Raw genomic sequence first — 129,765 nt, forward strand, 5'->3', positions numbered from 1 at the left:
AGAACAAGAAAAACTTTCAGAAAGTTAAAAAGTAAGGAACACATTATGGCTCTATATTGTGCATGTGTAAACAAGTACTTTGTATATACATACATATTATATGCTATACAAAGACCAGGCTCTGTATTACACTTTGTAATCATGCATGTGAATTACAGGGCAGATCTCTTCTTAGAGGCTGGCACTGGTAACTGCCTTGTCAGAAGTAACACAAGGTCTGCTAGGCTTGGCACATACCATCACATGAGCAATGCTATCTTTAGCAAAAGACATGTTATCTCCTTCACAGCACAGATCAAATACAGAGACCCATCAGGAGGTGGAAGACGCAATGGCCTAGCAATACAGTCTCTTTTTTATCGTTTTCAATAATGGAGAAGCTTTGTGTTACTGTAGAAGGGACGGTTTTTACCACGGACAAGGAATTGCTGGTGAAGCACAGTGAATATTTCCGTGCTCTTTTCCAGTCTGGAATGCGCGAGAGCTCCAAGGATGAAATCCAGTTACACAACTTAGGTGCAATGGGCTTCTTGATAACATTAAGGGTATTGGATGGCGAGCGGCCTCTCCTGAGCTGCGAGGAGATCTGGGAAGTTGTGGAGTGTGCAGCTTTCTTACAAGTCGAAGTCCTGGCGAAACATTTAATCAATTTGATCGACTCTGACAATTGTCTGGTAATGTATGAAGCTGCTGCCACCTATGGACTGCTCAACCTGTTTCATGAAGCAGCTTTGTATATCCGAGATATCTACGAGTTTTTGGAAAAAGAAATACAGTCCTTACCCAAAGACCTCATTCAATATATTGACTCTCTTGTCCCCAGCACTTTTGTTGCAGTGGGTGCTCACACCCCTACCATAGAATTCCTTGAGGATCCATCAAGGACAATGTGCTTCTTAAATGAGAAAGAAAACCAGTGGGTGAGTCTTGGATGCATCCCAGAGAGTGCCAGCACATTTCTAGCTGGTGTCGCCACTCTAAACAATAAAGTCTTCATTGTAGGTGGCGCTCGAGGAGCAAACAAACAAGTGGTGGAGAGAAGCTTCTGTTATGATGCAGATAACCACACTTGGAGTGAGTTTGACAGTCCACATCAGCTCCGCTATGAAGTGACGCTAGTAGGACATGAAGGATATTTATATGCCTTTGGTGGAGAGTTTGAGAGGGTTCCTGTGGCTTATGTGGAGAAATATTCTTTATCTTCTCAGGGATGGACCTTCGGGAAGGAGTTACCGCAACCTATGGCAGGTCCCCCTGCTACAAAAGCCATGGGAAGGATTTTCATCTCTCTCTGGAAGCCACAAGATACAACCATGATTTACGAATATAATACTGACAAAGATGATCTAATTCCGATCTCGTCTATAAAGCGACCACAGAGCTATGGTCATTGCATGGTGGGACACAGAGACAATCTGTACATCATGAGAAACGGCCCATCGGATGACTTTTTGCGGTGCACAATTGAGAACTTTAACCTGACGACGCAGCAGTGGACAACCCTCTCTGGACAGTACGTCAACAGCAAAGGAGCCCTGTTCACCGCTGTTATCCGAGGGGACACGGTCTTTACTCTTAACAGGATGATGACCTTACTCTACAATATAGACACGTGCACCTGGAAGCCTATAAAAGAGAAGTGCGGATTCAATAAAGGAGGGACCATGCACACATTCTTCCTGAGACTTCCTATGAAGACAAAGCTCATGGCCAGCAAATTATACAAGAATCCTCACCAGAGCTTTTTATAATTATTTATAGGCTTCTTGTTTTATACCTCATCGTATTCTTCAAACGCCGTGTTTTATAATTGGTCAGCATTAAAATGAAGGGTAAAATGCATAAAAATAAACTCCCTATGAGACATTGTTATAATTGAGTTAGTGTGTATAGCTTACAATATAAAGAATTAATTTAATTTTTAATCATCAATTCCACATTCTGATGGACTAAAGATTTGTCTTAGTGGTGTAAATTCACTTTAATTCATGTAATGGCACATTTAACCATTTTACTATAGAAATGATGGGTGGGTGGCTGTATAAGTGAACATTTCTGTAGCACTAGAGAGCATATTGTTTACTTGCTTAAAAGGATTTTTTATGGGATCTTACATTGATTAACTGTTGATCATGTTGATGGGCCATGTTCAGACAGCGTATAACACCGGCCGCCACAGAACGGCCGGTGTTACTAAAGTTAATCCCAGCCAGTACTGCAGTACCAGCTGGATGATCTTTATTTCCGGTGAATTTGGATGCATCACAATTCACTGCTGCACACAATAGAGCGTGCGGCCGGAGCCGCATGCTTCATTGTGTGAACTGACATGTCTGTGCGGCCACTATTCAATGAATAGCGGCTGCACAAAACTGACATGTCAGTTATTCATGCGGCCGGATGGAATCCCGGCCGGAGCGTATACTATGTACCGGGGTTCCATTCATTCCAATACGGCGTATGTTTAGCATAAATCACGGCCGTTATTGCAAATTGCAACAATGGCCGTGATTTATGCTAAACATACGTTGTATGAACATGGCCTTATAGTGCGTTTACACAGAGAGATTTATCTGACAGATTTTTAAAGCCAAAGCCAGAAATTAATTTGAAAAGAGGAGAGATCTCAGTTTTTCCTGTTTTTCCTGTTTCCTGTTTATAGTATGTTTCTGGCTTTGGCTTCAAAGATCTGTTTATGATAATTGAAGGAATTAGAGATAATTTCTCCAATCAGCAGAATAAAATGGTAGCAGCATTTACTCATGTGTGATACATCCATCAACAGACATGGCTATATCTACTGCTGCAGCACTGCCTAGTTCTGTTCATTCACTTGAAAGTGCTACCATAGGTGTTAAACTTGAACACCTCCAGCTCTCGCAAAACTACAGTTCCCATCATGCCTCCATAGCCAACGTAGCTTTGCATGAGCTGGAGCGTAGCAAGGTTGATACCAGTGGACTTAACTGTAGTACTGCATCCTAAGGATGTGTTCGCACATTCATGTTTTTAGTGCAGTTTTTGAAGTCAAAGCTAAGAACTGATCATTAGATGATATATAAAGTAAAGACTGAATCTGACTACAAAAACGATATCCCAGAACCCAACCTGACTGGTTCATGAATGCGCCCTCCTACAGGAAGCAGCATAAATTAGAGGGCATTTTATTTAACCAGCCCAATTACCCAGAGACAGTGATGTATTGGGGCATTAAGTAGATATATCTATATCGCCTCTAGCTGCATCTTATAGCCAGTTGTTTCCTGTGACTCATGATGGATGCCACGGAGCACAGACCTTTATTGAGCTGTTAAACTGTCGAGGATAATGCACACAGCCATCATAAAGACCTGTGTTGTATTGACCCATCATACTGCACGTATAGACTGCCACGGGGAGACATACAGATTTGTTTTCTGGCATACTTGTATGGAAAAAAAAGAATTGTGTCCTCTTTATATTATGCTATATTGTGGCAGTGTATTCTAAGGGAGAAAAATAGAGGCTCACAAAGGCAACATCCCAATGTTCTGTATGACAGGACTGGAAATGAATGTAGTTGTTGCTTTATTCTGAAAGCTTTGTTGTTTCCTGGGAAATATTTCAAAATAAAAAAAAAAACTTTGGACATATCACAAAGAAACATAAAAAGTTTTGATTGGTCAAGGTGCCTAGACCCCCACTCTATATAACTGGGAGAGGCGTGCGGCTGTGCACTTTACTACCCAGGTCACTGCTTAATCCAGCTTGTAGTAGAAGACTTACTATGAAGGCCTTTTCCTGCAATGGGAATAATCCAGTGACTAGCTTTTGGGTGAGAGTCACAGCCATGCACTTCCCCCGACTATATCTAGTGATCAGTGAGGGTCTGAGCACTAGAGCCCCTATTACAGGGGCCAATATTAAAGGAGCAAGCAAGTGCCGACCTCTTAGGCCAGCGCTCTCTTGCTCTTTGGGGGGTTTGTCCTTTAGATCAGTGATTTTCAACCTTTTTTGAGCCGCGGCACACTTTTTATACTTAAAAAATCCCGGGGCACACCACCAACCAAAATGGCACAAAATGACACTAAAACAGTACATATTATACATATAGTTCACGGAGTTCACTCTTGGGGGTTTTAAATCATCTTCTTATCACCACAAGAGCTGCTTTTTAAGCCCTCAAGAGTGACATATGCCGGGCAGAGATCCTTTCAATAAATTATTCATTTTAAAAAAGTGAAATAAAAAAGGATAACCCCCTCATATATACAATCCCATGTAACCTCATACATACAGTCCCATGTATTCCCATATATATATATATATATAGATATATATATATATATATATATATAAACAGTCCCATGAAAACTCATACATACAGTCCCACGTATATGAGCACATAATTATCAGCACCATATACTGTGGTGATGTGCACTGTATAGCCACAGTATATGGTGCTGATAATTATGTGGCTCATATAACTGCAGTATAAAGGGGTACAATGAGACGTACTATGGCCATGAGGCCAGAGTACAAGTGCCCCCTGCTTTGCCCTCATACAGTAATAATGCCCCCTGCAGTATGCCCCATATAATAATAATGCCCCCTGCAGTATGCCCCCATATAATAATAATAATGCCCCCTGCAGTATGCCCCCATATATTAATAATGCCCTCTGCAGTATGCCCCCATATATTAATAATGCCCTCTGCAGTATGCCCCCATATATTAATAATGCCCTCTGCAGTATGCCCCCATATATTAATGCCCCCTGCAGTATGCCCCATATAATGCCCCCTGCAGTATGCCCCCATATATTAATGCCCCCTGCAGTATGCCCCATATAATGCCCCCTGCAGTATGCCCCAATATAATGCCCCCTGCAGTATGCCAATATGCACCAATAGTTTTAAAAAAAACAAAACAACAAACCATCATACTCACCTAATCGGCGCTGTGTGTTCTCCCTCCTCTTCAGGCTCCGTCCTGTGAGCCGCGGCGACTGAACCTCCGGCAGGCGTGATGACGTCACATCATCACGCCTGCCGGAGAGGTCACGTCCCGGCCTCCCATAGGCTGCTGGCATGAAGTGCCGCGGCCTATGGGAGTCAATGTCAGAGCAGGACGCTGACAGGTCCTGCTCTGACATTGTGCGCGATTGAATGTTTCGCCCGCTCACTGTGTGAGCGGGCGGAACATCAATCCATCGGCATATCCCTAGAAGCTGCGCGGCCGCAGCTTCTAGGGATATTAAAGGGACAGTTTCTAATTTCCGACCGGGATCCCGCGGCACAGCTGGCGGGTTCTCACGGCACACCAGTGTGCCGCGGCACCCCGGTTGGGAAACGCTGCTTTAGATCATGGGTGGGGAACCTTTTCCCTGTCGAGGGCCAGTCGGGCATTAATAAAATCATTTGACGGCCACATACCGTGCGCGGCAGATAGCAGCGTGGGTTGGCAGCACCCGGAGCAAGGCGAAGTATTGTTCCCCTAATGCCCCTGCTATTGTTGTTAACCCTCTGTGATGACTCTAGTACCTGATGTGAATCCTTAGTGATGCCGGTAGCCATAGTTAACCCCCAGTGATGCCCCTGGTAGCTGTAGTTAACCCCCAGTGATGCCCCTGGTAGCTGTAGTTAACCCCCAGTGATGTCCCTGGTAGCTGATGTTAACCCCCAGTGATGCCCCTGGTAGCTGATGTTAACCCTTATTGATGCCCTTGCAGTAGTGGATTATAACAGGGGCGTTTCGGGCGGCAGCCCGGGGCCCTGAGCACCTGGAGGGCCCATGACCCCCAAAAAGACTTATACTTTCAGTGGTGTACTGTCTCCTGGCTACACTTCGGCCATGATTTGCAAAAATCACGTTTTTTTTATGGCAATTTTGCACAAATCAAATCAGGACATCATGGACATCATGACATTATCTGTCCTGTACTATGAACGCCAGGCTAGTGCTGCCATAGTTACAGTGGGGTGGGGGGGCCCAGGCCTGGTGAACAGCCCGGGGCCTATGGTAAAGTTAATCCGCCCCTGTGCCCTTGGTATCTGTAGTTAACCCTTATTGATGCCCCTGGTAGCTGATGTTAACCCCCAGTGATGCCCCTGGTAGCTGAGGTTAACCCCCAGTGACTGTACCAAGTAAAAAAACCCAAAAACATTCCACTCAACTTTCCTCCGCTCCCACGTGCTGCCCAGGTCCTCTTCTCTCTCTTCTCTAGTCTGTGCCGATGTAATGACATCATCGCGCGTGGCCCGCAGGAGAAAGAAGACGTGCGCTTCTCTGGTTGGGAAGTAGTCGGCACGCACAGCATCCTCTTGTGTCTGAAAGCAGTCGCATTCACAGACACAGGAGGATGCTCTGTTTGCCGGCTCCTGCCTCACCAGAGCGGTGCACATCACAGGAGAGCCGCATCGGGATGTCTCAGGGGCCGGATGCGGCCCACAGGCCAGAGGTTCCCCACCCCTGCTTTAGATCATCCGAGGAGCCCATAGGAAGTAGTGGCGGTCTGCTGCCGCCGCTCCTATTGCGCAAGGGCGACAGCCAGCAGACTGTCGCTATCAGCATCGTTTTCTTTCAGCATCTTGAAAGACAATGATCAGCCAACATCGTGCATCTTAGCTGATCATTGCCTTTTAGCACTACCTATTACACCAAGCCGTTATGGCTGATAATCGCTTGACAAAATGTTTGACACAATAATACCAGTATATAAGAAATATTATCACCATTCATATTACTACCATACTTTTACTAACCAAATTCTGTATCCTGAGACCAATATTGCCAATAATACCAGTACACAAGGGGGAAATATTACCTCCACACCACAACCACTACCATCACCACCATATTGTTACTGACGAAATCCAGTATACTAAGACCAATAAAACACAATACCAGATTACAAGCAACAAATATTACCACCACATACTGACTAACACCGCCACATACTGACCAACACCACCACATCCAGTCACTGCCCCAACATTACCTCATCCAGTCTGAGCTGTGGACAGGTACACAGGTTCTATACTCCATATACATTACAGTGCAGTTACATCAGGTGACTCACAGGGGATGTCTTCTCTGATCAGAGTGCTTCCCTTTTCATCTTCTTTTCCATCTGCCCTGGGCTGTTATGAGAACTTCTCCGAGCCACGAATCCACAGAATCTGCCAGACAGACATATTAGGCTCCTCACTCCATTAGGCACCATCCTCATCTCTCTACACAATGCACATCTGTATTGGCCCCTTTGTGTCCTCATTTAGTGGGTAGGCTGGCTCTATGTGACCCCCTTATAGTACATACCCCCCTCTGTGTAGACCACTATAGTACATGCATCCCTCTGTGCATGCCCTATTGTATACGTCCCTCCCCCCGGTGTATTCTCCCTTATAGATGGTCCCTCAATGTTATTCCACTTACAGATGGCCCCCTAGTATTTTCCCCCTTATAGATGGCCCCCTTGTGTTACCCCCCTTATAGATGGCCCCCAATGTTTCCCCCTTATAGATTGCCCCTCTGTGTTGTCCCCCTTATAGATGGCCCCCTATGTTATCCCCCTTATAGATGCCCCTGTTGTTCCCCTTATAGATAGCCCCCATGTTATCCCCCTTATAGATGCCCCCTATGTATCCCCCTTATAGATGCTCCTCCTGTTATTCCCCTTATAGATGGCCCCCATGTATCCCCTTATAGACGGCCTCCATGTTATCCCCCTTATAGATGGTCGCCCCATGTTATCCCCCTTATAGATGCCCCCATGTATCCCCCTTATAGATGGCCCCCATGTATCCCCCTTTTAGATGGCCTCCATGTATCCCCCTTATAGATGACTCCTCTGTGTATTCCCCCTTATAGATGGCCCCATGTATCCCCGTAATAGATGCCCCTCCTGTTATCCCCCTTATAGATGGCCCCTATGTATCCCCCTTATAGATGCCCCCCATGTATCCCCCTAATAGATGCCCCCCATGTATCCCCCTTATAGATGGCCCCCCATGTATCCCCCTTATAGATGCCCCCCATGTATCCCCCTTATAGATGGCCCCCCATGTATCCCCCTTATAGATGCCCCCCATGTATCCCCCTTATAGATGGCCCCCCATGTATTCCCCCTTATAGATGCCCCCCATGTATCTCCCTTATAGATGGCCCCCCCATGTATCCCCCTTATAGATGCCCCCCATGTATCCCCCTTATAGATGGCGCCCCCCTGTGCAAAGCAGATAAGATTAAAAAAAAACACTCACCTGCAACTCACTCCCCACTCAGTCCCCTCCCCGGCTGATGCACGGCTCCCTGGCTCGGTCCCTTCCCCAGCAACACACTACAGTGAGCTCGGTGTGCGCTAGGGATGTTACTTCCGGCTCAGGGGCGCTTGTTATATCCTCTTCTACAGTGTATTTCTGGTCAATAAATTTAGTGCTTGCAACATAGAAGCCCACACCGTTAGAGCCCTACTACACGGCCCTTATATTAAGGATAAGCGAGCGCTGATCTGCTAGATCGACGGTTGCATACAGAGCCTATTACATGGCTCAACATTTGTGCACCAAGGGCTATATATATATATATATATATATTTATATATATATATATATATATATACTGTATATATATATATATATATATATATATATATTGTTAACAATGTCCATGCAGCCCTTGCTGTATACAGAAAATAAAAAAAATTATTTTACTTACCTTTGCATGCTTCCTGGTGTCTTTCTGGCTTCCCCCCCCCCTGTCAGGAGCCACTGCAGAAGCTTCTAAACCCGTCTCTGAACTGACAGGTCAGTCAGCCAATCACTGAACGAGATGTTACAGCGCCAAGCAGGGCCGGATTAAAGGGAGGGAATAAGGGGCACGTGCCCAGGGGCCTCCACCACTAGGGGGCCTCCACCAGCCCAAACCCGGAAGTGGTGTCTGGGAGCCAGTCCAACGCGCAAAAAGCATGTGGAAACCCTACCTGGACACAGCACTGGCCACACTGCATGCTGTCCAGGGAGGGAGGGAGGGAGGTGTAGGGTTAATCCTGTGTAAGCATCTCCCTCCTGGCAGGCTCAGACTCCCCCCTGGTGGGTCTTTGAATGGATTCTTCCTGTCAAACTTCAGGGTGCCTGTCTCCTGCAGAGGTCCTAACTCCCCCTTGCCCCTCCCCCTCACCGAGGAGAGGACTGCGCGGGACCTTAGCAAGGAAACCTGATCTCTCCAGCAGGGATGTGACCTGCTGGAGCATCTGTCACAGTGGCTGACAGGCTGAAGGAACAGAAAAGAGCCAGAAGAGAGAAGACCTGTCATCTGCCCAGATCAGGTGAGCATGAGGTTTTGTTTTGTATTGGCACATCAGAGCAGGGGTATATACTATAGAGGCATATATCAGAGCAGGGATATATACTATAGGGGCATATATCAGAGCAGGGGTATATACTATAGGGGCATATATCAGAGCAGAGGTATATATATATATATATATATATATATAGCCTGTGTGCAGCATATGACATGTAGCCTGTGTGCAGTCTATGATATATAGCCTGCGTGAAGTGTATGGTATATAGTCTGTGTGCAGTGTATGATACATAGCCTGTGTGCAGTGTATGGTATATAGCCTGTGTGCAGCCTATGATATATTGCCTGTGTGCAGTGTATGGTATATAGCCTGTGTGCAGCCTATGATATATTGCTTGTGTGCAGTGTATGGTATATAGCCTGAGTGCAGCCTATAATATATAGCCTGTGTGCAGTGTATGGTATATCCTGTGTGCAGTCTATGATATATAGGCTGTGTGCAGTGTATGGTATATAGCCTGTGTGCAGTGTATGGTATATAGTCTGTGTGCAGCATATGGTATATAGCCTGTGTGCAGTGTATGGTATATAGCCTGTGTGCAGTGTATGGTATATATAGCCTGTGTGCAGCCTATGATATATAGCCTGTGTGCAGTGTATGGTATATAGCCTGTGTGCAGTGTATGGTATATAGCCTGTGTTCAGCATATGACATGTAACCTGTGTGCAGTGTATGATATATAGCCTGTGTGCAGTGTATGACATATAGCCTGTGTGCAGTGTATGATATATAGCCCGTGTGCAGCATATGGTGTATATAGCCTGTGTGCAGCATATGACATGTAGCCTGTGTGCAGCTATATATGCCATGATCCTTAGGGTATATTCATATGTAGCATATCCGCTATAGATTATACAAAGCCTTTAAGTACGTTCTGCTCTTTACTGCTTCAGGTAGTGTACATGGTTGGGAACTGAAATGGGACCTAAACTTGCAAGTCCAGGTTCTACCTGAGATTCACAACTGTATATGCTAGCTGTGGTGGCTAACACAGTGGGCAAGAGAGCACAGAAAGTGCTAAAGTGCTGTGTTCTCGCATTGAATTAAGTGGGAACAAACCGCGATGCTCACCCCTCCCCCATCCTGTCTCTAGGGCCTGGCATCCTTCTCTGGACTGCAGCCTCTAGGGACCATCATATGCAGAACAGAGGAGGATGCTGAGCCATACAGCCAGGAGTGAGGATGGGTAGGTGCTAAGTCCCCTACAGTAAGAAGCCACCTGTATAGAATGCTGTATGGTTTATTTGTGGGGGAAGAAAATGGGGGGCCCCCAACAAAATTGTTGCCCAGGGCCTCCACCAACCTTAATCCGGCCCTGGCGCCAAGCCAGTGATTGGCTTAGCGGCCTGTCACTTCAGAGCCAGCTCTGAGGTTCCAGTGGCAGCTGCGCTGAGCGGCCAGTAACTAGGAGAACACCGGGGAGCGTGGACATTGTAATTTTTATACACAGTCATCATCCGCACATTGATATTCCACATAGCCATGGTCGGTGGCCACTGATTTTTCAACATGGTGATAGACAACGATCAACTGATGATCATTTCTTTGGCTGATCATTGTCTTTATTCTACCAACTGATAATCTGCCATATCGGCCTGTTTGGGCAATAGGGCTTTTAGACTGACTAGAAATCAATTTCATTTATCTGAATAGGGTTATTTTGGCGGCAAGCCCATGGATTTCTTCAGGCCCAAATCAGATGATTGTGAGAGTCGGCTATTTATGAATGAGCCCTTAGTGTCATGTCTGAAATAAATTGAAGTAAAATGTTGGGTTTGTTGATTCTACATGCCAGGTATAGTAACTCAATGGCTATTGAGTCTGCTCAATGCACCTCAATGTATCCAAAGAAAGATACGCCCTGCGCATCACGGCTTGGATATTTTAAGAGCTGCTTATGAGAAACACTTAAGTGGTATAAACATTTACATACTTTCTCTTCTCTCCAGGCCGCCCTGCTCTTTTCCTTCCAGTCCAAAATTCATTAAAAGTCCAGGTCCCTGCTGAGCGGCCCACATCTGCAGCTACTTGTTCTAGTGATTGATGACAAATATGGAAGTTGCTAAATTTATTCGCTGCTAATAATTACTTTGCATTCTATCACATATACAGATGACATGCTCAAATACACAGACACACAGACACAGATACAGAACTACCAACGTGCTCTCAGATACATATGCAGTCGCTAAAACACGCATACAGATGCATGTAAACCTACCCACGCAATGTTCCTGCTTTTGGATGTTCTAGGTGGTGCGTAGATTTACAGGATACTTCAAAAATACAAAGAACATGATGAACTCCGTGCGCCCCTCAGCTCGTGCTGCGCGGCTGAGATGGCGCTGATATTCAGTGTTTTGTATGTCTTGTGCATTAACCTGAACCCTGTCTGAACACTGGCCTATTTCTATCATGATGTTCAGCCCCACCCGTCTGCTGTGTGCTCTGGCTATTTAGGAGTTAACTGCTGCCAGTTCTGATCCGCAAGTGATTCTGTTTGGAACCAGGGGCCTTGTCCAATAGGGAGTTTCTCCTTATTCCCTATAAGTGTTTGGCTGAGGCTCATTCTGGTGCCGGTTATTGAGCTTGTCTCAGCCTGCTTCTGCCTCTGTTTAGTTCTCTGTTTATTCTGACTATTTTGCCTTGTATTCTGACTATCCCTGCTTGCTGCCTGCCTCTGACCATATTGCCTGTTTATTGACCTTGCTTTTTGGATTGTGTTTTTGTACTTTTCTGCCCGATTGTTGTGACCCGCACTGTCAACAATTCTTTATTGTGTTTTGTCTGTCTGTCTTGTCTTTTTGTCCCACCAAGCCAGTACAGGGACAGCCGCCCAGTTGCTGCCCTAGGGTTTAGCCTAGGGGGGCAAGTAGGTAGAGTCAGTGGGCGGGGCTGAGCTTAGGGCTCACTGTCTCTGTGTGTCTGGTGTCACCGGTTCCTGACACATGGGAGGTACTGGGTACTAGACACATAGACATAAATGGGGGAAAAGGGCTCTACTGCAACACCACCAGGCATATGAGAGTCCCTTGTATGGGAGAAAAAACGTTTAGACTTCCGGGTTGTATTCTTCATAGAGCATACACACAAGTGGAGCCCTGTGGAGGATTACATGACCAGGCAAAGGGCCAACCTGAGCCCACGCCATATCTTCTCTCCTATGGTGTCATAAAACAAATCTGTTCTTTATGAAAAATTTGTTCTTTCATACACCCTCAGGTTATGTTCACACGTCTTTTTTGGATGATTGGTGGGCTTTTTTTTTTTTTTTTTTGGACGGCCGTCATTTTGGCGCCAAAACGAAATGACTGATGCATAAAATGGACACTTTCTGGTGCCAAAAAGACGGCTGGCCAAAAAAAGACATTGTTTGAACATAGCCTTAGGCTGGGATCACTTGTAATATTTTGATCAGTATTTGGTCAGTGTTTTAGCCAAAACCTGGATCCACAACACAGAGAAGGTGCAAATACTTCCATTATTGTTATTCACTGCAGCGTTTCTACTCCTGGTTTTGGCTTAACCTGTTAGTGGCCTCTCTGCCTGTCAATCATACAGCAGATACTTTCTCTGGAGTAATAACGGGATATGGAGATCTTTAGGAACGCCTTTTGTACATTCTAGAATGTAAACGAATGGATAGAATGAATGATCTGTGAATCCCACTCATATCTATGGGTTTGGAATGCAAGCTATAATCTGTGTATGTTACTTGTGTCAGTTGTCCAAGGATTATTATTAGATGAGTGCAACTGGAGCATGCTCAAGCCCTATCGTTCAATATTTGGAGACAGGTGGCTGAAGAAGTTAGATGAAGCCATGGTGCTACTACATGCAGACAGCGAGTGGGTAAGAGCAGGATGGGCTGCGGGGGATGACCAGGCGATCTTTATATCGTCCGGGTAGTCCATAGAGGACAGCGGCAGTCTGCTGCTGCCACTCCTATTGGCATTGTTTGCTTTCAACGTGTTAAAAGACAACGGTCAGCTAACATTGTTCATGTCAGCTGATCCCTGCCTTTTAACACTAGCTATTAGTCCAATCAATTATCAGCTGTAACGGCCAATAATTGCTTGGTGTAATAGGGTCGTTTCAGGCAGGACCTAAAGATACAATCAGCTGTTGATTGTTGCCATCAGCTGGTCGTTTTTTTTACTGCATAGATAATCTGCTGAATTGACCTGTAATAGGGCCCTTAAACACATGTTTTAGAGGCAATTTTTCATTTACATGTTTTTTTTTAGAATCCAGCCCAGTACAATATGCCTAAAATATAGATACAGTGGTACCTTGGATTATGAGCATAATTCGTTCCGGAAATGTGTTTGTAATCCAAATCCACTCTTAAACCAAAGCAAATTTTCCCATAAGAAATCACTAATATGCAGACAGTAAGGCAGATGTGGGCACATACACGCAGCACTCTCTGTCCAGGGAGAGAGGGGTTACAGCTTTGGAGAGATTACCTCCACAGTCCTGTCCCCTGATGTAAGCCCCAGCCTGAAGTGGATCTGCTATGATTTGGAAGGTGAGGGAGACTTCCTGGTCAGAGTACAGGGCTGTAGACCCCACTATGCAGACCATGCCCCTCCTCCACTACCCCCTTAAACCAAGTTTAAACTGTGAGCTCTTCTTGCAAAATGCTTTTAAACCATGTTACTCTTAAACCAAGGTACTACTGTAAAAGGAATAATGTTTCACTTTCATTTTACACCTGTATAATATGCACATGTACAATAAAACAATATGGGAACTCTTTTTAACATGTCCCCAATGGATTCAATGGTAAAGGTAGTACAGACGTAAACAGGTATATTTTAAACCATGACACAAGTGTTTTATGCTTAAAAATATGTCTAAAAATAAACTTTGTGAATAGAAATAAGCAGATTTACTGTAAAGGGGGGGGGGGCACGATTCAAATGCATTTGAGTTTATACAAACGCCAAATAGTGAACACATCTCAATAGGGGGGAAGCTGTAAATCAGCGGAAGGAGAGCAGAGGAATGGCTGCCACTACTTCATGCTGCCCTTAGAGCTGGCTGACAGGTTCCCTTTAATGGTCATAGCAAACTAAAAAAATAAATTAAAAAAACCCTTCTTTTTTGGGACAATTGAAAAAAAAAAAAAAAAAAAAAAAAGGTGTGACCCTTGTCTCGGATGCAGGACACAGCTGGTAAGATGAACCCGTGTAACCTAGACGGCCTCGGGAACAATCAGAGCATTGCAGTATTAGGTTTAGGGACAATTCTCTGGGACTGGGGATGATCTGCGACACACAGAAGATGATTCTCATTCTTCTCCTCTGGGGCATTGAAAAAAATACTTCCCATACAAGGAGTTTGGCACAGGCCCAGCCTGTCCAGAACAGTAGAACAGCACTGCCCCATTTACAGAATGATGGAACAGGAGACTGGCTAGAGACAGTGAGAAGGAAACTGGGCACCAAGACATCTGACAAGAGAAGGCAGGACAATGGGGCATCTCATCTACAGACAGGAGTCGTAGCACCTTGAGGGGAGGAGAAGAAACTCTAACGTCTTCTTCATATGATTCACTATACTGAAGAGTGGACATTGAGTGTCTGGGAAACAGTGGAAGCTGGGAAGTAACACTTCACAAGATCAGCTGAGAGGGGGATCCAGGGAGGGGAGTGCTGCGGAGCTTCCAGCTGTTGGGAAGAGGCAGCTGGAGCAGTGGTAGCAGAAATCAACAGGAACTTAGCAGATAGCCCAGAATTACACAGGATTAAGGAGCGACTCTGTCTGGCTGCACCTTTCATCTCCACTATAGGGATAAGGCTGGTGTCTGAAGCCACTGACACACAATGTGCTTTTTTAGCATTTATCCCAATGGATTTGTAAAGCTCTCATTGTGGCTTGGAAAATCCCAGGGTCTTTAACTACTCAGACCCCCCCAAATCCTTCCCGCTCACTAATGCCAGGTGAGAAAACATTGCCTTCTATTTATTATACTAATCTATTACAGCGTCATTTAGTACAGGGCTCAGTGATATAATGTTGTCTGCATAATGTTAACAGGTTATCACTTCTACATGTACTATATCTGCATCATACATCATGTCTGGTAAGGGGATCTATAATATACGGAATAGTAATGTGGGGGGGGGGGGGGTGTAATGCGATGCATAATTTACAAGTCGTACCTCCAGCTATATAGTATCAGTTGCCCTATGCCTATTTGCCATTTAACTTTTTGGGTCTTGCACTTGTATGAGTATTGTGTGAGCAAAATGTCCCAATGTGCTTGATAAAACTGTGAAATGTAACCAATGTTAAGTAACCGTAACAATTTATGATGGTAGGCGAGATTGCATAGGATGTGTTAATGTAGCTGGAGACAAGGATTACGCAGAATGTACAGGCTAGACAGACAGTGTTTAGGTAGATATAGAATAAATTTCATTTTGTTTGGTCTGTAATATGCTATCATAAATCCAAAGGGAAACACATAGAGAGCTAAAAGCTGGTGCACAGTCAATAGCCTCGCACACAGAAACACTATGTTGGTTGTAAAATAATAGGTGATGTCCGTTACTTGGCCTCTCCATTAAGTTTTGGATGACAGTACCAAGGTAAACAAGGTAAAGCTACGTTTACATCACTTCAGAGGTTTCATTTGGCGCCTTAGTCGTAGATTCCGTCAAAATTACAGGAAAATGTAGTGCAGCCTTGTTACTGGACACCATGCCAGGAAACCTGACAGACCCCATTAAAGTTAATGGGGTCTGTTATGTAAACGGTTTGTCACTGCTGTTAATTATGTTCAGCACTTACAGCGGAGAAACAGAATGAAAATGCTAAAGCATTCATTATATATTTTATTCATATAGAATGGACTTTACCTTATGCTGGTCAAAAACATTAGATTATTGTTGGCCAAACCGACCAGTTTTGACTGGCTGGCCATCGAATTTGTATGGTGGCCTCCAAGCTTTCCCCAGATAGATGATGTCTGGAGAAAGAAAAATAAAGTAGTTGGATTTCAATATGCACAGTCATTTTCTTCAGGGAGATAAATCGCCACGAGATATGGTTATTTTTTTTAATCTACTGTCAGTAGAAAACAAAAGGAGAACAAACCATGCTGCTATTATGTGTAGTGAGCTATAGATTGGTCTCCAAGAGCGGATCTCATAGAGCACAGCGATAGGGATGTGCATACATCACATTCTCATATCTAATAATGTACATATATCTATATATATATACTATACACTGATCCGCTATATAATTAACAGTGAACAGCATTATCTAGTGACAAACCTGTTAAGGTGCGGGATATATAAAGTAGCACTTAAACAATCAATTCTTGATGTTGTTGGATAAACTAAAAATGGGCAAGGGCCAAGGGTCTGAGCGGCTCTAACCCCATCATCCCTGCAGCAGCAAATAATTTTTTTGTCTTCCTCGACTTCTAAGAATCTTAATAGTTTTTCCATCAACAAAGCCGTACAAGGGCTCATTTTTTGTGGGACGTGTTGTACTTTTAATGGCATCCTTCTTTTTACCACATATTGTACTGTGAAATGACGATTTGGAAAGAAACATAATCGAGCAATGTTCTTGTTTATTTTTTACTGTGTAGTAAAAACTACATGTAAACTTTATTCTTTAGGTCAGTACAATTACAATGATTCCAAGTTTATACAGTTTTGTTATATTTTATCACATATTCTAAACCCTAGAACTTTGTAATGCAGTGTACTGTTATTTTTTGTGATCTGCTGTTACCCATTATAATTGGCCCTGGCAGCCAAGACAACCAAGCCTGGAAGGGACCAGGATGCTGGATTAAACTTCCTAGATGCCATGTGTGCTATTGACTACAGCATCTAGGGGCTAAAATTGCCAGGATCAGAGCTATCTGTAACCTCAATGGGTTTCTATTTCTGTTGGCAGTCACCATGTAGGAAGAGCGCTCAGCCCAAGTGTCTGCGTCATACTTGACATGAAATATAACTTACATTTATGTCAAAGGGCCAAATTGTAATGACTACACGGCTGTGTCAGAGAATTTCCCAAATGGCAGGTCTTGGAAGGTTTTAGTACATACCAAGTCCAGTCCAAAGAAAGACAGCTGGTGAACCAGTAACAGGGTCATGGGTCCCTAAGCCTACATTGGGGATGGAGGAGAGCCCATCTGATTCAATTCCAAAGAACAACTGTAGTGCAAATGGGGTATTCCCTTTTTAGCTTTTTATCTCCTATCCATAGGATGTGGATATCAAGCTGATTGCTGGGGGTTTGACTACCAGGACCCTCATCGACATGGTGTGGACAGTTGTGTGTGGCTTCATCGCTTACTTTAGAAAAACATGGTTCTGAAATGTCAGCTGGAAGACATGTAGATGTTACTTATTTATCACCTCAATGAACTTTGTTGCAAATCAAGTACACCTCTCCATGGCATTCCTTGCAGAAGGATAACGTTCTCGGTCACACTGTAAAAATTGTTCCAAAATGGTCTGAGGAACATGACAAAGAGCACAAGGTGTTGACTTGGTCTCCAAATTCCTCAGATCTCAATTTAACCAATGATCTGTTGGATGTGATGTAGTCAGATCCATGGCGGTCTAACCTCACAATTTACAGATCCTAAAAGACTATTAAGTTCTGACCTGACATGGGTTTTAGCACCAGCAAAGCCCATTAGATCCATAAGCTTTAGCTGAAAATGTCAGTGAAGCAGGGAAGATCCTGTGTTCAGCTATAAATTATCATGTTATCATTAGAATTAATTCCCTTTTCTCTTTTTATAACAACAGATAATGTCTATGATGTTTGGTAAACCTAGAGCCCTCAGTGCCTCCCATTTCACTGCTTCCAATGACCACAGCCTGCACTCAGAATGCAACCTTGTGCTGCTAGGGTGCCGAGGAGCCGGCAAGTCAGGTAAGACAAGTATAATTCCACATATAACAACTTGATTGTAGACACAAAGACAGCCAACTCATTTGGATAATATAATTCTGCATATGGACCTACTATGCTGATTCAGTCCAGTTCCACACAACAATGGGTTTTACAGAATTATAAAAACATGGCAGCTTTCTATCAAAGGCGCTGAGTTGCCACACGCAATTAATAGACAGGAAGGGTGCGGTTTTAAAATAAAGCTATGCAGCCATGTTTTCTAATCTTGTAGAGTCCTTTAAGGACCACCTGCTAAGTGACTTTTTTCACCTGGGAAAGGAGTTATCCAGCGCTGCAAAAACATGGCCACTTTCCCCCTACTGTTGTCTCCAGTTTGGGTGGGGTTTTGAAACTCAGTTCCATTGAAGTAAATGGAGCTAAATTGCAAACCACACCTGAACTGGTGACAACATTAGGGGGAAAAGTGGCCATGTTTTTGTAGCGCTGGATAACCCCTTTAAGAACCACACACCGTCCACTAATTTGAAAGGGATCCTTGTGAGGACTCTGCATTTTCGTCATGTGTTTTCGTCCTCTTGAAAATAAAAGTGATGCCACTTCTTTGGCAAGGCCTGTATGCAGCATGGTTTTCTTACACTGAAATCAATGGAAAACCTAAGAAACCATTTGCTGCACAGTCAGCATGGGTTTATTTTTGCATTCTAAGACCATTTAGGCATGAAACAGTGCTGAAAACTGTGGCAAAAAGTGCCAAAGTAGAAGCATGGCATGCCAAAATGGAAGTTGTTTTTGAAACTGTTTTTCGAAGTGGTTTGATACTCATAATTTTTGTCTATGTGAACATTTCCATAATTTTTGCTGCTGTTTTTAGAGTACTGATCCTTTTTTTTCTTTCAAAACCAACAATTTCCATTTTTTATGTCTTTTATGTCTCTCATTGTTGCCCAGTTAGGCCCATGTGGTATGGATACCTGACTAATACCGATATTATTAAAGAATCTGCTGGGTGCATGACAGGGTGACTGCAGAACTGAAAGCTTTCTGTTCCATAGTTGCTTTCATAAGGCTGAATCCACATGTGGTAGAAATTTTCCACGGCTTGATTATATTTGATTGTGGAAAATCCACAGCATGTGGATAAGATTTATTAAATGTCATCCACTTGTCCAATACTGTCTGCAGACGATTTTGCTTGTGTACATCCACACATCCACTAGTGAAATATGCAGTATTTCCATTACAAGTGAATTTTAAAGGAGAAGTCCCATTAAAGTCCAAAAACTGCAGGCAGGCCCAGGTCCCTCTTACATCAGTCTGTGACTGCCAGCTCAGCTAGCTGCAACGTCACGCCCCTGGCTAAGTGATTGCCTGCCCAGCCAACCAGTGACTGGGGCAGGACACACCACTCCACGGACCATGACGTTTCAGCTGGAGAAGCCGGGTACATGACGAATCCGGTTTCCAGCTGAAGAAGACAGCCAGCTGATGTGAACAGGACCCAGGAGCTATGCATCGGAGGCATGAGGACGGGTGAGTTCAGTTGTTTATTTTCCTGCCCCCACCTCTATGCTGTGTTCAGCAGGAAGGGCCGACATGGCCCTCTCTGCTGCCACCAATGTTTGTGTTGGGAACTGCAGGGCTATCTAAGCAGGGAGCAGTCATTACTATCACCACTCGTCTGTTTGTGCTTCTAGCACAGTGAGCAGTAATAGCAGTCATTGCTCGGTGTGCAGAGGATGTCGCACCCAGTAATATACAGTACATTGAGAGAATGGGATAGGAAACTGAAGAGCATAAATAGGCCTGCAGTTCCTGACACAAACATTGGTGGCAGCAGAGGGGCACGGGTCGCCCCTCACTGCTGCCAGTCAATGGGAGTGAATATTTATAAATAAAACACTATCGGGAAGATTTATCAAACTGGTGTAAAGTAGAATTGTCTTAGTTGCCCCTAGCAACCAATCAGATTCCAACTTTCATTTTTAAAAGAATCTGTAAGGGAATGAAAGGTGGAATCTGATTGGTTGCTAGGGGCAACTGAGCCAGTTCTACTTAACACCAGTTTGATAAATTTCCCCCTTTATATTTATTTAAATCAAGTTATATTTATAAAGTAATATAACTTTATTAAAGCAATGTTTTAGCAAAAATCTCCCAAAAAAGTACCCCTTAAAAATGATGGTTTCAGCCCTGTTAGTAATGTACAGAGCAGCAAAGAGACTCACAGTTAAGATAAAACACCACAAGCAAAATTGAGTGCCAAATGTAATGTACAAAATATGTCTGATACCAAGAATGGTGCCAAAAATAATATACTGATCTATAAGTCATGCCAACAAAAAAGAGCTGATCTGCATGTCAAAAAAAAGTTGGCTATCTCCAGTTCCAACAATAATAGGTTTTACTTTGATGTGCTGACAGCAAATACAATGCTCATTGATTTGTGATGACAATTATAGAAGAGCGTGTGGTGCTGCATATAAAATGATTATTTTTACTGGTGTTAAACATAACACATAGAGTTCTTGGCCATTAACAGCATTATATTGGCATTAAGAATATACCAACCCATGTGATGTCAACAACCCATTTAATACATTGCTTTAACTTACTTTGCAATAAAATTTTATTTTAAAAAAAAGAGTACAGCGGTGCCTTGGATTACGAGCACAATTTGTTCTGGGACCGTGCTTGTAATCCAAATCCACTCTTAAACCAAAGCAAATTTTCCCATAAGAAATGCAGACAATTGGTCCCACACCCCAAAATAATGATTTTTTTTTTTTTTTAAATTCTGAATAACATGTTAAACAGATGAAACTAATAGCTGAATGTGTCATATTATACGTTACTGTACAGTATAGCAATCAGCATATGGAGTATAATGTATAGTAAGTGCATAAATCTGAAAAAAAACAGCAGCAGTTTGTAGATACAGGAGTGAACTGCAGATCCCCATAATGCAGTAGGGTAGTACATCAGAGGTCTGTGTGGTCATATGACAGCAAAGTGGAAGGCGGGGTGTTTTGCATGGACCAATCAGAAAGTGAGAATCTCAGAGCTGTGCAGGAGGACAGTAACAGAAACCGCTCTATACAGCAGTGTGAATGGCTGAATGTAAGTGCAGGCAGGTTATAGCAGGAATGGAGAGGAAGGGAAACACAAGGGCTGACAGAGAAGTATGAACGAATGATGAGCAGGGCAGATGTGGGCACATACATGTAGCACTCTCTGTCTGGGGAAAGAAGGGTTACAGCTATGAAGAGATTATCTCCGCAGTCCTGTCCCCTGATGAAAGCCCCAGCCTGAAGTGGATCTGCTATGATTTGGAAGGTGAGGGAGACTTCCATGGTCAGAGTACAGTGCTGTAGACCACTCTGTGCAGACCATACCGCTCCCCTACTCCGCCTCCCACCCAGCACAGGGAGCTCTTAAACCAAAGCAATGCTCTTAAACCAAGTCAATCCAAGTTACTCTCAAACCAAGGTACCACTGTATTATTTTCTATCTACAAACATACTTCCCATGCCTGGCAGCAGTGAGGGGGACACAGCCCCTCTGCTGACACCGCAGTTCCTTTTGGGAACTGCAGAGCTATAATCCTTGCAGTTCCCAATCACCTGCTCTGAGCAGCACTATACAGAGCAGGGCTCCCCCCCATGTACTGTAGTACAATACTATGTGTTCTTCCATACAGCATCTGCAGTGGGATGGGTGGTTGTATCACCACTCGCTCTGCTTGTAACACATTGAGCGGTGATAGCAGCTACCGCTTCTTTTGTAGGGGCTGCTGGACACTGTGATCATGTCGGACACCGTGATCATAAGAATATACAGTACATGGGGGACGGCATCCTGCTCTGTATAGCGTTGCGTAGCTGTGCTAGAGCAGAGCAGTGGAACGTCAGAAACTATAGCCCTGCAATTCCTGACACAAACAGTGGTGGCAGCAGAGGGGCTGCATCGCTCCTTACTTACATAATTGTTTTTTATTACAAAATAATATATTTTTATACTACAAAGTAATATACCTTTATAAAAACAATGTATTAGCAAAAAAAAAAAAATGTTTTCCAGAGTCTCCAGAGTACCCCTTTAACAGCGAAATGTTGTTTAAAGTGCTAATTGATGTAAAATAAAAATGTCAAAAGTTATTGATGGTGGCGAGAGTCACTGCTGAGATCTGCTGCGAACCTGAGATACAGACAGGGGAGGTGTACAGTAGTGCGCTCCACTCCCTGGCAGGTCAAAGATCCAACTCTTTCACTTCATAGACTATTATAAATTGAAAAAGTTGGATTTGATTGACAACCAGGGAAAGAAACACATGCTGCTGCACACTCCACCTACTTGTATCTCAGGGTCACAGCAGGTCTCAGCAGTGAGACGCGCTGCGGTCAATAGCGTTTTATATGTCAAAATTTTTCAATGGTTGGGGTCTGTCTGTTCATACCCTCATTAATTGCTAAAATGAGCATGGAAAAGCGTACAGGAGACTGATTGTATAGTATGTCTATAGAGCCTATCTCTTGCAGCAAAACAGGGAGGGCATCGCTTTTCTCACCTCATTATAACAATCTATCAGACTGAACACCCAGATCCCGACCAATCAAAACTTTTGACATTTCTCTGCCAAAACAGGCAACGACAAGGACATATAAAGTGTACATGTAATGCTGAGCTTTCAGGCTATGTTCACACACAGAGGGGTAGATTTCTAGAGGGGTAGATATCCCTGCAGAGCTGATGCTTACTGGCTTCATGTAGAGGCACCATGTTTCTACATATTTCCTGTGTGCACCAAAGCTTCTCCACTTGTGCACGCATTGAAATCTATGCCAGCTCAGAGGAGTAGGTTTCTTTACTATTTTTCCATCGGAAAAATATTAAGTGTGACCCATGCAGTGTCCGCGCCCCTCTTTGTGCGGCCAACCACTCCCCCCTCCTATTCTGCCCCTGCCCCTCTGGTGCAAGCGATGCAGAGGAGCCCAATGCTAAAAATGTATTGGCACAACAAGCATGTGAAAACAAATTTATTCACATCTGGCCCCTCTGCATCAGAATACTCAATTTACATCATTGCATAAATGCCCCCTTATGTGTGAACATGGCCTAATGCTTTCGGGCTCTGTTCACTTCTACATTGGAGGCTACATCACAGTTTCCTTGACACTTGACAGAAAAAAATCGTGCAGCACCAAGTATTATTTTCAATAAAACAACAGACATTGTGGTGGGAACCCATGAACCCTATTATAAGCCAATGATGTTCATGAGCCATGGGTATTCATCATGTAATGGATCCGTCATTCTGTAATTTTTGGTTTTCTCTTCCTATAATGAAACAGAAAACTGGAAATAAGAACAGATAAGAACCAAGCCTTGTATTGCTGTATACCATAATGTAATTCAATGATCACTAACAAGTACAATATGTGAAGGAAAATGTCGCCCCCCAATGGTTTTACAATGTATTCAAAGCTGTTTAGAATATTAGTGGATAACATAGTCTGCCGAATGGATACTTCTTCTATGGCTGAGAAACTGTCAGGCCTGTTAAGTTGGTGATTTAAGATCCATTTTCTGAACAATTGGTTGTTTAAGGTTTGGTCTATGAAGTAAAAAGTTAAAACAGCAAATCACCATAGTATCTCTCTGTAGTGAGCTGTGGCCTGGTGTATGTTTCTATGGTGTGGGCTTCCACCTATGCAGATCCATGGTTCAGAATGATTGATTATTCAGCTATAGCACAGAGAAAACCCAACATGACAGATCAACTTGTTGTACAGATACCTGCATGTCACAAAAAGTGCAGACACATCCGGAAGGACCACAATAAGTATTGGCAGCTTTAGTGCCCATGAGATGTTATGGTCAGTGTTACTAGTCAGCAGAGCAGGACTGGAACAAAAAAAATCAGACCTGGCACACTAACTACTCCACCAGCCTACATAACAACAGTAGAATGTTGAGATAGAATGTATAGAATGTAGGCTTGGAATGTTGGATTAGAATAGTGGCATAGAATGTAGGCTTAGAATGTCTAGATTGGTGGCTTAGAATGTTGACATAGATTGTAGGTTTAGAATGTTGCCATAGAATGTTAACTTGGAATGATCACATAGGATGTAGCTTTAGAACGTTATGTCAACATTCCATGTCAACATTTTAATCCAACATTCTATGTGACGATAATGTCATCATTCTAAACATACATTCTGTGTCAAAATTCTGTTATAGCATGTTGACATAGAATGTAGGTTTTGAATGTTATGTCAACCTTCTATGACAACATACTATGCCAACATTGTAAGCCTACATTCTATGACAACATTCTAAACCTACATTCTATGTCAACATTGTAATTCTACATTCTATGACAACATTGTAAGCATGTATTGTACATGTATGTCAATATTCTAAGCCTACAACCTATGTCAGCATTCTGACATAGAATGTTGTCATAGAATGTTAAGTTAGAACAAAGACTTAGAATATTGACATAGAATGTAGGGTTACAATGTTGACATAGAATGGTGATATAGAATGTAGGTTTAAGATATTGACATAGAATGTCAAAAACAGTACTTGATTCATTGGTTGGGTGAAGAAGAGCAGCCCACAAAGGACACAGACCCATCTGGCATTTGCAGAACTACCAGATGGCCAGTCCGGCCCTGCGTGTCAGAGATCCTCATGATGGGGTGATTGAATACCATTTAGGATGTATTGTACAGTACATGGCAGACCCTACAGCTCTATACTATAAGTGCCGCCTTATGATGCTTCAATACAGCAACTTATTGCAGAATTATTCTCCCCAGAAGCTATAATAGATATAAAAGCTTTAACAATGATGTTTTCTTTCCAGCGCTGACAGTGAAGTTCCTCACCAGGAGGTTTATAAGTGAATATGATCCCTTCCTTGGTGAGTATACATTATCATGAATGCAATGCCGTTATAGTCTTTCCTAAATGTCAGGTCTGAATAGAATGTTTGCAGAATGTATAGTCACATACACTGTACTGTTCCTGAGTCTGCACAGAAGTTGTGCTGGGACTAGTAGCTGTTTTCTGCTTCTTGCAGCTTTGCACTCATGTAATCATGTGACTCTTGGGACTGAAAGAGGCAGCAGCATTATATTATTTAGTTAAATTACACATTTACCTGCATTGGTCACGTCAGCAACTAATGTGCCAAGATGTGTTATATGGGTATTCCCATATCTGCACCTACAGGATAGGAAATAACAAGCAGATCAGTTGGGATGCGACTGCTGGAGCCCTCAACGATACCAAAAACATGGACAATTCATCGTTCAGAAAGGTTTGCCAGCCCCAATGTCAATGAATGCAGTTGTGGCCGCGCACGTGCAGTCCACAATATACATTACAGAAGATGGTGTTAGCAGTGGTCCCAGTGGCTTGACCCTCACCAATCTGCTTGTTACCCCTTATCCTATGGATAGGACATAACTTACTGACATGGAAATAACCCTGAGGGTGCGTTCACACCTAAAGGATCCGCAGCAGATCTGCAGCAGATCCGCAGCAGATTTGATGGTGCAGATTTGATGCTGTATTCAGTTATTTAAATGAAATCCGCTGCGGATTCACAGCGGATCCGCAGCAGAAAATACGCTGCGGATCCGTTAAGTGTGAACGTACCCTTAAAGGGTTATCCAGCACTACAAAAATGTGGCCACTTTCTTCCAGAGACAGCAGCACTCATGTCTCCAGTTCAGGTGTGGTTTGCTATAAGCTCCATTCACTTCAATGGAACTGAGTTACAAAACCTGCACCCAAACTTGAGACAAGAGTGGGGTTGTCTCTGGAAGAAAGCGTCCATGTTTTTGTAGAGCTGGATTACCCCTTTAAATTACGCCCATACGTGATGTGCAATGGCCCCAAAGTGTCACCGATCAAAGTGTGACCAGCGCTTTACTAAACCTATGCTAGTATACAGAGGAGTTTATCTACCATAGGCTGCTGTCCATACTCTCACCATGTGCCCTGCGGAGTGTTGTACCTCTCTCATGTTGCACAACCACCCCATATGAGAGTTGTTTATTATTGTGTTACACCACTTGGTCCTACACCATGGAGCACTGTCTCTCATTTGTCTACTAGACCCCATTATAGTCAGTGGCGGGCACTGTGGGTTTTCACCACTTAACAGATCTGACAACATCATCAGTTTCATATTTCTGCTCCTATAATAAAGCAAAGGACCCAGATTTCTGTAATTCCGTGTCTGATGGAATATGGCCAGTTTTTTCGGCTGAATACCATATAATAAATGGAGACATATGGAGGAACACTTTAACTCGTCACCCATGTTCTTTTCCAGATAATTTCTATTACATTTATAGGATGTTCTCGCTAAACTGTACCTTGTGCTGGATGGCTGACCTTACATTTACAGCCTGTAAACATCTTAAGACGGTTGCCGCAACATTCGAGTTGTAGCTGGATTATGAGTTATATTTGGAAGGGAAGCCATGCCAGAGCATTTTAGACAAGAGGAAAGTTCTCTGGACTATGTCTTGTGGGAATAATTGTCTTCATTAATGTGACAAGATGCAGAAATTGGTCAGGAATCAGGCTGATTAATGGCAGAGATTAAAGCGATAGGAATCTTTCCTCTGATGCTTAGAAAAGCCTCAAGTGCCCAGACAGGCTGTGAAGTCAATGTTTTCTCTCAGAGTTTGCTGAGAAGTCTCCTCCAAGGAAATGTAATTTGTTTTCTGTCAGGACTGCTGAAGCCAGTCCAAGACGGACATATGCAGTATAATGAAGTGGACTAACTGTTTCTTCCATATGTTAGTGCCGTCTATACATCCATCACCGGGCCCCACCCTGGGATCTAGAATATAAGCACATTGATATAGTGCAATAATTCTCACTCTGGTGCAACAATGTAACCAATCTTATGGAGAAACCACCATATTACATTTTTATCCAAGTATATACTGTAAGTATGTAATATAAGTTTTCTGGATGGTTGTACCAGTTTCCATTGAGTGAATGTCAGGTGTCACAAAGATATGTTTTCCGCATGATGCTACTCATCGGGACCATATGTTGGATCATCTGTCTCTTTTTTAGTAATGTAGGTAAATATTGCGTTATTAAGAACAGCGTAACAGCTCTGCTACATTTAGCTGCAGCCTAGGGTTCATCATGCCAGAAGAAATTATTTCACGACCCCACCCCACCATCAATTTATACTGAACAAGCTTACATCCACTTTCAAATTAGTCATAGTCTATATTGTTATCATTGTAAACACAGGACATATGAATAAGATCTAATAGATTCTTTATGATTCTTTCTATTATAAGAAATAGAGAACATGATTGGCTTCCAGGTCAGATGGGGCTGTCTTCTGCTGGACATTTGGAGTCCATAACTGTGTGAGAGCCTGGTCCACCAGAGGACTCTCTGGTACTCTATGGTACCCTAGACTATTGCGAACCCACAAAGTTCAAATATTAAAAATATATGAAGTTATCTTAAAATGACCAAGACGTAAACTAAACTAGACTAATCCATGTAATGTCTACGTAAGGTCATCTATTAGTTCTTACCATTGTTAAAGTGAAAGTGGTTGGAAGCTACCATAGACTTTATATTAGAACCTAACAATGCCCTAATTGGATGACAGAACAAGTCAAATGTCAGATCTGATTTCCTAACCAAGCGTTGATATAATGTGCTTGTGGTCTATGAGTACATTAGATAAGTAGAGCAAATGGACAGCTGTAGCTACTGCTGTGAGTCTTGGCTTCCATATACAGATGAGTAGAATTAGTCCCTGTGCTATATTCCTGGCCATCTACCTAGATTATTATTAGATGGCAGGACCCTACCAGTTATTATACTTAAGTTTAGGGATCAAGAATGAGGGAAGGGCTTTCTAAAACATCTTCCCTGGGCAACAATAGAACTTGTTCCACTTCTGTTCTCTTTAAGGAAATGCAAGGGAAAACGTTAAAATCGTAGATCTCTACATATTTGTTAGGTATTCTAAATCTTTTTTTTTACTTTGCAGAAGACACATATACCAAAGAAGAAATTGTAGACCAGGAGCCAGTTCTTGTAAGAGTAATGGACACAGCTGATCCCGTAAGTACAGAATGTGGAAAAATATAGAGTATAGTGTTATGCAGTCCTGGGCTCTTTTATCATAGTCAATACAGAGACAGATTAATGGAAAGTCTTTAGTAAGTAATACATTTAGTACTAGGTGAGGAACATTGTCTAATGTTTCTGCGGACATTTTCCAAACTCATCTGTAAGTCAGTGATCCTACAATGTCAGCTTTGAATGCCATCCAAGTTGGACTGAAGTAACTTGGGCCTGCCAGAAAAAGAAGAACTCAAAGGGTCCTTCTTCAACTGTAGTGTACCTTACCTATAAATTTCATGTCCAGATAATAAACCATAGCTTGGACCCATAGTCTTGGTCCACTAGAGGGTTCTCTATTCAACCCAACATGAACCATGACAGAGCTCAATGGACCTCTTGGAAAGCCATTGGGGTTAATTGGGGATCCATGGTGTGATGCATCCAGCAATTAATTGTAGTATCCACTCTATATGCAAGCGGCAACACAGTGTGAACAGAGGTCAGGAATATGATATTTATACTGTTGTTACCACTTGATTTAGCCACACATGCAGAAGTGCCAGTAGTTGCATGTTTTTTATTCATAATAACCTAAACCTGTACTCTTACAATTGTAACAAGATTCTTGAATACGTTAATTTTGCATTGCAGTCATCAAGTATACGGTAAGTGCTATTTTAAAAGAGCAACAAAGGGTTAATCCTCAAGCATATTTCGTACTGTGCCCATAGGATAGTGAGCTTCTTTGTTGGACACAAATAGCCGGACTCTGGCGGGCTCTGCTCAGGTTGTAAGACAGACAGAGTGCTCCTGTATTGGACAATGAATCTTTTGATCTGAGCCTTTTGGATACATTCAAAGGAGCCTTTGAAGTGAGTTAGAAATGATCAGGATCTCTTGGTATTAGCTGAAAATGCACAAGCCATGAACTGTACTATCTCTATTCAATCCTGCTGCCCTTGGCTGAGGACTCAGTGACCAGAGTACAATCCCAGGGAACAGAACCCCGCCATTAGGTCAACGGATTGGAGTTCACTGACATTCTGCTTCACTGTGACTTAAAATAGTTATTGAAAACGTGAGGGTAAAATAATCTAGCTGTATATAAGACAATGAGCACCTTTATAAGGCATAATCTCATAAAATCCAATTTACTACAGTGTAATATCTACCACAAAAATTAAAGGAATACATCAAGTAAATCTGATGCTCTGAGAGGCCGGTGTATGCCACTGGTATACAAATATCCTCAATAACTATCCCTGTGTAACGCACCATCTCCATAGGGCCTTTACTAGGCATAATGTACAAGAACTAGTGCTCACTCTTGGTAGTTCACTTGGTCTATGGTCTTGTAATGAGAAAGATCTTATTTAACAGATTTATATCAATACCCAAGCCACTCAGGGCTAGTAGTATGTTAGATTGTGCCATTTGCAGTGCCATTGCTTGATGCCCCACACCCATATAATTAGAGATGAGTGAACCGGGTTCGGGTTCGAGTCGATCCGAACCCGATCATTCGGCATTTGATTAGCGGTGGCTGCTGAAGTTGGATAAAGCTCTAAGGTTGTCTGGAAAACATGCATACAGCCAATGACTATATCCCTGTTTTCCACATAGCCTTAGGACTTTATCTAACTTCAGCAGCCACCGCTAATCAAATGACGAAAGTTGGGGATCGGATCGACTCGAGCATGCTCGAGGTTCGCTCATCTCTACATACAATGTTCCACCATGCGGTATACAATAACCATATTAAACAGTGCCTAACAATAGGTTTTACACAGTCCGGCAACTGTAACAGTGACATCCATTGACTTTTATACAATTTTGTAAATAACAGCACTATACATTGTGACTAGAGATGAGCGAGCCGAGGTTCCGTTTGTACAAACCCAAATCATCGGCATTTGAATCCCGCTGTCTGCCTGCTCCATGGGAAAGGTGGAGACAGACCAAGTTCCGCCTGGAAAACATGGATACAGCCTAGGTCATAGGCTGTATCTCCGTTTTTCAGGTGGGACTCAGGCTGTTTCAACCTTCCCCATGGACCAGGAAGACAGCGGGTTTCAAATGCAGATAGTTCAGGTTCGTACAAACCCGAACCTCAGCCCGACTCGCTCATCTCTAAGTGTGGCCACAACCATTCAAACATACAAACTCTTTGCAGATGTTGCCCTTGGTGGGATTTAACTCAGGCCCCCAGTGCTTACCACTGAGCCACCGTACTGAAAGTGTCTAAGTAACAGTGCCACACAATGTCAGTGTCATAGGAAGCTTCCTGGCATTATAGTGCCATTTGACTCTATAGAAAAAGGAGTGCCAAATGCCAAAGAAGCATTACCAAGCTCCTGAAGTGCTGAGATCTGGAACACTTCCTCACTCCCCCTTCCCTCCTGATCCCTGCTTAATTATTAGTCAGTTGGAAGCCGAGTCCTGTGTCCATATCTCACACCTGTTCACAAATTGTATGCAGAACAGAAACGAGATTTGGAAACAGGGCACATCTCTGGAAGAGAAAGGGATGGGAGGGGAAGCAAGGCGACAGATATATAAAAGGTACCATGTGTCTCCTTATCCTAAGAGCATCTAACAGTGTCAGCAGTTTGGAACCTGAATTGGAGCTGACAGAATCCCTTTAAGGCTGTCCCTATATACAGTATCTCATGTGTATGTCTAGCTATAGAGAGACATGGTATATATCCTATTAGTTTTTGTGGCAATTGATGTTACTTGATTTTTTTCCTTTAACTTCCATAAAATGCTTAATTTTTATTCTTTTCTTTTCAATGTAGGATGGGCCAGTGAATCCTGAGCGGTATTTACACTGGGCTAATGCCTTTCTGGTGATATACAGCATCGATAACAGGAAGAGTTTTGAAGCTTGCTGCCAATATTTGGAGATCATCTCTCAGTATAACAAGGGAGCAGTACATGAGAGTCCAGTTTTGTTAATAGGAAATAAGTTGGATATGGAACGATATAGGTATAACCCCCTGTTCCTCATAGTACTACTATTGTTGTAAATGAGGATTAATGAGTGGACATGTAGTATACCTGCAGTGCAGACTGTACGGCAGACATGTTTTTTAATCAACAATCTTATTAAACTCATAACAGATTGTTAAACACATGACCCTAAATGTAAAGTAATGTCCTTTAGGCTGGGTTCACACTACATTTTTGCTATCCGTTTATGCAACTGTGTGCATCCGTTTTTCCATTGACTTCTATTATTAAAAAACAAAACAGACCAAAACGGATCCGTTCTTCTTGACGGACACAAAAACGTGGTCGACCATGTTTTTTGACCGTCAAAAAAAGCGGATCCGTTTTGATCCATTTTTTTTTATAATTGAAGTCAATGGAAAAACGGATACACACAGTTGCATCCGTTTTTCATCCGTTTTTTCAAAAAACGTATTGCAAAAATGGATTGCAAAAATGTAGTGTGAACCCAGCCTCGACAAAAATGATCATTCGGGAATATACATTTTTTTTAAATGTCCCACCCCAGAGACCCAATATTTAGCTATGGTCTTTCTGGCTTGATACTGAACTTTAGCTATAGCCCACTATTCCCATTCAGTCCTAGGGAAGCCCTCTGTGTAGCCCAACAACCAACAAAGTGCACAATCAATTATTCATGTACCAATGAAATCACATCAATTATCCATATACCAATGATATCAGCCCCTTAGTGGTCGATGTCACCACAGAACCAAGTTATTTTAATACATCGGTCTCATTAAAAAAAAAACCTCTAGGACAAGGAAAAGGTAAGCAGCATGATTTCAAATAGCGATAACCTAGACAGAAGGTTTGAATGACAGCTCAATAAACTAAACTAGTAATCACTGCAACTACTACTACTATTACTATTATTACTACTACTTCTACCTCCATTACTACTAGTGATCAGGCTATACCTGTGCTACTGCTGTGGTAGTGCTATGCTTTACCTCATATAATAGTACTATGCATAACATTGTATATGTCAATGGCTACCCTCTTCTATATTTCCATTATCATTTCTGTAAGTTGCATGTGGTGCTATTTATTAAAGAGGTTATCCAGTTAGGGAAAACTATATTTACATAGTTGCAGGTTTATAGAAAACAATAAAGAAGCGATGCTTACCTCTCCATGCTCTGTGGGTGTCCTCCTGCGGGTTATCAAGTCCACTGCTAAATGATCCCATCTCCATTTCCAAGATGGACTTGTCTGACTGAAACAGGACAGCGCAGCCAGTGATTGGCTGAGCAGGCTGTCACCGCCTAGACAAGTCCATCTCAGAAGTGAAAGTGGGAGCATTCAGCGGGGCCTGGAGATGCCGTAGGAGGACATCAGTGGAGCGCAGAGAGGTAAGCATTGCATCTTTATTGTTTTTCATATACTGTACCTGCAATAATGTAAACAAATGTATAGTTTTCCCTAAGTGGATAACCCCTTTAAGTTCTTTTTTATTACATAACTGTATGATACTTTCTCTTTTTCCTCTGCCTCCTCCTGTCCAGCTAGGTCATCTCCTCTTCTTCTGCTCTTTCCTTTGAGAAGGCTTTGTCTATACTTAAGGAGTGCAGGTATAAACATATTTTACATCTACTTTCAGCACTGTTTTAGAAAGACCAAATTTTACTGAGGATGATCACATACACTTACTCTAGTAGCTTTACAATCACATACACAGCAATTTTTGTCTGATAATGTGAAAGAGCACATATGGCCCCACTATATAGTGGCTTTTCCATCACTGTTTGCCAGTTGTTCATCAATTAGGTTCTGTAATGCATTAATGGAGCTGTTCAGCACTAGATAAATAATTAAAAGGATGCATCTTCATAATTAAGAAATGCTGACTCGGGGACCAGGAAGTTCTGATCAGTGCAGGCTGAGCACAGTTGGAGATAGGGTATGTGAGTAAACCATTTTTTGCCAAGCTACTTCAGACCTTTAAACAATGTCTCTGGCATTAGGCAACCTATTTAAAGGGAATCTGTCACTAGAGTTTTTCTGACTAGAGGGCAGCATAAACTAGTGAAAAAAATGCTGAACAGAACAGTGTATTACTTGCATCATTTTGTTCATCCGTTCTCCTAATAAGCAGGAGAATAGGATTCTTACCACACCACTTACTGCCCCCCCCCTCCAGCTGCTGATTGACAGTTGACTGCCTGAATAAGTGGAGTTTTTTGCTTCTTATGAATAATGAGGACTACTGGGCTCACACACACAATGGAAAGGACTACTTATTTCCATGCTATATATATTTATTTATTTTCAACTAAATTCCATGTAATATCACTTTTTTAAAAGTAAAATAATATATACATATTTGAGTCTCCGCGCAGTCCCCCTCTAATGTATTTGGATTATGTGCATTTATATTTGCCATATGTGGAACATTTCTTTATCAAACAGAAAAGAATTTTCATGATGGGAGGATGGGATTAGATTGCCGTGTATTTATAATGATATATAGCATTCACAATCTGTCAAGTAACTGGATTTCAGACAGGAATGACATTAGAATTTTCCTAGAATGAAGAACTTCAGAGAACCTGTGGATTATACATGTTGGCAGATAGGGAAAGGTGGATTTACTAGTCGCATTCCTTATTTAATGCACTTTGTGATATCACAGTAGAGTACTAAGCAGTATTTCTGTGTTCCCTGTCAGGCAGGTCAGTATCGCAGATGGCTCAGCTCTGGCTTCCCGTCATGGCTGCCTGTTTCGTGAAGTCTCTGCTTGTCTGGATTTCCGGTTGGTGCAGCAAGTGTTTTATGATGCCATACAGGAGGTGAGAAGAGAAGCAGATCGATGTGCATCTTTAAGACCACCACTCTACATCACTGAGGAGAGGGCACTGCTTGGGTTGCCTCCGATATCCTCTTCCCCCTCCGGCCGCCATGGAATGCCAACACTCAGCACTTTGTCCCCTCTGGGCTACAAGGAGATCCCCTCTGTGGCTCAAGCTAAACTTGTCACCGTAAAGTCATCTAGAGCAATGAGCAAACGCAAGGCACCCACCCTTACCCTCCTGAAGGGTTTCAAGATTTTCTAATGCTAAGAAGCTGAAATATAACATAAAAGGTCATCACACATACATGTTCTCTATTTATAATATGGATTTTAGACTACTATAGATGATGACGGCTTTGACTTCCTTCTTCAATTGTTATGACGACGCAGTAAAGACCAAAAGCATGACATGAAACCTTGTAAAAAGAAGTTTTTAGCCTATATTTTTTTACAAAGATCTGAGTAGTAACACAGATGGAGAGGGCAAATGGCTTTACTCCTGTCAAGGTTCTGCACTTCTTTTCTTGTCATCAAAGCACCAGTCTAGCCTTAAAGAGAACCAATCACGGAAGAAATTTAAAAATTTTTTATTTTCTAATTCAATGTAATTATTTATTTAATTAACATTTGTAAATACTTTTATTTATTTTTTCGGCCGCGTTTTTGTTTTATTCACTTTTCAATTCACTGTCTCGCGCCGGCTCTTTTCAAAAGACAGGAAGCTCCCGTCATCCACAGCGGCAGCAAGGCCGGCCGCCGCCATCTTGATTACGTAATTTGCGTTCCAGTGGTGGAACGCAAGTAACGTAATCAAGATGGCGGCGGCCGGGCCGAACAAGAGGAACAGGTATAGTATAAGATACAGACTGCAAAAGCAGTCTGTATCTTCATTTTGTCTATTTATGAAGATACAGACTGCCTTTGCAGTCTGTATCTTATACTTTACCTGATCCTCTTGTCCGTTGCAGTCTGATGCCGGGCGCCGCCATCTTGAATACGTCACTTGCGTTCCAGCGGTGGAACGCAAGCGACGTAATCAAGATGGCGGCGCCGGCCTTGCTGCAGCAAACAAGAGGAACAGGTAAAGTATAAGATACAGACTGCAAAGGCAATCTGTATCTTCATAAATAGACTGCCTTCACAGTCTGTAGCTTATACTTTACCTGATGCTCTTGTTCGGTGCTGGAAGGCCGGGCGACGCCATCTTGAATACATCACTTGCGTTCCAGCGGTGAAACGCAAAGTGACGTCATCAAGATGGCGGCGCCCGGCCTTCGTTCAGCTATCAAGAGAATTGGGTAAAGGGATAAGATACAGACTGCACAGGCAGTCTGTATCTTCATAGATAGACTTAGGGAGAGATTTCCTTTGATAATAGGGACAGTGATTTTTAGGTGATTGGTCCTCTTTAAGTTCAGCAATTGTCATTTAGGACAGACTGGTTGCTAGGGATACATCATCATAAAGCAATCCTTAGCAACCACTATGTCCCAATTCTTTAGCTATAGGCCAAATTGACCATTAGATGAGTGCAAAGAAGAGGTAATAAAACTTGGGGTACTAAAACTCAATGGGCCTCATTTACTAACAACGCGTCAATTTTAAGTTGTTATTCTGTTGCTTGTGTCTGGGTTTTTTTGTGTCAAATTGATTAATGTGGCGCATGCCCATAGTACATCTGGAAGTTTTTTCCCAGGATAAAACTAAAACCAGACCATCCCGCCACAATAGAAGTGGCCTGTTTCGGTTGTGGCTGGTTTGAAGGACACACCCATGACATGCCCACTTGGCAGGTTTTTTGACAAAAATGGCAGGTTTGTCAAGCTTTTGGAAAATTTTTTGTAAATATGTTAAAACACTAAACTGACAGGGAAAATGGACAAAACCCTACCTGATACACCTTAGTAAATCAGACCCAATGTCTCTGTTCAAGTCTACATTATTCAGTTTTCAATCAGGGGTTCAAGTATATTTGATGGGAGGAATAGCAAAGTCTGGAGTCAGATTTTAAAAGAACAGTATTGGGTTGGAGAATTTCTTTACACTCCAATGACAAATACTTTTATATACAACAGCTGAAACATTTACTTGAAATACCAAAGGTTGGAGAGGAAGGTCGGCATTTTCCTGAAGCATGAATTCTGCATGCTGATATTTGTTATATAGTCCCATATCTGGGAAGAACAGAGTGTAAAGCAAATTGAATTATACGTCAAAGCTTTTGTACGTCTACACTGAATTCTCAAGTCTTGATGATGATGTGTTACCCAGATGTTCAGACTACTCTTGTTGCCAACCATTCATTCCGCACTATGTTATCAGAGAGTTATGTTTGGTTCAGAACTGTGATGAGCAGATGGAATGTACTCGCTGCCTCCTGCTGACAACTGACACTTGCTCGGTTGCCAGCTTCTGTTATACACAGCACCTTTCCAGAATCCATCAAGAAAAGTCGTCTGATCTGGTGTATCCTCCAAATGTAAATACTGTTTTTTGGTTTTTTTTTTTATCAAAGTCCAGGCAAAGTTCAGTTCCATGGACTGTATTTTAGTCATTCTGGTCCCTTGGACCTGCAGCATTCAAACATTGCTAATATAGAAGATCTAGGGCACAAGTCTAAGCTGTGCAATTTTTACAAATGCCATTGGTGTCAGTAATACTGCCATACAGTGCTTATACAGTGTACAAATAATAGCACCATACAAGGTTCTAATAACAACAGTGGGTGACTCCAGATACAGCTTTGCAGTTGTTGTTCAAGCTCAATATTCTCTTCTTATGGGGGAGGGGAGGTATACAGGAAACTCCACTGATATTTCCTGCTGGTTTATGATGATGTCCTGCTCCTTTTTCAACAGCGGGAGAGTCAAGGTTCCCTACCCCTGGGTTAGACAAACCTAACCTGCTGATAGTTCCCTATTGGTCTTTTACCTTCATCCTCTGTGCGGTTCCAATGCAATTAGTCATTTACTCTTCGGTCCAGTAAGACCGCTAGGAGCACTGCCCCGCCCTTTCTCACTACTGTATATAATCTGTACCCAAAAGAATAAAACGTATTGTTACAAAACCCAATTTTAGTTTTATCAAGAAAAATGATAGGTACGTATAATAGATGTACAAAATCTGCTGGTTAAGAACTAGAGAATTCTATGAGGGTAATTTATTATTGCTTCTGTGCATTTTATTAGCTCATAGTCTCTGTTTGCACTTATTTTCCTGTTACACAGTGTTTATGAAGTGAAATTTGCGTGCAACTTTTTTAAAATGATGTGCCTAATAGATTTTGAAGCTGTTTTTTTTTTTTAATAATAGATACTTTTTATGTAAAATATGAGTGATACATTCCTCCCAATGAGCGCACAATTTTCCTTGTGTTATTGTCAACGACTGTTTAAAAAATAATGAATAAAAGGCTAAAAAAGGAGAGGTGGGGCACCTGCCATTTTTTATGTTTCAAGTAATTTTGATACATAGTGCAGCGCAGAGTGGCAAAATTGTGCAATAATTTTTTATAAGTCCCGTTTGTGTGGAAAAAATACTTTTCCGCAAAAAACGAGCAGTTGTTTTTTTTTGACGGTTATCAAAGGTATATAAGCATCTATTTTGTTCTTTTTGTTTGTATAAAACCCATTTAATTTTTTTGTCAATGTTTTTATAACAGGTTTTTTAAATTTTATAACCAGTAGAAAAACATGAAGGGAGAACGGAACAGGAAGAAAGTAGGAAACATGAAACCTGGGGAGAGCCAGCAAACAGAGTCCAAAGAAATAAGCAATAAGTATAAAGTAAGTAGGTTTCCCTCTAAGTAGTCTCCTAGAGCACTCCGAACAGGAGCCATTTTTAATATATGCCTGGGGATAGGTCATTTGAAAATAATAAAGTGCACTCCCTGGCTAGCTTGGCACCGCCGGTATCTTATTGATCCGCCCTGCTGTTCGACCACTTCTGGGTCCTGGTGCTGTGAAGTTGAAAGCCCACCCAGCCAATCAGCGACTAGGCGAGACATTGGCTGAGCGGGTCTGAAAAGTCACAACACCAAGTCCCGGAAACGGCTGCACAGCTGGAAGGATCAGTAAGATTCTGGTAGTGCCACAGGAGTCATGGAGGTAAGTGCACTTTATTATGTTTCTGGATTGTACTCTGAGCCGGTGGGCGGGCCTTTATATCAGTTATTTTGCTCAGCTCCAGCAGTGCACAGTTGCTGGCCAATCAGCATTCATCTTCAATGGGCCAACCAACATCACTTCCTGTATTTGGTCTCTTTTTTTGTTATTACTAAAGACCAAATGGCCTTAGTGATGGAACCTCAACTGCAGTTTTCCAGTAAGTGAGACACCTAGTGAGCAATTGAATAGCATTGTATAGAAAATGGGAAAAAATAAATGATGTAAGATGTAGTACAGGGAAGTCAAACTCAGGCCCTCCAGCTGTTGCAAAACTACAAGTCCCATCATGTCTAGACAGATGAAGCTTTAGCTTTGGCCATCCAGGTATGATGGGAATTATAGTTTTAAAACAGCTGGAGGGCCTGAGTTTGACACGTCTGATGTAGTATATTACCTCCCCTGCTCATTTAACACTATTTATTGGTAATGACAGTGCCCCTTTGAAGTTAGCTTCACACAGGTTTCTCTGATGGAACATCGGTGCCCATTACTCTGTCAAAACCTGGGCTCACTGAGGGATTCTCTAGTTAGAGAAATCGAACCATGCAGTCATGTTACCAAAGTTACTACTTTTTCAAAACGTCGAGAACATATACAAATCAGATTTAATACAGACAGCATGGGACGATGTATGTTTATTCTTCATAACAAAGTTGATCATATGAATAGTTACACTCTAAACTGTATTTCTAAACAGACTGTAGAAGCCAATAAACAAAAAAGCAGCAACATGATAAAATTATCACAGGGCCTCTAGTTCCATGTGGGGCTAATCAGATTCAATCGGCACCAATTATGGAAGAGATTGGTCTAGAAAGAAAGGATAAGGTGCCTGAATCTGTAGGGTAGTGGCTCCACATGCATAATGACGGTAGTTTTTTTTTTTTGATAAGGCCACAGGTCCACTTAGATGCATTGTTGAATTTAACGAGAAGGCTGCATCGACATGTATGTTAGGCTGGATTCACATTTATGCCTGTCAGTAGTATATATTTTTGCAACAAAAGACATGAGCTCCTGGGGGGCCCATGGCCACCCAAACAGACTTATACTTTCAGTGGTATACTGTCTCCTGGCTACAATTTTGCCATGATTTGCAAACAATCGCTGCTTTTTTACTTCAATTTTGCACAAATCAGGGCATCATGACATTATCTATCCTGTACTATGAAGACCACACTAGTGCTGCCATAGTTAGAGTGGGTTTGGGGGGGGGGGGCAGGCCTGGTGAACAGCCCAGGGCCCATGGTGAAGTTAATCCGCCCCTGAAGCAGGCTGATACGTCTTATGAAGCTAACTGTACCACATTTGTCTACTTGCTTACAATTTTGCTGTGTTACATTTCTCTACCATTTTTGGGCTCCTGAAAAGCGAAGAAAACCATGCCTTTTGATCAGTGGTTCCTAAGTTCCATTGCTTTCAATGGTCGACGAATAAGTACTTGAATAAGCCTACATGTGAATAAATTTTTCAACCACCTTTTTTTTTTTTTTTTTTTTTTTTTTGCAACAACTGTATGGCAAAAGGGTGATGTGAACCCAGCCTTATATGTAGAGATGAGTGCAAAACGAGCATGCTTAAGTTCGATCGTTCGGCATTAAAATACCGGTGGCTGAAGAAGTGGGATGCAGCCCTTGGGAATCCCGGAAAACATGGATACAGCCATAGGCCGCATCAAATGCTGATCAATAAGACTTGATGTTCTCATCTCTAAACATACCCTTTTTACATGTGACCTTTATACAATTGTATAAAAAAGAAGTCCAGAAGAGCAGCATTCAGAAGAACAGCAGGTGTACGGTGCCAGCGGTCAGGGTCTGCATCAGGGTTCCAGGCAACACAAGAAAAAGAAGGAAACCTTAGCAGCCATATCAGATTCAAGATGTGAAAAGGTGCTTCATTCAGCCATGTTCAGAATAGGTGAATAAAGCACCTTTTCACATTTGGACCCTTACTGGAGTACTAAGTTTTCCTTTTTTTTTACTATGTATATATAGGGAGAATTCCTCCTACCAATTGCTGTAACCCAATAGAGGAAGTAACATTGAGCAGTTTGTAGCCTAATACAAGCCCACACTGAAATAAATATAAGAAAATCAGATCTATGGTACCTTCAATCTAATAACAAGAAGTGACCCATACTGAAAACATTGTGTATCCGGTAGCACAGCGTGACATTGAGTCACTCCTATGATATGCAAGTCCCAACTTGAACAATACTATAATAGGAATATTTTTTATCCCACAGAGCACAATATCATCACCACTTTTCGGAGGTATTGGATAGGATTATTATGGTGCTCTTTAATGGGAATAAAAGAAGTATGTCTCATAGTTTATACATCCGCCTCTGGTACATCTGGGTAGAGAGACGTGACTTGCCCATCCTTCCATTGCACTGTAATGTCACCCGGCTGTGGCTCCTTCTTGAGTGTGACACCTTCTTGTAGGTTCTCTTTTTCCAGCACCAACACAGCATGTTTGACGTCAGACTCCTCTTCTTTGTTACCAGCCATCTGGTACATTGCAATCATTTTCCTTTTCCTGTAAAAGAGTGAAATAAAAATGAGTGAGCAATCTGAGCAGAGCAATAGAGTAGATTATGGGTTGGAAGCATAAATACCAGGATGACTAATATGTAATAAACGTATGGCATGAAGTCCAATATACTTAAAGGGGTATTCCCCCCAAGAGCTAAAAAATGAAATGCTCCCAAACCTAGCTGGCCTTACTCACCAAGTCCCCCTGAGTATTTTGAGACGTCTCCCATCTTTCCAGCCACTGCCGTTCCTGAGTTACAACTTTTTCTAAAACATGGTCTATATCCAAGATAGGAAACTACATTTCCCATCATGCAATGCTTCTGCCTGATGATGGTGAAGCAGCAGAGCTGAGACAATGAAGGAGATGATGACAGTGTAGCAGAGCTGAGATGGCTGTGTCGGTGTAGCAAAGCTGAGTTGGAAGTGACTGTGTAGCAGAGCTGCATTGGCGGTGACGTCGTAGCAGAGCTGCGTTGGCGGTGACGGTGTAGCAGAGCTGAGTTGGCGGTGTCGGTGTAGCAGAGCTGAGTTGGCGGTGTCAGTGTAGCAAAGCTGAGTTGGAAGTGACGGTGTAGCAGAGCTGCGTTGGCAGTGACGTCGTAGCAGAGCTGCGTTGGCGGTGACGGTGTAGCAGAGCTGAGTTGGCGGGGATGCCGGTGTAGCAGAGCTGAGTTGGGGACGCCGGTGTAGCAGAGCTGAGTTGGCGGGGACGCCGGTGTAGCAGAGCTGAGTTGGGGATGCCGGTGTAGCAGAGCTGAGTTGGGGACGCCGGTGTAGCAGAGCTGAGTTGGGGATGCCGGTGTAGCAGAGCTGAGTTGGCGGGGACGCCGGTGTAGCAGAGCTGAGTTGGCGGGGACGCCGGTGTAGCAGAGCTGAGTTGGCGGGGACGCCGGTGTAGCAGAGCTGAGTTGGCGGGGACGCCGGTGTAGCAGAGCTGAGTTGGCGGGGACGCCGGTGTAGCAGAGCTGAGTTGGCGGGGACGCCGGTGTAGCAGAGCTGAGTTGGCGGGGACGCCGGTGTAGCAGAGCTGAGTTGGCGGGGACGCCGGTGTAGCAGAGCTGAGTTGGTGGGGACCCCGGTGCAGATGAACAAGGCATTCCTTATGGGGCAGATGCCAATTGCCCCATACCAGGGGAAGAATTTCTTTCTGATTCCAAATATGGCAATGAGAATTAATCCTGGGATCTATGCCCCACCGCCAGAAATCTACCTGGAAATTTTAATATTAATATTTTTAAAAGAAGCCCTTCTTAGACTTGTTCATCGAGTCAAACATCTCAACATTGTACCAGTACCATTGTAATGCACCATTGATGGAATAAATTGAATCACCTTTCAACTACAAATGATTGTCAGGGTTTTCTTTCAATACTTACAGGACCTTCCCCCTCCATACATACCACTGCCAGCGGAAATGCTGACCATAATGCTGTTACTATAAAGAATCCCCGCTTGTGGTGATGGTGAAACCTTCTTTCCTCTAGACATAGAGGATGGGCCCTAGTCATTGTTACAGGTCTGGGCCTTGGCAGATGCTGCCTGGCACCGATCACTACAGTTTCAGTGCCAGCTTTACCCATGCTCTGCCTAAAAGACCTAGTTCACACTTCGCATCAAACTGCGTATCACACAGTACTTTTTGCTAGTGACAAGGTTTAGGGAATACAGTATTCAGTTTAGGAGGACTACCCAAGAAATGGCTCATTTATTTTCCTAAGTTAGATGAGTCTAAAATTAAAAAAGGGATACTCACCCGCCCAATCCCCCACTGCTCCAGTTCAAACTTGACTCGGTTCCCTGCTGCTTGCGGATTCATCCACCCCCTCCCTAGGCTGGAGTACCCCTTTAAGGATATTAAGGAAGAAGGTTGAAGCTTACCTGTTGTTTAAGATATTCTTACTGAGAAGGAATAATCCTAAAAACAATCCAAGAAAGGACAGGGCCAAGATAGTATAGTTCCAGACTGTTACTGTGAAATGAAATAAGACACATTACAGACTCTGCAAAGAAACTCCGCTATTAACTCTTCATCTCCCATATGTATGTTAAGTAAAATTTACTTGAAGTCACCAGTAGCGGTCAAGATGGCAACACAGTTACGTATCCTATGACTAAACCTAAGCCTCATGTCAGTTTTTGTGTTTCTCCAATATTATTTCGAGGTTGTATAGTGCCCTCTGTCTTTTGATGGCCCATTCCTTATGATTTACTATGCAGTGCCTAAATAATACAGTGCCTAAATACAATTGCTGTAAGGCACTTAAATGGGTCTGCCAACCAGTTACAACAACCACGCAAAGAGATATGCAGTTGTCATAGCATAGCTTTAAGTATAAAGTGGTATATAAGGATGAAAGCTCTGGGTGCCCAGGTTATGAGGCCCTCGGGTGCCCCCTTCAGAAATGACAAAGGAAACACACTATGTACCTGCATTGTTCACACACCTTTAAGGCTAGTACTTAATTATTGCATTCCGCTTAAAGAGATATTTCCATTTGAGTTTGGCAATGTTCACAAGCCCAACAGAGAATGTAATTAGTGCATGGGCCATGGACACATGGTGCAATCTGTTTATTCTAGGAGAATTCTGTTCCTGTTCTCGAGATTGGTGGGGATGGCAGCGGTCAGACCCCTGCTATCTCCTATCCTGTGGATAGGGGATATGGTCTTGAGATGGGAATACCCCTTTAATGTTTGCTGGGTCATTTGGTTCCCACTTATACTTACAGTCTCCAGTACGATAGAAATAAAGAGCTCGCTCCAGTTTCTTCTGCATTTCAGTATCTATAGCCGTCACTGGATTTTGCCCACTGCTTGCATCCGCCATGCTTACAGTTACTCCTGCTTATTCTGCAAAACAATATATAAACAACACTTTAAAAACAACAGGTCTATGAATTGTCTCCTATCAAAGGTATTTAACAGAAAGGGGAAGAACTGTGATACCAAATACAACCCCCATTACAGCTCACTTGGAACCCTTCTCTACTATCCAGGATGATCTTAAAGGGGTTGGCCTACTAACATTTATCAGTCCCCGTGACCTGTGTGAATAGAGCAGTAGTGCACCTCTATTCACTGGGTATGAGACTGACAGATATAGCTGAGCCCATCAGTCTTATTGCAGGTGGTATACAGGAATAATGATACAAAGAGAATGTATTATTCCCTACCCTACAGCTATAGGCACACATATTCTTTAAGTATCTACAATAAGTGAACCTGGGTTAGGACTGTAGTTAAGTCGGAACCAGCTAAGTACTATATATCATACTGGTATTCATTATTGCTGTACTCACAAGTGCTTTATATCGTAACCGCTAGCTGCTTGCATCATATGGGTGATTGCCCTGCAGGGTACAATACATTTTCTGCTTCCTCGTGTTTACTAGTATAGTGTGTCACAGCATAGCTAAAGGTTATATTTGCCACTGATAGACTGACAGTGTTATATGACCAGGGAGAGACACGTGTGCACTTCAGAACACCCATACTTAGCACAAATTCATACTGTATATTATCACACAATTGTCTGGAAGATAGATACAAGTGTGTTGGAGGCAGTCAGTTCATCCCAGCTCAAAAAAAGTTTCTCTTTGTACAACATTGAAAAACATTCAAATGATATCTATCTATCTATGTATCTAACTGTAGAGTCCAACAGCATCCACGGGTATAATTCCAAAACTTTATTGGTGTCCAAGTCACATAGATACAACGTTTCGACCTCCACTGAGGTCTTTGTCAAGTGTACAGAACCCCGGTGACATCCAGATATAAATACATAAGGTTTTTGACCCTCCACCAATGAAACACAGACAAACTATCTATCTATCTATCTATCTATCTATCTATCTATCTATCTATCTATCTATCTATCTATTCCTTTATCTAAGGTCAGATCCAGTTTCTGCACCCTTATCTCTCTCACCGTCCTTGCCTACTGGTTCTCCGCAGGGTATTTGTCCCCCAGGTTAGATGCTGTGACACTGTTCAGCTTCTCTCTTTCCACTTCTGTCGTCTTATCCGAGTAAACAGACCCGAGGTGAATGGACAGCGTGACTTTCACCCAGGAAACTCCCACGTCTACTATCAATGTGAGGAGTATCAAGCAGTCCAATCTAATAGGTTACAGGGGATCTGGGGTGACTCTGAATAGATCACACTTTCTAGGGAAGATTTAGTAAGCAAAATGAACGTCTGCCCATTTAATAAAGCCCTAAGATAATGAGAAGTGGACATAAGGAAAACAAAAGTGTCTGACATGTCTACCCAGATGCACCGCATATATCATACGGCGCCTACCACTGTGACAACTGGTGCAGTTTCTTTCTCTCTGGAATAGTTACAGTATATCCCATCTAACTTTATGGCTATATGAATAAACCGGCCCAGTAGTGGATTATAATAGGGGCGTTTCAGGCGGCAGCCCGGGGCCCTGAGCTCCTGGGGGGCCCATGACCACCCAAAAAGACTTATACTTTCAGTGGTGTACTGTCTCCTGGCTACAGTTCTGCCATGATTTGCAAAAAATCAGTTTTTTATGGCAATTTTGCACAAATCGGGACATCATAACATTATCTATCCTGTACTATGAACGCCAGGCTAGTGCTGCCATAGTTACAGTGGGGTGGGGGGGCCCAGGCTTGGTGAACAGCCCGGGGCCTATGGTAAAGTTAATCTGCCCCTGAACCGGCCCTATGTATTTTTATTAGTAACTTTTTTCTTTATGATGAAAAAAGTTTTTATTGTGGCTCAGCTATATATATGTATGTGTATGTGATACAAATATTTTTTCAAGTAAATTTATTGCAGTGACAATAATTTATTCCAAGTGTAATTGGCTTCATCTGTGCAATTCTATCTAATACAAAAGGCCTATATGATAGGAGTTAGGATGCAGGAGTTTTCAGCGTATTCTTGGCATACATGCGTGTACAATTTTAAGAGACAGTTAGTAAATTAATGAAATAAAACTTTGGGGAGCTACACCTCCAACTATAAGAAGCAATGTGGAGACAGCACATCCAAGAAAACTTCACTTTTATTCACACCAGTGCAACGTTTCGGCTCTTATTGTAGCCTTTCTCAGCAGTGATACAACACACTTCCAAGTCTAAGTATATAAACTCCAACTATAGTACAGTATAGTATATACTATGCCCAGAACTTGTGTTGGAGTGTAGAAGAGTGGCCCCACTTAAAGGGGTTATTCAGCGCTACAAAAACATGGCCACTTTCTTCCAGAGACAGCACCACTTTTATCTCCAGTTCAGGTGTGGTTTGCAATGAAGCTCCATTAACTTCAATGGGACTGAGTTACAAAACCTGCACACAAGCTGGAGACAAGAGTGGTGCTGTCTCTGGAAGAAAGCGGACATGTTTTTGTAGCACTGGGTAACCCCTTTAATGAAATAAAATTTCCCATTGTAATAATTAGTTAGGGGACACCTTGTGAATATATGCAAGCACTGGGCTAGCCAAGTAGAAGACCACACTGGATCTATGGTCATAGGGAAGCACTGGTAAAAAATATTATTAATGTGCCAGGACCACGTTTGCTTACTGCACTTTTAAGGTAAAAATGGCTGCTGATTACTAATGCTAAAAAAAATATATGGGGGTTCTCCTGGACTTTTTGTAGTAAACAATCCTACTTGCTAAAGATGAGCAAATCTTGAGCATGCTAGGGTTAGTCCAAACTCGAACGCTCTGCATTTTATTACCAGTAGCTGAAGAAGTTGGATGCAACCCTAGGCCTGGAAAACATGTATACTGCCTATGGCCTATGGCTGTATCCATGTTCTCCAGGCAGCCATAGGGCTGCATCCAACTTCTTCAGCGTCCGGTATGGCAGCCTCAGATGCAACAGATTTACACAGGGGTACGCACCTCTCAGTAATCTGGAGTAGGACACAGGGGCAGGGACTGATGTACAGATACGCTGGTCTAGGTCAAACCCTCTAATCGTTATCCTAACAGAGAAACTGCCCGCCCTTGCTGTCAGACAACCTGCAAATACTCGTTTACGGTTTGTATCCAGATTGGTACTGCACAGAAGTCTTACAAACGTTCTTATGTGTTTCATACATATATGTGTTCTTGTGTAATAATAAACAAAATAGCTGGCACTTTTATATGGAAATGAAGTCAGTAAGAAGGTCTGTTGATTGTTTTTCCATACTAGACATTACATGAGTCACATGGATAATATACGTGAATAGCAAATGGAATCGACCCCTTGTGACCGATCCTGTTTGATAAGAGCTACGGAATCCATATGGTAATACATGATGTATGCCGTAGAAACAGATAAAAAGCAAAGTCGGTGCTTTCTTTTCCAAGTGCAGTTTAGAGAATAAACTCTGATGTTTTTGCTATGAATACAACCTCTGCACCCCTATAGCTATACCCCTGCTATCATCAGATTATATTTGGTTACCATTCTCAGAAACAAAAATGTACTGTATATACAGGACATTAGCTAAGCATGAAGAAGTATAAGAATTACATGTACCTTCACAGTGTGATGAGTCCTTGTAGGTTAAGAGTCATTGGCAGATGGCAGACTGGCAAGCTGTCTTCAGTGTTTTATATTTCAAGGCAGGAATATCCAGTGCCCTTGGCATACAACCCGCCTTATCTGCGATTGCAATATCTTTTTGATTCCTCTTGTGTTTTTGACCCTAGGTTTCTGGTTATTGTATAACCAGCCCATCCTCACCGCAGAAGTAGAAAAGCCCTGATAGGGAATGATCTTTTAACTCTGTCATTGACCTGTGAAGCACTCGATTTCAGTCAGTTCATAGTCCTATAATGCTCAGTAAATTACTGCTGGAGAAGATTACTATTTTTTATGAATCTACTATAAGGAGCTTTTTAGTCTGATATGATGTATTCTGTTTATTACTAGCAAAGAAAAGCAGTGTTTGTAAGCCTGCCTGACAATTACGGTGCAATATATCTTTTTTTATGGAAACAACAGTATAAGGCTATGCGCACTTAAAGGGGTGCGCCAGCAAAAATGGTTTTCTTTCAAATCAACTGGTGTAGAGATGAGCGAACCGGGTTCGGTTTTGAGTCGATCTGAACCCGAACATTTGGTATTTGATTAGCTGTGGCTGCTGAACTTGGATAAAGCTCTAAGGTTGCCTGGAAAACATGGATACAGCCAATGACTATATCCATGTTTTCCACATAGCATTAGGGCTTTATCCAAGTTCAGCAGCCACCGCTAATCAAATGCCGAAAGTTCGGGTTTGGATCGACTCAAGCATGCTCGAAGTTCGCTCATCTCTAAACTGGTGTCAAAAAGTTATATAGATTTATAGTTTACTTCTATTAAAAAATATCAAGCATTCCAGTACTTATCAGCTGCTGTATGTCCTGCATAAAGTGGTGTATTCTTTCCAGTCTGACAGTGTTCTCTGCTGCCACCTCTGTCCATAGCAGCAGGAAATCCCTATAGAAAACCTTTCGTTGCTTTGGACAATTCCTGTCATGGACAGAGGTAGCAGCAGAGAGAAGTGGGTCAGACTACACCACTTTCTGCGGCACATACAGCAGCTGATATATACAGAAAGACTTGAGATTTTTAAATATAGTAAATTAACTATACTTTACTTGAGTAAATTAGAAATCAATATACCTTTTCTGACATCAATTCATTAAAAAGGAAAACCGGAATACCTGATGAAGTGGACAGCTTCAATTACACTGTCTGAGCTGCAGATGGTTTAATCTAGGCTAGAGAAGTGATGGACAATTGCCCTCTCCATATATCTCCCTTCCCTGCCAGTCTGTGTTCTGTGTGGTCTGGATGTCAGGGGGCCGGTCCAATCATGCCCTGGATTAGCATTTCATATTGGATTGGATTGCTTGGAACGCCTCTCTTTCTGACCTCCGTTTTGCCTGCTGTTCTTCTGCCGTTCTGCTGTCTCCGGGTTGACTTGTATCTGCCTGACAATTCTTTATGTTTGTCTGTCTTGTCTCGTTCTATTTCACTTACCTAGTGAAGGGAACATCACCCAGTTGTCACCCAGGGTAGGCCTAGCAAGTATGCAGGGACAGTCTTGGTGGGCCTAGTGCTAGGGCTCACACTGTATATCCCTTTCCTCCATCCAGGTCCTAGGTTCCCTTACATAATCTTAAAAAAATAAGATGTATAAGAGTCTAAACTCTGTGCGGCAGCTTAGAATGATGTTACAGATATGGCTCCCACAAATATTCTATTACTTATAAATCTGCCCCAGGTATATCAGGACTGTGCAGCATTACATGTCCGCAGTTCAATTGGCTAAGATTGTAAAAAACCTTTAAGGTTATTCCATTTTAGTATGGGTGAAGTATGGTAAAATAGTTATTCCTCCAGTAATATCCGCTCACCACGAGTTTGAAATATGAACGTTAGTATTTTAACAGATCGGAGATAGAAAAGTTGGAAAACTGTTTTAGGAAAGTTGGAGCACATGGAAGTCCAAGTAAATCTGTTTGAGAAGTTTCCAAACCAAATGGGATTACAGCATATAGTAAGTGCTACTGATATTAACATCTTTGCTGCCAGTAAACACTCAAAAACAAAAATACCTCATAAATATCATACTGTAGCTCATATCACTCCCCTAAAGGACCAGGTTATAGTGGATGCAGAAGTATTGGACATCTGCCACATAATGTACCAGACAATGTAATGGAGACTATGGCTTTGCATCTCAGCCCCCCTGGGCAAGACAGGCCTATAGGGCCAGATGGGCTACCACCCTGCAGAGTTCCCCCCACTGCAAATTAAAGAGGTACTTTGACAAATGTTTTTTAATTTCACATCAACTGGTGTCAGAAAATTATATGGATTTCTAAATTACTTCAAAAAGTATGTCCTGCAGGAAGTGGTGTATTCTTTCCAGCCTGACACAGTGCTCTCTGCTGCCACCTCTGTCTGTGACAGGAACTGTCCAGAGAAGAAGAGGTTTCTATGGGGATTTGCTCCTACTCTGGACAGTTCCTGTCATGGACAGAGATGACAGCCGAGAGTACTGCACGAATCAGGTGTAATTCCTATGGAGTGTCCAGCAGGGGGCGCAGTATATATGTAGAAGTCTATGGCACTGTATTGAAGTATATGGAAGAGTATGTAATGTAAAAACTACCCTTGATTGATGGACTATGTTTATCTATGGACTATGTTTATGGAATAATTTGGGGAGCAAGGACACTTGCTCCCCAAATGGAGGGCACCGAGCAGGGAGGGAGAGAGATGCCGGTGCATCTAACTACCTTATCCCTTTCCTGCTTGGTGCAGTGGGACAAATAGACACTACTACTCCTCCCATCATCTGCTCATAGTATGAGTAGAGGATGGAGGAGTAGTACCAGGGAGATTTCCCATCACCAAGCCCCCCCTCAGCCAACCTAAAACCCTACCCACCAAATCCCCGCAGCAGCCGCTGCTGGTAAACTCCCCCATAGTAACAGATCTGGTCCCCATCACCAACCCTCCAGCCTCCCCCACTGCTGCACGTCTGTTTACTTCCCTGCTGTCCCGGACTGCCAGCTCACTGCCGCCTTCGCATCCTGCCGACTTGGTCCCGGATGATGAGAGCTGCTTGGGGTGACATCAGGGACCGAGTTGGCAGGACGCGGGTGCGGCAGTGGGCTGGCAGTCCTGGACGGCAGGGAAGTGAACAGAAGTGCGGCGGTGGGGGTTTGGTGATGGGGACTAGATCTGTTACTATGGGGAGGTAACCGGTGGGGGCGGCGGCTGCTGCTGGGGTGGATGTTGTCTGGGGGGGGGGGGCTTGGTGATGGGGGATCTCCCTGGTACTGCTCCCCCATCATCTGCTCATACTATGAGCATACTATTTGGATCTAGAAACCAAGTAGGACCTCCTAGCCAAGATGGCCCAAAAACCAGAGTCACATTAGCAATTATATTCCATTCAATCCTTCCTCATTTGAAACTAGGCTGCTGGTCACTATCCCAAACATAGAAAATTGTCGGCAAGAAAAAGACCACTGGGTCCATCTAGTCTGCCACTTTTAGTATTTCCCTTATTATTATCTTAGGATAGATATATGTTTACCCCAGGCAGGTTTAACATATTCAGGAACTCCCAATATTACATAGTATCTATGGGGATTCCTTAGTGAATTACAGTATATGGGAATTAGCCTTTAAACCCCCTCTTTTGATATTATCTCTGGTGGAAATCAGAGGCAATAAAGTGGTCTGATTTATCCGGTAAGGAATGCTTCTAATGTATCTGTGTACTAAATATAGACATGATTTATTTTACCGTTTCTACCTTGACTCACTTAAAATAAATTTTGGTGACATGACACGGTCTGCAGCCAAACAGTTATGTCTTCTGGAACATTCCTAACAGGGAAAACAACTAAATTATCTTAATGGCTAAATCAGGCATTGTTTTCTGCATTTATGGATTTGTTATAAGTATAAGCTACTGCATTCAGATCAGCTTGTTGTTATATCGTCGTCCAACTATGCACAGGGAAGGGAAGGCTTCCATAGTAAAAATAAATTATAAAAAAGAGATTGGGCTGCTTTATTAGTTGTGTTATTTACTACCAGAGCTCAGAGGTAAGAGATATACTCAGAACGACAAACTCAGAGAGGTTACTAAAGATCAAAAGTCTTCCATAAAAACTTGGTATAAACACTGGGTGATATCTACTAATCCCCGACATTGCTGGCTCCCTGGTGGTTGTCACCAGGCTTCTCACACATCAAAGATGCAATGTAAATGTGCAGTTTTTTGAGTTACATCATTCCCTTTACCCTCTTGGTAAATGTTCTGGCCCTGTAGTCATCAAAGGGCAGCCCAGGATTTTCCATTGCTGGCCCTTTAAATGACGGGAGTATTCAGCTAAAGCAATAAATGACGTGGCCAGGGTTGTGAGGGATCTTTATCAGGTCAAGAACTGAAGATATTGGCAGGAGAAAGAAAATAGATGTCAAATGTTCACTGTAACCTGGAGATTGCTCTGATCCATTTTATAACCATGTCATAATCATTAAAGGGGTACTCCACTGGGGGGGCACTTTTTTGCTGGGACCGGGGAGGAGGTGGCCGAGGGAAATGACGTCCACTCACCTCCCCGGTTCCAGCGGCGGGTCCCGCATCACTGCGCTCCGGTCCCTGGCCGCTTCCTGGTGTCTGACGCGGGCCCGAGACGTGACGTCTTAGGTCCACTCAGCCACTCAGTGAAGCCGACAGGGCTCTTACCCGTCATCTAACTCCCTAGGTGCAGTGGTCACTATTGACCACAACATCTAGGGGATTAAATGACTGATATCCAATGTCAGCCACAAGTCACAGTTGTCAAATGACAAATGACAGCTATTGTTTTAAAATAACAGCAATTATTTGCCATCCACTAAATTTCAACAGTGTGTGAACAGAGCCTTTCTGTGTTTTCAATCCACTCCTACTTTTGGTGGAAAAATACTGACCAAAATACTACCATATGTGTGAACATACTTAGTGACTGGCTTAGTGTGCATTTGAAGACGAGAATTTAATTGTGGGGAAAAAAAAACAATTACACTATTCCACTGAAACAAAATAGTTCATAAAATGTGTAGTTTTAACACGATGAATAAAAAAAGTGTATTTTTATTTAATAATTATTATATACTATCTTTATGGATCACTCATCATTACCCGTGTAGCTGAGAGTTTTTTTTTCTCCCTACAATTTTATGATACAATCTAATGGAATTTGGTGTCATGCTCTGGAAGCCTCAGTATAACTATAAATTACTCAGTTCCTTACTCATTACTATATGTAATATCTCAACAGGTACTGCATGAGAAATGTGCAGCTGCCACTAGGGGGAGCTTAGGAATATACTGCATACAGGTATACTATCCAGTCTGATGTATGAACAGTGTACAGTAAGCTTCAGAGCTCCCTCTAGTGGCCGCTGCAGAGACCTAGCTTGTTTAAATTTATAAACGAAAAAATAAATAAAATAGTATTTATAAATAAACTAACATAGATTTTTGAACCAATTTGGATCAAAAATAGAAATGAGCGAATCTGCAGTAGGAACAAAGCAAATTGATTCATTCCCATCTGCATTCTGATCATCAGGCTGTGGGGCTTTGAAGTCTGATCCGCTCTGGGTACAGCTTCTCCCCAGGTGCTGGAAAAAGATGGATCCAGTCCTAGGAAACTTCTTCCATTTTCCCAGGACTGGATACAGCTTTTCCAGGCACCCATAGCAGAGCGAGCTAACAAAGTGCTTCACACTGCAGCACGGTCCAGTCTGTATAAGAAAAAAAGAGTCGGATTCCATAGATATACATTAGGAGCCCGACTTATCGCGCGAGACAGAGCCAGGAGAGGACCGTGCTTAGTGCAATCTTCTCCCGGCTCATTCACATGATTGGTACAGGTCTGAACACTCAGACTTATACCAATCAAAACTTTTGACAAGCCAGAAGTTTTTTGTTTTTTTTATGATGACAGCTACACCTTCATCTGCCAGCAGTCGGCAATTTTAATTTATTATTTTACAACAAGCTCCACAGAAGAGATGTGAACTAGGTTCATTCAGTAAGTGTTCCTTTGATATGTAGTGTTTATGGACAGCTGTTTTGTGCTGGCACAAGAAGTGATTTGACCGCTCAGTCTCTACTCACACCGGAGACTGGTTGTAAGTTATTCTTTCCTTTTTCTGTCATTTTTACATTAAAACAATTATCCTCATAATATGTGTGCCCTCATTTATTCTATTACAGCCGCAGATCCATCTCTGGGGCAAAATGACAAAAGAATTTGGACTTCAAAATTGGGGTTGAAAAAAAAAAGTATACACTTCATTTATGGACACCTATGCTTCCATCCTCTTGACTCTTTCCTCATTATCCTACTAAAGCTTCTTTATAGTTTCATTGTCTAATTTGTTAGTCATGTCCAGTTTAGAATACAAGAGGCCGTTATTGCATGACAGTGTGTATACAAGAGAGACAGAAATGTTCTGATATTTTGGTAAGACTTTTGATTCAGGGTAAATTTCCACATAATGCACTGTGGATATCACGCTTAGGATTTGGTGCCATGTAGCTGCCGAGCCAATGATGGTGCTGCTGGGGTCTAGGGCTCCTTTGGGTGTTTGTTTTGAAACTCAGTTCGATTGAAGTAAATGGAGCTTAAAGGAAAAGTCAGGTGAAATTTTTTACTTAAGTATTGTATTGCCCCCCAAAAAGTTATACAAATCCACAATATACACTTATTACGAGAAATGTACGTAAAGTGCTTTTTCCCAGCACTTACTACTGCATCAAGGCTTCACTTCCTGGATAAGATGGTGATGTCACGACCCGACTCCCAGAGCTGTGCGGGCTGTGGCTGCTGGAGAGGATGATGGCAGAGGGATGCTCACTGTCCCTCCAGTGCTCTGTGTCCTCCTGCCATCATCCTCTCCAGCAGCCACAGCCCGCACAGCTCTGGGAGATGGTTCGTGACATCACCATCTTATCCAGGAAGTGAAGCCTTGATGCAGTAGTAGGTGCAGGGAAAAAAACTTTATAAGCATTTCCTGTAATAAGTGTATATAGGTGATTTGTATAAATTTTGGGGGGCAATACCTTAATAAAAATTTTCACCGGACTTCTCCTTTAACTAGAAACCACAGCTGAACTGGAGACAAGAGTCGTGTTTTCTCTGGAAGAAAGTGACCATGTTTTTCTAACGCTGGCTAACCCCTTTAGGCTATGTTCACACTGCGTATATGTCCGGCCGAGAAAATATAGGCGGTAAACTCCGGCCGGAGATTTACGATACTTGCGGCCGGCTACGTACGGACCGCAAACTTACGCCCGTAGTCGACTTACGCTTCCCGAGCGCCCTACGTAGCGATCTGACAACGGTCTTTTACTTGGAAATCTTCGGCTAGCCCCGGATACCCCACAGAACCTTTTGGATCGGCACAAAAAGCTGCAAAAATAAACAAATCACCACTACGTACGGGACCGCATGTAACGCTACGGGCGTAAGTTACGGCATTTTCGTCCTCAAACAATGGTCTGGTTCATTTTTTACGGCGCAGCGTATGATCCGGGCGTAAGTTCGTACGTAGTGTGAACTGTGCCGCCGTACATTGTATACTTTCCATTGTACGCAAACTACGCAAGTCTCCAGCCCCTTATTCACGGAACGCACTACGGCCAGAAACTTACTTAGTGTGAACATAGCCTTAAAGGACAAGTGCCATGAAAAACTTTTTCCCAGTAATTGAAGCACATTACAAAGTTATATAACTGTGTAATATGCTTCAATCACCTATCTGCCTCCCTTCCCTGTCTTTTCCCCCCTCCACCCCCCACCAGGAAGTGTCCTGACTCACACAGACCTGATTACTGTCGTCACTGTCACCAAGCTCTTCTCTAAGCTCCTTCTCCTGTTACACTAGCCTCCCCCCTCCCCTGCCTTGTCAGGTGACAGGCTTGCATGGCTCCGATTGGCTGAACAACTGCAAGCCATCACTTGTCACATCTCACTTGCTTATCTTCCCTCAGACTGACTGGGCACATTTGTAATGTGCTTCAATTACTGGGAAAAAGTTTTTCATGGCACTTGTCCTTTAAAGTGAATGTACCATGAGGCCTGGGCTGAAGCACTGGAGGCGGGCTGACCCACCCCCAGTGGGAGAAAACCCCTGCCCTGTTATGATACGGCTCCATTGATTCTAATGAAGCCTTGTCATAGAGCGGCGGGCGTTTCCTCCTATTGGGGGTGGGTTGGCCTGCCTCCAGTGCTTCAGCCCGGGCCTGATGGTACATTCCCTTTAAAGGGACAGTGTCACATTTTTGGAAATTTTTTAATGAAAAGTAATAAGATCAAATAAGTGCGTTGGATTTTTTTTTTTTTTTTTAACTTAGTGTTTGATTATTTTTAATAAAATTTACTCCTGCACAGGGGGCTGCCATGTTTATAGTGTCTGTGTGTGACGTCATTTCACGGCACACACACAGACGCTATACGGCACCTCCAGATCATTAGAGTGAACCGACGGAGTCCGTCTGGTTCACTTACATTGAGGTTCCGTCGCTGTGTACTGCGCATGCGCATAGACATGCGCAGTACACAGCTGAAGTACATGGGGTGGGTGGCGGCACCATTTTCTTGAAGTCCCGGCACGGGCGGCACGGGAACCAGGGAGGAGAGAGAGACAGGAGATCTGTGTGTGCAGCGCTCTCTCTCCACCCACCCCCCACCCCCCGCCGGAGTGGGAGAAAGTAAATAAACTTGTGCTTTGGGTGTATCGGGACACTGCTATCACCCAGCAATGTCCCGGCACCAGTCACCGCAGCTCTCTCCTTTCCCCCAGCAGCATGCTGCGGGGGGATGGAGAGAGTCAGGCTGATCGCTGGAGGAGCAGGGCACAGTAGCGTCCCCCCTGCTGCATGCTGTCCCCCCTGCGGCTGCCGGACCCGGGTGCGGCAGCATCGTGATGGGGGTGACAGAGGAGGTGAGGAGATGAGGGGGTGGATTTAACATCGGGGATCTAATCGGCGCAGAATAATCCTATTCAGACCTGAGAGGGATCCGGGCAGCTGTCAGAGAACCAGGCCGGCGAGGAGTCGGGGTGCGCGCTCCGGGCTGTAACAGAATGCAGACTGGGAGATGGGGCAGCCCCGGCGTCCAGGGCCACCAGGTGGAAACAGCGGCGGCGGCCGATGGATGCCGGGGCTGCCCCATCTTCCGGTTTGCATTCCACTCCTGTCACAGCCCGGAGCGCGCACCCCGACTCCTCGCCGGCCTGGTTCTCTGACAGCTGCCCCGATCCCTCTCAGGTCTGAATAGGATTATTCTGCGCCGATTAGATCCCCGATGTTAAATCCACCCCCTCATCTCCTCACCTCCAATGTCACCCCCATCATCCCCTCCTCTGTCACCCCCATCATCCCCTCCTGTCACACATATCATCCCCTCACCTCCTCTGTCACTCCCAGCATCCCCTCCTCTGTCACCCCCAGCATCCCCTCCTCTGTCACCCCCATCATCCCCTCCTGTCACACATGTCATCCCCTCACCTCCTCTGTCACCCCCATCATCCCCTCCTCTGTCACCCCCATCATCCCCTCCTCTGTCACCCCCATCATCCCCTCCTGTCACACATATCATCCCCTCACCTCCTCTGTCACCCCCATCATCCCCTCCTCTGTCACCCCCATCATCCCCTCCTCTGTCACCCCCATCATCCCCTCACCTCCTCTGTCACCCCCATCATCCCCTCCTCTGTCACCCCCATCATCCCCTCACCTCCTCTGTCACTCCCAGCATCCCCTCCTCTGTCACCCCCATCATCCCCTCCTGTCACACATGTCATCCCCTCACCTCCTCTGTCACCCCCATCATCCCCTCCTCTGTCACCCCCATCATCCCCTCCTGTCACACATATCATCCCCTCACCTCCTCTGTCACCCCCATCATCCCCTCCTCTGTCACCCCCATCAACCCCTCCTCTGTCACCCCCATCATCTTCTCCTCTCACCCCCATCATCTTCTCCTCTCTCCCCTTCACCTACTCTCACCCCCACCACCTCCTGTAACTGTTATAATAATAATAATAATAATGCTTTTATTTGTATAGCGCACACAGATTCCGCAGCACTTTACATCGTTTTTTTTTTTTTTTTTTTTTGCCAATTATTGCTCCCTGTCCCCTTTAGGGCTCACAATTCACCTATCTGTATGTTTTGGGTGTGGGAGGAAACCCACGCAAACACGGAGAGACACGGAGAGTGCTAACCACTTGAGCCACCGTGCTGCCCTGTTCTGGGGGAAACCAGCCTGCCTCTACCGTGCCTTCTCCCTGTGCCCCCCACTTTTCCCCGCCCCCTGTCACCCCAGCCTCTCTGCCCCCTGTCACCCCAGCCTCTCTGCCCTCTGTCACCCCAGCCTCTCCCTCCCATCACCCCAGCCTCTCCCTCCCATCACCCCAGCCTCTACCCCCTGTCTCTATATCCCGCCTACCTGTGAAATGTGTGACACAGCGGACACCAGCGAACACTAGCCTGTAAATAAATAAATAAATATATATATATATATATATATATATATATATATATATATATATATATATACACATATACAGGCTAGTGTTCGCTGGTGTCTGCAGTGTCACACATTGCACAGGTAGGCTAGATAGATAGATAGATAGATAGATATGTAGACAGACACACAGGAGAGTACAGGCTATTGTTCTCTGGTGTCCTCAGTGTCACATGCTTCTTCTAGCTGTACTGCTGTGCAGACAACAACAAAATGGCGATGCCCAACAGTACACATAATATCACCTTTCCCCTCTTTGTTCTTTTGTGAAAAGAGGGGGGAGGTGATGATGTCACAGCAGCTGAGCAGGGACTGCCTCTTTTTTTTCAGCATCCCTTTTTCAGGCTGCTTTTACCAGCAGTTTCCTGCTGGAGCTCCCCCTGGTGGCCATCACTGGGAAAAATGAAAAATTCGATTGTTAATTTTTCATATTTACTGACATGTTAAAAAAATTAAAAACACATATAAATTAATAAAAAAAATAACAAATTCAGTTTTAACACTTTCAAAAATTTTTTTTACTTGGCGACACATTCCCTTTAAGGCTAGGACTACACAACGTCATGGGTCATGTGACAGCAAGTCACATCTAAGTTGTGCAACCAAAAAAATACTTTTTTTGCAATCTGTCATCTCCCTAGCTTGCACTGGCTGATAACAGTGAACAAAAGATTAGTGTAGAAGACAATTTTATGTTAATATGAAAGAAAATTAAGGAAACAAAAAGGTATATAACAACAGGAAGCTCTTTCAGTACATACATATTATCGAGCTCCTTTACTATCACTCCCTAGGAACCTTACTGCCGTTCTAGTTCCTGGAGGACATTTTTTACGAGCGCACCTCTCAACAAAGATGGCTGCGCCCAGTGGACACTATGGTACGGAAGGTTGAAGTCACTTCGGATGTGAATCCATGATCACTATCCGGGAATAATGGGCTCGTTTAGCCCGCCCTGGAGATCGCTGTCCCGGCTGGAACATGTCTGTCCTTCCAGGATCCGCACACGGGCAGCCCATAAGGTGAACGGAGGTCTGAGAAGTCGAGGGGACACGAAGGAAAGGACTGCACCACCTGTCAGAGAGGGGGGCAGTACACAGTTTCTTAGGGAAAGTTATATACCAGTACAGACAACATCTTGGAGAACGACGACAGGCGTGTGGAGATTGTCAACATTCACCGAGTACCAGACCCGAGCATTATGCTCCGGCACACAGAGACTTCTCCACCCCCCAGGTAGAGACTATGGACGCGTCCAGAAGTGCACAGGCTGCGCTCAGGTGCGGCTGTATAGCGGCGGCCGCGGGCTGTCAATCAACGCTCGGACACGCCCCCCGTGGAACGTCATGTTCTTTGGAACAGATGAGTTTGCGCTGGAATGTCTGAAGAGCCTGAACCAGTGCAGGTAAAGATGGCGGCCACCCTGTGCTCAGTGCCAGGGGCATATGGCACATTGTGGTGTTTTTTTTCAAGTGCAATTAAAGCCTCCAGTCACATTATGCTGCGCTTTATTTAGCATGTATTTAAGGAAAGCTCCAGACATACACTTTAAATGTGTCTCTAGGGGTCCATCCTTCCACAGAGGCCAGTGGCCTGGATCAGGCTGGTATACTACAGATAGGTCCGCTGTTTTAACTCCGTAATCTGTGGTTTCCGCAAAAATGTTGAACTGCTAAAAAAACCCCATTTTGACTAGATTAGATTTGAGCCGTGTTTTTGATGTCCGTAAAAAACTCAGATCCTATTGACTGCTATTGGCTAATCATGATCCGCACTAGGACCTATTTTTTCACTGAATAGATTGCAGATCTGTGAAAAAGCACAATAGAAATCAATATTCCAGGGAGTAAGTATAACTGTGCTAAGTCTAGTGGGTAAAAAACCTTGGCTTACTTGGCTTTCTCGATCCCTGACGTTCACACAGAGCCATTCCCAGTGCAGCGATTCCGGTGTTTAATACCAGTATATGGTATTCCCTGCTTAGCCAGTCAGTGGCTGAGGTTCAGATTGGCTGAGCAGGCAATACCATGTACCGACTACTAAACATAGGAAGTATTAAATTTGAAAAAATACCCGTTTTAATGTTTGATCTAGATTGAGAAACTGCAGTTTTCTTCTGAAAAATAAACAAAAAAAAACAGCCAAAAAACAATGTGTGATCATAGTCTTACACAGCCCTCCCTGAAATCTTGGTTGTTCTCCCCAGTAAGGGTATGTGCACACTATGGAATCCCAACGGAAAACCCGTTGCAGATTCTGCAGCTCTCACTGCTCGTGGCTGCGCTTACTTCCACCCGTGCCATAGACTCCATTCTATGCACAGGTGGATTCTGCTGTCCGTCAAAAGATTGAACTCATTCTTTGGACGGACGGCGGAATCTGCCCGTGCATATAATGGACTCTTTGGTACGGGCGGAAATGGGTGCGACCGCCAGAGTCCACGAATGGGTGCGAGCTGCGGAATCCGCTACAGGTTTTCTGTCGGGAGTCCGTATTGTGCACTTACCCTAAGAGCCTCATAGGACATATGGAAAGGAATTGTTCTTGGTCTAACATAGAGGATTTTCAGGGGGTCATTTAGGATTAGCAAAAAACCCCCCAAAAACACAGCTACTTTCTTGCAAAAACGGCACCACTGCTGTCCTCTGGTTGTGTGTGGTATTAAAACTAATCTCCACTTCAGTGGAAGAGAGGTGCAAAACCAATAGCCGAACTGAGGACAAGAATTGTGCTGTCTCTGGAAGAAAGAAGACATGTTTTTCTAAGCCTGGACAACCCCTGTAACCCAGGCTAAGGCTGGATATATATATATATATTTAATATATAGCACCCACTAATTTTGGCAGGGTAGGCCTATAGGCTGATACATATGGAATCCTCCTGGCGGTCTCCAGATGGGAAAGGAGAATAAAGCATATCTTTAAGAGGGGTCTGGCAGACCTTTGTCGTCTTCTCGCCAATGAAGACACATTTGGCCATTCCTAGCATGTATGATTATAGGAGAGATGGATGAAATATCTTTTGGATGACTGACCCATCCACAGTCAGAAGTATCATGTGTATGTCCAGGGTTATACACCCTTGTACATTTGTAATAGGAAATTCTTCTGTTAGTGTTGTCACTTCTCTATGACTGTATATGCCCGTGTCTTGTATTGGCAAAGCAGAAAGGCCCGAAAGGAAGTGGTTGGAAGACTAGAGGTGGTTTCACTGCCCTCCCTACTGCCAAAAGGCCTTCCAGTTGCAAATTATGCTACAGACAAGGGGCTTCCATTCCATGAATGGCCTGACATTGGCCCCTGTGAGCAGTTTGACGTTGGTGTGGTGGCATCGTTTGGGCGACTCCTAAGTGAAGACCTCATTTTAAAGTTTCCATAGTAAGTATAATACAAAGATGGGTGAAGTGGCTGAATGTGTCCGGATGTGCGTTCACTCTTCTTATTTACTTCAGTGGGATCCTGAATGTACACCCCAGCCTACTTCCCAGATGGCGAGGCCCAGCTCCCCTAATCCATACCGTGCTCAATGGAGATAAGAAGACGGGGGTCACCATCATGCAGATTAGACCAAAGCGGTATAAAACAGCAACACTGTACAATATATTACTATACATTTACTATGCATAAACAGGGTCTCCGTCTGAAAACACAGTTTTGGTTTTCCCTTTGTCATGTCGTAATACTCGCAACTGAGTTAGACTTTGATACTAAAGAGGCCACCCTGATATTTCCTATTTGTGTCTGAATACTCACAACTGAGTGGGACTTTGGTAATCTCCCCACTGGGAGGCACCCCTTAGCAATGGGGTTCCTTCCCACGAGGGATATCTGGCTATTCCCATGTTTTGAGACTCTTGATTGGGTACTCCATTGGATTTTTTTTGCTGATCTCCTTGAGCTAAATGACTGTTGTGTTATACATTTACTATGAATGTATAACTGTATATATATGATGCCATTAGTGTAAAAGTCTGCTTAAAAATGCTATCTATATGCCTAGATTTCATTGTTTTACCCAAGGCGAGGGGAAGTTATTTGAGAGGTGGATATCACATGAATAATGAGCGAACCTGGAGCATGCTTGAGTCCATCTGAACCCGAACTTTCGGCATTTGATTAGCGGTGGCTGCTGAAGTTGGATAAAGCCCTAAGGCTATGTGGAAAACATGGATATAGTCATTGGCTGTATCCATGTTTTCCAGACAACCTTAGAGCTTTATCCAACTTCAGCAGCCACCGCTAATCAAATGCCGAACGTTCGGGTTCGGATGTACTCGAGCATGCTCCAGGTTCGCTCATCTCTAGACATGAACTAAAACAGAACCAAGAAAATAAAAGCTGAATTCATCAGTGATTCCATGGTCATGGCTTGCCTAGGGCTGCAGCTCAGTTATTTCAGTGGGAAGATGATCATAAGCTACATGGGAACTAAATGATCACTGTTTTCCCCTGACATCAATTTAGCACTTTATGGCCGGTTTGCTAATTGATTCCTTTCCCTTTAGGTTTGATGTGGGCCCTATAGTGATGCAGGAACCCTTTTCTGTGCCGCCCAGATGCACCTCTAAGGAGCTGGAAGCCGTTCTGTCCAAGCAGGGGGCTGAAATGGTAATGGGTAAATGGCATCTTGTCAGGCAGCTTTCTGGTATCCTACCCCGACACTGGTGTAATTTCTGTTGTTTTCTTCTCTCCCAGCTTATATCCGTTTTGAAAGACTTACCTGAATATCTAAGAAATGCTACAGAACAGCCAAAAGAAGGAGCAACGTTTGGTGAGTGATGCCGTAAGTCTCAGATTAGCAGTGGAAAGTTATAGAAGTCGTGTCTGTGCTATTAAAACTCTCTAAGTGATTTGAAACCAATGTCTGTATCCTTCAGACACTGCCACCAGCCTGCTGTTTTAGGATTATATGTCAGAGAATATTTATATCTCAACATAAGGCATCATGCAGATGTGTCCAAGATTTGCATCAAAAGTGCCAGTCACCTTGATGGAAACTCAGTTGAACCCTTTAAGGTCAACTGGGGTTCCACCAGTGTCCAGCATGCAACAGATCCAGTACCATTATTTTTCATTGTTCGTGACAGAGCAGAAGGTGTGTCGGCAGAGATGGTATAAGGCTCTGACAATGTTAGAAGATTTGACTGCTCTCACTTCTTGTTTAGCACCCAAGATATCAGCTGCTATGAGCTGCATCAAGTGGGCAGAACAAGCGCCGGAACAGATCGTTTGTCTAGAACGTGCCATTGGATTTGCGGTAAACAGTTTACAGTAATTTTCTCTTGTGACCATAAACCCCTTTATCACCACACAAATTAGAGGCCAATGAATTGGTGCCTGTGCCTGTACTCCTGGCTGGGAGTGATAGCACGGCACAGACGTGAGACATCCTATTCAATCAATGGGACAGGTAGAACTTCAAGCGGGGTCCGCGGCGCAGACTCCACTTGAAATTCCACGCAAATTTCGTAGTGTGAACGGGCTCTAACAGCCTGATCATTCTTCATTGAAAGAAAAATAATTAGTTTGCTGTCACTTAAGATCCTAAACATACTGTTGACTGGCTGTGCTCCCACATGCAGAAGTGCTGCTTCTTCGTTCAGAGGCAGTTCCCAGAGAATGACTGAAATTACAATACAGGAATTCCATTCTGGAAGGGGACTACTCTGATTTTCTATCAATACAGGTCACGGGTAACAGTGATCTAATGTAGTGGCTCTTAAACTTGTGGTACACATTGTAAGCTTACGGGCTACAAGCTGTGTTTTATAAAAAAAAACTGTACTTTTGGGATTGGAAATTTGTTGAATGCTAGTCGGCATTCAGAAACGTCCTGGGGCTTCAATTGCTGCTCCTGAGGCAGCCGCCCTCCCGCACCTCCTCACACACACATGGTCAGTTGCTCTGTGCACAGACGGCTAATAACTAGCATTATTACTAGCTACAGGGGACATGCATCTGGCTGCAAGGGCCATTAGTACTGGGACCTACAGGTCAGTCATTTTGTTACAGGGGGATCGGATCTAGAAATTAATTGCCAACAGAGATTTAAAACAGATAGTGGGAGATTTATCAAACATGGTGTAAAGTGAAACTTGCTCAGTTGCCCCTAGCAACCAATCACTTTACACCATGTTTGATAAATCTCACCCTAAATAGAGTCTATGACGGCATTGTGAGCTCGACATTTATAACCAATCACATCCTTGGGGGTACTCTGCTAAAACATCTCATCACATAAGGGTACATGGCTTGAAAAGGTTGAGAACCACTGATGTAATGAGCTGTACGTTTTTTTTGTCTTGCTAAGGTAATTAACTGCATTTAGTATTGTAAAAACTATTCCCCATAAAACAATATATTATTGTCTGTCTTTTTTTTAAGAAACATTATGTTCAAGCTATCCAAAACCCTAAAACCCTCTTGCTGCCTTTGTACTGCATTCTTGTTTTCTTTTTCCTGAATATGAAGTGAAGCAACTAACTAAATTGTTTTTATTTAAAAAAAAAAAGTAAAATAGTAAAATAAATGCTATTTACTTATTTCTAAAACGAATCTTATCTTCATCTCTTATTATTTACAAATGGATCCTGTGATCTTACAGATTCCGCTACAGACCTTATGGATGGGTGCACCTATCAAACTCCTTGACTTTGTAGAAGTTCCAGGTTCCATAATCACTTCAGGTTTGTGTCCATACCATGTGAAAATGAACACGCATTAGGATCCATGTACACAGAAAGATTATCTGACAGATTATCTGCCAAAGATTTGAAGCCAAAAGGCCCTATTTCACGGAATGATTGTCGTCCGTATTCGGCAGAAATCAGCCATTACGGCTGATAATCGTCCCGTGGAATAGAAGGCAGTGATCAGCCGACATCGTTCATGTCGGCTGATCGTTGTAGTGGTTTGTTTTTCAAACATGTTGTAAAACAAGCGACTGTGATAGCAGCCATCTGCTGCCTTCGCTCCGTGAAATAGGAGCCACGGCAGGAGCCCACTGCTATCCTCTAAGGGCTTCCCGGATGATCCCCCCTCGCCCGCAGCTCCTTCTGTACTCACTCGCTAACGAGTGCTAACAACGCTCGTTTGCTCCTCACAGTGGGCCCGTATAATAGGGGCTAAAGCCAGGAATGGATTTGAAAACAAGAGAAATCTCAGGCTTTTCTTTATGTCCTGATCTCTGTTTATAGTCTGTTTCTGGCTTTGGCTTCAAATCTTTGGCAGATAATCTGTGTAAATGGACCCTTAAAGACTTTTGCAGTTTGGGTGAACCCTTTACTGATGACCTATCCATATGAAGGCTAGTCAATAGGGCATGACAGTCAGCGATTCACTGCAGGCGATGTTACCAGGCAGCATCACAGACTGCTTTCTTGACTGCAGTGCTGTCTGTGGCTCTGATTGGTTAGAGTTAGGGTCCATTTACACAAAGATTATCTGCCAAAGATTTGAAGCCAAAGCCAGGAACATACTATAAACAGAGATCAGGTCATAAAGGAAAGAATGAGATATTTCCTCTTTTCAACTCTTGGCAGATCTGTCAGATAATCTTTGTGTAAATGGACCCTGACAGACTGCATGTAAAAAGGGTACTCCTGCAAAAATCTTTTTCTTTCAAATCAGCTGGTGTGAGATAGTTAATAGATTTGTAATTTACTTGTATTTGTAATATTTAAAAATCTCCAGTCCAATCTTCCAGTACTTATCAGCTGCTGTATGTCCTGCAGGAAGTGGTGTATTGTTCCCAGTCGGAGACAATGCTCTCTGCTGCCACCTCTGTCCATATCAGGAACTGTCCAGAGCAGTAGCAAATCCCCATAGAAAACCTCTCCTGCTCAGGACAGTTCCTGACAGGAAGCAGTGGCAGCACCTTTAGTTTATGTAAGCAGTAGACTTAGGTTCTGCTCCATCTACTCCTTTCCACGTTACACTGTTAATGTACAGCAGGTGGCACCAAGTGGGTGAAGGAGCTTTATTTTTTGCTTTTGTTATTTTCTTACTTTGTTGTTTCTGCAGATTTTCCAAGTGTCCCAGGTTCAATTCAGTATCTTTCTGCACCACAGATTATTGTGGTACGCTGTAAGGTAGGTATTTTACTACATACACTAATGTGGATAAAAGTATTGGGACACTTACACAAGCTTGTAGGACACCCCATTCTAAATCCATATACATTAATATGGAGTTATCTAGAATTAGAAAAATACAGCCACTTTGTTGCAGAAACAGCACCACTTGTCTCTAGGTGGGTGTGGCTTTGCAACTCAAAAAAACATGGCAACTTTCTTTCAAAGCCTGGACAACCCATTTAATATGGCTCTAGACCTTCCCCTCCTTTGCAGCTATAACAGCTGCCACTGTTGGGAAAACTTCCTACAAGTTCTTGGAGTGTCTGTAGAAGAGCATTTGTTATGTTCATTCCAAAGGTGTTTGATGGTGTTGAGGTCTGTGCTGGCCAGTCAAGCTCTTCTTCACCCCCCCCCCCCCCCCCCCCCCCCCCAAACTGTGCCTTTATGATCCTTGCTTTGTGCACTGGAGTACAGTCATGCTGTAATAGGAAAGGGCTGAACCAGAACTGTTCCCACAGAGCTGGAAGCAACTACTATCCAAGATGTCTTTATTAAAAGCATTACTATTTTCATTAATTACAACTAAAGGGCCAAGGCTAACACCTGAAAAATAACCCCACAGTAATACATCATCCATCAAACTCTACATTTGTTCCAGTAGAGTCACTCCACAGAACACGTGTCCAGTGGCGGCATGCTTTAAACCATTCCATACAGCTCTTGGCATTGTCCTTGATGACATTTATCTAACATATAAAGCTAACTGTATTTTCTTGTGGGTTATTAGGTTTAGTAACATGCAAAGGAAAAGGAACTTCTTGTACATATTTCTATTGATGTATATGACTGTTGCATCTTTGTGTTGTCAGGATGGCTGGGTGGGTGTCAGGACTGTAAAGCTCAGGAAGAAGCTGTCTGCTAAGGACTTTTATAATGGTTACCTCCACCCATGGTTTGTGAAGAAATCCGATATGTCACTGGAGGAGTGCCGCTTCTACACGCTTCACCTTCCACCGAAATCTAAGACTCCAAAGCAGAGACCTGTATCTGTAGGGAATATGGGATGCTAGCACGGCAACAGATGTTACAGTGCATCAAAGATATCCCAATCATCATAACCATGTATAATAAAGACTGAAAATATGGACAGCAATTATTAATTCTTCTAGGCTAAAAAAAATAAATAAATCCTTATTCCACCCCTTGCTGGGCTTTGCTTACATTGAATGAAGCAATTGATGACCACGGCAATGATGTCTGGAGTACAGCATGTAACCACCAGTTACTGGCAGTCACATCCTAGTAAAGCACCTTAAGGGTACATAAGCATAGACTGGGGGCTGACCACTGACCGATGGTGGGGTTTAAGAAGAGTAAGGGTGTTAATGTAAAAACATCACATAACATCACATATACAGCTAAAAGGATTTCACAGCCCTCACTACCTGCATTTTGACCATGTATTTATATGCTGCATACAATGACACTATGTACAGGAAAGAAACTTCAATTAGTGTTTGCAACGTATGCAAATTAATTCATCCAGTCATGCTTGCTGTGCCCTTACTCGAAGGCTTGAATGACACCCTGAATGCAAAGTTAGATAAATCTAATTTGCATATGGCAAATTTTGTAAATGTACCTAATCACAAAATTTTTTAAAAGTCAGAACGGTAAAAAGAAGCAGCTTTATTTTGTTTGTATTTAAATAAAATGTTTCTTTTAAAAGAAGGCAACAGCCCTCATCACAGGTAATAATTTAGTGTGTGAATCATGGTGCTCCGATTTCATTTAAAGGGGTATTCCAGTGTTTTATAGAAATAAAAAAAGCATACTGACTTAGCCCTGCAGCTCACATTAGTCTCCTCCTAGCTCCCCATCTTTTCTCTCCTTTCTGCTTCTGAGGCAAACCCACTGCCTTGGCAAATCACTGGCTGCAGCAGTGTTCCAGTGTTCTCTGCCTCCATTCATCTCAGAAAGAAAGAGAAGATGTAGACACCTGGAGAGAAAAGAAAGAGCTGTGGGAAACTGGGGCTATGTTGTATATTTTGTTTTCCCCCATGCGAGAAGCATCTCCCCCCCCCCTAAAACAATGGGAAACCCCTTTAGGAACAGTTTAATTGTATGTTTAACATAACCCTATATAAAACATCATTTGGCATAAAATTTCAATGTAGAGAACAAGGTTGGAAGCCATTCTTTGTTCTCCACTAACCATTGCCCAGCAATGAGTCCTGGTAACTTGTGTACAGAAATAGCCATCATGAAGAAGCAGCAGGAGGCGACTGTCCTTCAAAATAAGCACAAGATCCATATTCATGTAAGGCAGCTCTAAGGATTCTTTCAGGATGGTTTTACCAATGGCAGATACCACTGCAAGAGATGAAATAATAGGTAAGTATACGCAGATGACCTAACCATATATCTACATGTCCAGAATAATCCTTATCATGCCCATTGACCATATATTATACACCAAGAACTAGGAATGTCTTTCAAACACCATCACTTATTAAATACAGTGGTGCCTCGGATTACGAGCATAATTCATTCCGGGACCGTGTTTGGAATCCAAACCACTCTTAAACCAAAGCAAATTTTCCCATGAGAAATCATAGAAATGCAGACAATTGGTTCAACACCCCAAAAATAATAATATTTTTATTTTGAGCAACATGTAAAACTAATGAAACAAACATTTATAAACAACTGAATGTGTCATATTATAAATTACTGTACAGTATAGCAATAAGCATGTGGTGTATAATGTATAGTAAGTGCATAACCCTGAAAAATAGCGGGAGATACAGGATGGAACTGCAGATCCCTATAATGGAGATAATGGGAAACACAAGGGCAGACAGAGACTCCAGCGAGCATGAAGGAATGAGCAGGGCAGATGTGGGCACATACATGCAGCACTCTCTGTCCGGGGAGAGAGGGGTTACAGCTATGAAGAGATTATCCCCACAGTCCTGTCCCCTGATGCAAGCCTCAGCCTGAAGGGGACATTTGCATTTATAGTAGTGTTGCCCTGATGCAGTCATGTTGGTAATCCCCTTATACATTTTTTTTATCTTGTTACATTTCTGAGTATTTAATAGAAGTGATGGTGTTTGCCTAATTTTTCTTGGTGTAAAATAGTTTAGGATCATGTCTGGTTTTACCTGCAGCCTGAGAATAAAGACTGTTGTATGTCTCTGGACAATTGCAACACCTATGCATGTATATATATTTAACATGGCTACAACACCCAGATCTTCCATGGCTTCACAGAGCTGAAGACTAGGGTCCTATGGTGCCTTCTGCCACTTTAAAAGATATTTGACACATTGAGATATGTCAAAAGTTTTATCAGTCAAGGTAGTTTTTTTTAGAGCCAGAGATGCTTAGCTAAGCGCTTCCCTCCCCGGCTCGCTGCAGGTTCCATAGATGTAGAACAGAGCCTGTTTCCTGCGGTGAGACAAAAAAGGCAGCAATCTAGGGAGTGAAGCGCTTAGCTGAACACTGGATCCCTAGACTACGACTGATCAATACTTTTTTCAAAAGTTTTTTCTAAAGTTGACAGTTCAGTAGAAATCCAGCAGTATCATATGTAACAGTGGATATCAGGACCGCTAAGTACCCTGGGAGTGTTCCAATCTTACAGGGACTTCTATCTGCATATCTGTGTGGAGTTAAAATATTCTCTGTGCAAAAGAACAGACCTATTTATCACCGCTTGGAAACTACTTAACATTCCATTTATTATATGGAGATATATTTGAGCTCATAAAATAGTTAGGACACTGTATTATATAGTCAGGTTCTGCGTATCATTTATTTTCCAAGCACATACAGTACTACATAGCTTCTCTAATAAACCTGAGCAAAGAATGATACTTAAAGAGAACCAGTCAGCACAACATGGTTCCCAGCAGCACACTAAAGATCTACTGTGTAGCTCCCCGAGGTTACCAGCCACGTCTGGCAGCTTCACATGGGGGGAAAAAGGTGTTTTAATCCGGCACACAAAGCCAGGAACGGGGCAGCAACTAGTCATCTGGGCGGGGAGCCTGTCAGAGCGCTCTGCAAAGATGATTGACAGACAGAGACCAGTTAGTGGCCACTCTGCTTGTCAATCATCCCTGCAGAGCACACTGACAGGAAACGATCCGTGACTAGTCACGGACGGCTCCCCGCCCAGGTGGCTAGTTGCCGCCCCTCCAGGTCCACGGCTTTCTCCTGTTTTTAAAGCTATTCCGGGCTTTGGCTTCAAAAAATGTCAGATCTGTGTATGTAAAAGGACTTTTAGTTTTATGCTGTCTGAACCATGAACTATTACTCTCAATCCACCAGTGGCTTTTCCCCCTGTAGCTAGGTTTTTAGTTAATTTGGAATGCCCCTTTAAATTGGTTATCAAGGGAGCAGAAAAGGTCCTACCTTTTCCACTCTCTGGCACTCTACTTCCTCTCACTGGCTGTCTCAGCAGGAATCCTCCCAAGACAGGGTCACATGCACATTGCAAACATGGTTTTTCCCACACACGATGTTCCATATCTTTCCAACTTTACGGCGACAACAAAGGTCTAGTTAGGACTAAATTGTTGTATTACTACCAGTCATGAACTGGAATATAAAACTACTTCTGATACTTACTTTGAAGGGATAGAATATTTTTTACTTTGTAAATTGAATGTTCATAATTAGCATGAAAACTCAAGAGTGAGCCATAAATGCTGTGTATATTGTGATCCTCCGTCTGAGCAACCAAAAAAAGACAGGGGTTCAGTATGAACTAAACACCAGCAGATATACCTGCTTTACATTCACGCCTACTAGTTTGTACCAAACTATTTAAGTTCAGTGCAAAATTCACTGTCGATTCTTCTAAATTGTTGCAGAAATTTTCTGTAGTAAGTCTGCTACATGTGGACACCCCTTTACAGTAAGACAGCTGTAAAACAGCAATTGCGGTCAGCTCACCACGTAAGCAGTGTGCACTAGGTCCTATGCTGGTGCACAGAGGACAAACAAGTGGGTCGACTCCCAGTAATACATGGTAATCCAACAAATGAATGATATCCTTCAGCTCCAAGAAACGGTAAAAAATCCAAAGTCTTTATTAGGACATGTTATATACTCAGTTAGCCTCTAAAAGGTATCGCCTGATTTCTTCTCTATTCCTAAACATCAATGTTTACAAGAAAAATAACCATTATTTTTGTTGTAAACATCGATGTTTTTTTTAGAATTTTTTAACATGTCCTAATAAAGACTTTGGATTTTTTACCATTTCTTGGAGCTGGAGGATATCATTCATTTGTTGGATTACCATCCCTTTACAGCACTAGAGTGGATGCTGCTTTGACACACTAAGGTTCCTTTTACATGGGCCGAATATTGTATTTAGGGCCAGTGATCAGCCAAGGAACAAGCAAACCAGGCAGTTGCTTAAAATAATATTTTGTGTGGCAATATAAACTATACGCCACCCATTTCCCTGTTTACAGAGAGGTTGTGTGGCCAATAACAATACATTTTAATGGCCGCACAAACAACCCAGCAATTGTTCATGCAGCCCAGATGCACAACTGATCAGGCCTAGCAGGAGAGTGCTGATCTCACTGATAGCCACCAGTCTGCTGCCTCCCATCAGGCCGTATAAAAGACTACATTACCTCTTCAGACATCCCTGCCGATTTCCTGCCCTCTGTATTGAATGGAGGTTTTAAGTATCCTCTGAAATACAGTGGCACCAGCTCATGGAAGGTAGATAAGCAGTCCTAATGAAAGGAAAAAAATTAAAACAGTCACATACCCAATCCAGTGTCATTAAGAGAAACACAGTTTACATGTTACTATTACGAAAGCTCCTCCAACAGATTTTAGTTTACCAATGCATTATCCTATCCATAGGCACAGGCCTTCTATACTTGCCCACATTGGGTAAACCCCTTTAAAGCTCAAGAATTGACAGTATAGAAATACACTGACATCCTAAAGACAACAAAAGTACCAGGGATCCCATGTCCAGATCAGCTGAACAGCTTGCATAGAAGAGTAGCCAGTCATATAGAGTGAAATAAGGGGTTCTTACCCGCTGCTCCATGTTACATATGTAAGTGAACCACTTCAGGCCTGCTGCCACATGGGTGATCTCATCTTTGTAGAGAACTTCCAATACCTGAGCTGAACTTTCATCTCCCTGAGCCAAAAATCGTTGCAGCGTCTGAGGGTGGACATCTAGACCCCTTAAAACAAAAAGGAAACAAAGCTTTAGCACATGCTAGTATGCTTTACAGCAAAATCACTGTGCAAACATGGCCTGTATCATGGTGGTGCACTAGGTAAGCACCTATTATTTGGCGTTCACATTTGGAGTTTATTACCTGGCTTCATGAACCATATGCACAATGGCCAGCCGTGCAAGTAGATCATGTGCTGTATCTGAAGCAGACTGCCACAAGCCTAGAAAATTAGATTTTATTGGTCATCCAAATCTGTGCATAAAACAACCGTGTGGCAGTGTATGTTCTTAGTATAAAACCTACCATTGTGTACAGGAAGATTTCCAAAACGACTACCCAGCTCTACAAGCCGCTTCTCCAGTAAACAGTAATGCTAAAGAGGACAAGTCATCATGGGTTATTTTTGGCAAGTAAACGTGAATGTAGATTTGTAGCCAAATAATGAGAGCTACAAACCTTTGCTTCATCTCCGGCAACTTTCACAAAATCTGAGAAGAATTCTTTTGGAAGCCTCTGACCGGTCTGCAGCTGAAAAGTTGCAAAGCGAGCGATGATGTCCCAGGACAGGTCTATTGCCCACTGCTCGATGTTTGCTAGAGAGTGCAGTAGTGCTATGCGGCTGGCCTAGGAGGGAACATATGGAGTGACTGTTATACAAATATAACAGTCTAATCACAAGATATTAGATACAAGACTACATAAGTGACTTTGTCATAGAGAGCTGATACATATTTCTGGCGTATAAGTCTACATTTGCAATGTAAACCTACAGTGCTCTGTAACATACAACATAACAGACTAGAGCTGGTTGTACATTGCATCAGACTGAAAAGTAGAGTAAAACTAAAATAAAAGGTACTTATTTTGGTAATATTAAAGCATTACAGTAACTTAACCCATAGACGCACTAGGACGTTATAGCACGTCCTGGCAGGAGGTTACTTTCCGCACCAGGACGTACTATAACTTCCCGGCTCCCGGTGCTCACTGTTTACATAAACAGTGACCGGGAGCCGAAACTAAACTGTCAGCTGATAACTGACAGTTCAGTGTAGCTGCTGCTGGACCCCCTGAAGGGCTCCAGTACAGCCAATCACCTGCATCGCATCAGAGGATCGGTAACGATTCACGGATGACGGTGAAATAAGCAGTAAACCCCCGGTCCCGGTCTCTGCCGAGTTCCGGGATCCGGGGGAAGCTGCTGCCGCGCCGTCCCCCGTTGCCGTTTGTTTCTGCCCCCCCCCCCGGTGCCGTGTCCTGTGTCCTCCGTACCGCCCCTCCCGTGTCCTGTGTCCTCCGTACCCCCCCTCCCGTGTCCTGTGTCCTCCGTACCCCACCACCTCCCGCAATGTTGTGTCCTCCATCCTCCCCTGATCCGTGTCCTCCGTTTCTCCCCCTCCCTTGATGTTGTATCCTCCCCCGATCCTCCCCCTGCTGCTGTGCCATCCCGCCCCCTATCCATACCACCCACTCACCACCGCCGCCGCTGCTGCTCACCGGAGGGTCACAGCCGAGGTCGCTCCATCCCCCTCCTCCTTGCAGCAGCACTAGCTCGCCGGATCCCAGAGCTCAGAGTGGGTTCCAGGACCGGAGAGCCAGTGCTGCAAGGAGGGGGAAGGAGCGATCTCTGCTGTGACCCCCTCCTGCTGCAGCAGCATGTACCAGCGTCTGTGTAATGACGCTGGTACATGCTGCTATATACTGTGATTGGCAGCTCTGTGATCAGAGCTGCCAATCACAGTATCTGATCATGGATGCAGGCTCTGATCCTTCACTTTGTGAGGAAATCAGAGCCTGCATCCATATATTGTAAAAAACCGACACACACACATATAATAAAAAGTACCCCCTCCCCTGTGATCTCCCAGTAATAAGGGAGATCAGTTAGTTAGTGTCCGTCAGTCAGCGTCCGTTAGTAAGCGTCAGTCAGCGTCCGTTAGTAAGCGTCAGTCAGCGTCCGTTAGTAAGCGTCAGTCAGCGTCCGTTAGTAAGCGTCAGTCAGCGTCCGTTAGTAAGCGTCAGTCAGCGTCCGTTAGTAAGCGTCAGTCAGCGTCCGTTAGTAAGCGTCAGTCAGCGTCCGTTAGTAAGCGTCAGTCAGCGTCCGTTAGTAAGCGTCAGTCAGCGTCCGTTAGTAAGCGTCAGTCAGCGTCCGTTAGTAAGCGCCAGGCAGCGTCCGTTAGTAAGCGTCAGTCAGCGTCAGTCAACGTCCGTTAGTAAGTGTCGGTGTCAGTAAGTGTCCGTTAGTAAGCGTCAGTATCAGTCAATGTCAGTTAGTAAGAGTCAGTCAGCGTCCATTAGCAGGTGTCAGCAAGCGTCAGTCACCTTCTGTAAGTGTCAGCCAGCGTCCATTAGTAAGAGTCCGTCAGTGTCCGTTACTGAGCATCAATCAGTGTCAGTTAGTTATCGTCAGTCAGCATCCATTAGTAAGTGTGAGTAAGTGTCAGTCAGTGTCTGTTAGTAAGTGTGAGTAAACGTCAGTCCGTGTCCGTTAGTAAGTGTCAGTAAATGTCCGTGCATTTACTGCTACAGCAGTAGTGCACACATAGACATAGGTGCTCCTTCTCTTCTGAACCCTGTTGTGCACCCGTACAATAATTTACGTTCACAAATGGGGTATTTCCGTACTCAGGAAAAATTGCTTTACAAATATTGGGGGGCTTTTTCTCCTCCATGCTTTTGGAAATTTGAAAAATTTGGGGTTTCACCAATGCATAAGTGTGAAAAATGTGATTTTTCATTTTCACGGTCCACTTTTGCAAAAAACTGTGAAAAACCTGTAGGGTCCAAATGCCCACTGTACCCCTTGTTACATTCCTTAAGGGGTGTAGTTTTCAAAATGGGGTCACCTGTGGGGGGTTCCCACTGTCTCGGCACTAGGGGGGCTCTGTAACTGTAACATGTTCTCCTACATTTATTTCAGCCAAATCCACACTCCAAAATTTAAAGGGTGCTCCTTCTCTTTTGAGCCATGTTGTGCGCTTGTGCAACACTTTATGTCCACAAATGGGGTATTTGTAAAAACTGCAGATTCAGAGGAATACATTTTTTATTGCATTTTACTTTTTATAGCAGGTTTGGTATGAAAAATATAGGATTGAATTGCAATGTCTGCAAAGAAAATGGAAATTTTTACTTTTCACACCTACTTTGCAGTTATTCCTGTGAAATGCCTAAAGGGTTAAAAACTGTTTTAAATTTCAATTTGAATACTTCAAAGAGTGAAGAAATGGGGGTTTCTAGTATACAGGCCTCTGGAATATGCTTCAAAACTGAACTGGTCCCTAAAAAATTCTGAGTTTAAATTTTCACAAAAATTTTGAAAATTGCTAATAAACAATTACAGCTTCTAAAATCCTAAAAAAGTTAAAGCATGCCCACCAAATGCTGCCAACATAAAGTAGACATGTTATAGATGTGAATTAATCAATAACCTTTGTGGCATAACTATCTTCCTTATTGGCAGAGACTTTCAAATTTAGAGAAATGCAATTTTTTTCAATTTTTCACAACATTTTGGAGTTTTTCACAAAAAAAAGTTAAAGGTATCGGCCCAAATGTATCACTAACATAAAGTAGAACATGTCACGAAAAAACAATCTTGGAACCACAAGGATCGGTAAAAGCATTCCAGAGTTATTAATATATAAAATGACACATGTCATATTTGAAAAATTTGGCCGTGTCATAAACACCAAAACTAGCTGTGTCCCCTAAGGGTTAAAACACGTGACATGTCTCACTGGCAAATGTCAAAAGTTTTGATCAGTTTGACATGTTGTAGAATCATATAGGAAGTGAAGGAGTCCAACAACTTCCAGAGTTCGGAGTTTTTCAATATAATTCAAATCCAAGAACATTACCTATTACATGGAGCAACGGCCAGCGGACTGTCGCTATCATCATCAGGATTTTGGGTTATGTTTTTAATCAATGATCAGCTGAAATTGTGCATGACGGCTGATCGTTGATTTAAAACATGACCTATAACACTAAATGATTATTGTCCGTAACGGACGAACGTAATGGTACCCTTACAGTGGGAATGTGTCTCACTTACATGGCACAGAGCTAAGTGCACAGTTCTGGTTAATTCTAGCTACTGGTCAGTAAATGAACACCCAGACCCTGAATCAAAACTTTTCACACTTCTCTTCGACATGTTAAAAAGTGTTTTTTTAAAGAGGCAGTGGCATGAAAAAAAAAATAAAAAACTTAACGGGTAAAAATTTTGAACGTCCAATATAGTAGCAATCCCAACCGTTAACAAAACACAGGGTGCTGTGTCCTTAACGAAATTGCTGTATCCCCAATATCTCAATATGCAAACAGATAATGAATGCAGGACACACAGAATTCGCCATTCAATAACTTGCAAATTTATTCTAGCTTTTCTACAATGTAAAATTAACATTTTCCCTTTTGACATGGATAACACCCACGAATGCAAGACTTTCTACACAAACGCTCTTGAGTCGCCATCAATTGGCTGAAGATCACTCAGTCCAGGGAGCAGAGACCATGCAGTGCATCATCACCCAACCTCCCCCCTTGCACTTGTGGGTGTAATGCATGTCAGTATGGACAATATTTATTGTTGGAATACATTTTATTGACCGAAAAATTGTGTGTGTCTTTTATTCATTAAAAGTTTTGATCCAGCATGATCTGAGTGTTCAGACCGAGACGGAATAAGACGTGCTCGGCACATTCCACTCCTGGCTGTTACGTGAGGAGGGGTAGGAGTGGACCTCTCATCGGTTAGAGTGTTAACAATCAGACCCTGACTGATAAAAACTTTTGACATGTCTCTGTGACATGTCAAATGTTTCTTTTTCATGACACTAAGTGATAGTGGCCATTTAAGTTTCCACCCCAAATGTGGTGTACCCCCTTTATATATTTTTCTAGGACTGTCTGCTAATCTGACGCCTATGGTATGAAGTCTTAACAAACGCTATTTAGGCAATCTTTCAATACGCTTCTCTAAAAGGCAAAATTTTACTTGAAACCCCTTAAAAGGTGATTTATCTTCATAATCGGTTCAATTTATTTATCTAAGAAGTTGATCCAGAGGTTTGGTCGGAGCCATGTGCTGGAATGTGTTTTATGAAAACAAATTTCCATGTCACCATGGATACTGAAATACTTCCATATAAATGTAATAATCGCCATAAGAAGCTCAGACCGTTCCCTGGATATTATGGAAAATAGAATTAAAATGTAGCTTTTATAGTGGTCACAGATGAGGGAATCACGGATGTGGGGAATTTATCTACTGCCCAGGCCCTACAAAAGCCAAGTGGGAATATGTGGAAATAATTTAGCATTAAAAGTGATATAAAGAGATTACTAAACAAAAGGCTTTGCATCTTTCTCAGAAAGTCACTGGCCACAGCAGTGTCCCCTCCTGAGCCAGTGACCGATCCTGCCGAGACGTCTCGACTCTGAAGCAGGAACAAGTAATGATGAGTGGGAAATGGGGTAGGGGACTATCACTTATTTTTATTGTGCCCCAGGACAATATAAAAGTGTACCAGAATAGCCCTTGAACCACAGTGGCATATTACTTACTGTTACTTATTGTTATGTCACAACATTCTTCACAATGGCTTGCCAATTTGGAAACATGGTACAGCTGCTAAACTACACAAGCTTGTGACTACATTCTTTGGTACCTATATAATTATGGGTGGCTATCTTTTCTAACCTGCTGCTTTAAAGCGACTCTGTGCCCACAATCTGTCCCCCCCCCAACCACTTGTACCTTCGGATATCCGCTTTTAATCCAAGATCTGTCCTGGGGTCCGTTTGGCAGAGGATGCAGTTATTGTCCTAAAAAACAACTTTTAAACTTGCAGCCCTGTGCCAAACGGGTGTGGCCTAGAGTATCTGTGCCCTAACTTTGCACCACCCCTCCGTCCCTCCTCCCCACCTTCTTCATCATTAGGAATACCACTGGCAGGATTTTTCCTATTCCTCTGCAGTGAACATTGCACAGGCGATTAATGATCGAGCCCATGTGCCGAGTTCTCACGGTTGTGCCAGCCTAATGCATACACAATCTAGGCCACGGACATTTGGCACAGGACTGCAAGTTTAAAAGTTGTTTTTTAAGACAATAACTGGCGAGTGAATGGGGCCTAAGAGAGAAGCACTTGTTTCCCAGTTCAGCACCTGAAGAAGCCGACCTATACAGCTTGAGGCTGCGTTCACACTACGTATATTTCAGTCAGTATATTTCAGTCAGTATTGCAACCAAAACCAGGAGTGGATTAAAAACACAGAAAGGATCTGTTCACACAATGTTGAAATTGAGTGGATGGCCGCCATATAACAGTAAATAACTGCCATTATTTCAATATAACAGCCGTTGTTCTAAAATAACAACAAATATTTGCCATTAAATGGCGGCCATCCACTCAATTTCAACATTGTGTGAACAGATCCTTTCTGTGTTTTTAATCCACTCCTGGTTTTGGTTGCAATACTGACTGAAATATACGTAGTGTGAACGCAGCCTGAAGCTGCATTCACACACTGTATGATAGGGCTTATTATAGGCCTCATTTTGGTCATTAGTTTTACCATAAACAGGGGGAGAAGCTGATAAAAATACTGGGAAAAATACTGATCGCACTTCTTTGTGTGATCCCAGCCTTACACTGAGCTCCTACACTTCTCCTACCAATGGGATCTTTTTCTAACAGTTGTGTCTACTAATGCTTATTGCTCAGGCCATTTCTGGAAAGTATACATTTATGGCTACATCTGGGCCATTTCCTGAAAGTAAACTTTTATTTTGTATGTTGGGAAACAATTGTAAACCACGCTTTTGTGTCCTCCAAAATAAAAGTATACTTTTGGGAAATGGATGGAATGTAGTCACTGATACATGTTTAGTTTGGTCCAGTCCTAGGTACATTATATACAGTATATACTAGCATGACTTTTTGTAGGCAGACTGATGTAAATTAAGGACCTGGAGAACTTTACTAATGTAAACACAGCCTTGAGTGCGACCTTTAGGTACAAGACTTTGTATACAAACTGTTGCGCTTTGATGCAAATGTGTATTAAAGGGGAATCAGTCAGCTGTAATTCACGCTCCAAGATGCTGATAGTATTAGATAGCTGTCCCCCTCCCTGCTTGATTGACACATAGAAGCTGAGTCCCAAGTAGGGTCAGGGAAGGAGGTGGTGTTACAGTTTTTTAAACTTTAGGTCACATTCACACACCTGGAATTTAGTGGACCCTACAGACTGGGAAGCCATGTAATAGAATGTTTCCCCGCTCGGCATGAGCTGCGTGCCGTAGAGATTCAAACAGTTTCCCCACTCCCAGCATGATGCTGATACATCATGCCAGGTGGAGGAATACTCCATTACAGGGCTTCCCCATCCGTAGGGTCCACAAAATTATAGGCGTGTGAAAGTGGCCTAAGAAGCTTTGAAAACCCTCTGACTCTATATACCAAAGAATAAAAGCATTTGTCTGCGTTCTGATGCATAAATGAAAGGTACCACACGTCTCTTTAAGCCATCAGCTATTTAACAGTGTCAGCAGTTTGGAAGGTAAATTACTGCTGACGGATTCCCCTTAAGGTGGCCGTGATTGTAAAATGATGGGTGTCAATTGTGGCAGGTGTCTATTTTCTGAAAATATACAAGCATGTGGGGTATAATGTCATTTTTTTTATTTTAGAATTCAGGTTTTATTTGTGTGTGAAAACTGTGTGTAGTGTAGTGAAAGTGTTAAAGTACTCACTAAAGGAGAAGAGGAAAAAAAACATTGCTTACCAGCGTGCCGCCCTTGCCCCTCTTGATCTGGCCTGGCTGTACTATGGTGAGGTTTTCTTTGCGGCTCGGCTGGGCAGGGGGTTCAGTGTCTCCGATTTCTGTAATTTTACCTGAGTTCCACAATTCTTGCACTTGATGAGTCAGTTTAGCCTGGGGGTAACACAACACTTACATACTGCCTGTACACAAAGTGTAGGAAAAAAAAAATTAAAATAAAAAAATAAATAAAAAAGTAGCCATAACAATAATCCCATTCTACCACACAGACTAACAGGCTCCTACAGTTTCAACACTTGCAGTCTCACCTTCTCTTCTGGATCTGGAGTGCAAAGGATTTTGCTGGCCCAGTAAGACAAGGAACATTCATTGTCTACAACTTGTGTGCTCTCAGCAGCGCCAATGCTAGCTATAAAACATAAACAGCTGGATGTTAGGGCTTAATACATTACTACTTTACTACTAAACACTGAATGTAGTTTAAGTAGAACTGGTTCAGCAAACTTTTAACACGTCAAAAAGTGGATCAACGATCACTAGAAGCAGCAGGGAGAAGTGCTCAGCCAAGTGGTCATTCTCCCCACTGTCTCGCTCATGGTCATAGACTTTACTTATTTATCTCCATAAATAAAGACTATAAAATGCTCATACCTGGCTGTTTAGACTGAGTTTTCTTCCAAGGAGTTAAGGATAATGCATTCTGAGTCTGGATATAAACTTTCCCTTCACAAACCTTCACTTCATACACTTGGTTCTAAAAAAAAAAATACTATAATTATTGTAAAATAATTTAAAGGGATTGTCTCATGATGGACAAATCCACATGATAACAGTATAGCACTTATAGAGATTTTTTTTTCAATTATTACTCAGTCTATTTGCTCCAGGGGCTAGTTTATGTTTGGTGGACCTGTCCCCACTTCAGGCAAAGGAGAGCAAGCGATCAGCAAAGCGCTGTCTCCTTCCTGTACAATAATTTTTATTGAAGTTTTTTATATATGCTGGGTTCACACTAAGTTTTTGCAATCAGTTTTTTTCATTAGTTTTTTGCAAAAAACCTGATGAAAAAAACGGATGCAACTGTATGCATCCAATTTGATCCTTTTTTTTTATAATGGAAGTCGATGGAAAAACGAATCATAACGGATGCACACAGTTGCATCCGTTTTTTTCATCAGGTTTTTTCATCCGTTTTTTTTTTGTTTTTTTTTGGACGGACACAAAACGTGGTTGACCTAATTTTTGTGTCCTTCAAAAAAAAGGGTTTCATTGTTTTGTTTTGTTTTATAATGGAAGTCAACGGAAAACGAATGCACACACACGCATCTGTTTTTTCCATCCGTTTAAAAAAAAAAAAAACGGATGAAGAAAAACGGATTGCTAAAAAGTAGTGTGAACCCAGCCTAAACTGGCAGGGGTGGTAGTGTCTACTAAAAGGGGTCCCATGCTGACCCCTGTCCATTATGAAATTCAGGGCTCTGTGATCTTCCAAGGTCCTATAGACAGTAAATTGAATGGTGGCCAAGGTGGGTACTGCTGTGCCATTCAGGAACAAAAGTCTGTCTCAATGTATGACAGCAGGTGACTGGTGGTGCTCTCCGCAGGATGTGCCACCCCAAGCACAGGTACAGTGACCCACAATGGGTGCTTTGTTTCCCTGCTGGTTACCTCTTGGACTATTTGTTTGAAGTGTCACGGATATGATAAGGGCTTTGTATTTAAATAGGATCTTCACTGTGACAAAGTCTGTAACAGTGTTGGGTTATATTGTAAAAACAATGTATACATGATACAATCTGTTTTATCAGTTTTCTCAAAGGTAAATTTGAAAATTGCCGGACCTGTAACCCAGAGGAAGAAGAACCGTCTTCCAAGCTGAACTCAAAGTCATGCCATGGACAGGCCAGTGCCAGTCTTCCATCACCCAGCTCTTCTATGTCTCCCTGCTCCAACGGCCCTCCTATGGATTAAGGACAAATACTAATGCTACATCAACTGCTAACAAACACGAATATTACATCACTTGCTAACATGATGCAAATAAAATAGGTTTATAATAAATCTATTTTAAACAATACATAGGACCACGCTTGCTCTGTTAGTGGTTCTAGTCCAGTGAGCGGAACAATCAAATGTATCTTGTCCTAGAAAGCAGAAGTCAATACTACTAGATCCTTTACAGACCCTCACAGCATACCTTCATGGGGACACGCTGAATCCATGGCATAAAATTTTCCACTTGTGTGAATAAGGACCAAATGTTCTCCATCCTCTGAATATAATCTGAAAAAAAGAAAGCAAATAATATAGAAAGCCTCTATCTATAGTTACTCAAGTAAATATAGTTACTTCTATATACACAGCACTGATCTCCCATTGAGATCAATGCTGTGTATACAACAGAGCACCAACTACATAGATTGGCGAGCCAGGATCAGCATCATTCCGACGCTGAGCCCCAGACGGCTTATTAGAACGGATCTCCCCTCCGCGATCGCGCACGCGCGGGGGGGGGGGGGGGGGGGGGGGGCGTAGATCCCCCACTAGACACCAGGGACAGGGGCCACATACAGTATTCAAATGCAGCTGTCAGCTTTGACAGCTGCATTTGAATAGTTAATTAGCCAGCCGCGGCGATCGGCTCTTGCCGGCTAATACCCGCGGTCCCTGGCTGCACATAGCAACCGGGGACCGCGGGCTGCAGAGAGGGCTCACGCCGGGAGCCCTCTCTGATCACCCTTAACGGGGTATACCCGTCATGCGTCGTTAAGGGGTTAAAGCGACTCTGTACCCACAATCTGACCCCCCAAACCACTTGTACCTTCAGCTGCTTTTATTCCAAGATCTGTCCTGGGGTCCGTTCGGCAGGTGATGCAGTTATTGTGCTAAAAAACAACTTTTAAACTGGCAGCTCCGTGCCCAACGGGAGTATCTGTGCCCTAACTTTGCACCACCTCTCAGTCCCTCTTCCCCACCCTCTTCAGCATTAGGAATGCCACTGAAACATTTTCTTCATTCTGAACATTGCACAGGTGATTAACAATCCAGCCCATGTGCAGAGCTTACACAGCTGACGAATAGTGGGCATTCCTAATGATGAGGAGGGCGGGGAGGAGGGACAGAGAGGTTTTGCCAGCCTAATGCATACACAATCTAAGCCACTCCCAATGGACACGGGGCTGCCAGTTTAAAAGTTCTTTTTTAGCACAATAACTGCATCACCTGACGAACGGACCACAGGACAGATCTTGGATTAAAAGCAGCTATCTGATGGTACTAACGGTTTCGGGGGGGGGGGGGGGGGGGGGGGGGGCTTTAAACTATCACCTACCCATTTTTTTGCAGATTCACAAAAAATACAGATGCCGCCCTAAATACGGATTGCAGATGCACTATGGACGAATTGTTTTGCGGAGGAGGAATGTCAACATATCAGTCCTTAAAAAAATTACTAAATGTGTGAATGACGCCGCATCCAACTTCTTTAGCCACCGGTAATCAAATGCAGAACGCTGGGGTTTGGAAGGAGCGTGCTCTAGATTTGCTCATCTTTAGTGGTGTTACAGCTAGAGGCGCTGGCACATAACATGTCAAAAGTCTTAAAGTGACTGTACCACCAGGCCCAGACTAAAGCACTGGAGGCGGGCCGACCCACCCCCAGTGGGAAGAAACCCCAGCCCCTCCATGACGTGACTCCATTAGAATCAATGGAACCCTATCATAGAGGGGCTAGGATTTCCTCCCGCTAAGGTTAGTCGGGGGCCGCCTCCAGTGCTTCAGTCTGGACCTGGTGGTACAGTCACTTTAAGTCGCAACTGATAAAATGAGTCGGGAGGAGTCGTGCTCAGCGCATTCCTCTCCCGCCTCGGTCACGTGATGAGATGTCCGCCTAATGTAAGTCTATGGAGCGCATCTTATCGCAGTGAACCTGCAATACCAAACTTAACCTGCACACAAGAGTGGCGCTGTCTCCTTGGAAACAAGCCGCAAAACCACACTTTGTGCCACTCTTGTCTCCAGGTTAAATAAATCGGCCATGTTTTTGTAATCCTAAACCACAAATATCCCAAATGATCACCTAAGGACGACCCGACCGCCGGCACAGGAAAAGCTGCTGAAGAACTACAACTCCCATCATACCCTACAGGGGAAGGATATCCGGGATGATAGGAGTGGTAGTTTTGCAGAGAGATCACCCGCAGTCGGTGGATGTTCTTGCACACTATGTGTGGCCCCAAATACATCTGCCCTATCAATAATCAATACTGCTGGCCATTCCTAGTATTAGACTGGTATGTATATAACTCCCATCTATAGGGGGCGCACCCTCCATACACCAACCACCTATACTGCCAGCAGCTGACAGTATACAGGTGAAGCCGCATGCGGTACCGCAGCCCTATATCACTACAGTGCACTCTCCAGGCTCTTACTTAGAACAGGGGGATTTAAACCTCTCCTTGTCCCCGACACACTGCCAGTTACTGTGGCTGACCACCTCCTTCAGAGCGCTCACCAGCTCCTCCGAGAAGCCCTCCATACTGCCGAACACTCAGCTACAAGCCGGGGATACGGCCTGAGGACCGGGAACCTCCGGAGGGGGCGGGGCCAGGCAGAGACGTAACCGCGCTCCCTTACGTCACGGCGATAGGCTCCTCCCACCCCGGTCCGATACTTTAGTGTGGTTGCCAGGGCGACATCTCCTAGCGACTTGGTGTTCGTTACTATAGCTACAGACGTTACGTAGTGCAGGGATGGGGAACCTTTGGCCCTCCAGCTGTTGCAAAACTACAATTCCCATCATGCCTGGACAGCCTTTGGCTGTCCAGGCATGATGGGAAATGTAGTTTTGCAACAGCTGGGGGGCCAAAGGTTTCCCATCCTGGTTTAGAGGAAGCCTTCAGATACACATTCTACTCACATACTAGTTTATACTGCTTCTTACAGAGGAGATAGAGAGACCCTGTAACACTGCAGCCATAGCTAGTGCCCCAATGACTATGGCTATACTGCCTGACTCCAATGGTGATGGTGAACAATGTAAGTTCCCGTGCACATGTCAGGAAAATGTATCCAGTTTTCTTACCAGGAAATCCAGATAACTTACCAAACTTATAGGGTTCTAATAGGTAGGAACATGGATTTTTCCTGAAGGGTTTTTGTCCTGGAAAACAGGTCAGGAAATTATAGATCCTGTTCTAGTTTTGTCCGGAATTCCGGCAGGGGTGTCCCATAGAAGCCTATTGGAGCATCCAGAATTCCAGACAGCTCATCTGGAAACTGTCTGGAATTCTGGATGGGCTGCTAGCCAGCTCGGGCCAGTGTCAGCACCCGGGCAAGTACCGTCAGGTGTTGCGCCTGGCACTTTAACTGTATGTTCTCCTAATCAGGAGCACATACAATTAAATGTGGCGCTGTGTTTGACAGAGTGATTTTTTTGTCCAATTAGTATGTCGAAAAATGATGGCCTCTGGCATAGGTGTGAACCTTCTAAAATGCAGAATGCAAACAATGATGGGACCTCCAGCCTCTTAAAATGTCACATCCTGGGGCACCGCTATGGTCACTGACCAGCTGAGGACTTGACAATGCAGGAAGCCGGGGAGAATAGGAGCCTGGTGAGGGTCAGTGAGCTAGTGACGCTATGAGGAATGGGGTTAAAGGGGAACTCCAGATAGGGAAAACATTTTTTTCTATTAAAAGTACATTAAAAGTTATATAGATGAGTCTATATAATGGATTACAGTATCTGTATGGTTCTGCCACACTGGTAGCTGATAGAAATCCAGGAAGTGAAGAAAAATGGCTTCTGTGCAAATCCACATTGTCTCCTGCTCCTTCTGCTCTCCCCCTTAGGAGACAAATCTTCCATGCCTCTGTCTCACATTGTGTGTGTCTGCCGAGGACAGGCTGATGATGCAGACAGGGGGCAGGGCGTGATGTCACAGGAGGCTTGGCTGGATCCCCCAATTCCCTGAGTGATTCACCATCTCTGACAGGCCTCTCTAGCCTACACCTGAGCAGGGAAGGAGTGACACACACAGCTGCTGCAACTTTACTGATTGTGTATAAGACTGCAGTAAAGATAGGGCTATGTCAAGCTATGTCAGATGCTGTAGGAACTCTTCTTCTCTAAGGCATACCTCCCAACTTTTGCAAAGAGCAAAGAGGGACATATGCGCCGCGGTCCCCATAGCCACGCCCCCATAGCAACCCTCCATAGCCACTCCCCTACAGTCACCACATGCTGCTGACTGAATAGTGCCCCATATAGTATCCAATCCTAATTATAGTGCCCTATACAGTATCCAATCCCCCCGAAAATGCCCTATATAGTATCCAATCCCCCATTATAGTGCCCCATATAGTATCCAATCCCCCAATAGTGCCCACATAGTATCCAATCCCCCCATATAGTGCCACACATAGTATCCAATGCCCCAATAGTGCCCACATAGTATCCAATCCCCCATATACTGCCACACATAGTATCCAATCCCCCATATAGTTCCCCACATAGTTTACAATGCCCCCATATAGTGCCCCACATAGTATCCAATGCCCCATATAGTGCCCCACATAGTAACCAATGCCCACATATAGTGCCCCACATAGTAGCCAATCCCCCCATATAGTGCCCCACATAGTAGCCAATCCCCCATGTAGTGCCACACATAGTAGCCAATCCCCCCATACAGTGCCCCATATAGTAGCCAATCCCCATATAGTGCCACACATAGTAGCCAATCCCCCATATAGTGCCCCATATAGTAGCCAATGCCCCCATATAGTGCCACACATAGTAGCCAATCCCCCATATAGCGCCCCACATAGTAGCCAATCCTCCCATTAGTGTGGCCCGACCAGAAAAACAATAAACCAGTAACTCACTCCTGGCAGAGCGCGCACTCCCGACATCCTCCGGGGCGGGCAGCGGGGTACAGAGACACTGACTGTACCGGAAGTAATTCATGACAGAGGCTGCAGGCAGGGGCGTAGCTAAAGAATAATGGGCCCTGGTGCAAAATTATAACCTGGCCCCCCCCCCCCCCCCCCCAATTCCACCTGATCAGGCACAGTCAGAGGCTGTCCCTTTGATTCAATGGCATTTCTTCTGCGCCTCCACTTTCCGTTCAAAGTATTGACATGTGAATTCTTTGAGAGGAGAGTGGGGGCGCATGAGTGATCCCACTAAATCAATGGGACAGGTAGAATTTCAAGCGGCATCTGCCGCGCGCACTCCACTTGCATTTCCGCCTTTTTTGCTCTGTGTGAATGGGTACTTAAAGCATAAAACCCACTATATAAAGGCCAATAATGAAAAGCCAACCATATACACAGTCTCATATATACAGACACACATATATATGTGTGTGTGTGTATACATGTGTGTCTCTATGTGAATATGTCTTTATATATGAGAGAGGCACATATATATACCCATACACACATGCTGTACACAAAGGTACATACAAACAGTCCCATATACACATACAGACATGAACATACATACAGAGAGACACATACAATTACATATACACAGGCCGATATAGTCAGGCACATATATAGGCATACAGGGACACACACATGATGTACACTGAGGCACTTACATACAGTCTGGAACATATATACTCATACAGAGACAGATACACACACACATACATGCTGTATACTGTACACTGAGGCACTAACATACAGTCTGCAATATATACTCATACAGAGACAGATACATACACATACATGCTGTATACTGTACACTGAGGCACTTACATACAGTCTGGAATATATACTCATACAGAGACACATACACACACATACATGCTGTATACTGTACACTGAGGCACTTACATACAGTCTGGAATACTGTATATACTCATACAGAGACACATACACACACATACATGCTGTATACTGTACACTGAGGCACTTACATACAGTCTGGAACATATATACTCATACAGACACATACACACACACACACACACACACACACACACACACACTGTATACTGTACACTGAGGCACTTACATACAGTCTGGAACATATATACTCATACAGAGACACATACACACACATACATGCTGTATACTGTACACTGAGGCACTTACATACAGTCTGGAACATATATACTCATACAGAGACACATACACACACATACATACATGCTGTATACTGTACACTGAGGCACTTACATACAGTCTGGCATATATATACTCACACATACATACATATATACTCATACAAACACATGCACACACATACATATATACTCATACAGAGACACATACACACACACATGCTGTATACTCTACATTGAGGCACTTACAGTCTGGAACATATATACTCATACAGACACATACACACATACATATATACTCATACAGACACATACACATACATATATACTCATACAGACACATACACACATACATATATACTCATACAGACAGGGGCGTAACTAGAAATGGCTGGGCCCTCTGCGCATGCCCTATTATATACATCCCGCAGTGTAGTTACCCTTATAGATGCCTCCTCTGTGACGTCCTCCTTATAGATTGCCCGCTGTGTCGTTCCCCTTACAAATGGCCCCCAGTGTTGTCCCTCCCCATATATATAGCCCCCAGTGTTTTCCCTCCCCCATATATATAGCCCCAAGTGTTGTCCCTCCCCCATATATATATATATATATATATATAGCCCCAAGTGTTGTGCCTCCCCATATATATATAGCCCCCAGTGTTGTGCCTCCCCCATATATGCAGCCCCCAGTGTTGAGCCTCCCCCATATAGCCCCCAGTGTTGTCCCTCCCCCATATATATAACCCCCAGTGCTGTGCCTCCCCCATATATATTGCCCCCAGTGCTGTGCCTCCCCTATATATATAGCCCCCAGTGCTGTGCCTCCCACATATATATAGCCCCCAGTGCTGTGCCTCCCACATATATATAGCCCCCAGTGCTGTGCCTCCCCCATATATATACAGCCCCCAGTGCTGTGCCTCCCCATATATATACAGCCCCCAGTATTGTGCATCCCCAATATATATATATAGCCCGCAGTGCTGTGGCTACCCCATATATATAGCCCCCAGTGCTGTCCCTCCCCTATATATACAGCCCCCAGTGCTGTGCCTCCCCCATATATATACAGCCCCCAGTGCTGTCCCTCCCCCATATATACAACCCCCAGTGCTGTGCCTCCCCCATATATATATATATATATACAGCCCCCAGTATTGTGCATCCCCCATATATATATATACAGCCCCTAGTGCTGTGCATCCCCCATATATATATATATACAGCCCCTAGTGCTGTGCATCCCCCACATATATACAGCCCCTAGTGCTGTGCATCCCCCATATATATATATATATATATATATATATATATATATGTACAGCTCCTAGTGCTGTGCATCCCATATATATATATATATATATATATATATATATATATATATGGGATGCACAGCACTAGGGGCTGTATATATATATATATATATATATATATATATATATATATATACCAGAGAAAAAAGTCCAGCACCAGGTCAGCATATACCATTAAAATTCCATACTTTATTAGAAAATCTTCACATAGGACAGTAATAAAAGTTTACGCGTTTCAGCGCTTCTCGCGCCTTGTTCACAACTGAACTGAACTGGTGCTTCAGTTGTGAACAAGGCGCGAGAAGCGCTGAAACGCGTAAACTTTTATTACTGTCCTATGTGAAGATTTTCTAATAAAGTATGGAATTTTAATGGTATATGCTGACCTGGTGCTGGACTTTTTTCTCAGGTATGCTGTGACCCTGGCTCCGGGTCTTACCGTGCACCGACGGCTATACCACAGCAGGTGAGCTGACCAACAAACAGACTTTTGCATATATATATATATATACATATAGGGGATGCACAGCACTAGGGGTTGTATATATATATATGGGGGATGGATGCACAGCACTAGGGGCTATATATATATATATATATATATATATATATATATATACAGCCCCTAGTGCTGTGCATCCCCCATATATATACAGCCCCCAGTGTTCCCCTCTGATAAAATAAAAAAAACTCACAACTCACCTAACCACACGATCCCCCGTCGGTCGCAGGTCTCTTCTTCTCTCTTCATCTGCACCCGACAGATCAGCAGCTTCCAGGCGAAGTCCCGGGCAGCGACATCACTGAGCTCAGTGTGCGCCGTGGCGGCTGGGACTTCCGGTACAGGGTGCGCGTCACTTCCTGTACCGGAAGTCCCAGCCGCCACGACGCACACTGACCTCAGTGATGTCGCTGCCTGGGATTTCGCCTGGAAGCTGCTGATCTGTCGGGGGCGGGGGCAACACTCTTGTGATCGCAAGCAAATGCTGCTTGCGGTCACAAGAGTGATTGACAGGGCGGGAAGCCTATGGCTTCTCGCGCTGTCAATCAGAACACTGAACACCCGGGAGGCCCGCTCGGCCACCGGGTGTTGTAGGCAGTAAGCTCCGGGGGCCCAGTTCCGCCCCTGCATACAGACACATACACATACATATATACTCATACAGACACATACGCACATACATATATACTCATACAGACACATACACACATACATATATACTCATACAGACACATACACATACATACATATATACTCATACAGACACATACACATACATACATATATACTCATACAGACGCATACACATACATACATATATACTCATACAGACACATACACACACATGCTGTATACTGTACAGTGAGGCACTTACATAGTCCTCCTCTCCTGTCTCTTGCTGGGCAGTGTGTGGGCGGAGCTTCCTCCTGGACTGCCGGTTAACCCCCTGTATACTGTCTTCTCTCCCCACTGTTCCTCCTGGGACTGGCAGCCACAGTAAACCTTGCGCAGCAGATCTCTTCCTGCAGCATGTTCCTCCTTCTCCTCCACCAGCACCAGGGTCACGCTATCAGCACAGAGAGGCCTGCTTGGGAAGCACGGGGCCTGAGGGGGGCCTGGGAGGGAAGGAGGGTGTCTGCAGCACTGCCTGTTACTTTTACAGGGGCGGTCCCCCCTAGCTGCAGGGCCCGGTCGCCATGGCGACCGTTGCGACCCCTGTAGCTACGCCACTGGCTGCAGGACACTTCCGGTACAGTCAGTGTCTGTATACCCCGCTGCCTGCCCCGGAGGATGACAGGAGTGCGCGCCCTGCCAGGAGAGGAGCTGCTGGGACCGGCGGACAGGTGAGTTACTGGTTTATTGTTTTTTTCGGTGGGGCCACATATAATGCGGGACATTGGGTGCCGTTCCGGGACCGCGGGACAGCACCCCGAAAACGGGACTGTCCCGCGGAAACCGGGACAGTTGGGAGCTATGCTAAGGTCTAAAGTGCCCACCATAAGGATAGTGGGGGGTCCAGCGTGCATCCATACTCCCTACTACGCCGCCGTTGGTAAACCCTTTTCCATAAGGTGCTGTTGGACATTCTCTTCTCTCTGTCATAAGTTTTGATCGGTCCGGGTCTGAGTGTTCAGACGGCTCTGTGTCACGTAATGGGTCAGACTCAAAATGTAAGCCTAGGAGCCTGACCACTTTTACTGAGCAGGGAGAAGACCGCGTGGCAGAGCACTCCTCTCCCCGCTCATTCTCACAATTGGTCAGTCACGGACCATTACAAACTTTTGACATGTCAAAAGTATTTTTTTTATAACGACAGTGACACTTTAAGGTAAGATCACATGGATGGAAATGCAGCATCTCTGCAGGTAAATCTGGAGCAGCAAATCTGAACCAAAATGTGGTTTCGGATTTCTTATGTAGGTTTATTGCAGGTTTAGTGGTTGCTTTGTAGTGAGTCACCAGTAGGCGGCAGCGCAGCACCGTGAGGAGATGTTGTCAGCAAAGCGTATATGTAACGTTACCTCTCATGTTAGAACTCTCTATGTACTGTACTTTAGGTTAGGTTTATTTTCATTACTGCTTTCCTTAATAATCTCATCTAATTTAAATCTACAAACATCTGTCAGCGTTGGTTTATTATCTATATATACAGAAATATGATACAGGGGTGCATTATACCAAAGCTTCCTTTCTACACACATTTCTATAAGGCTGGATACTTTTTAATTCAACTATTATTACACATTTCATTACAATTTTAAGGGGATTCTGTCAGCTGTAATTCATGTCCCACACTGCTGACACTGTTACATTGCTGTTAAAACAGGTAGACGTGTTACCTTCCATATATCTGTGCTTCCAAGGTGTAGAGAAATGCTTTTATTCTCTGGTACAAGGAGTCAAACAGGCTTTCCCATGCTCCGGAAAAGCTGCAAGCTGTAATGTCTTCTCTCTCCCCTTCCTGGGTCAGGGATGGGAGGGGGAGTAAGGAGATGCACTACGGGAGCTCAGGAACGCCTTTTTGACTCTTCTTATAATAAAGGCATTATTCTACATTCTGGAAGTGCAGCTTGATATATGGAAGGTTCCAGGTGTCTCTCTGATCTAACAGCATCTAACAGTGTCAGCAGTTTGGAATGTGAATTACAGCTGACAGATTCACTTGAAGATCCAAATTGCACCAGATGATGGAATAAATATTTAAGCTGAGGGGGAGGGGGGGGGGGCTATTATACAACTCCAATGCCAAGATAGTTGGGACACCCTATAAAATGTAAACTGAGAAAATTTATACACAATACAATGGTTTTCAAATCTCATAGACCCATATTCACAACAGAACAGTGAACACAAATCAGATGTCAAAGGTGAGACATTTCATAAAGTCATGAAAAATTTATTTATAACTTGATGGCAGCAACGCTTCTCAAAAAAAGTTGGGAAATGGACCATGTCTATAGACCGTATTACACGCCCTGATACCGTGAGTGGCAGTTCTTTTAGATCGATGCTCGCTTACTGAGCCTTTTACACGGCTCGATATTCGTGCAGCAAGGGCTGTATATGCATATAACTAGCGATGTCCGTGCAGCCCTTGTCTTTAAGTGTAAAATAATAAAGTTTACACATACGTGTCCAAGCTTCCCGGTGTTCTCACTTTTGCTCACTGCCTGCAGCTGCCACTGGAACTTCAGACCCGCACTTTGAAGTGATGGGCTGCTCAGCCAATCACTAGCCACGACACTTTCCCATCTGAGCCAGTGATTGGCTTTGCAGCCTGTCACTTCAGAGGCCGGCTCTAAAGTTCCGGTGGTGGCTTTGGACAGCGTGCAGAAGCTAGAAAAACACTGAGGAGTTTGGTCAGGTATTTATAACATTAATTTTATTTTATTTTTTTTACACAGTTTTTTTTTTTTTTTTTTACACAGTCATCAGCCATTGGCCGTGCATCGCTATTACACATAGCCATGCGCAGTCTGTGGCCGATGATTTTTCAGCAGGTTAAAAGACAACAATCAGTAATGATCGCTTCTTCTTCTGATCATCGTCTTTATTACACAAAGTTATAATCTGCCGAAGCAGCCTGATTGGGTAGATTATCGCTCCGTGTAATAGGGCCTTACTATTCTCTAGTGTCGCCTCTTCTTTCAAGAACATTCTGTAAAAGTCTAGGAAGTAAGAAGACCAATTCCTGAAACTAATCCTTGTGTGATGCAGGATTCTAGCTGCTCAATAGTCTTCTATGCCGGATTTTACATTTCATGATGTGTTCTTAATGAGTTTACTTTTATAATCACATGGTAAACTCATCCACTTTCAACATCCTCATGAATGAAGTAGTTACTAGTGAGCGTATGTACCACCCTGCACTCATTATTAACTCCTAAGGGACATGTTTATTTTGGCTAGAGGTTACAGTCTTTATTTGCTTTTTCATCCCTGTCTTCCTAGGGCCATGGCGTTTCCATCTTTCCACCAACAGAGGCTGTGTTTGTGGGATCAGGGTGTAGTTTTAATGGCACCAGATTGGGATCCATAAGTATAAAGAAATAAATATTTTTTTTTTAAGAATGAAGGTATAAAAAAATTGTTGGATTCAGTTTTTTAAGTTTTATTTTTATATCTGCTACAACAAAAAATGATGCTAGACAGTACACCCAAATCAATATATTAAATCCATACTTTATTGTCACATATAGAAAAAAGAATATATATTTAAAAACATATTAAAAACCAGGAGGCATGAAAATAATACAATACATGCATCGGATGGCTTACAAGGCAGATGAGATAATATATACTCTGTATAGCAATTTAATTGATGATATGTCACCCAATCACAGGAGGTATCAAGGTGTATAAGTCTAGGAAAGCAATATACTCATAAAGTGCTTAACCCCTTAAGGACAGAGCCAATTTCGATTTTTGCGTTTTAGTTTTTTCCTCCTTGTGCTTAAAAGGCCATAGCACTTGCATTTTTCCACCTAGAGACCCACACAGCCCTTATTTTTTGCGTCACTAATTGTACTTTGCAATGACAGGCTGAATTTTTGCATAAAGTACACTGCGAAACCAGAAAAAAATTCAAAGTGTGGTGAAATTGAAAAAAAAAAAGCATTTTGTTTATTTGGGGGAAACGTGTTTTTACGCCATTCGCCCTGGGGTAAAACTGACTTGTTATATATGTTCCTCAAGTCGTTACGATTAAAACGATATGTAACATGTATAACTTATATTGTATCTGATGGCCTGTAAAAAATTTAAACCATTGTTAACAAATATATGTCCCTTAAAATCGCTCCATTCCCAGGCTTATAGCGCTTTTATCCTTTGGTCTATGGGGCTGTGTGAGGTGTCATTTTTTGTGCCATGATGTGTTCTTTCTATTGGTACCTTGATTGCGCATATATGACTTTTTGATCGCTTTTTATTACAATTTTTCTGGATTTGATGCGACCAAAAATGCGCAATTTTGCACTTTGGGATTTTTTTGCGCTGACGCCATTTACCGTGCGAGATCAGGAATGTGATTAATTAATAGTTCGGGCGATTACGCACGCGGCGATAGCAAACATGTTTGTTTATTTATTTATTTATTTACTTTTATTTATAACCTGGGGGGTGATTCAGACTTTTATTAGGGGAGGGGGCTTTTTATTGTTAACAACATTTTTTTTTTAACTTTTACACTTATACTAGAAGCCCCCCTGGGGGACTTCTAGTATAAGTGCTTTGATCTCTCATAGAGATCTCTGCAGCATAGATATGCTGCAGAGATCCATGAGATAGGCACTCGTTTACTTCCGGCTGCAGCAGCCGGAAGTAAACGAGTGCCGAGTCGGGGACGGCGCCATCTTGAAACGGTCCCCGTCCGGCTTCAGAAACGGAGATCGCTCCTCCGGGATAACATCCCGGGGGAGCGATCTCCGCCACTAGACACCAGGGAACAGCTGAATCCAGTAATCGGATGCAGCTGTCATGTTTGACAGCTGCATCTGATTACTGTATTAGCGGGCACGGCGATCGGACCGTGCCCGCTAATACCTACGGTCCCGGGCTACAAGTGGCACCCGGGACCGCCGCGGTTCAGAGCGGGGGCGCCGCACAGCCCCGCTCTGAACGTCCTTACCGGCATCAGGGCGTAAGTATACGCCCGATGTCGTTAAGGGGTTAAATCTTTTGTACATAAATATATATATATGTATAGAGAAGTGAGCTGCGAGTGCAGCTAAAGAATACAAAGAAAGATTACCAATGCAAAAATTTACAAAGGAATATAATCTAAGAAAAAGACAAGCATAAGAAAGTAATGCAAAAAAGTGTACTTAGACCTCTGGTGACCAAAATATGTTCGGCCCAGTAAGACCACTCACCCAACGCTGCGTTTCGCTAAACAAGCTTTGTCAAGGGTAGTAGTGGTCAGGTTGCTAGCCTATTTTATATGTGAACACACCAATCACACACATACTGCACAGCTGATGATCATCACTACGCTTAATTCCACACCAATCATATTCCCTCATTAGGTTGCGTGCTCCGCCCCCCTTATACCGGTGTATCTATTGGAACGAGTCCACACACTCACCCCAATGTCCGGCGCCATTATTCTCTGTAATGGATGGTAACAGGAAGTGAATAGCCGGTCATGTGACATTAAGCACATGACTGGGCTTTCTAACATCACTTCCGGGATGAAATCCGAGTCACGTGACCACAATACAGGCACATGACCGCAGAACGAGCACGTGACTGTATAGAGATGACGTATAAGTGGTCCCGGTCACATAACCGGGATCACGTGGTATGGAAAAGGATCCGTATTACGGCGCATGCGCAGTAGGGACAAAACGGGACTTAGTGAAACTGGTGAAATGGACAATTGTAGAGAAATGACAAAACACATAGACATAGACATGGGACATAAAACCATGCAGAGAGAAAAAGGTGAATAAATTAATAAGGTAGAAAAAAGTGCGGTGCAAGTGAAAAAAACAGTGTGCATAAAAGTGCTCAAGTGCAACACGAAAAAATAATAAATACCCACCTTAAAACTTACTCACAATGTATCTATAATGTACACAAACTTGAAAAATATATATTAAATGCAAGGAAGGATGCCAATCCACATGCATGCGTGTTTTTCCACACATACAGTATATTGGACTGAAAGTGCTAATGTGCAAGGTGCCAAAGTGAATGAGTGTCACAAGTGTGTTATAAAACCAAAATTATATGTATGTGTAATAAAAATAAAAATAAATATAAATATATAATAAGTATATATATATACACATACTGCACAGCTGATGATCATCACTACGCTTAATTCCACACCAATCATATTCCCCCATTAGGTTGCGTGCTCCGCCCCCCTTATACCGGTGTATCTATTGGAACGAGTCCACACACTCACCCCAATGTCCGGCGCCATTATTCTCTGTAATGGATGGTAACAGGAAGTGAATAGCCGGTCATGTGACATTAAAGGACAAGTGCCATGAAAAACTTTTTCCCAGTAATTGAAGCACATTACAAAGTTATATAACTCTGTAATATGCTTCAATCACCTATCTGCCTCCCTTCCCTGTCTTTTCCCCCCTCACCCCCCACCAGGAAGTGTCCTAACTCACACAGACCTAATGACTGTCGTCACCGTCAGCAGGCAGCTCCTTCTTGTGAGGATGAGTCACCAGCAGGAGGGCTGCTCTAGGTCCTGTTACACCAGCCTCCCCCTCCCCAGTCCAAGTAATGGCTTGCAGTTGTTCAGCCAATGGGAGCTGAGCAAGCCTGTCACCTGACAAGACAGGGGAGGGGGGAGGCTGGTGTAACAGGAGAAGGAGCTGAGAGAAGAGCTTGGTGATGGTGACGACAGTAATCAGGTCTGTGTGAGTTTCTTACACTTCCTGGTGGGGGGTGGAGGGGGGAAAAGACAGGGAAGGGAGGCAGATAGGTGATTGAAGCACATTACAGAGTTATATAACTTTGTAATGTGCTTCAATTACTGGGAAAAAGTTTTTCATGGCACTAGTCCTTTAAGCACATGACTGGCTTTCTAACATCACTTCCGGGATGAAATCCGAGTCACGTGACCGCAATACAGGCACATGACCGCAGAACGAGCACGTGACTGTATAGAGATGACGTATAAGTGGTCCCGGTCACATGACCGAGATCACCTGGTATGGAAAAGGATCCGTATATCAGTATATTGGACTGAAAGTGCTAATGTGCAAAGTGCCAAAGTGAATGAGTGTCACAAGTGTGTTATAAAACCAAAATTATATGTCTGTGTAATAAAAATAAAAATAAATATAAATATATAAAAATAAAAATAAATAAAAATGAATATAAATATCAATAAATATAAAAATAAAAAAATGAAATGAAAATAAAATAAAGTAGATGTATACAATGTGCAGTGATCTATACCAAGGTGTAATGTTGCCAAATGTCTATATGGGATGGATCACTAATGATATACAGTTATAGAATTAATATGATCAAGTATCCATGTGCTAAAAAGTGCCATATGTGCAATCTATAACATGATCATGTACAAAAATAATTGCAGATTGTCATAAAAAGAAGAAATATATATATAGTAAAATACAGTGCAAAAAAGAGACCTTAACCATGTACATAAAGTAGATGTACTCAGTATGCAGTGATCTATACCAAAGTGTAATGTTGCCAAATGCCTATATGAGATGGATAAGTTAACATTATGTATGTTAATGTGTTTTCCCTAAGTCCCATCAGCGGCACAAATGGGGTTTATTGCCCCTGTGTACTGGGCAGGACAAAAAGGAATTTTTAATAGACAATCAAAGAAATAGCTCCTCCCCTCAGGAGTATAAATGAAGCCTTGCCCCGGTACTCACTCAGTTTTATTATAAAGACAAAAAGAAAAAGAAAAAATACAGACATAACATAACAATATTCCAATGGGAGGGAAGCTTGTGCCGCTGATGGGACTTAGGGAAAACACATTAACATACATAATGTTAACTTCCCTGGCGTCCCACAGCGGCACAAATGGGGATTTAGCTAGTACTAACCCCAACAGGGAGGGAGGTCTGCATAGCAGCCTGTAAGACGGAAGACGAGAAGACAGGAGAAGACAAGGAACTAATTCTATAATATTTAAAGAAGGTCTTGGGAGAAGACCATGATGCAGATAGGCAAATCTGATCCAGCGGAATTAAAGCTTTTTCTGCCCAAGAGGAAGCTACTGATCGTGTGGAATGTGCCTTCGTAAATTTTGGAGGTTTACTACCAGAGAGTGAATAACACATGTTAATACATTCTGTAATCCATCTTGAGAGTGTAGGTTTTGAAGCCTTTTTTCCTTTGTTATTTCCCCTAAAGGAGATAAATAGATTCTCTGTTGTTCTGATTTCTTCTGTGCGCTGCAGGTATACCTTCAGACATCTTACTATATCCAATTTTCCCAACATCTGGTCTTCCAAGATGGCCTCTTGGGACAGAATAGGAATTGAAATCAATTGATTAAGATTTGAGAAGGTAGGTACCTTTGGGGTGAAAGTAGGTAAAAAACGTAAGAGCACCTTATCTGGAAAAAAAGTTGTATAAGGCTCGGTTGAGGATAGGGCCTGTAATTCTCCGACTCTTTTAGCTGATGTGATAGCTAACAGAAAAACCGTCTTTAAGGTTAATAATTTAAGAGAGATTTCCGAAATAGGCTCGAAGGGCTGGTCAGCCAGGACCTTTAGGACTAAAGACAGATCCCATGGACACACCGGTCTGGATATTCTTGGGCGCAGACGAGACACAGCCTTAACGAAACTCTTCACCTCAGGAATTAGCAAAAGCCTTTTCTGTAGAAAAACCGACATGGCGGCTAACTGAACTTTAAGGGTACTTGGAGAGAGGCCCTTATCAAACCCATCTTGTAGAAACTCTAGTATATCCGGTGTGGAAGGCTTAGTCGGGTCTTTCTGTCTAGAAGAGCACCAAGATTGGAAAACTCTTCTGACTCTAGAGTATGACCTGTTGGTAGCTTCACTTCTCGTATGAGATAGTGTTTCCAACACTCTATTGGAAAATCCTTTACCTCTTAGTAGGGACCTTTCAATCTCCAAGCTGTGAGATGGAGAGCCCCTAGGTCCTGACACAAGTGAGTGCCCTGAGACACCAGGTTGTGTATCAATGGTAGTTTCCAATAGTCTCCCTTGCTCATTAACATGAGTTGGGCAAACCAGGACCTCTTTGGCCAAAGGGTATGACCACTATCACCGAGGCCTGATCCTGTCTGATCTTTTTCAGCACTCTGGGGATCATGGCCGTGGGCGGAAATAGATAGGCTAGGTTGAAGTTCCATTCTATCGACATCGCATCCGTGAACTCTGGGCAATCTGCTTGGTATAGGGAGCAAAATCTTGGGACCTTGGTGTTCATTCTTGTTGCCATTAAGTCTATCTCTGGTCGACCCCATCTGTCGACTAACTGATTGAAGACGGTCCTGTTCAAGGACCACTCTCCTGGGATCGTCATCTGCCTGCTCAGACGATCTGCTAAAATATTGTGAGTTCCTCTGATGTGGACTGCCATGATGCGATGTATATTCTTCTCCGCCCAATTCAAGATCCTTCCTACTTCTGTCAGAAGAGGTCTCGATCTGGTGCCGCCCTGCTTGTTGATATAAAAGACTGACACCATGTTGTCCGTCTTCACTTTCACCGCCCTCCCTTGAAGGTGAGGAGAAAAGTGTTGCAGGGCTTTGTAAATGGCTTTCAGCTCTCTTTCGTTTGAAGAGAGGGTTCTTTCTAAGGGTGACCAAATACCTTGGATGTTTAGGTCTCCTAGGTGTGCTCCCCAGCCTGAGCCTGAAGCGTCCGTCGTCAGGATCTTCCAAACAGGTTCTTCTAGACTGAATCCATCTTTTACTCGAGACCACCAGCGGAGCGAAACTCTTGCTTCCAGGGATAATCTTATCTTCTTCTCTAGGCCTGATGGTCTCCTGTTCCAAGCCTGAAGAACTTCTGATTGAAGAGTTCTCATGTGCCACAAAGCCCAGGGGACTGCTTCCGCTGAGGAGGAAAGGAGACCTAGAAACCGCATCAGTGTTCTGAGGGTAACCTGACGAGGAACTCTCAGATAACTGCACCCTTCTTGGATTCTGCTTCTCCTTTCTGGGGTTAGAAAAAGCTGCATAGCTTCCGAGTCTACTATAAACCCCAGAAACCTCTTGGTCAATGAGGGGGTCAGGTCTGACTTCTCCCAATTGACTACCCATCCTAAAGAGGATAGAAGATCCAATGTTACTGTTACATTGTGACTTAGCCATTCGGCTGATTCTGCCAGGAGAAGCCAATCGTCTAGGTATGGGATGATAGATATCCCTTGTAACCTGAGAGGAGCAACGACAGCAGCTACTACCTTCGTAAAAACAAAGGGGGCAGATGTAATCCCGAAGGGAAGAACCCTGAACTGAAAATGTTGTAACCGACCTTTGATGTACACGGCTATTCTCAGGAACTTTCTGTGATTTTCGAATATGGGAATATGGAAGTATGCGTCTCTGAGATCCAACGACGCCATATAGTCTCTCTCCTCTGTTCAGAAGTGACTTTACAGACTTTATCGTCTCCATTCTGAACCTGTTCTTTGTCATAAACTGATTCACGTATCTCAGATCTATGATCAGTCTCCATTTCCCTGAAGGCTTTGGAACCAGAAAAACCGGTGAATAAACTCTCGATCTTCTTTCTGCCATTGGGACCTCTTCCAGGGCTCTGATCTTGATCAACTGTAGGATAGAATCCTCTAGAACGATCTGTTTTTGGGGAGAAAAACGGGAGGATACAAGAAAACGTTCTGGAGGCAGGGGGTGCAGTGGTAACACATAACCTCTTTTTATTAGGTTTATCACCCAGACATCGGACACAACCCTTTCCCAAGCTGGGAGAAATTGTGCAATGCGAACCCCTACCTCTGAGGTGGCGTCAGAACTCCTTCTTTCTATTTGGAGACTTGGCTCCCTTGGTCTGACCTCTTCTCCTGTAGTTACCATAACCTCTTCCTCTGCCTCTGTAGCGATACTGTCTGTTCCTGGGGGGGGAACGTGCTTGTCTCCTCCGAAAGGAACTCCGAGCACTAGGTAAGGATTTACCTTTTTTGTCGGATAACTCCTCCATAAGTGTATCCAGTTCAGCTCCAAAGAGTTTACCTGGAGTATACTCTAAATTACACACATTATATTTGGACTGTTTGTCGCTCAACCATGGACGTAACCACAAGGCTCTACGGGATGCAGATGACAGAGCCATGGCTCTGGCTCCCAGCCTTACCTGATGTGATGCAGAATCATACAGATAATGTACAGCCAATGAAAGATTTTTAAAAGAATCTAGAATAGAATCTCTACTAATACCAGAATCTATATCATTCTGAATTTTAGACACCCATTTCTTTAGAGTCTTTGAAACCTCATGATTAGAAACAGCAATAGCTGTTTGACCTGCAGCAGTATTATAGGCTTTTTTAAGCGTGGCTTCAATCCTGCGGTCCATTGGATCTTTTAGACTTGACCCATCCTCAGAGGGTACCATAATATTTCTATTTAACTTAGAGATGGCTCTATGGGGGATTGATCCAACCCTTGGACTGCTGCTCATTTAGAGGAAATAAGGACCAAAACCTCTTACTAATAGGGGGGGCCTTATCTAACTTATCCCATTCAGAATGAATCAATTCAGAGACAAATTCATCAACACAAAAACCTTTTGGGACCCTTAGAGGAGCCCGGCATCTCAGCATAATCCATCGGATTATCAACTTGAATAGCTTTTAGCAGTCTAGAAATCTTGTCAGGATTGAAAATAAATCTGTCCTCCTTTTCATCCACATCTTTGTGGGAGGGGGAGGAATGAACCTCATCCAAGATGGTATAGTCTTCACCAGATGCGGACGGAGAGGAAGTATAACCTCTTCTGGATCTCTTTTTTGGAATCATGGCAGCAATGTCTCCCTTAATGGTTTCACGCATATCCTTCATGGAAGACCTAAGAGACACACTATGAGTGTCCTTTTAATAATATATATATAATTTTTCCAACCTTATTCCAGAAGTCTTACTGCATGAGATCCTTGACCCAGACAACCACATCATGGATATTAGGCTCATTCTTGTCCTGAATTTTAGGACGGCAGGAGGTGTCTCTGAAAAGATACAGATAATCAGTACTTCCTTCCTGGCAGAACAGAGGGGAGAATAGTAAACACACATACCACATTATCTGCAGACAAGATGTTGTCTTTTAGCAGGATTCTTTCTCCCAGATGATTCTCTAGACAACATGCTATGGAGGGAGTACAATAAGCTAAGGATCTATCTGTACCTAATACCTAGAAATCCAGCAAGACCTACTTGATAAATCTTCCACAGGAGAAAGCGACCAAACACAGGTAGCGATCCTGAGCAGTATTACCGACCGCCGCCAGGCTTACCTGCAATTAGGCTGGCGTTCCAGGCGCTGTATAAGCCCGAGCGAGGGCCTACATCCGGCCGGAGCTTGATGACGCATATCGCGTCTTCGCGGGTGAACCGCGCATGCGCTAGTCACGGGAACTACGCGATACGCGTAATTTCCGGTGCGGCGCAGCGCAGTGAAACGCAGAGTGCGTTCCACGCGCCGGCCGCAATTACCAATATACTAAAAAAGTAAAAAGACCGGGGGAGGGGAGAACAGACAGTCCTGCCCTACACCAGGACAAAAATAAAAACTGAGTGAGTACCGGGGCAAGGCTTCATTTATACTCCTGAGGGGAGGAGCTATTTCTTTGATTGTCTATTAAAAATTCCTTTTTGTCCTGCCCAGTACACAGGGGCAATAAACCCCATTTGTGCCGCTGTGGGACGCTAGGGAACTACAGATATACAGTTAAAAAATAAAGCAATATGATAAAGTGTCCATGTGCAAAAAAGTGCCATGTGTGCAATCTATAACATGATCATGTACAAAAATAATTGCCGGCTGTCGATAAAAGAGGAAATATATATATAATAAAATACAGTACAAAAAGAGATCTTAACCATGTCTCCATAATAGTGGAGAAATACAGAGTGTCATTATATACCTATATCTTTAACCTGAGATTGAGGTGCAGATCATCAATAGTGAAAAATATCACTTAAATGTAAGCCATCCCATGCATGTATTGTATTATTTTCATGCCTCTTGGTTTTTAATATGTTTTTAAATATATATTCTTTTTTCTATATGTATGGTATGTATTTAATATATTGATTTGGGTGTACTGTCTAGCATCATTTTTTGTTGTAGGAAATATATTTATTTTCTGATGCATATGGACATTGGAGATAAGTAGTCCGAATTTAGGTTACTTAATTGTTTGTTTTTCTGTAGTTCCTACAGACTTTGGACGAGGTTATGGATTTCAGGACTCGTGATCAATGGCGGTTTATAATGTAGGCGGTTTGGGCAGCCGCCCGGGGCCCGAGGCTCCGGGGGGGCCCATGCCTTGCCGCCCACATTATAATGCCGCCCGGGAGGCCCCCTCGCCACTGCACTCTTGTGACCGCAAGCATTGTTTCGCTTGCGGTCACAAGAGTCTCCGGCTGCCTCCGGCTGATGCGCGGCTGCCGGGGGTGTCCTGTCCTCTCCCCGGCAGCGCGCGCATCTCACAGCTCCTAGTGCCGCCTGGGGCCCTGACTTCCGGTACTGGGAGCGCACGTACCGGAAGTCAGGGCCCAGGCGGCACTAGGAGCTGTGTGATGCGCGCGCTGCCAGGGAGAGGACGGGACACCCCCGGCAGCCGCGCATCAGCCGGAGACTGCAGACGGAGAGAGGATCGACGGGGGAACGCAGGGTAGGTGAGTTATATTTTGTTATTTGTGTGTTATTTACTGACTGGGGGGGCTTCTATAAAGGGGAGAAGAGGGGGACCAGCTATAAGGGGGGGGGGGGGAAGAGGGGGACCAGCTATAAGGGGGGGGGGGGGGAAGGGGGACCATCTATAAGGGGGGGGGGGAGAGGGGGACCATCTATAAAGGGGGAAAGAGGGGGACCATCTATAAAGGGGGAAAGAGGGGGACCATCTATAAGGGGGGAAAGAGGGGGACCATCTATAAGGGGGGAAAGAGGGGGACCATCTATAAAGGGGAAAAGAGGGGGACCATCTATAAGGGGGGAAAGAGGGGGACGATCTATAGAGGGTGAAAGAGGGGGAACATCTATAAGTGGGGAAGAGGGGGACCATCTATAAAGGGGGGAAAGAGGGGGACCATGTATAGAGGGGGAAAGAGGGGGACCATCTATAAGGGGGGAAAGAGGGGGACCATCTATACGGGGGGAAAGAGGGGGACAATCTATAGAGGGGGAAAGAGGGGGACCATCTATAAGGGAGGGGGAAAGAGGGGGACCAGCTATAAGGGGGGAAAGAGGGGGACCATCTATAAGGGGGGAAAGAGGGGGACCATCTATAAGGAGGAAAAGAGGGGGACCATCTATAAGGGGGGAAAGAGGGGGACCATCTATAAGGGGGAAAGAGGGGGACCAGCTATAAGGGGGGAAAGGAGGACCAGCTATAAGGGGGGAGAGGGAAGAGGGGGGCCATCTATAAGGGGGGAAAGAGGGGGACCATCTATAAGGGGGAAAGAGGGGGACCATCTATAAAGGGGGAAAGAGGGGGACCATCTATAAGGGGGAAAGAGGGGGACCATCTATAAGGGGGAAAGAGGGGGACCATCTATAGAGGGGGAAAGAGGGAGACCATCTATAAAGGGGGACTATATCCTATAGGATTAGCACCCTCCTCTCCTGACATCCTCTGTGCTGCTGGGACCTCCCCTATAGATCAGCACCCTCCTCTCCTGACATCCTCTGTGCTGCTCGGACCTCTCCTATAAGATCAGCACCCTCTTCTCCTGACATCCTCTGTGCAGCTTGGACCTCTCCTATAAGATCAGCACCCTCCTCTCCTGACATCCTCTGTGCTGCTGTGACCTTGGGGGGGGCAACATCAGGGGACCAGGTGAGGTGGCGATATGTTTATTGGGGGCAGTGGAGGTGGGGTGGGCAATGCTTACTGGGGGTAGCAGCAAGGGACCAAACATTATGTTTATTGGGGCCAGCAGGGAGGGGAGGCAGGCAGGCAGTGTTTATTGGGGACAGTGGGGGGGGGGGGGAGGAGCAGTAGCAGATTATAATGTGGGCGAATTGACTGGGGGGGGGGCCCAGGTTGGGTGGACAGCCCGGGGCCCAGGGTACATTTAATCCGCCACTGCTCGTGATCAGTCTTGGACAACAGGCATAAATAATGTGTTTGGGAGTGAAAATATACAGACACCGGATACAGTACAGAAGAATATTGTTAACAATATTTTAAAGAGTCTACTTCATAGACGGATGAAAACATGGTGGAATAAAACATCACTTGAGAGCTATATACAGAAGGGACTTATCCCACGTGGCCTAAGGGTTCAGGTCTTTCCATCGTTTGTTATAGAAGATGATGAGTTTAAGCAGAAGTGGGAGGAGGCCTGTACAATCTGCTCGAAGCAATTTTTAACCTTACTAGTGGGCCTTAATGCCAAGTCTCTTGAAACCATGGAAAAAGAAATCGAACAGGTCCAGGGTGGATTCTATAAGGACTTGACTCAAACAGAATTGGATTCCCTCAAAACCGAGATGGAACAATGGTTTGACGACTGGGAGAAGACAATACAAGCCACTAAAGTCAAGAAATTCCAACGTGATTTGACTGATTTCAATAACAAGAAGGTATACCGTTGGAAACAACCACGCACAAATCTAACTCGGACCTCTTCAGTCGCATCCATGTCATCGGTCGGGGCTGAATCAAGTATATAATCAGTAAGCACCCAGGGCCAAAGACGTGAACATCATCGAGTGGATAACACTAGAAGACAAGAATACTCATGAAAATCGTCCAGACGATACGAAGATGATGAACACCGTGGCGGCTCGTCTAAGGTAATTAATCTCTCCTCCCTCTCTCTTACCTCTGATCAGATACGTATACTTGAATTAGGTCTCTCTTTTTCTCCAGCGGCGAAATTCAACCATTTTTCGGCCGTAAAGGATCTACAGCTGTTTGGAAGGAAATTATTTTTTAAACGTATTTTTGAGAATAACAAATATGGTTTGCTATCTACAAGGGAAGAGCAACAAGCAATACAGAATCTGATGGCACTACTAACTGAAAATGAGACTGATATGGACACAACGGAAACAATGGGTAAGTTTCCACAACACTTACTCCCAAAATCTACCAGGTTCCCTGTACTAACCACATGTCCAGCCATAGATATGTTCATTAAAGTGGTGACCAGGGAATTTGAACAGATTCCCGAGAATATCCCCAACGACAATTTGTCCCCTAACGAGAGATTGGCATTACAACAACTCTCCCGTTTGGAAGGGGTGATTATCAAACCGTCGGATAAAGGCGGGAATGTTGTGATCTGGCCCACTGAACTATATGAGAGAGAGATGTACAGGCAACTAAGAGATACATCGTGTTATAAAAGGTTGACCTTTAATCCTCTCTCTAAATTCAGGGATGAGCTGTCTCTTCTCACATCCGATGCTGTGGAGAAAAATGTCTTGAGTAAGAAAGAAGCAGCGGCATTGACCATTGGGGAACCATCTATTGCTACTATCTATTTACTGCCAAAGGTACATAAAGATCAGAAGAACCCGCCAGGCAGACCTATCGTATCTGGCAATAATAATTTGTGTGAACCACTTGCAAAATATATTGACCATATTCTACGCCCCCTAGTGGGAGATCTGCCTTCCTACATCAAGGATACTGGAGATTTACTTTTGAAGCTTGATGGGGTACAATTGAACCCAGATATGTACATTGTGACATGTGATGTGGAATCACCATATACATCTATACGACATGAGGATGGTATAAGAGCAGTGGAGTTTTTTCTAGGATCAAGTTCTATCTCCTCGGATCTGTGTGAATTCACGGTGAGAGCACTTTCATTTGTTCTCACCCATAACTTCTTTCTGTTCAAGGGGTCCCTCTTCCTGCAGCTCCAGGGAACGGCTATGGGGGCTGCCTGTGTGCCCTCATATGCCAATTTGTTTCTGGGGCTCTGGGAGAGGGAAATCTTCCAGTCTGATCCTGTGGCTGGCGTGGAAAATGTTCAAATGTGGGGACGATATATTGATGACATTGTGATGATTTGGCAGGGTTCAATTGAAGAGCTGGAATTGTTCATGCTACGATTGAACCAAAATCCATACAATATCAAACTTACCCATAAAATCAGCCAAGAAGTTATTGATTTTCTTGACGTTTCCTTGCAGGTAGATGTGGCGGGATTTGTGCAAACTGACCTGTATAGGAAAAAGACCTCCGCAAACACTGTATTACATGCCCAGTCATCCTACCCAAAACATCTGGTAAGAAATATCCCCGTTGGCCAGTTCCTTAGGGCTAGGCGGATATGTTCTAATGATACTACCTTTGAACAACAGGCTACAGATTTGACCCGGCGATTTCAAGAAAGGGGGTACAGTAATCGCTGTATTAAGAGAGCATATCTGCGAGTCAGGAATACCAATCGTCGTGATTTACTACAACCCAAGAAGAAACTTGATTCCCCAGACCAAAAGGTAAGATTTATATCTGAATACAGCTCACACAGCAGAGAAATGGTGGAAGCCTTGGAGAAGCACTGGCCAATTTTATTGACTGATCCCATTTTAAACAACATTCTTGACTCCACAGTGTCAGTGACGTACAAAAGATCTCGTAACCTTCATGATCATCTGGTTCGGAGTCACTATAATTCAAAAAGAATGACAGGGATTTTTGGCTCCAGACCTCCAAGATGGGGCTCAGGCCCATGCAGGGGATGTGTGGTATGTCCAAATATGGAAAGAGCTCTGACCTCAGATCTGATGGCACGAAAGAATATAAGATCTGTCACTCCATATCCTGCGAAACCAAGTCCGTAGTATACTTTGCCACATGTCCATGCAACTTATGTTAGCATGACATCGCGCCAACTTAGAAGAAGAGTACCAGAGCATGTCTTGGACATCAGAGCAGCAAAAGACGCGACAGAGATAGGAGATTTGAAGACCATTCCACGACACTTCAGGTCAGTCCACAACTGTGACGATTCCCTTCTCCAAGTACGAGGAATAGATGTAGTGTACCCCAGTGAAAGAGGGGGTGATATAAAAAAGCGACTGGGTCAGAGAGAGACAATGTGGATCTATAAGTTAGATACCCTGGTTCCACGTGGCCTCAATAAACATAATAGCTTCGCACCATACCTATGAATAGAGTCCCTAAGAAACACCAGTATGTATAATATATGAGATCTAACAATATATATAACAGTATGAAATTTAACTGTGCTCCGGATAATATCTACATGCTTTTTCAGGTTTGGCCTGTTTTATTTTATTATTAATTTTTAATTGTTTTTATATTGTATGTATGTTCTTATTTTTTAATCAATAAAATGGTTTATGTGTTTTTATATAGCTGATGATCACCCTGTGTCTGGATATGTTATCTAAATGTTATCTAAATGTATTCCCCCTCTTTTTGTTTCTTTCTTCTAGGTGCTCCTTGGGTATACATTGTAGATCCCTTTACTTGTAAACAGATAGGTTTCCCGATTGGATGATTGAGGATCAGCCGATATCCATATCCGTTATAAATTAGTTGGCCTTTGGCGATGGACAATTGTCTTGCACTGTATGCACTTTTTATTTACATTTAAGTGATATTTTTCACTATTGATGATCTGCACCTCAATCTCAGGTTTAAGATATAGGTATATAATGACACTCTGTATTTCTCCACTATTATGGAGACATGGTTAAGATCTCTTTTTGTACTGTATTTTATTATATATATATTTCCTCTTTTTATGACAGCCGGCAATTATTTTTGTACATGATCATGTTATAGATTGCACACATGGCACTTTTTTGCACATGGACACTTTATCATATTGCTTTATTTTTTAACTGTATATCTGTAGTTATCCATCTCATATAGGCATTTGGCAACATTACACTTTGGTATAGATCACTGCATACTGAGTACATCTACTTTATGTACATGGTTAAGGTCTCTTTTTGCACTGTATTTTACTATATATATATTTCTTCTTTTTATGACAATCGGCAATTATTTTTGTACATGATCATGTTATAGATTGCACATATGGCACTTTTTAGCACATGGATACTTGATCATATTGCTTAATTCTATAACTGTATATCATTAGTGATCCATCCCATATAGACATTTGGCAACATTACACCTTGGTATAGATCACTGCACATTGTATACATCTACTTTATTTTATTTTCATTTAATTTTTTCATTTTTATATTTATTATTATTTATATTCATTTTTATTTTTATTTATTTTTATATATTTATATTTATTTTTATTTTTATTACACATACATATAATTTTGGTTTTATAACACACTTGTGACACTCATTCACTTTGGCACTTTGCACATTAGCACTTTCAGTCCAATATACTGTATGTGTGGAAAAACACGCATGCATGTGGATTGGCATCCTTCCTTGCATTTAATATATATTTTTCAAGTTTGTGTACCTTATAGATACATTGTGAGTAAGTTTTAAGGTGGGTATTTATTATTTTTTCGTGTTGCACTTGAGCACTTTTATGCACACTGTTTTTTTTACTTGCACCGCACTTTTTTCTACCTTATTAATTTATTCACCTTTTTCTCTCTGCATGGTTTTTATGTCCCATGTCTATGTCTATGTGTTTTGTCATTTCTCTACAATTGTCCATTTCACCAGTTTCACTAAGTCCCGTTTTGTCCCTACTGCGCATGCGCTGTAATACGGATCCTTTTCCATACCACGTGATCCCGGTTATGTGACCGGGACCACTTATACGTCATCTCTATACAGTCACGTGCTCGTTCTGCGGTCATGTGCCTGTATTGTGGTCACGTGACTCGGATTTCATCCCGGAAGTGATGTTAGAAAGCCCAGTCATGTGCTTAATGTCACATGACCGGCTATTCACTTCCTGTTACCATCCATTACAGAGAATAATGGCGCAGGACATTGGGGTGAGTGTGTGGACTCGTTCCAATAGATACACCGGTATAAGGGGGGCGGAGCACGCAACCTAATGGGGAATATGATTGGTGTGGAATTAAGCGTAGTGATGATCATCAGCTGTGCAGTATGTGTGTGATTGGTGTGTTCACATATAAAATAGGCTAGCAACCTGACCACTACTACCCTTGACAAAGCTTGTTTAGCGAAACGCAGCGTTGGGTGAGTGGTCTTACCGGGCCGAACATATTTTGGTCACCAGAGGTCTAAGTACACTTTTTTGCATTACTTTCTTATGCTTGTCTTTTTCTTAGATTATATTCCTTTGTAAATTTTTGCATTGGTAATCTTTCTTTGTATTCTTTAGCTGCACTCGCAGCTCACTTCTCTATACATATATATATTTATGTACAAAAGATTTAAGCACTTTATGAGTATATTGCTTTCCTAGACTTATACACCTTGATACCTCCTGTGATTGGGTGACATATCATCAATTAAATTGCTATACAGAGTATATATTATCTCATCTGCCTTGTAAGCCATCCGATGCATGTATTGTATTATTTTCATGCCTCCTGGTTTTTAATATGTTTTAAAATATATATTCTTTTTTCTATATGTGACAATAAAGTATGGATTTAATATATTGATTTGGGTGTACTGTCTAGCATCATTTTTTGTTGTAGGAGATATATTTATTTTCTGATGCATATGGACATTGGAGATAAGTAGTCCGAATTTAGGTTACTTAAGTTTTATTTTTACAGCGTTCTTCTAACCTGCTGATAGGGGTTTTCCAGGATTTAAAAAAAAAAACATGACTGCTTAAAAAAAACAAGCATCACCCCTGTTCTCAGTTAGGGTGTGGTATTAGAATTTGCCTCCACTCAGTTCAATAAAACTAAGCTGCAATACCACACAAAAACTCTGTCAGTCAGTTACATAGTTGACAAGCTTAAAAAAAGAGTAGAGTCTATCAAGTCCAGGGGCATAACTAGAAATGGCTCGGACCCATAGTAAACTTTTGATTGCCCCTCCTCCCCAGACTGACCACAAACATGTCAAGTGTAGTCATAACCTTTAACATTTAACTGCAAGTGCTTGTCAGGAGTGCTTACAGTTAAAGGGACATTTTCAGCACCCAGGAGGCCCGCTCAGCTACCAGTGCTGCAAATGATAATGTCTTATGCGGCGATAATTCGCCCGATCGTACGATTAACAATTTTGAAGTAACGATTTTTTTTTAATAACGATCAGCGTTTAGACAGAACGATATATTGTATGGAAAAATCGTTTTGCAATCGCTTAAGCCTATATCACATAGGTTAAATCGGTGAATGACTGTTTACACGGAACGATCTGCGAATTTTTAGCGAACGACCAACCACGATTTGAGAACATGTTCAAAGATCAAAATGAACGATTTATCGCTTGCCGCTTGATCGTTTGCTGCGTTTACACGTACGATTATCGTTAGAATTCGATCGTTATCGTGCAAATTCGCTCGATAATCGTTCCGTGTAAACGCAGCTTTAGGGGGTCCAATGTATTTCAGCGTAATGCAGGATGTGGCAGACCCAAAGTCCAACCTACAACCCTACTGCGTTTGTTTCTATACTGTAGGAAAAACGAATCAGGCTGATGCTAACTGAACAATTTCTTGCTGTCTTCCAATATGGCGATCACAATCCCTGGATCAACGTCCTATCTCCAGAAGTCTAGTACAGATACATTTAAATATGTTTTTCAAGAAAGGCATCAAGGACCCTATGGAATTTGTTAATTGTATCAACTATCACAACATCATTTGGCAATGAGTTCCATAGTCTCACTGCTCTTACAGTAAAGAATCCCCATGCCATTATTATAGTCAAAGCCAAAATAGACTGCTATCCTTGTAGACTGTAATATTAGTTGTGTATACCATAGGCTACATATAACTAGGAATAAATAGCTAGATTTTTTCAGACTGGCCACAGCTCCTCTTCACTGTTTGCGCCAGCTTATCGTTATATGCCATCCACGTAAATAGAAGATTTTGAAAAACTCTAAACTAGCAAGGTCCTAGACAAATGTGTGTGTAGGAGTTTAATTTGCTTCATGGTTAAAGTGTTTACGTCTGTATATAATTGCCTGTAAGTGTACCGGCCTCCACTATAGCCTGCCTTTTATGTGTAAGTTTTGTGTCTTTTAAGCCAGAAGTTACATAACATAAGAGGCTTTATTTTTATGACTTTGTATGACGTGTGGAAAATTCCTGTAACGCACTGTGGTTTGTTCTATATCCGCTGTAACCATTATCCTTTTCCAGTTGAATGCCTCACTTTATGAATAAAAAAAGAGCAAAATACAGGAGCTGAATCTAAATGGTTTTATTACTTGTATTTATCGGGTAATTTGCTGGCAAGCATTTAAAAAAAAAGTTATTGATCTGATGACATACCTACCTGTAGAAGTTGCATGCAGCCTTAGGGAGTCTGGGAAAACAGGGATACAGCCCTTTAACAGGCATGTGTTGGGTCGCATATGTCACTTGTCACCACTCGAGGTGACAAGTGCCATATTGGTACTGCATCACCCAGTGGCATAGCTACCATAGAGGCAGGGAAGGCGGTTGCTATGGGGCCCGTGGAGGGAGGGGGCCCAGGGAAAATAAGAGCCTCCTGTGTCTTTTTGCTTAACCCCTTATGTACTGCAGTGTGTAAGTGACCCAGTGTTCTCTTACATGCTGCAACACAAAAAAGGGTTAACAATTAGCTCTCTGCCTCACTACTCTTATAACCTCTGACCTCTGTTCTCTGAGCTCCTGCAGAGGTCAGGGGTTATCAGTGCAGAAGTAGCAAAGGAGAGAGATAATTGTCTTCTCTATTAACCATTTGTGTTACAGCATGTAAGAGAACACTGGGTCTGTTACACACCGCAGTACATGAGGGGTTAAGCAATAGTCTGCTCCTGCACCTCTGTATATATCCATGAGGCTCCTAATAGGCTGTTATAGTTAAATACAGTGGATGGACAGAACAAGCAGACATTGGCTTTCTCCTCTGCTAGTCACTGTTGTGGCTGCACGCAGGATTCTGCGTCTGGCCACGATTTTTCTTTGCCACATCACCGAATATATATTATAGTGTGTAGGGGGGCCCCATACAGTTTTTTGCTATGGGGCCCCATGAATCCTAGCTACGCCACTGGCATCACCTATCTCTTTCAAACAACACCTTGCACCACATGACTGCGCATGCACCACAGCAATGACAGCGCTGACTTCTAGTGAAGAAGACTATGCTGGTGCACAGACATAGAATTTGAAACCAGCAATGTGACGAGATTCAAGCATAGGGCGTTCCAACAAATAAGAGGGGTGGGAGAGAAGAGTAATGAGGTCTAGCAGGCCAAGGGCACAGGAACCCTAGGTCCCCCAACCTCTATGACATTGTCAGTGCAGATAAATAGATGATTTTTGAACCACGGGTTGATTTTCTTCTTATCTCTATTGTTGCTCTGAAGGATTCATGTATTTTTTTCTTTCCTGCTTAATATTGCAATGCAAAATGTGGGTGTGATTTTCCAAACTTTGTAGCCTTTGTAGCAAGGCTGTTCATTCCATTAATGTATTCTGAATGGAGGCTGAGGGTGGGCTTACAAATAAAGTCTTCATTGGTGATACTGTATGATTTGGAGGTATGAAACCTCCTTACCTGCAAAACCATGCAGCTATTAAAGGGGAACTCCAGGTAGAGGTTAAAAAAATTAAACTTCTGCAGAAGCATATAGCATTACTTACCTGTCTATCCCACTTTTGAAACTACAACAAAATCCATTTGTTTGGGTTTTTTTTTGCTCTGTTTTGTGTTTTCTTCCTGGTTTGGCATTTTCCAGAATGCAATGCTTTCCCTCATGTGATCATCACAGCCCCCCATCACAATCAGTAAAATTAGTGCAGCAGCTGCTTCTGGCTGGACAGAGATGGTGAATCACTCAGGGGATTGGGTTATCCAGCCGTGCCTCCTGTGACATCACGCCTGCATCATCAGCAAACACACAATGTGAGACAGAGGATTTGTCTCCTAAGGTGGGAGAGCAGAAAGAGCAGGAGAACATGTGAATTGGGACAGAGGACATTTTTTTTCACTTCCTGGATTTCTATCAGCTACCAGTGTGGCAGAACCGCACAGATACGGTAATACATTGTATAGACACATCTGTATAACTTTTAATGTACTTTTAATAGAAAACAAGTTTTTCTTATCCGGAGTTCCCCTTTAAGGCTGGGTTCACAGTACGTTTTTGCAATCCATTTTTTCTTCTGTTTTTACAAAAAAGGAGAAAAAAAGGATGGAAAAACAGATGCATTGGTGTGCATCCGTTTTGATCCGTATTTTTATTAACTTTCATTATAAAAAAGGGATCAAAATGCATCTGTTTTTTTGTGGTCGGCTACATTTTTGTGTACGTTTAAAAAAAGGATGTGTTTTGATCCTTTTTTTTTTTTTATAATGGAAGTCAATGGAAAAACAGATCAAAATGGATGCACACAAATGCATCAGTTTTTCCATCCCTTTTTTCCATGCATTTTTTGCAAAAACAGAAGAAAAAAAAACTGAATGTGAACCGTGAATGTAGTGTGAACCCAGCCTAACATGATCCAACATATGAAGCAAACCTAATTGGGCATATAGTAAGGGTTTGTGTTCAAAAGATGATCTTTTTAATATTTGATACTAAGCTGAGACAGTAAGTCCACGTTAGGTGCAAAGAGTTTATTTCTGGATATGCTCTGTACATAATCTAACTTGAAATGTGATATATCTAACCAGACAAAAATATCGGCTGTGTTTATGGCTGCTAGACTGAAAATAGGAAACAGATACTACAGTGTGATACTACAGATACTACAGTCACGGTACGAACATGATGTCATTATGCTGTCACCAGTCGCCATGTTTTGTAAGACTTTAAGCAGACACGGCTTAATCCGGTGCAGCATTGAGCACATGATAAATTCTTGTTTGAGCCCGGTCTGACAGCTCCAAGTCTGAATATATTGTAATACATACAGATCAGCGTGTCTCCTGGTACAAAACTCAGGGCTGCCGATAGGGCAGTACAAGTGGTACTGCCGTATGGGGCCCAGACCCTAAGAGACATGGGGGGGGGGGCCCGCTGGCCGCCGCCCCCCGACCGCTACGCTAGGGGGGCCCGCACGGCCCCCCTTGCCACCTGTTTTTGAGCATCCCGAGAAGCTGTGGCCGCGCAGCTTCTCGGGATGCACTGATCGCTTTGATGTTCCGCCCGCACAGTGAGCGGGCGGAACATTAAAGCGATCAGAATACAGGAGCAGGACCTGTCAGCGTCCTCCTCCTGTATTCTCTCCCATAGGCTGCCGGCACTTCATACCAGCAGCCTATGGGAGGCCGGGCTGTGACCTCTCCGGCAGGTGTGATGATGTGACGTCATCACGCCTGCCGGAAGTCCCGTCCCTGCGGCTCGCAAGATGGAGCCCGAAGAGGAGGAGGAAGAGCTGCTACCTGCACAGCGCGGATTAGTTGAGTAGGATGTTTGTTTTTTTAGGGGCGCCTCTGGGGGCATTATTAGTGTATGAGGGCACCTCTGGGGGCATTATTAGTGTATGGGGGCACCTCTGGGGGCATTATTAGTATATGGGGGCATTATTAGCTCATGGGGGGCACCTCTGGGGGCATTCTTAGTATATGGGGGCACCTCTGGGGGCATTATTAGTATATGGGGGCACCTCTGGGGGCATTATTAGTGTATGGGAGCACCTCTGGGGGCATTATTAGTATATGGGGGCATTATTAGTATATGGGGGCACCTCTGGGGGCATTATTAGCATATGGGGGCACCTCTGGGGGCATTATTAGCTTATGGGGGGCACCTCTGGGGGCATTATTAGTATATGGGGGCACCTCTGGGGGCATTATTAGTGTATGGGGGCACCTCTGGGGGCATTATTAGTGTATGGGGGCACCTCTGGGGGCATTATTAGCGTATGGGGGCACCTCTGGGGGCATTATTAGCGTATGGGGGCACCTCTGGGGGCATTATTAGTGTATGGGGGCACCTCTGGGGGCATTATTAGTGTATGGGGGCACCTCTGGGGGCATTATTAGTGTATGGGGGCACCTCTGGGGGCATTATTAGCGTATGGGGGCACCTCTGGGGGCATTATTAGTGGATGGGGGCACCTCTGGGGGCATTGTTAGTTTATGGGGGCATCTCTGGGGGCATTATTAGTATATGGGGGCACCTCTGGGGGCATTATTAGTGTATGGGGGCACCTCTGCGGGCATTATTAGTATATGGGGGCACCTCTGGGGGCATTATTAGTTCATGGGGGCATTATTAGTATATGGGGGCACCTCTGGGGGCATTATTAGTATATGGGGGCACCTCTGGGGGCATTATTAGTATATGAGGGCACCTCTGGGGGCATTATTAGTATATGGGGCACCTCTGGGGGCATTATTAGTATATGGGGGCACCTCTGGGGGCATTATTAGTATATGGGGGCACCTCTGGGGGCATTATTAGTGTATGGGGGCACCTCTGGGGGCATTATTAGTATATGGGGGCACCTCTGGGGGCATTATTAGTTCATGGGGGCACCTCTGGGGGCATTATTAGTATATGGGGGCACCTCTGGGGGCATTATTAGCTCATGGGGGCAATATTAGTATATGGGGGCACCTCTGGGGGCATTATTAGCTAATGGGGGCACCTCTGGGGGCATTATTAGTATATGGGGGCACCTTTGGGGGCATTATTAGCTCATGGGGGCACCTCTGGGGGCATTATTAGTATATGGGGGCACCTGTGGGGGCATTATTAGTATATGGGGGCACCTCTGGGGGCATTATTAGTATATGAGGGCACCTCTGGGGGCATTATTAGTATATGGGGCACCTCTGGGGGCATTATTAGTATATGGGGGCACCTCTGGGGGCATTATTAGTATATGGGGGCACCTCTGGGGGCATTATTAGTGTATGGGGGCACCTCTGGGGGCATTATTAGCTCATAGGGCACCTCTGGGGGCATTATTAGTATATAGGGGCACCTCTGGGGGCATTATTAGTTCATGGGGGCACCTCTGGGGGCATTATTAACTCATGGGGGCATCTCTGGGGGCATTATTAGTACATGGGGGTACCTCTGGGGGCATTATTAGTTCATGGGGGCACCTCTGGGGGCATTATTAGTATATGGGGGCACCTTTGGGGGCATTATTAGCTCATGGGGGCACCTCTGGGGGCATTATTAGTATATGGGGGCACCTCTGGGGGCATTATTAGTATATGGGGGCACCTCTGGGGGCATTATTAGTATATGAGGGCACCTCTGGGGGCATTATTAGTATATGGGGCACCTCTGGGGGCATTATTAGTATATGGGGGCACCTCTGGGGGCATTATTAGTATATAGGGGCACCTCTGGGGGCATTATTAGTGTATGGGGGCACCTCTGGGGGCATTATTAGTATATGGGGGCACCTCTGGGGGCATTATTAGTTCATGGGGGCACCTCTGGGGGCATTATTAGTATATGGGGGCACCTCTGGGGGCATTATTAGCTAATGGGGGCACCTCTGGGGGCATTATTAGTATATGGGGGCACCTTTGGGGGCATTATTAGCTCATGGGGGCACCTCTGGGGGCATTATTAGTATATGGGGGCACCTCTGGGGGCATTATTAGTATATGGGGTCACCTCTGGGGGCATTATTAGCTCATAGGGCACCTCTGGGGGCATTATTAGTATATAGGGGCACCTCTGGGGGCATTATTAGTTCATGGGGGCACCTCTGGGGGCATTATTAACTCATGGGGGCATCTCTGGGGGCATTATTAGTACATGGGGGTACCTCTGGGGGCATTATTAGTTCATGGGGGCCACCTCTAGGGGCATTATTAGCTCATGGGTGCACAGCAGGGAATCCTACATACAGGGGGCACAGCAGGGGATCCTACATACAAGGGGCATCCCACACAGCGCAGTTACTATGGGAGCCTACAGGGGGGAGAAAGGAAAGGAAGTTGCTAGAAATGTGCGGAGCCTAAATTGTTTGTCTCGCAGGTTCTAAGGGGATGAAACGTATCTGGAAGGAATCATCATGGAGGTCTGGGCCGGATGGAGAGGAAAAGGGAAAGTGACGCCTCAGATCAAAGAAGACGTCACCTGTGAGTCCCTGTATGACACTTTTCTTATTTTGTAGAACATCATTTAGTAGGGGCGCACCGAGGTGACAGCTACTACATTATCTGTACTGTGTTATCTGTTGTGTTACATAGAACTGCAGTTGACTACTACATTATCTGTACTCAGAGATATCGCTGTGTTATCTGTGGTGTTACATAGGACTGCAGGTGACAGCTACTACATTATCTGTACTCAGAGATATCACTGTGTTATCTGTGGTGTTACATAGGACTGCAGGTGACATCTACATTATCTGTACTCAGAGATACAACAGTGTTATGTGGTGTTACATAGGACTGCAGGTGATATCAGGTGATTTCTCCAGGTTGCAGAAGTTCAAACTTCATCGTGCCCTGGTGTGCTGGTGTCTGTATGTCTGTATACATGTCTGGGATTATTGAATTTCGAGGGTCTATGCAGAGCAGGATAAAGACACCTCTGCTGCACAAACAGGATCTGCTAGAAAGCGTTCTCACCGCCATGTATTCGCTATCACTGGCTTGGGTGAGCTAAACTAGTCTGCCTGGGGGGTGTGTGATTTGTATATGCTCACTAACATGGAACAGCCTCATTATATTAGCCTTATCAACATATTCTATGTTAGTGAGCAATACGGGTGGGGGGGGGGGGTAGATATTGGTGAACATATACAAATCAAACAGCCCCCAGACCCTCGAAATTCAATAATCCCAGACGGGGCATTGCCTAGCACTCAACAGCATTCTGAATACAGGGGAACCCCTACCCCACTCTTGTATAAGTTTTAGTCTCCATCATAATGAGCCCCGCTGGGCTTGTAGACACGCTATAAATTGCACGTTGCAAGGGTGAGTATAATGCACTGCATACAGAGCCCAAGAGACGGCTATACAAGTAAGTGTCTTTTTGAATTGCACCTTGTTCACATTTAGTTTCTACAATTTTATAACTGTATAACAGAGGTTACATTTTAAGCCACTGGGGAAAATGGGGTATATGAGCCAGTTCTCTAGAATTGATCTGAACCAAATTATACCTCCCAGCAAGGCGTGGGTTGAACACACAATTTTTTTTTTATTAATGTGGGGGGCCCAGACACTTTGGTTGTATGGGGCCCCGAAATTCCTGATGGTGGCCCTGACAATACTTATACTTGTTTGGGGAGAATGCTATGCATGTCTGTCTGTTTCTCCTGTACAATAACATTTCTTACTAGTCTGCGCTATTTGGTATTGACGGTTCGATGACATTTCACTATTACAGGCGTTGTTGACTGGCTAAATTCTTTCCAGTTTCTTAATGTTTTTTTCCATACTGTTTCTATGATCTTGTTTTAAGTGTGTGTGAACTGGAACAGGTTGCATAATGTATTCATTATTTCAAGTAAGAGATGTGTCGACAGGTAGCAGATTAAGAGAGCCATTTAAAAGCAAGTTTCAGAGGAGAATTTACAGAGTGTGCTGCCACCACAAGTGTCTGCAGTGGAAAGATAGTTCCCATAGACTGGAATGCTTTGCCTGCCCCCACACTGAAATTATTCAAGGGATTTGTAGATATTCCTGTAATAGAAAGAAGATTTGTAGGGCTTCTCCAAAGGTTTAATATGTAAATCATATGTATATCATCCACCAGCCTTTCTTCAAGACCCTCATTGATCAGTGCAGGTGCTTTAAAGGAGTAGTCTTAGCTACCAAACTTACCCCTATTCTTGCTCTCAGCTGCTTTCACTTACTCCTTTGGGTGGAGGGCAGGCACCTCCACAGTCATTGGCTGTTTTGGCCAGCAGTGCTATACTCCTCTGCTCTGTACTCTGCTGTGCTGTGTTGGGCTCTTCTATGCCAGGTCCCTAGATCTTACAGCTCCACTGGGCTGGGAGCTGTCTGTGTGAAAATGAATTACTGCAGATAAGGTGGCCGGGAGGAGCCAGTACAAATCTCTTTACTAATGCCTGCTCTGAGATCCCGACCCCGAGTGGGGTCACCAGCCTGGTCACCCCCCCTAACATACAGAGGTGGTCACCACCCCTAACATACAGAAGGGTAAGGCCACATAAATATCTTATGATAATGTAATGCCACAGGACTACCTCAAGGCCAGAAGGGTAAGTTTCGCCTAATTTATACAGCAACCAGTAGTTAGCCAGGACACTGAACGGAAGTGCAGATGTGTGCTGTGGGAAGCAGAGAGAGCAGGGAAGGACTTTGGAGTTGAGCCTTCCAGGAGGAAGGATGCACTGAGAGCTGTCTCTTCAATAGCAGTACAACAGGCCATAGTCTCAGATGGAAACGAAACTCTCAAACTGGCACTCTGGCAGCTCCAGGGATCATCGCTGAAGCAAGTAGTAAGGGTCCAGGAAAGGCAGGAGAGCCAATGTAGGCCACTCCTGCCAATGTAGGGTACTCCAACAGCACATGTGTGTGGAGATGTCGTGTAGGGGAGAGGCACGTGACCAGGCAGACTGAGATTTCGGTGTGCTGGGGCGCTGAGCCAACAAGCAGCTGAATGGACTTGCAGGAGCCAGAGCCTGGTACACATCAAGTTTAGTGCTGAGACCCAGCACCGGTCTGGTGAAGAAAGAGGACATCTGATGGTGATCGGGCTCACATCCCTTGTTTACACAGTAAGACGTGTGCCTGACAACAATAAATTTAATCCTTAGGGGACACAGCCAGTTTTGGCGTTTATGACACGGCCACATTTTTCAAATATGACGTGTCACTTTAAAGGGGTTATCCAGCTCTACAAAAACATGGCCACTTTTCCCCCTCTCTTGTCTCCAGATTGGGTGGGGTTTCAAACTCAGTTCCATTGAAGTAAATGGAGCTTAATTGCAAACCACCCCTGAACAAGAGTAGGGGAAAAAAGTGGCCATGTTTTTGTAGCGCTGGATAACCCCTTTAAGCACTAATAACTTTGGAATGCTTTAACCAATCCTTGCGATTCCAAGTTTGTTTTTATGTGGCATATTCTACTTTGTGTTAGTGGTAAATGTGGGTTTATAGCTTTAGAAATTTTTTGGTAAAAAACTCCAAAATATTGTGAATTTTTTTTAAAAAAAAATAGCATTTCTCTACATTTGAAAGTCTCTGCCAATAAGGAAAATTGTAATACTACATAAATTATTTATTAATTCATATATATAACATGTCTACTTTATATTAACAGCATTTGGCGAACATGCTTCCACTTTTTTAGGATGTTAGATGCCGTAAATGTTTAACAGCAATTTTCTAATTTTTCATTAAAATTTTAAACTCAGAAATTCTTTAAGAACCAGTTTAGTTTTAGAGTATATTTTAGATGCTTGTATACTAGAATCCCCCATAATTTAGCCCATTTTGAAATCTTCACCCTTTCAAGTATTCAAATTGACATTCATACAGGTTTTTTTTTAACCCTTTGGGCACTTCACAGGAATGACTGCAAAGTAAGAGTGAAAAGTTAAAATTTGCATTTTCTTTGCAGAGATTCCAATGTAATCCTATGTATTTTTTACCACACCAATTACCGTTACCGATCCACCAATGCCGGTGATTGTCAGTGCTGGACCCCCTTGGAGGGTCCAGTGACAGTTACACTAAACTGTCAGCTATCAGCTGACAGTTTAGTTGCAGCTCCCGGTCACTGTTTGTGTAAACAGTGAGAACAGGTTAGTTGTAGTACATCCTTGTGCTGAAACTAACTTCCTACAAGGACGTATTATAACTGACTGGTGCAGCTAGGGGTTAAAAGCCTGCTCTAAAGACCTGATCAACTGAGGTGTTTTCACAGTCCTTGGCTGATTTGTGTCACTTTTACATAGTAACATAGTAACAGTATTGGCTGCAGTAGCGTTTCTAGCTATGCTTCTGGCCCGTGTAAAACCTTAAAGAGGACCTGTCACCCCCCGTGCCGGGGTAACAGGCTCCCGACCCCCCGTTAGAGCCCCCTATACTCACGTGATCCCGCCAGGTCCCAATTCCTGAGCTGGTCGGGTCACAGAGATATCAGCGCCCGAAGCCCGGCGCGCGCGCTGACAGGAGAGTCCGACACTCATAGAGAATGACGGAGCATCAGACTCCTGTCTTCGGGCGTGATATCTCCGTGACCCGACCGCCTCAGGAAGCAGGATCACGTGAGTATAGGGGGCTGTAACGGGGGTCGGAAGCCTGTCACCCCGGCACGGGGGGTGACAGGTCTCCTTTAAAGTGTCACTGTGGTTATAACTTTAAAATCTCAATCAACAGTAGATGTGAGATAAAGCAAGTTTGGAATTTACATTCATTATTTTTTTTATAGTTATCATGGAAAATACAGGAGTTCCTGTGTTTAGTCTCTTTAAAAAAAAAAAAAGACTAAACACAGGAAGTCCCGGTCATCGCCACTCACAGTCATATGACTGCATTGAGCTGTGACACTGTGTACTGGCTGGGACTTCCTGCATTTCGTCTTTTTTTGTACAACCAGCACAAGATCGGTCCGATCGCCGTGCCTACTAATTAAGTAATCAGATGCAGCTGTCAAAGTTGACAGCTGCATCTAATTACTTGTATGCAGCCATCCCTGGTGTCTAGTGGGGTGGATTGCCCCCCCCCCCCCCCCCCGGGACGTTGTCCTGGAGGAGCGATCCACATATCCTTTACCGGCTGGGATCATCGTCAAAATGGCGCTGATCCCGGCTCGGCACTCGATTGCTTCCGGCTACAGCAGCACGGTGGCTTAGTGGTTAGCACTGTAGCCTTGCAGCGCTAGAGGCCTGGGTTCAAATCCCACCAAGGGCAACATCTGAACAGAGTTTGTATGTTCTCTCCGTGTTTGCGTGGGTTTCCTCCCACACCCAAAACATACGGATAGGTGGATTTAGATTGTGAGCCCTATTAGGGTCAGGGAGCAATAATTGGTGAAACTTTGTGAAGTGCTGCGGAATCTGTGCGTGCTATACAAATAAAAGCATTATTATTAAAAAGTTGCATATGCGCAATCAAGGTACCGATAGAAAGAACACATTATGGCGCAAAAAATGACACCTGACACAGCCCCATAGACCAAAGGATAAAAGCGCTATAAGCCTGGGAATGGAGCGATTTTAAGGAACATATATTTGTTAACAATAGTTTGAATTTTTTTACAGGCCATCAGATACAATGAAAGTTATACATGTTATATATCGTTGTAATCGTAACGACTTGAGGAACATATATAACAAGTCAGTTCTACCCCAGGGCGAACGGCTAGAGATCAGGCGAACCAGGTTCGGGTTCGAGTCGATCCGAACCCGAACGATCGGCATTTGATTAGCGGTGGCTGTTGAACTTGGATAAAGCTCTAAGGTTGTCTGGAAAACATGGATACAGCCAATGACTATATCCATGTTTTCCACATAGCCTTAGGGCTTTATCCAAGTTCAGCAGCCACCGGTAATGAAAGTTCGGGTTCGGATCGACTTGAGCATGCTCGAGGTTCGCTCATCTCTACGAACGGCGTAAAAATGAAATCCCCCCAAACAAAAGAAATGTGTTTTTTTTCTCAATTTCACCACACATTGAATTTTTTTCTGGTTTCGCAGTGTACTTTATGAAAAAATTCAGCCTGTCATTGCAAAGTACAATTAGTGGCGCAAAAAATAAGGGCTCATGTGGGTTTCTAGGTGAAAAAATGCAACTGCTACGAAAACGCAAAAATTTAAATTGGCCCGGTCCTCTAAGGGTTAAGCGATAACCACTCTAACGTTTTCTAGAACAACCTGGGAATTCTAATGCTGTGAATCTAAACATAATTCCTCTTTGCATTGCCTACTACCTATTGCCAGTCTATATTGGTCAGCTTTAAGGTTTGTTTGTCTGATGCCATCTCAACATAGTAATACATGTGATCATAACGGAAACTTTGATGTCTACTCTAGAGCGGGAACACCATTCATCATGTAATAAAAAACACATTCCTTACTACAGGACAGCATCGTTTCCAAAGCAAAATATAGCCGTGCTGTAGCAATAAGTGAAGTATGGAGGCCATTCTGGCAATGGGAAAGTATGTAAGTAATGGGAAGACACTTCTAAAGTTCACTCACAAGGCTGCGTTGTAAATGACATTTCATCCTCCTTTCTGAAAAGCCTATATCTAGAGCAGAATGCGCATAAAGTGTATATATATATATACCTGAGGTCATGTATATATATCTGAGGTCATGTAAAGAACAAGAAGAGAACAGATTTATAAGGTTTGTGTTTTCACACTGCATTTTATTTTCCAGACTCTAGAACCTATGTTCTATAAAATTTATGTTACTTCAAATCTGACACATTGTAAGAAAATTGATTTTGTTTTTCCATTTTCATCTTTTCCATTTTCCAATCCTAACCTGCTGATAGCTCCCTATTGCGCATGGGGCGCAGAGGATGAAGGAAAGTCTCTAACTTTCGTCCTCAGTGCAGTTCCTATGCAGCTTCTAGTGTAGTCCTGTGTCCAGTAAGGCTGTTTGGAGCACTGGGGGCCAGGCTACCACCCCCACAGCACTAATCTGGCCCCAAGTGCTCCAAATGGCCTTGCTAGACACAAGATGACACCATTAACTGCATAGGAATGGTGCTGAGCATGAAGGTAAAGGACTTACATTTATCACCCTGTGGGTAATAGGGAGCTATCTTCAGGTTAGATTTGTCTAACCAGCTTATACAGGTCCTTCTCAAAAAATTAGCATATAGTGCTAAAGTTCATTATTTTCCATAATGTAATGATAAAAATTAAACTTTCATATATTTTAGAATCATTGCACACCAACTGAAATATTTCGGGTCTTTTATTGTTTTAATACTGATTATTTTGGCATACAGCTCATGAAAACTCAAAAATCCTATCTCAAAAAATTTGCATATTTCATCCGACCAATAAAAGAAAAGTGTTTTTAATAAAAAAAAAAAGAGTCAACCTTCAAATAATTATGTTCAGTTATGCACTCAATACTTGGTCGGGAATCCTTTTGCAGAAATGATTTCTTCAATGCGGCGTGGCATGGAGGCAATCAGCCTGTAGCACTGCTCAGGTGTTATGGAGGCCCAGGATGCTTTGATAGCCGCCTTAAGCTCATCCAGAGTGTTGGGTCTTGCGTCTCTCAACTTTCTCTTCACAATATCCCACAGATTCTCTATGGGGTTCAGGTCAGGAGAGTTGGCAGGCCAATTGAGCACACTAACACCATGGTCAGTAAACCATTTACCAGTGGTTTTGGCACTGTGAGCAGGTGCCAGGTCATGCTGAAAAATGAAATCTTCATCTCCATAAAGTTTTTCAGCCGATGGAAGCATGAAGTGCTCCAAAATCTCCTGAAAGCTAGCTGCATTGACCCTGCCCTTGATAAAACACAGTGGACCAACACCTGCAGCTGACATGGCACCCCAGACCATCACTGACTGTGGGTACTTGACACTGGACTTCAGGCATTTTGGCATTTCCTTCTCCCCAGTCTTCCTCCAGACTCTGGCACCTTGATTTCCGAATGTCATGCAAAATTTGCTTTCATCAGAAAAAAGTACTTGGGACCACTGAGCAACAGTCCAGTGCTGCTTCTCTGTAGCCCAGGTCAGGCGCTTCTGCCGCTGTTTCTGGTTCAAAAGTGGCTTGACCTGGGGAATGCGGCACCTGTAGCCCATTTCCTGCACACACCTGTGCACAGTGGCTCTGGATGTTTCTACTCCAGACTCAGTCCACTGCTTCCGCAGGTCCATCAAGGTGTGGAATCGGTCCTTCTCCACAATCTTCCTCAGGGTCCGGTCACTTCTTCTCATTGTGCAGCGTTTTCTGCCACATTTTTTCCTTCCCACAGACTTTCCATTGAGGTGCCTTGATACAGCACTCTGGGAACAGCCTATTTGTTCAGAAATTTCTTTCTGGGTCTTACCCTCTGTCAATGATGGCCTTCGGGACAGCAGTCAGGTCGGCAGTCTTACCCATGATGGCTGTTTGGAGTAATGAACCAGGCTGGTAGTTTTTAAAAGCCTCAGGTATCTTTTGCAGGTGTTTAGAGTTAATTAGTTGATTCAGAGGATTAGGTTAATAGCTCCTTTTCATGATATGCAAATTTTTTGAGATAGGATTTTTGGGTTTACATGAGCTGTATGTCAAAATCATCAGGATTAAAACAATAAAAGACCTGAAATATTTCAGTTGGTGTGCAATGATTCTAAAATATATGAAAGTTTAATTTTTATCATTACATTATGGAAAATAATGAACTTTAGCACTATATGCTAATTTATTGAAAAGGACCTGTAGTTCACTTTTAAGGTGGGCATACACTTTCAATATCAGCCAGTTGATCAGTTGGCCATCTTTTATCTCTCCCATCCTCCTCATAAACAGGAAAGCTCGGCACAGGCTCTGGTGGTGGCTTATCTGTCCAAGAATAAAGGGGTACAGCAGTGATTTCTCATCATGCCCAACCCCTATCTTCATTGACATCATCTCAGTGGAACATTGGGAGAGCCCTAAAGACCTTATATTGACAAAAGTGTGAAGTGTATGGGGACATTTAGGGCAAGATAAAACCTACATACTGTCTATGTCTTATGTATATTTGATCAGAAGCTCTACATAAGTAATAAGTCCTCAAGATATTTTTGTTACAGTATTTCCACTTTTCTGGTCATCCTAATCACAGGCCAATAACTGGATGCAGTGATGTAAACAGACCGGTAGGGACCATTTACTAAATAGGTTATACTGCCCTTACTGATGGCATGATAACATAGGGACAGATGGTGTTTTAGTGGGCAGTGGTCTGTCCTTTTTGCTGGGTTGTATTGTAGGTTTAGAGAACCTAAAACCTAAAAGCAGGCAGCCAAAAAAAGAGTCAGCACTGTCGCTGTTCTGCCCATCCACTGGCTTTCTTTTATTCACATTTTAATAGGCTTTAGGTGTGAAGAATGGGCTGGTCATGACAGGGTCTGGGTCTGGTGGTCCTTCATCCAAATTTCACAGTGGGTGTGAGACACGGTGGGTTGTAGGCCTCTCCAAGTCTTTATGTAACCATAACATGAGCTGATGTTGAAAAAAGCTGAAAATTTGACTCATTAGGGAAGTTGACCTTACTGCCTCCACTGACTCCTCTGGCATCCAATTCTTCTGCCTCCAGAAGCCTGTTTCGTCCTGAGGCTATGTTCAGACGCTGTATGAGACCTGCCGGTCTCAGAAAAGACCATCAGACCTGCAGTACCGGCTGGATGATCTTTAGCGCCGCTGAATTCTGATGCGGGCGCATCCCTGCACGCCCGCATCAGAACTCCCCACTGCACACAATGGGACGTGTGGCCGGAGCTGCTCGCTACACTGTGTGCACTGACAGGGTTTTCTGCGGACATGTTAGTTTCTCGCAGCACTATGTGTATACACTCTGGCCTGGATTCCATTGAAGGCAACGTAATGTATATTTTCGTATTAATTACCGCCGTTGTTGCAATCGTCAACAACGGCCGTAGTTTAATGAAAATATACGTAGTGTGAATATAGCCTAACCGTGCATTTTACCCCAGCTTTGCTTACTATTCTTTGTGTAGGTCACTTGATGTCATCCTGCGGTAATTAAATGAGATTCGAATGAGACGACGGTTATCACGGTGAGTAGAGTTGTTATTTTCTTCAGCCATTCTGTAGGTTTTTTGTCCCCAATGAACTGTTGTCAATGAACCTTCAAGGATTGAAGCAACTTGAAGCTCACTGTATCCACCTGCCAAGAAAGCTTGAATTCTTCTTTTCCTCACTCTGAACTTTTCTTTTCAACTTTTTGGCATCATCTGTAGGTCAATGCTGTGTATATGATCCATTGGATCGGTGCTCTATTACTTTGGTCTGCTGCAGACCATCTGCATCTATAGAATACCAAGTCGGGATCAGCGTCATTCCGACGCTGAGGCCGGGCCGGATAAAAAAGAAGGGATCCCCCCTCCGTGATCGCATCATGGGGGGGATCCCCCACTAGACCACTATGGAGAGGCTATGGAGTGCATTTAAATGCAGCTGTCATGTTTGACAGCTGCATTTGAATGTCCTTATTAGCGGGTGCGGCGATCGCTCGCACCTGCTAATAGCCGCGGTCCGGGGCTGCAGAAAGCAGCCGAGATTGCGCCACGGTTCAGAGGGCGGTGGCAGCAAGACCCCTCTCTAAACTCCCCTAACGGCGCCATAGCGTATCAGATCAGCATGGGTCATTAAGCTGTTAAAGAAAAAGTCTGGTGAAAATTTTTATTAAACTATTGTATTACCCCCCCAAAAGTTATACAAATCACCAATATACACTTATTACGGGAAATGCACATAAAATGCTTTTTTCCCTGCACTTACTACTGCATCAAGGCTTATCTTTTTGGATAAAATGATGACGTCACGACCCGACTCTCAGAGCTGTGCGGGCTGTGGCTGCTGGAGAGGATGATGGCAGAGGGATGCTCAGTGTCCCTCCAGTGCCCTGTGTCCCTCAGTGTCCCCCTGCCATCATCCTTTCCAGCAGCCACAGCCCACACAGCTCTGGGAGTCGGGTCGTGACGTCATCATTTTATCCAGGAAGTGAAGCCTTGATGCAGTAGTAAGGGCAGGGAAAAAAGCACTTTATAAGCATTTCCCATAATAAGTGTATATTGGGGATTTGTATAACTTTTGGGAGCAATACAATACTTGACATTGGGGGGGCAGTGAAAATTTACTTATCTACTCCTGATTATCTATTTTTTTGCCAGATACTGACTAAGTGCTAGGGTAATAGGAGGTTTTCGATAAATGGGAAGGCTTATATTAATGGGTAAGGATAGCTTGTCTAATTTCGATTGTTACTAGAGATGAGCGAACCTCGAGCAGGCTCGACTCCATCTGAACCCGAACTTTCGGCATTTGATTAGCGGTGGCTGCTGAAGTTGAATAAAGCCCTAAGGCTATGTGGAAAACATGGATATAGTCATTGGCTGTATCCATGTTTTCCAGACAACCTTAGAGCTTTATCCAACTTCAGCAGCCCCCAGCTAATCAAATGC

General features: G+C 43.5%; 5 protein-coding genes and 1 long non-coding RNA gene across 15 annotated transcripts; 4 read left to right on the forward strand and 2 right to left on the reverse strand.

Moving 5' to 3' along the window:
- Positions 1–329: 329 nt before the first annotated feature.
- KBTBD13 (kelch repeat and BTB domain containing 13) lies at positions 330–1,830 on the forward strand. The gene has a single exon (XM_069965363.1). It carries the CDS (start codon positions 372–374, stop codon positions 1,749–1,751), a length of 1,380 nt encoding a protein of 459 aa, XP_069821464.1. The 5' UTR covers positions 330–371; the 3' UTR covers positions 1,752–1,830.
- A 12,893-nt stretch (positions 1,831–14,723) lies between these two features.
- Positions 14,724–34,938, forward strand: RASL12 (RAS like family 12). The gene is made up of 6 exons (XM_069966652.1): positions 14,724–15,294; positions 18,139–18,265; positions 25,119–25,175; positions 28,302–28,375; positions 31,177–31,367; positions 34,062–34,938. Exons 2-6 carry the CDS (start codon positions 18,142–18,144, stop codon positions 34,444–34,446), a joined length of 831 nt encoding a protein of 276 aa, XP_069822753.1. The 5' UTR covers positions 14,724–15,294; positions 18,139–18,141; the 3' UTR covers positions 34,447–34,938.
- Positions 34,939–38,969: 4,031 nt separating this feature from the next.
- On the reverse strand, positions 38,970–47,517 carry SLC51B (SLC51 subunit beta). 2 transcript variants are annotated; one of them, XM_069985512.1, is made up of 4 exons: positions 47,411–47,517; positions 43,621–43,743; positions 42,772–42,862; positions 38,970–40,894 (listed from the first exon to the last, which is right to left on the reverse strand). In XM_069985512.1, the coding sequence occupies exons 2-4, from the start codon at positions 43,718–43,720 to the stop codon at positions 40,687–40,689; spliced, it is 399 nt and encodes a 132-aa protein (XP_069841613.1). In that variant the 5' UTR covers positions 43,721–43,743; positions 47,411–47,517; the 3' UTR covers positions 38,970–40,686. The 2 variants fall into 2 exon arrangements, with proteins under 2 accessions (XP_069841613.1, XP_069841620.1); XM_069985519.1 differs by lacking the exon at positions 47,411–47,517 and adding an exon at positions 44,825–44,906.
- Positions 47,518–58,794: 11,277 nt separating this feature from the next.
- Positions 58,795–67,254, forward strand: MTFMT (mitochondrial methionyl-tRNA formyltransferase). Of its 2 annotated transcripts, none has more exons than XM_069985532.1 (9): positions 58,795–59,380; positions 61,140–61,352; positions 61,427–61,549; positions 62,480–62,582; positions 62,670–62,745; positions 63,140–63,231; positions 64,579–64,660; positions 65,997–66,064; positions 66,919–67,254. In XM_069985532.1, exons 1-9 carry the CDS (start codon positions 58,911–58,913, stop codon positions 67,117–67,119), a joined length of 1,428 nt encoding a protein of 475 aa, XP_069841633.1. In that variant the 5' UTR covers positions 58,795–58,910; the 3' UTR covers positions 67,120–67,254. The 2 variants fall into 2 exon arrangements, with proteins under 2 accessions (XP_069841633.1, XP_069841638.1); XM_069985537.1 differs by having other exon boundaries at positions 61,143–61,352.
- Positions 67,255–67,457: 203 nt separating this feature from the next.
- Positions 67,458–91,114, reverse strand: LOC138802349 (uncharacterized protein HI_0077-like). 7 transcript variants are annotated; one of them, XR_011364753.1, is made up of 13 exons: positions 84,507–84,713; positions 82,271–82,356; positions 81,915–82,033; positions 80,725–80,827; positions 80,382–80,482; positions 80,077–80,226; positions 72,736–72,903; positions 72,583–72,652; positions 72,421–72,499; positions 72,129–72,282; positions 71,710–71,814; positions 68,265–68,422; positions 67,458–68,048 (listed from the first exon to the last, which is right to left on the reverse strand). XR_011364753.1 is itself a non-coding variant. In XM_069985583.1 (12 exons), exons 2-12 carry the CDS (start codon positions 82,340–82,342, stop codon positions 68,393–68,395), a joined length of 1,164 nt encoding a protein of 387 aa, XP_069841684.1. In that variant the 5' UTR covers positions 82,343–82,356; positions 90,843–91,114; the 3' UTR covers positions 67,458–68,392. The 7 variants fall into 7 exon arrangements, 6 of the variants coding, with proteins under 6 accessions (XP_069841684.1, XP_069841701.1, XP_069841651.1 ...); XM_069985583.1 differs by lacking the exon at positions 84,507–84,713 and adding an exon at positions 90,843–91,114 and having other exon boundaries at positions 67,458–68,422; positions 82,258–82,356; XM_069985600.1 differs by lacking the exon at positions 84,507–84,713 and adding an exon at positions 90,843–91,111 and having other exon boundaries at positions 67,458–68,422.
- LOC138802381 (uncharacterized) lies at positions 74,499–82,150 on the forward strand. Of its 2 annotated transcripts, none has more exons than XR_011364756.1 (2): positions 74,499–74,702; positions 81,882–82,150. It is a non-coding gene; the product is annotated as an uncharacterized lncRNA (long non-coding RNA). The 2 variants fall into 2 exon arrangements; XR_011364755.1 differs by having other exon boundaries at positions 74,499–74,606.
- Positions 91,115–129,765: the final 38,651 nt, after the last annotated feature.

The sequence above is a fragment of the Dendropsophus ebraccatus genome, chromosome 1 (assembly GCF_027789765.1).
Source record: "Dendropsophus ebraccatus isolate aDenEbr1 chromosome 1, aDenEbr1.pat, whole genome shotgun sequence".
Classification (NCBI taxonomy): domain Eukaryota; kingdom Metazoa; phylum Chordata; class Amphibia; order Anura; family Hylidae; genus Dendropsophus; species Dendropsophus ebraccatus.

Excerpts from the sequence above, each read along its gene's own strand:
- RASL12 (XM_069966652.1), top strand. The coding sequence starts at position 18,142 with ATGTCTATGATGTTTGGTAAACCTAGAGCCCTCAGTGCCTCCCATTTC. Across the intron at positions 25,176-28,301 it reads TGAATATGATCCCTTCCTTG|AAGACACATATACCAAAGAA; the intron begins GTGAGTATACAT and ends TTTACTTTGCAG. Across the intron at positions 31,368-34,061 it reads TTGGATATGGAACGATATAG|GCAGGTCAGTATCGCAGATG; the intron begins GTATAACCCCCT and ends GTTCCCTGTCAG.
- KBTBD13 (XM_069965363.1), top strand. The coding sequence starts at position 372 with ATGGAGAAGCTTTGTGTTACTGTAGAAGGGACGGTTTTTACCACGGAC.
- SLC51B (XM_069985512.1), bottom strand. The coding sequence starts at position 43,720 with ATGGCGGATGCAAGCAGTGGGCAAAATCCAGTGACGGCTATAGATACT. Across the intron at positions 42,863-43,620 it reads TTTCTATCGTACTGGAGACT|TAACAGTCTGGAACTATACT; the intron begins GTAAGTATAAGT and ends TTCATTTCACAG. Across the intron at positions 40,895-42,771 it reads AAGAATATCTTAAACAACAG|GAAAAGGAAAATGATTGCAA; the intron begins GTAAGCTTCAAC and ends ACTCTTTTACAG.
- LOC138802349 (XM_069985550.1), bottom strand. The coding sequence starts at position 84,613 with ATGGAGGGCTTCTCGGAGGAGCTGGTGAGCGCTCTGAAGGAGGTGGTC. Across the intron at positions 80,828-81,914 it reads CTTCTTCCTCTGGGTTACAG|AACCAAGTGTATGAAGTGAA; the intron begins GTCCGGCAATTT and ends TTTTTTTTTTAG. Across the intron at positions 72,904-80,076 it reads GGGGCAAGGGCGGCACGCTG|GCCAGCCGCATAGCACTACT; the intron begins GTAAGCAATGTT and ends GTTCCCTCCTAG.
- MTFMT (XM_069985532.1), top strand. The coding sequence starts at position 58,911 with ATGGGCTCGTTTAGCCCGCCCTGGAGATCGCTGTCCCGGCTGGAACAT. Across the intron at positions 64,661-65,996 it reads AGGTTCCATAATCACTTCAG|ATTTTCCAAGTGTCCCAGGT; the intron begins GTTTGTGTCCAT and ends TTGTTTCTGCAG. Across the intron at positions 66,065-66,918 it reads TTATTGTGGTACGCTGTAAG|GATGGCTGGGTGGGTGTCAG; the intron begins GTAGGTATTTTA and ends TTGTGTTGTCAG.